Source organism: Scyliorhinus canicula, chromosome 14 (assembly GCF_902713615.1).
Source record: "Scyliorhinus canicula chromosome 14, sScyCan1.1, whole genome shotgun sequence".
In the NCBI taxonomy this organism is placed as follows: domain Eukaryota; kingdom Metazoa; phylum Chordata; class Chondrichthyes; order Carcharhiniformes; family Scyliorhinidae; genus Scyliorhinus; species Scyliorhinus canicula.
In genome coordinates, this window is record NC_052159.1 from 20,568,181 (window position 1) to 20,690,165 (window position 121,985).

At 47.5% G+C, this 121,985-nt stretch overlaps 1 protein-coding gene across 1 annotated transcript; it reads right to left on the reverse strand.

Annotated features, from left to right (window-relative positions):
* Window positions 1–45,290: 45,290 nt before the first annotated feature.
* On the reverse strand, window positions 45,291–121,529 carry jade3 (jade family PHD finger 3). The gene is given in 13 exon segments (XM_038817914.1): window positions 45,291–48,650; window positions 52,543–52,660; window positions 52,781–53,098; window positions 53,101–53,256; window positions 54,399–54,515; window positions 58,480–58,647; window positions 61,461–61,672; window positions 65,543–65,733; window positions 73,134–73,291; window positions 76,156–76,238; window positions 78,893–78,952; window positions 79,037–79,114; window positions 121,331–121,529. Coding segments are annotated over 11 exon segments (2,487 nt in total). The 5' UTR covers window positions 78,942–78,952; window positions 79,037–79,114; window positions 121,331–121,529; the 3' UTR covers window positions 45,291–47,733.
* Between the last annotated feature and the right edge of the window lie 456 nt (window positions 121,530–121,985).

The following is a 121,985-nucleotide window of genomic DNA, read 5'->3' on the forward strand; positions in this document are numbered from 1 at the left end:
TTTGAATCGGGCCCGGTAATCCTGGATCACCAGTCCGGGGAAGACTCCGACTTCCTGTCACAGTTGTCTTTAACACCCTCCACCATCGCCGAGGCACTCACCTGGGTTGGGCACTTCAGTGACGAGGCTCCTGGGATGTTATCTGGTGTGCACCACACACGTACAGCAATACAACAGGTGGAGGTAGAAACCCCTGAGGGGCGGATGGCCCGAGGGCGGCCTGACCCCAGGGACTAGCTGCCGTCCAGGCGGGTCGCGGGCTTCTGGAAACAGCTGTCCCACTGGTGTTGGAGATGCAGACACAGAGCCGGGGACTACACGAGAGGCTGTCAGCAATCATCCAGCGCCTGCAGGTGCAGCTAGAATGCAACAGCCTGCAGGGGCAGGAGGCAGTACCGACAATGCGTGCTACCTAAGCCAACATTGCACAGATGGCGTCCGCGGTGGAGGCCTTGGGGGCGAAGGTATCGGCCATGGGTCAGGATGTCCAAGGCCTGGAACGCTCTGTGCGGGGGTGGCTGAGGAACAGGAGAGGGCTGGTTGACACAGGCAGCTATATATCAGGGGCACCTGGTAAGGATTGTGGACATGAGAGGGGGTGGTTGGCTGGGGCAGGGGGGTTTTGGGGGAGGGACGGGATGTTCTCCTGCCGCTAGCCAGACCCCTTAGTTGGCGAACCTGGAGACGATCAGAGCATCCCATGTACACCAGCCCTGGCACACACATTGTACGGCCTCCTGTGCATGCCTGGGCCCCATGCCCTGCCCATCCCAGCTCTCCCCTGCATCCTCCTCCTCCGGCACGTCGCCCCTGTGCTGTGTGATGTTGTGGAGGACGTAAGCCACCACGATGCAGGAGGCTCTCTTAGCACTATACTGGAAGGAGGCCCCAGAGCAGTCCAAGCATCTTCAGGACCCCAGTGCACCGCTCAACCATGGCCCCAGTCGCAGCTTGGGCATTGTTGCAGCCGGTCTTCACTTTGGTCTGAAGTCTCCGGATTGGCGCCATCAGCCATGACCACAGCGTATAACCCGTCGCCCAGGACCCAACCCCTCACCCGGGGGTGCACCTCGAAGATGTCGGGAACCGTTGAGTGTGTCAGGATGAAGACATCGCGCACGCTGCCTGAGTATCGGACACAGACATGAATTATGTGCACCTCATGGCCACACACCAACTGCAAGTTCATCGAGTGGAACCCCTTTCAGTTTGTGAAGACCATATGTCTCCCTGCTCAGCCGGAGTCTTCGATGACACGCCCGGTCCGCAGGTCCTTGAATGACAGGTGCTGCCGGTACACACGAGGCCTGATGCGGTGCCTCCTTCCCACCTCCTCCTCTGTGGACCCCGTCTGGTTCCCTTCTGTAGGGGATACCATGGGCTTTCCCGTTGGGTATGCCGCGTGATGTCCCGCTGGCGGTTGTGGACGGGGTGGAGGGAGGGCTTGGGAGTGGGGCGGATGCATCCATACAGCCGGTGTCACTCTATGCAACCACGGGCCACGGTGAGCGGTCAGTGGGGTGGGCAGCAAGGTAGCTGTGTTGCAGGCTGTGGCAATGGTGGCCCATGTCTGGACACCACCCTGGTCCTGGGGGTCACCCCAACACCACAGCCAAACCCCCGGCCCTGGCAAAGCTCCCAGAAACCAGCAACCCATGGTCGCGTCTCTGGGAACATCTCCTATCACCTCTCTCCCTCACCAGCCTGGTACTTGATTTTTATAAGCCACAAATGAATCTCACCATCAGTAATTCTTCGTGGTGGAGGCGGAGCATGGCAGAAGCCCCAGAGAATACCGCGTCGGGCCAGTTCATGATATGCCAATGGCATTTATTATACATGCAGGGGAGAATGCATTGACGCTGCTGTTGAGGCACCAGATCATGGCGTTCCGTCAGGCACCCAGCACCAGCCACGATTTTCGGCTCACATGCAATTCTCCGTCCAATCACGTTTTGCAATTCCAGCGTTGCTGGATGGAGAATCCCACCCATTATCTCTACAGGCTGCAATAGAACATCAACTCCCCAGGCACCTTTCCAGTCAAACCACAGTCCAGTAGTCCAGACTGAAAAACACATTCCTTGTCAATTTCACCTTCCGTTTACTCGGAGCAAAACAACATATTTTTTAAAACCCTGACCATTGCAACCAAACACACTATACCACCAGGCTTTTAACTCTTAACTTGTGCGAATATTTAAAGGCCAATTTTTCTAAAACCTTCCTATCGTCAATACTCAAGTCACAATTTTTCTTTATCAAAATCAGGTTTTAATTGCTTGCTGATACATGTCTGGGGCTGGTTTAGCACAGTGGGCTAAACAGCTGGCTTGTAATGCAGAACAAGGCCAGCAGCGCAGGTTCAATTCCCGTACCAACCTCCCCGAACAGGTCCGGAATGTGGTGAATAGGGGCTTTTCACACTAACTTCATTGAAGCCTACTTGTGACAATAAGTTATTATTATGATGATCATTCTTTTGGATCTCACTGAATGGAATAAAACTGCTATTAAAAATTTTCAGCAAATGCTGATCAAATTCGTACAGACCTAACTGAATGACCCACAGAAGAACAGCAGTATGGGACATGAATTAACCTGCAGCGCTATTAAATAGGAGGGAAATGACAACAAGTGTGAGCAGGAATGAGCGTATTTGGGAAAGCCCAATAGAGACGACCAATTGTCTGCTGACACGCACCGTTTGGTTCCAACAGATCCAGATAAGCAAACCACTCATGATCTCTTCAATTCTACATAAGAAACTCGGTCTTGCTTTGTAATGTTGCAAATACAAGATCATAAAATATAGGAGCAGAATTAGGCCACTCGGCCCATCGAGTCTGCTCCGCCATTCAATCATGGCTGACTTTTTTCTCATCCCCAATCTCCTGATCTCCTTATTAATCAAGAACCTATTTATCTCTGTCTTAAAGACACTTAGTGATATGGCCTCCACAGCCTTCTGCGGCAAAAAAGTTCCATAGATCCACCGCCCTCTGGCTGAAGAAATTGCTGCTCAACTCTGTTTTAAAGGATTGTCTCTTTGGTCTGAAATTATGTCCTCTGGTTCTAGTTTTTCCTACAAGTGAAAACATCCTCTCAATGTCCACTCTATCCAGGCCTCACTGTATCCTGTAAGTTTCAATAAGATCCCCCCTCATCCTTCTGAACTCCAACGAGTACAGGCCCAGTCTCCTAACCATTCTTCATACGACAAGCTCTTCATTCCAGGAATATTCTTGTGAACCTCCTCTGGACCCTTTCCAAAGTAAGAAATGGCAGACGAACTGAATAGTTACTTTGCAACTATTCTATGAAACACAACAGGATATAGATAGGCTGCAAAATTGGGTAGAGAAATAAGGGGCAGCACGGTAGCATAGTGGTTAGCACAATTGCTTCACAGCTCCAGGGTCCCAGGTTCGATTCCCGGCTTGGGTCACTGTCTGTGTGGAGTCTGCACGGTCTCCCCGTGTCTGCGTGGGTTTCCTCCGGGTGCTCCGATTTCCTCCCACAGTCCAAAGATGTGCAGGTTAGGTGGATTGGCCATGCTAAATTGCCCTTAGTGTCCAAAATTGCACTTAGTGTTGGGTGGGGTTACTGAGTTGTGGGGATAGGGTGGTGGTGTGCGGTTGGGTAGGGTGCTCTTTCCAAGAGCTGGTGCAGACTCGATGGGCTGAATGGCCTCCTTCGGCACTGTAAATTCTATGAATCTATGAGACTTCACGCTGGTAGACAGTGGGATGCTAGAACTCCAGGAGGATCAGGGGGCAGAGGTGAGTGCAGTGACCATCACTAAGGAGAAGGTTCTGAGGAAACTGAAAGGTCTGAAGGTGGATAAATCACCTGGACCGGATGGACTACACCCACGGTTCCAAAAGAGATAGCTGAGGAGATTGTGGAGGCATTGGTTGCGACCTTTCGGGAATCACTGGTGGCAGGAAGAGTCTCAGAGGACTGGAAAGTGACTAATGTAAAACCGCTGTTTAAGAAGGGAGGGAGGCAGAAGACGGGAAATTATAGGCTGGTTAGTCTGACTTTGGTCATTGGTAAGATTTTAGAGCCTATTATTAAAGATGAGATTGCGGAGTATTTGGAAGTGCATGGTAAAATAGGACCGAGCCAGTTGACTTTGTCAAAGGGTGGTCATGTCTGTTGAGCTATTTGAGGTCGTAACAAGGAAGTTAGACAAAGGAGAACCAGTGGACGTGGTTTATTTTGATTTCCAGAAGACCTCTGACAAGGTGCCGCATAGGAGACTGTTAAATAAATTAAGAACCCATGGTGTTAAGGGTAAGATCCTGGCATGGATAGAGGATTGGCTGACTGGTAGATGGCAGACATTGGGATTAAGGGATCTTTTTCAGGATGGCAGCCGGTGACTAGTGGTGTGCCTCAGGGGTCTGTGCTGGGACTACAACCTTTTGCAATATACATTAATGATCTGGAAGAAGGAACTGAAGGCACTGTTGCAAAGTTTGCAGATGATACAAAGATCTGATATGGGAGTAGTATTGAGGAAGCAAGGGGGCTGCAGAAGGATTTGGACAGGCTAGGAGAGTGGACATGAAGTGACAGATGAAATACAATGTGGAAAAATGTGAGGTTGTGCACTTTGGAAGGAGGAATCTAGGCATAGACTATTTTCTAAATGGGGAAATGCTTCGGAAATCAGAAGCACAAAGTGACTTGGGAGTCTTCGTTCAAGATTCTCTTAAGGTTAATGTGCAGGTTCAGTCAGCAGTTAGGAAGGCAAATGCAATGTTAGCATTCATGTCAAGAGGCTAGAATACAAGATCAGGGATGTACGTCTGAGGCCGTAGAAGGCTCTGGTCAGACCCCATTTGGTGCATTGTGAGCAGATTTGGGCCCTGTATCTAAGGAAGGATGTGCTGGCCTTGGAAAGGGCCCAGAGGAGGTTCAAAATTCATGTATCGCCACACCTGGTCAGCCAAATAGCCTATCTCCCATATATGTTGACAAGACGACTTTGGAATATGTTGAGTACTGCTCACAATTCGGCAGCAAACTCTCTCAAAAGGCCACCTTCGACAAGGAGATCCAACACTGGATTAGCTGCACCAGCTTAGCCCTCTACAAAGTACAACAAAGAGCTCCGCAAGTCAATAAAAGTCCCAGTGTACAGAGCAATTGCTATCTTTATGCTCCTGTTTTGTAGAGAACCATAGACAGTGCATCAGCGATATATAAGAGCACTGGAGAAGTTCAATCAGCGATGTCTCTGCCGCATGTTCCAGATTCAATGTGGGGACCATCGAACAAATTCCTTCTTGAAGACAGCTTCATGAACATTCAGGCAAAACTCCGAAAAAATCAACTTCGATAAACTGGACAGTCTCCGAATGGCTAAAATCCAGCTTGCCCATTAGGTCCTGTTCTCATAGAATTTACAATGCAGAAGGAGGCCATTCGGCCCATCGAGTCTGCACCGGCCCTTGGAAAGAGCACCCTACCTCAGCCCACACCTCTACCCTATCCCCGTAACCCAGTAACCCCACCTAATATTTTTGGAAGCTAAGGCCAATCCACCTAAGCTGCACATCTTTGGACTGTGGGAGAAAACCGGAGCACCCGGAAGAAACCCACGCAGGCATGGAGAGAACGTGCACACTCCGCCCAGATAGTGATCCAAGTCGGGACTCAAAGCTCGGACCCTGGAGCTGTGAAGCAATGTGCAAACCACTGTGCTACCGTGCTCAACTTTCCAAATGGTCAACTTCCAGAAGATGAAGAATACCATGATCATAGGTCATAGAATGTACAGTTCAAATGGAGGCCATTCAGCCCATTGAGTCTGCACCGGCCCTTGGAAAGAGCACCCTCCCGAAGCCCATGCCTCCATCCTATCCCGGTAACCCAGTAACACCACCTAACCTTTCGGACACTAAGGGGTAATTTAGCATGGCCAATCCACTTAACCTGCACATCTGAAGCTCTCCTTAAAGTACGACAGCATTGACATCAACGACTGGGAGAATTTTACTACAAATTATTCGAAGATTTGTCCATCAAGCTGCATTGAGTAACTTTGAGTCCCTACATCTTAAAGATAACATTGAACATAAGACCGAGGAGTAGGCAATTCAGCCCCTCCAGCATACTCCGCCATTCAATATGATCATGGCTGATCTCATCTTGGCCTTGCCTCCACTTTCCTGCCCACTCCCTATCACCCTTCATCGCGCACTAATTAAATACCTAGCTAGCCCCTCGAATTTATTTGGCGTTCCAGCGCCTACTCACTCTGGGGTGGAGAATTCCACAGATTAGCGACCCTTTGAGATAATTCTTCCTCATTTTAATTTTAAATCTGCACCCCTCTAACACAAAATGACCTCTCGTTCTCGAATGTCCAACAAGGGGAAACATCCACTCTATATCTACCCTGTCAATCTCCTTTAGCATCTTATATACCTCAATTAGATCTCCTCTCATTCTTCTAACCCCATCGAGTATAGGCCTAAACTGTTCAATCTCCTTCATCCCTGGAATCAATCTAGTGAACATTTTCTGAACTGCCTCTAATGCATTTACATCAGTTGCCATCTCACCAATACAGTTGCAACATCAAATTCCTACTTTAATACTCTATTCCAAGATTCCATTTGCCTTCCTTATTATCCACTGCACCAGCATATTAACTTTCTGCGATTCATGCAGGGAGACATCCAGATCACTCTGCGCTGAAGCATTTTGAACAAAGAAAATTACAGCTCAGCAACGTTCAGATAGTGAATTGCCTTTTTATTCCTCCAACCAAGATGAGGCAGTGACAGCAGAGAAGGAAAGAAACGCAAAGTCTGCACTCTGGATCCACCACCTCGTAGGACATCCTGCTCCATGTGTCCAAGCATGAGGTTGAGAATTGGCCTGTTCAGTCACATGAAGACCCATGACAGAAATTCATGACTCTCCGTAGACGTCATTATCGAAAAAGGACAATGTCTCCTCTGGACCTGCAGCTCAGAAGTCTGCATTTTCAGTAGATGAGGGTTTTTCCCTCATTGTTTCACGCCAAGTGAAACAATTAGTCAGAATTTCCTGAAGAGTACCTAACCGTATCTGCTCCTAATTAGACTGGCACTCGTTTTACTTCTGTTAGAGCAGGCATTTTCAAAGTCGGGGTCGCGGCCCACGGATGTCGGGATGGCTCCTGATTGTGCAAATTTGCGAGCAACAGCCACAGCAGCCAGCTTTTAACAATGCCGGCTATAGGCAGCACGGTAGCGCAGTGGGTTAAGCCCTGCTGCCTCACGGCGCCGAGATCCCAGGTTCAATCCCGGCTCTGGGTCACTGTCCGTGTGGAGTTTGCACATTCTCCCCAAGTTTGCATGGGTTTCCCCCCCCCCCCCCCCCAACAACCCAAAGATGTGCAGGCTAGGCAGATTGGCTGCGCTAAATTGCTCCTTAATTGCAAAAAATTAATTGGGCACTCTAAATTTATAGAAAAAAAACAATGCCGGCTGTGAGTTGCCTTCAAAATAACGGCCGCGACCATATAAAAAGATACGGCCGAATTTGTGATCTTGCTGAGAATTTAAAAGTCCAGATTATTTCTCGTTTAAAATCAGTTTAATCGTTTAAATTAAAATCTCAATACAACTGGATGAAAGTACAGACATTTCAGATTGTGAAACTTTGCTACCTTACGTTAGGTATGTTTGGCACAATGAATTTGTTGAAGATTTGCTGTGCTACCTGACTTTACCAACCCACAAGACTGGCACAGAAATTTTTGAACCTTTGAATAGTTTTGTGGTTGGAAAGTGCGTGCTCGACTGGGTTCTTTGCAGGGGAATCACAAGTGATGGAGCAGTCAACATGACTGGGAAAAACAACAGAGTTATAGAAAGGATTAAGGAGGCATCTGGTCAGGACATTGTTTGGAATCATTGTTTTATTCACCGTGAGGCATCGAAAGGAATTCCATCCGATCTTGAAGTGGTGATGAAAGGAATTGTGAAAGTTGTGAATTTCATTAAACGCAGCTCACTCAATACCAGACTTTTTGACACTCTGATCCGATATGGGGGCTGAGCACACACATTCAATGTTCCAAATGGAAGTATGTGGGCTTTCAACGGCTCAGGTGTTACTCGGAGTTTACGAACTGAGGTACGAATTCCACCTCTTTCCTCCTCAAGAAATTGTCCTCTCTGGCTGATTCGTTTACTGATGAAACTTGGATGCTAACAATGTCTTACCTTGCAGTAATCTTTTCAATTCTAAATGACTGAACCTCAAATTGCAAGGAAAGGATGATGATTGCTTTTGGCATTGTGAAGAAATTGAAGCTTTCCATAAGACATTGAAAGTTTGGTAATTGCGAGGGCAAAGCCAAAACTACGACAAAACTTTGACACGTCGAAGAAAACAGCATTAGTAAGGAAACTGTAAATGGACTGGCAAGCCTTATTCAGTCGCATCTGGCTGCGCTGATCAACAATTTTGGTCGCTACTTTCCAGAGGAGAAGTTTAAGATTTTGACAGAGAAGAGGTGGGTGAAAAATCCCTTTGAATTTGAGACCCCGGAATCAGTTCTTAACTTGCATCGGACTCCTAATTAAGAAACTGAGCTTCTGCGCCTCAACTGTGACAGCATATTAAAAACACGGCGCAAGTCAATGAAACTGTCAGCATTCTGGAGTAGTGTCTCTGAGGAGTAAAACAAACATTTTCTTGCTTTTGCCCTTCACAACGATCGACACGTGCAAGGTTGGATTTTCCGTCCTCACAAAGATGAAGACGTCACAAAGGTGATGTGTTATCTGTGTTGGTCTAACATCGACTGCAACTGGATGCAGTAAAATGAGAAACAGGCTTCCGACACAGGAGATGGTCCAACACTGTTTTATTGAACCTGTTGATTGCTGTACATAATCTGCTGTGGGTTGACACTCTATTAACCTAACTGATAACCTTCTACTGGCTTGACCAGACTAGCTCTCCATCACATGGTGATGATGTTCATTGGCCTCTGCACTGCGACTATCTCCATGGCAGTGTCCTGTGAGAGAGGGAAAGCCTTAATGCCCTGTGGGCTTTATAGTGGTGGTGTCCTGTCTGGTGATTGGTTGTTCTGTGTCGTGTGTGTTCATTGGTTATCCTGTGTGTCAATCACTGCCTGTCTGCATCTCATGATATACATGAGTGGATATTATGAAAAAAGGAACAGGCCGAATCCTGCCCCCGCTATGTGCATAGCCCTCTCCTCCTGCAAACCTGATTGGAGGAAGATCGTAAGGACCAGGGAGGCTCACCTCTCACACTAAAGGTAAGAGAAAATGGTGGGTTGCAAAGGCCGGCCGGCGTGGGTCTCAAAGGTTGGCCGGTTGGTAAAAATGGGTCCCCAGAAAAAAAGTTTGAAAAACACTGTGTTAGATTACAGTTCCATAGGGGCCAACACAGTCTGATGTTATATCTAGGCAATTATTCTTTATATCTGTGACTCGGCTATTTGACCAGTAGGATTTTCTCCTCCACTGAACACAGCTCAATTATAATCGAATTCAACATCCATATACATGCACTCTGTGCAGCTCAGAAGCAAAAACTGTTAGTGACATGGAGGCTGATAATAACACTGACAAAGAGTCATCGGATTCAAAACATTAGCTCTTTTCTCTCCCTACAGATGCTGCCAGACTTGCTGAGATTTTCCAGCATTTTCCCTTTCATTGATAATAACACTCCCTCTGCTCGCTCAGCTGAGGTCAGGGACTCAAATAAGGTCAGGTTTCGAACTCGTGAAAAGCAAGAGAGCAACCAAAAAGTTTTAGCTGAACTGCAGTAAATTAATCAAACTCAAGATGTCAGTATTGCACAGGGCTGTCACCCGGACCTGACCCATTTCACAGTCGGTGCTCATCACTCAGTTCGCCCAACATTCTGCACCGTGTGTCAGAATGGAGACTACTCAAATGTTTCAATTTATTCTTGCACTGGTCAAATGAGGAATTTTGGTTCAGGGAAATGCAACTTTTAAAAAATAATTTTGGGTCGCACAATGTTGCCATCATGTATTTGCAGGTCAGGTGTATAGCAGGAACAAAATGCTAGCAAGCTAGTGGTGTCCTCACACATCCATATTCATTTTTTCCAATTAAGGGCAATTTAGCGTGGCCAATTCGCCTACCCTGCACATCTTTGGATTGTGGGGGCAAAACCCATGCAAACACGGGGAGAATGTGCAAACTCCACATGGACAGTGACCCAGGGCCGGGATCAAACCTGGGACCTTGGCGCCGTGAGGTAGCAATGCTAACCACTGTGCCACCCTGCTGCCCCTAAAGGCACAAGCTGCTCAGAGAAGAGAACTTCTTATAGAATGCAATATGAAAACCATCCGGACCGGGGCTTTGCCAGATTGCATCAATCCAAGACATTTTAAAATGTCATCAGGGTGTAATGGGGATTCTAACTCACCGCTTCTCTCCATCTCAACAATTGGGATGGGTAGGCCGTCCTGAAAGTCATACATGACTGATCCAGGCGCAGGAAGCCCCGATTTTTAGAGATCGCGGTAAAAAGATCTAAAAGCCGCATTAACCCGAGATGGGGCAGAAACGAAGTTACTGCTCAAATTCCGTATTTGTGTGAAAATCCTAGGAGGCCGCCTGCCACTTCAGCTGATGAGCTAAAAGATAATGGCTTTCTGCCTGTATTCATAGAACATACCTCTTGACGTTGCAATTGGTTTACCGCCCTGTTAGTCGACAATAGTTCGAACTGTGTTAGCAATTTTTTTCCTACTCGCCAGCAACCCTGGGGGTAGGATCAAGCGAGTACTGGTGGAGCACCTCAAGAATGGAGTCCACCAGCCTCTGCTGCTCCAACCTCGCTTTCCTCACCAAATGCGCTCTGTAGGAGATAATTTCCTCCCTGAGGACCACGTTATGGGCTTCCCACAGCGTGGAAGAGGAGACTGACTCGGTTTTGTTAAATTTTAAAGTCCTCTATGGCAGTGAAGATACACTCATAACATTTTGTATCTGCTAATAGTGTTGCATCTAACCTCCGTGGTGGACGCTGGGTGGGGCCAGACTCTAGTGACAAATCAATGAAGCGCTGGGCATGGTCCAAAATAACAATTGCTGAGTACTGAGCCGCCACCACTGAAAGGAGGAGGCGCCTAACTGGAACAAAAAAAAAATCTGCGTATATGCTTGATGGACATGCAAAATTTAAAAAAAAATCTTTATTGCTTGGGTGCAAGAAGTGCCCCCATCTGCATCATGAACGACGACAAAGCCCGGGACCCTCAATGGTGCAAACGATTTCAGTCTGGAACAATCCAATCTAGGGTCCAAGACACAACTCAGGTCCCCACCGAAAATAAACTGATGCGAGTCTAAATTGGAGAGGGAGACCAACAGTGTATTAATAAAATTTGCATCACCCCAATTGGGCACGTAAATGTTAACCATGATCACCGGGGTGCCCACCAGGAAGCCGGAGACAATAACGTATCCATTGAGATCAGCTATAATCTTAAGAGGCTGAAAGCTGAACCATTTTATTAATTAAAATCACTGCACCCCTGGCCCCACCATCGAAATCCGAATGAAAGAACTGTCCTACCCACCCCTTGACTCGCAAATGGGTCAGAGTTTAAACTCTTAAGGTGAGCAAATGCCCTTGAACTTTTCACTGAGCCATTCAAACCCCTAACGTTCCAGGTGACCAAACAAATTAGAGGTCTCCCACCCCTCCTCAATCTTTGTCAGCCATTTTCACCAAGATGGTGGATGAGGGTTTCCACCCCAGAGATACTTAAAAGGTAAAGCAAAAGGATCCACCCAAGATGGCCATCAAACTAAGTCAAAGGACTGGACAAAGAAAAATCTACAGACACCACCTGCAAACTACTCCCACTCCTCCCCCAATGTCATTGCCCTGAATACAACCACACCCAAATAGAATCAAGGCAAAGAAAAACTACTAAGGCCTACATCAAACAAACCCAAACAGAACAAAAATTCTATGCTCATTATCTAAAAAACTGCTATAATGAGCTGCAGCGAACCCTTCAAATCTGCTCCCGTTAGCTAACTCTTTAGCAGGGAGGCCCCCGATTGGAGGAAAAGAAAAATGGAAATAGAAATAAACAACAAAATACCAAAACCTCATATGCCTTATACACCAACAGGAAACTTTATATCATAATGAACTAAACTTCACATTATGTAAAACCCTAAATTTAAACAAGAACTATAAGAACTCAATCCCAACAAGTAAAAAACAGAACAAACATGAAACCCCAACAATGTAACAATTTAACACGCCCTACGATAGAACCAAAGAACCGAATTGCACCGCACCCAACTGTGTCTTTTAACAAAAGAGTTCCCCCCTCCTGGCACGAAGAAATATTCTTTTACCTCGAGAAGTAACTCTGAGCTGAGCTAGTTATACCACACTAGATCGGACTCCTCTCTTCTACAGGACTCCATTGAACACCTCTTTTTTGCTAGCTCCACACTCGAGTTTTGATAAAAACTAATGGTGGCCTTCCCACTTAAAGTCTGAATGCTCCCTTGCCCATTGCAAAACCTTCTCCTTGAAGCAGTGGAACCTCACTATCACTGCACAGATTGGATCTTCAGGACGAGGCCTCAGCCGAAGTTTACGATGGGCTCGGTCCAATTCAGGAGGGAATGTAAATCCACCCTCACCCACCATCCTGCCAAGCATGCCTGAAAATACTCCGTGGGCATTGGGCCCTCCTTCCCCTCTGACAAACTCCTACAATCTGAATATTTTGCCTCCTGGATCCTTTCCTAGGTTATACAAGATGGCTTTCAACGATCTATGCTTTTCGATCACTGAAGACAATTCCGATTTCAGAATGGGCGTTGGGTGCGCCATCCCCTCTGGCAACCCCGCAACCGGATATTTTGCCTCCTGGACCCATTTCCTGGATCATTCAACTTGACTCTCAACGATCTGTTTGCTTTGATCACCAAGGACAAATCAGATTTCAGCGAGACAATCCGATCGCGATGGCTCGACAAGGCCACCTCCATATCTTTGATCGTGTCATTCTGGGCTTCAACAGTCTGATTCGTTTTCCCCAGAGCCGCTTGAATGGGGCCAGGGCCTCTTCAATTGATTTCTTGAGGTCTTCCAACACAAGTAGTCGATGCTTTTAGAATTCCTTCGCCAAGGTACTAGAAAACACCTCGGCCGTCAGTGGAGTGAAAGAAGCATCAGAAAGTGACTCCGCCATTTTTCTTGCGATGAGCTCTGAAGGGCCTTAGACTCCGTCAATGAGTTTCTGCTCCCAGTCTTTTCCTTGATTTTTTGGGGCATTTCAGTCATACATGACCTTTATTACAATAACTACGTGGGTTTCCGAGAGTAAACACTCTATGGGACTAAGGCTAAAAGTACAGTACTCCAGCGGAACCCACCTCGTGTTCGTCTTCCCCCTTCGTTACGCCACCAGAACTCTGGGGAATTTCAGTTCCGAAGAGAGGCTGGTGAGGCTGTGATTGTTCTCCTTGGTGCAGAGAAGGAGGGGTGGGGGAGGGACTCGATTGAGGCGTACAAAATTCTGAAAGACATGGATAGCAATGAACTTTTCCTTTTAGTTGAAGGGGTCAATAACCAGAGGGCATAGATTTAGGGTAAGGGACAGGAGATTTAAGAAAAAACTTTTTCACCCAGAAAGTGGTGGGAATTTGTAACTCACTGAAAATGAAAATGAAAAATGAAAATTGCTTATTGTCATAAGTCGGCTTCAAATGAAGTTACTGTGAAAAGCCCCGAGTCGCCACATTCCGGCGCATGTTCGGGGAGGCTGGTACGGGAGGCTGGCACTGCCTGAATGAGTGGTAGAAGTGGAACCCTCGCAACATTCAAGAAGCATTTAGAGCAGTGTTTTTCAAACTTTTTTTCCGGGGACCCATTTTTACCAACCAGCCAACGTTCGGGACTCACTCCGGCCAACCTTCGTGACCCACGCCGACCGACCTTCGTGACACACCATTTTCTCTAACCTTTAATGCGAGAGGTGAGCCTGCTTGGTCCTCATGATCTCATCAGGTTCACAGGAGGAGAGCGTGGATTTCGTACTTCAGTTCATAAACTCGGAGTAGCTCCCCTGTTGACTGATCATTACAGTAACGCTTCAAGCGGAGGAAGTCCACCGTCATTGGGATTGACTGGTCACTGTTGCGATTCAATACTTTAATGTAGTCGAAAAGGTCAGCAAAAAACTTATAGCCACCCTTCAGTACACAAAGAGGGTGGCAATGTGATGATTTCCCATGGCTTTCCTTATATCCCTTCTGTCCATGATTGAACCATAAGGAATATATACTCCAGATCATTTGAGTAATGTTTAGGGGTGCAAAACAGATCAAGCTCATGCCTTGTTCATCATCGGTAATCACCACGCAAACAGCTGCCAGCATGCCACGATCGCACTTTGTCCCCGGGTTCAGGTCCCAACACACCCGGCCCACATGCGCACTGATGAGCGGACATGCGTGTGCGGTGCGCCCGCATTTTTTTCGGTGGTTGCGGCCGTCATTTTCAAAGCCATTCGCAGCCGGCATGGTTAAAAGCTGGCTGCTGCGGCTGTTGCGCAGGTAAAGAAAACACATCCTGAGTGAGTGAAGGCATAGCTAGAGTGGGAATTGGAACTTGGTAATTTGGGGCAGTGTGGTAATTCGGCAGGGAGTGGGAAGAGGTGCTGTTTCCCTTTTTGTTCTGTTTCCTTCGTTTGGCTTTGTAACTGGTAATCAGCAGGTAAACAGCAGGGAGAGATCCAGAGTGCATTCCGGGAAGCAGGGAGAAAACCAGGGAGCACCCTGGGAAGGTAGGTGATATAAAATCTTAACCTCAGGTTCCAGCGGCCTTCATTTTCTGGAGCAGGAGACAGAGAGAGAGCCAGGGAGCAGCATGGGAATAGGTAAGTGATAGATATTCTGCTATTTTGAGTGATCTGACTGGATTTAATCATAAATTAGAGGGGTATCTAAGCCAGAGACCGGAGATTACTGTATTTAGCATTTACATTTATTGTAGAAATCTAGTGCTAGGAAACATATAGTTAATAGTAACTTTTTAAAAAATGTATTTTTAAATTTAATTTACTAATTAATAAATGCAAGTCAATTAGAGGGGTGCAGTGCTCTGACTATGAGATGTGGCAGGTCCGGGAAGCTTCCAGCATCCCGGATCGCTTCATCTGCAGAAAGTGCACCCAACTGGAGCTCCTCACAGACCCACCTGAAGGTGGCGGGCCAGGTTCGTCTGAGGAAAGGGTGGGTGGGGCAGGTTTTTCACTCAGGATTGGACGCGAAGAACCGGGGGGTGGTGATTCTGGTGGGGAAAGAGGGTGGCGTTCGAGGCGGCTGAGGTGGTGTCGGACAAGGAGGGCAGATATATTATGGTGAAGGGTAGGCTGCAGGGAGAGAAGGTGGTGCTGGTTAATGTATATGCCCCGAATTGGGATGATGCTGGCTTCATGAGGCGCTTGTTGGGCCGCATTCCGGACCTGGAGGCAGGGGGCCTGATCATGGGGGGAGACTTTAACACAGTGCTAGATCCCCCACTGGACCGGTCCAGTTCAAGGACGGGTAGGGGACCGGCGGCAGCCAAAGTACTGAGGGGATTCATGAACCAGATGGGAGGGGTGGATCCCTGGAGGTTTGGGAGACCGAGAGCACGGGAGTATTCCTTTTTCTCCCATGTCCATAGGGTTTATTCACAAATAGATTTTTTCATCCTGAGCAGGGGATTGATCCCGAGGGTGCAGGATGCCGAGTATTCGGCCATAGCGATTTCTGACCATGCTCCGCACTGGGTTGATCTGGAGATGGGGGAGGCGCGGGACCAGTGCCTGCTCTGGCGCCTGGATGTGGGGATGCTGGCTGATGAGGAGGGTCCGGAGAAGTATTGAGGGGTACCTTGATGCCAATAACACGGGGGAGGTCCGGGTGGGGATGGTCTGGAAGGCTCTGACAGCAGTGATCCAGGGGGAGCTGATCTCCATCCGGGCCCATAGGGAAAGGAGGGAGAGGATGAGAAGGAGAGACTGGTGGGGGAGCTCCTGGATGTGGACAGGAGATACGCGGAGGCACCGGAGGAGGGGTTGCTGGGGGAACGGCGTAGTTTGCAGGCCAAATTTGACTTGTTGACCACCAGAAAGGCGGAGACACAGTGGAGGAGGGCGCAGGGCACGGTATATGAGTATGGGGAGAAGGCGAGCAGGATGTTGGCGCATCAGCTCCATAGGCGAGATGCTGCTAGGGAAATTGGTGGAGTGACGGATGGGGGTGGGAATGTAGTGCAAAAGGGGACAGAAGTAAATGGGGTCTTTAGGGACTTCTACGAGGAACTGTACCGGTCGGAACCTCCGATCGGGAGAGGGGGGGGGGGGGGGATGGAGAGCTTCATGAACAGGCTATGTTTCCCAAGGGTTCAAGAGGAGCTGGTAGAGGGGCTGGGGGCACTGATAGAGTTGGAGGAGCTAGTCAGGGGGATTGGACAAATGCGGTCAGGTAAGGCCCCGGAGCCGGACGGGTTCCCGTGGAATTTTATAAAAAGTATGCGGATCTGGTGGGCCCCCTGTTGGTGCGAGCCTTCAATGAGGCATGGGAGGGGGGGGGGGGCTTTGCCCCCGACGATGTCGCGGGCACTGATCTCTCTGATCCTAAAGCGGGATAAGGACCCCTTGCAGTGTGGATCATACAGGCCTATCTCGCTCCTCAATGTTGACGCCAAGTTGCTGGCGAAGATCCTGGCCACGAGAATAGAGGATTGTGTGCCAGGGGTGATACACGAAGATCAGACATGATTTGTCAAGGGACGGCAGCTCAACACGAATGTGCGGAGACTGCTAAACGTTATCATGATGCCGGCAGTGGAGGGGGAGGCGGAGATAGTGGTGACGCTGGACGCAGAGAAACCGTTTGATAGAGTTGAGTGGGGATACCTGTGGGAGGTGCTGGAGCGGTTTGGATTTGGGGAGGTATTCATCAAATGGGTGAGGCTGCTCTATGCGGCTCCGATGGCGAGTGTAGTTACAAATGGAAGGAGATCGGAGTACTTTAGGCTCTACTGTGGGACCAGGCAGGGGTGCCCCTGTCCCCCTTGCTCTTTGCACTGGCGATTGAACCTCTGGCTATGGCGTTGAGGGAGTCAGGGAGATGGACGGGTCTGGTGCGGGGTGGGGAGGAACATCGGGTATCGCTGTATGAGGACGACCTGCTGTTGTATTTGGCGGACCCAGAAGGGGGAATGCCGGGGGTGATGGAGCTGTTAGCGGAATTTGGGGGCTTCTCGGGCTATAAGTTAAATTTAGGCAAGAGCGAGGTATTTGTAGTACACCCGGGAGATCAGGAGGAGGGAATTGGGAGGCTCCCGTTTAAGTGAAGAGTTTCAGATATCTGGGGGTGCAGGTGGCCAGGAGTTGGGGGACTCTCCATAAGCTTAATTTTACCAGGCTGGTGGAGCAGATGGAGGAGGAATTTAAAAGGTAGGACATGGTGCCGCTATCGCTGGCGGGTAGAGTGCAGTCCGTCAAAATGACGGTTCTCCCGAGGTTCTTGTTCCTCTTCCAGTGTTTGCCCATCTTTATCCCTAGGGCCTTTTTTAGAAGGGTGACTAGCAGCATCATGAGCTTTGTTTGGGCGCATGGGACCCCGAGGGTGAAGAGGGTCTTCTTGGAGCGGGGTAGAGATATGGGGGGGGGGGGGGGGGGCTAGCGTTACCCAATCTCTCGGGGTACTACTGGGCAGCCAATGTGTCGATGGTGCGCAAGTGGGTGATGGAGGGGGAGGGGCAGCATGGAAACGGATGGAGTGGGCGCCCTGTGGAGATACAAGCCTAGGGGCCCTGGTAACGGCGCCGTGGCCGCTCCCTCCTACGAGGTATACCACGAGTCCGGTGGTGGCGGCTACCCTCAAGATTTGGGGGCAGTGGAGGCGACATAGGGGAGAAGTGGGGGGCTCGATGGAGGCTCCGTTAAGGGGGAACCATAGGTTCATCCCGGGGAACATTGATGGGGGATTTCAGGGTTGGCACAGAGCGGGCATCAGACAGCTGAGGGACCTGTTTATTGATGGGAGGTTTGCGAGCCTGGGGGAGTTGGAGGAGAAATTTGGGCTCCCCCCGGGAAACATGTCCAGGTATCTGCAGGTAAAGGCATTTGCTAGTCGGCAGGTGGAGGGATTCCCTTCGCTTCTCGCGAGGGGGGTGAGTGACAGGGTGCTTTCGGGGGTCTTGGGTCGGAGAGGGGAAGATATCTGATATCTACAAGGTTATGCAGGAGGTGGAGGAGGCGTCAGTAGAGGAGCTGAAAATAAGTGGGAGGGAGAACTGGGGGAACACATCGAAGACGGGACATGGGCTGATGCCCTGGAGAGGGTTAATTCTTCCTCCTCGTGCGCGCGGCTTAGCCTCATCCAATTTAAGGTGCTGCACCGGGCCCACATGACTGGGACGAGGATGAGTAGGTTCTTTGGGAGTGAAGACAGGTGTGTCAGGTGCTCCTGGAGTCCAGCGAACCATGCCCATATGTTTTGGGTATGCCCGGCACTGGAGGAGTTCTGGAAGGGGGTGGCGAGGACAGTGTCGAGGGTGGTAGGATCCAGGGTCAAGCCAGGTTGGGGACTCGCGATTTTTGGGGTTGGGGTGGAGCCGGGAGTGCAGGAGGCGAAATAGGCCGGTGTTCTGGCCTTTGCGTCCCTAGTAGCCCGGCGAAGGATTTTGCTACAATGGAAGGATGCGAGGCCCCCAAGCGTGGAGACCTGGATCAATGACATGGCGGGTTTTATTAAGCTAGAGATGGTCAAATTCGCCCTGAGAGGATCGGTACAAGGGTTCTTTAGGCGTTGGCAACCTTTCCTCGACTTTCTGGCTCAACGATAGGGTACTGGGACAGTAGCAGCAGCAACTGGGGAGGGGGGTAAGGGGGAGGGAGAAGGGGGGTGGGGGAGGGGGGGACGACGATGACTATGTTTGGTTATTTAATTTTAATTTATTTTTAATTTCTTTTGTTGGGGTTGGGGGGATATGATACATGCGTTGAGGCGGTCTGGGGGGTTTTACAGTTGTTATGGGTTATTTTGTTGCATTTCATTGTTTGTTGTTATATTTTATATTTTCTGTAAAAAATTCCAATAAAAATTATTATAAAAAAAAGTTTTAATGATGATTACTAGAGGTAATACGGTAAGGCTCCTGTGATACAGGTACGGGGGTAAATCCCTGCCTGCTGGTTCTGCCCAGGAGGCGGAGTATAAATGTGTGTGCACAAATGAGCTGCTTCCATTCTGGTAACAGCTGCAGGAGGCCACACATCTCTGCTTAATAAAGCCTCGATTACTCTCTACTCCCGTCTCGTCGTAATTGATAGTGCATCAATTTATTAAGCAGAGCTACCAACACCAGCCGCAGCTCGCCTCCATCACGCTCGACCAGTCCCGGCCGCACAACCTGGCAACCGCGACGACGACGGTGAAAGTCGATGGGCACAAGACCTCCTGCCTTCTTGACTCCGGGAGCACGGAAAGCTTCATCCACCCCGCTACGGTAAGGCGCTGCTCCCGCGCAGTACACCCCGTCAACCAGAAAATCTCCCTGCCTCCGGATCCCATTCCGTGGAAATCCGGAGCGGCTGCATCACCTCCCTCACCGTCCAGGGCGTAGAGTTCAGCAACTTCCGGCTCTACGTTCTCCCCAACCTCTGCGTTGCCCTGTTACTCGGCCTGGACTTCCAGTGCAACCTCCAAAGCCTAACTCTAAAATTCGGCGGACCCCTACTACCCCTCACCGTTTGCGGCCTCACGACCCTTAAGGTTGACCCACCTTCTCTGTTTGCAAACCTCACCTCGGATTGCAAACCCGTCGCCACCAGGAGCAGACGGTACACTGCCCAGGACAGGACCTTCATCAGCTGCGGGAAGGCATCATTGAGGCCAGCAGCAGCCCCTGGAGAGCCCAAGTGGTAGTAGTAAAGACTGGGGAGAAACACAGGATGGTCATTGACTACAGTGAGACCATCAACCGGTACGTGCAGCTCGACGCGTACCCCTTCCCACGCATATCTGATATAGTTAATCAGATGGCACAGTACCGGGTTTTTTCCACAGTGGACCTGAAATCTGCCACCAGCTCCCCATCCGTAAGGCGGACCGCCAATACACTGCGTTCGAAGCAGACAGCCGCCGTTACCATTTCCTTAGGGTTCCTTTCGGCGTCACTAACGGGGTCTCGGTCTCCCAATGTGAGATGGACCGAATCATTGACCGGTACAGGCTGCAAGCCACCTTCCCGTATCTAGATAACTTCACTATCTGCAGCCACGACCAGCAGGACCACGACGCTAACCTTCTCAAATTTCTCCACACCGCCAAACTCCTTAACCTCACATACAATAAGGAGAAGTGCATGTTCCGCACCAACCGCTTAGCCATCCTTGGCTATGTTGTGGAAAATGGGGTTCTAGGGCCCGACCCCATGCGCCCCCTCATGGAACTCCCACTCCCCCACTGCCCCAAGGCCCTGAAACGATGCCTGGGGTTTTCCTCCTATTATGCCCAGTGGGTCCCTAACTATGCGGACAAGGCCCGCCCACTCATCCAGTCCACAGTTTTTCCCCTGACGGCTGAGGCCCACCAGGCCTTCAACCGCATCAAGGCAGACATTGCCAAGGCGACGATGCACACGGTCGATGAGACCCTCCCCTTTCAGGTCGAGAACGATGCATCAGACGTCGCTCTGGCAGGTGGAGAGGGAAATGAAAATGAAAATCGATTATTGTCACGAGTAGGCTTCAATGAAGTTACTGTGAAAAGCCCCTAGTCGCCACATTCCAGCGCCTGTTCGGAGAGGCTGGTACAGGAATTGAACCACTGCCCCAAGGCCCTGAAACGATGCCTGGGGTTTTCCTCCTATTATGCCCAGTGGGTCCCTAACTATGCGGACAAGGCCCGCCCACTCATCCAGTCCACAGTTTTTCCCCTGACGGCTGAGGCCCACCAGGCCTTCAACCGCATCAAGGCAGACATTGCCAAGGCGACGATGCACACGGTCGATGAGACCCTCCCCTTTCAGGTCGAGAACGATGCATCAGACGTCGCTCTGGCAGGTGGAGAGGGAAATGAAAATGAAAATCGATTATTGTCACGAGTAGGCTTCAATGAAGTTACTGTGAAAAGCCCCTAGTCGCCACATTCCAGCGCCTGTTCGGAGAGGCTGGTACAGGAATTGAACCGTGCTGCTGGCCTGCCTGGGTCTGCTTTAAAAGCCAGCGATTTAGCCCAGTGTGCTAAACCAGTCCCTGTAATGGGGAAGTAATGGGAAAATGGGACGGTCTGGAAGGCCGCCCTGCTGGCCCGGAGGTCTAAAAATCTCCCGGTCTCCCGCTGGCAGGAGGTCCTCCCCGACGCGCTCCACTCCATCCGGTCACTACTTTGCACTGCAACTAACGAAACCCCCACGTACATCTCCTTGCCTTCCCAGAAAGTCGACCTCCGGGGCTTCCCTCCCAACGCGGCTGGCAGCTCCTGGATCCGTCCTCCTCCGCAATCACGTGCGGATCCACAGGGCGGACCCGTTGGTCGAAAGGGTACAGCTACTGCACGCAAACCTGCGGTATGCCTACATGGCCTACCCCGATGGGTGCCAGGACACAGTCTCCCTCCGGGACCAGGCACCAGCTGGATCCCCACCCGACACCCCCCCGTCCGATTGCCCCGACACCACTCACCCTCCCCCCAGCGCACCTCACCTCAGCCCCCGACCCAGGACGATCCGTCCTCCCACTGGTTCCACCCGGGGATGAAGACGAGGACCATACGCTCCCGGAGTCACAGATGACCAAGTCGGCACCTGCATCAGCACCGGGACTGAGGCGCTCACAGCAGAGGATCAAGGCACCCGAATGGCTGAACCTGTAAATTCTTCAACCAAACTGTAAAAATTTTTTTCAAACCAAACTGTAATTTTTCCACCACTCCCACTGGACTCTTTTTTTAACAGGGGGTGAATGTGGTAGTCACCACTGATTGTATAATAAATTGCAATGATGATTACTACAGGTAATACGGTAAGGCTCCTACACTACAGATACGGGGGTAAATCCCTGCCTGCTGGTTCCGCCCAGTAGGCAGAGTATAAATGTGCGTGCACATCCGAACTGCTTCCATTCTGGTAGCAGCTGCAGGAGGCCACACATCTCTGCTTAATAAAGCCACGATTACTCTCTACTCTCGTCTCGTCGTAATTGATAGTGCATCAGGTTGGAGCAGCAGTTAGATGCACTTAGGAGCATGCAGGTGGCAGAAAGCATCATAGATAGCAGTTATATAAATGTGGTCTCACCCAAGGTGCAGGCAGAGAGATGGGTGACCACCAGAAGGGACAGGCAGTCAGTGCAGGAATCCGCTGTGGTTGTCTCCCTCTCGAACAGGTATACCCCTTTGGACACTGTCGGGGGGGAATAGCCTATCAGGCGAAAACAACAGCAGAGCAGTGGCACCACAGCTGGCTCTGATGTTCAGCATGGCCTGATGGGATCTACCCCAGAATACTGAAGGAGGCAAGAGAGGAAATTGCTGAGGCCATGACAGAAATCTTTGGATCCTCACTGTCTGCAGGTGATGGCCCGGAGGACTGGAGAATAGCCAATGGTGTTCTTTTGTTTAAGAAGGGTAGCATGGATAATCCAGGGAACTACAGGCCGGTGAACCTTACGTCAGTGGTAGGGAAATTACTGGAGAGAATTCTTCGAGACAGGATCTACTCCCATTTGGAAGCAAGTGGTCGTATTAGCGAGAGGCAGTATGGTTTTGTGAAGGGGAGGTCGTGTCTCACTAACTTGATAGAGTCTTTACGAGGTCACAAAGATGATTGATGCATGCAGGGCAGCGGATGTTGTCTATATGGACTTCAGTAAGGCCTTTGACAAGGTCCCTCATGGCAGACTGGTACAAAAGGTGAAGTCACATGGGATCAGAGGTTAGTTGGCAAGATGGATACAGAACTGGCGAGATCATAGAAGGCAGAGAGTAGCAATGGAAGGGTGCTTTTCTGATTGGAGGGCTGTGACTAGTGGTGTTCCGCATGGATCAGTTCTGGGACCTTTGCTGTTCGTAGTGTATATAAATGATTTGGAGAAAAATGTAACTGGTCTGATCAGTAAGTTTGCAAATGACACAAATGTTGGCGGAATTGCAGATAGCGATGAGGACTGTCAGAGGCTACAGCAGGATTTAGATTGTTTGGAGACTTTCATGGCGAGATGGCAGATGGAATTTAATCCGGGCAAATGTGAGGTAATGCATTTTGGAAGGTCTAGTACAGGTAGGGAATATACAGTGAATGGTAGAACCCTCAAGAGTATTGACAGTCAGAGATCTTGGTGCACAGGTCCACAGATCACTGAAAGGGGCAACGCAGGTGGAGAAGGTAGTCAAGAAGGAATACGGCACGCTTGCCTTCATTGGCCGGGTCGCCACATTACCAGAAGGATGTGGAGGCTTTAGAGAGGGTGCAGAAGGGATTTACCAGGATTTTTCCTGATATGGAGGGAATTAGGTAGAAGGAGAGGTTGAATAAACTTGGTTTGTTCTCACTGGAACGAAGGAGGTTGTGGGGTGACCTGATAGAGGTCTACAAAATTATGAGGGGCATAGACAGAGTGGATAGTCAGAGACTTTTCCCCCAGGGTAGAGGCGTCAATTACTAGGGGAATAGGTTTAAGGTGCGAGGGGCAAGGTTTAGAGGAGATGTACGAGGTAATTTTTTTTAAAACACAGAGGGTAGTGGGTGCCTGGAACTTGCTGCAGGAGGAGGTGGTGGAAGCAGGGACGATAGGTGATTTAAAAAAATATATATTTTTTTATTCTCCTTTTTCACATTTTCTCACGAATTTACACCCACCAACAACAAACAATAATCAACAACAAATATGTCAAACCCCATAACAATAACAACGATCCCATCCTCCCACCAACCCCCAAACATTAGCCCGCATATTTACATAAACAAATGACAAAAAGGAATCAGGGATTACCCATAGTCATCCTTAACATACACAGCCCCTCACTTTGGGCTTCGGCCTTAATGACTCATGAGCTCGGTCTAGCTCGTACTGGGAGGGGTTCTCACCCTCCCCCATCAGCTCCGCCAACTTCTTAGCCGAGTATTGTGTTGGCCTTGGGCCCTCTGTCCCTTCGGGCAAGCCCACAATTCTCAAATTGTGCCGCCTTAAGCCGTTTTCCAAGTCTTCAAGCTTTGCTCGGAGTCCTCTGTTACCTCCACCACCCTCCGCAGCTCGTCCCCCATCGAGGTGACCTGGTCGCTGTGTCATGACACGGCCTCCTCCACTTCCTTCATCTTCTCGCCCTGCTCTCGCATCTCGGCCGATGCCTTTGCCACCGCCACCCTCATCGGGGCGATTGCCTCCTCCACCAATGACTTTAATGCGACCGCCGTCTCCTTCCTGAAGGCCTCCATGTGCCTCGCAAAGTTTTCCCAGCTCCACCACCATCACCTCAGTCATCTTCTCCATCGTAAGTAGTGCGGCCCCGCCTTGCAGTTCGGCTTCCGCCGTCCTGTCAATACTTTTGCTCGTCTTCTCCTTCAGCGGCGAACCCTTTCCTCCTTTTTTCGACGCTGCTTTTCGCATCCTTTAGCGGCTTATTGTTTTTTAAATTTTCTTTCTTTCCTCCTCTCTCCCCGCCACCCTCCTGTCCTTCATCAATCCGAATTATTCTTTGGGGGTGGGGGAGAGAAAAAAAACTTTCACCAAACTTCCTTAACTCTTCTTTCTTTCTCCGCTGCATTCAGCCAGAGCTCCCCTGGGACTTTCTTCCTCCTAGGTGGGAGCCATCCGATGTGCGACACCCCACCTACATCGTGCCCTGGCCTCGGGTCTGCCACCTCGGCCTCCTCGTAGCTCCGTCCCTGCTGCTCTGACCTCGATGCCGCGCTGGGCCCAGCGCCTCAGCCCCGCCATCCGATACCCGCGCGGGGGTTCTTCGCCGGTTTTTAAACCGGCCCCACTGGCTGCTCGTGAAACCCCCAAAGGCCGACGATATTCGGGGGGTGCGTGAAGACTCGGGGATCTCCCCGAAATCGGCGCGAATCGTGGCCACCGGCGGGAGCTCTTCTCGCTGCGGCCGCCCTGCTCTCCCACGCCACCGGAAGTCGGACGATAGTGATGTTTAAGGGGCATCTTGACGAATACATGAATAGGATGGGAATAGAGGGATACAGACCCAGGAAGTGTAGAAGATTTTAGTTTAGACAGGCAGCATGGTATGCAGAGGCTTGCAGGGCCGAAGGGCCTGTTCCTGTGCTGTACTTTTCTTTGTTCTTTGTTCGAGTTTCCACTGCAATAATGATTGTATAACCGTCATTAGACTTTTAATTCCAGATTTTTAGGGAATTCAAATTTCACCATCTGCCATGGTGGGATTTGAACCCAGGTCCCCAGAGCATGACCGTGGGTCTCTGGATTACAGGTCCAGCGACAATACCACTGCACAAACACCTAGCCATAGCCCTGTAATGTTTTTCCCTTCAATTATTACACTTGTAACATGAATCATTTCACAAATATAGAGGACAAGTAATTCATAACTGATATTAGAAACCTCAATTGAGCGAAATGAACCAAATAATTGCCTGTATGATATTGTATTTGCATTTGCTTTTTCATTGATGCTGCAACTGTAAAGTCAGTATGTTTCCAATACACTTGGTAACAAGGAAAGCTGACAACATATTAATATGTTTACTCCTAGAAAGAGGAGTTCTACTTGTTACAATGGATTTTAACCCACGATGGTTCGTTTTACAGCTTTATTTAAACTGGGCAGGATAACCTGGAAGCTGCTCAAAGTTGAAGAGAGCAATTAATATGAGTGAGCATTAGTCCAAGGTCAGTGGGCGGCACGGTAGCACAGTGGTTAGCACAGTGGCTACACAGCTCCAGGGTCCCAGGTTCGATTCCCGGCTTGGGCACTGTCTGTACGGAGTCTGCACGTCCTCCCAGTGTCTGCATGGGTTTCCTCCGGGTGCTCCAGTTTCCTCCCACAGTCCAAGGATGTGCAGGTTAGGTGGATTCGACATGCTAAATTGCCCTTAGTGTCCAAAAAAAATTAGCTGGGGTTACTGGGATAGGGTGGAGGTGTGGGCTTAAGTAGGGTGCACTTTCCAAGAGCCGGTGCAGATTCGATGGGCCAAACGACCTCCTTCTGCACTGTAAATTCTATGATCAGTAGAGTGCCAAGGGGCTGAACCTTTAGGCAGTGATGGGGTGAGCGGAGAGGGCAGGAAGGCTGTTTATTGGCCCTCCAGCTTGGAGTTCACCCACCCTGCTGGCCATTAACTAGTCAATTTAGGGAAAAGCGTGGGTTCCTGACCCCTATGTGACAGGATGGTGGAGTTTTGAAGTCTGCAAGAAAACTCCTGACAAAGGATCTGGATCAGTGGGGGTCAAGAGGGCAAATGGTTTGTCATATGAAGAAGTGTTTGATGGGGGTAACAAGAGATCAAGGCAATCGATCTGACAGGATTGAGGGGAAGTGATAGAGTGGACAGGATAAAATTGTTTCCCGTTGTGGAGAATTCTAGAACCAGGGGACACAGATTCACGATAAGGAAGGTGTAGAGGAGACATAAGGAAGAACTTTTTTTTTTACGCAGGAGGAGAGTATAAGTGTGGAATTCGCTGCCCGAGTTGGTGGTGGAGGCAGAGACCCTCAACTCTTTTAAAAAGTACCTGGATCTGCACCTTAATTGCTGTAAACTACAGGGCTATGGATCGAGTGCAAGAAGGTGGGATTCGAAAGGACATCTGGGTGTCCTTGGGCTGGCCCAGGCAAGATGGGCCAAATAGCCTCCTTCTGTGCTGGAACTTTTCTATGGTTCTGTTAGGAAACAAAATGAATGCTTTACATTCGGCATCCGAAGCAAAGACAGACTTGGAGCCATGTTCAAATAATCAGCACTTTCTTCTGACGCTGTCTCAACATTAATTAATTTGTGCAGTAGAGGGACAGCACTCTCGAGAAAATCAAATGTGTAACCTATAGAGGTTTTCAAAAGAAACCTTTAACAAAAGAAACCTGTAACATTCAGTTTCAGCATGTTTCATAAAATCTTCCAGATTTCCTATTTTATTGTCTTTTTAAAAGATACTTTATTCCAAACATTAACAAAATAATCCATCGAAGCACAGTGAGCAGTTTGCAGTTTTTCCCCCTTTTAAATCCTCCACCTCCATGATGAACAGCTCCTCAAATAAATGGATGTCCTCCACCGCACCTCAAAACCCTCTAACCCCCTCAACTCGAACTTAGCCTTTTCCAGCTGGAGAAAGCCGTACAAGTCCCCTAGCCTGTCCCCCAGCCTGGGCAGCGTATCCGACCCCCAATTCAACAGGATCCTTCGCGGGGCAATCAGAAAGGCAAAGGCCACTACATCGGCCCCCTTCCTCTCCAACAGCTCCGGCTCCTCCGAAACCCCAAAGATCACGGGCAGCACGGTAGCATTATGGATAGCACAATTGCTTCACAGCTCCAGGGTCCCAGGTTCGATTCCGGCTTGGGTCACTGTCTGTGCGGAGTCTGCACATCCTCCCTGTGTGTGCGTGGGTTTCCTCCGGGTGCTCCGGTTTCCTCCCACAGTCCAAAGATGTGCAGGTTAGGTGGATTGGCCATGATAAATTGCCCTTAGTGTCCAAAATTGCACTTAGTGTTGGGTTGGGTTATGGGGATAGGGTGGAGGTGTTGACCTTGGGTAGGGTGCTCTTTCCAAGAGCCGGTGCAGACTCGATGGGCCGAATGGCCTCCTTCTGCACTGTAAATTGTGTGTGTGATCACCACCATAGGGTCGAACCTGACCTCAGCCCCCACTATCCTGGGTAACATCCCAAACACTGTCTCCCAAAAGATCTCCAGCTTCTCACAACCCCAGAACATTTAAGTGTGATTCACCAGCTCCAGCCCACTCACCGGTCACCCCCTGGAAGAACCCACACATCCTGGCCTGGGTCATGTGCACCACCTTGAATTTAATCAAGTTCATCCTCGCGCAGGAGGGAGTTCACCCACCACATGAATTCACACCAGAGTCCCCAACTCCTCCTCCCACTGATGCCTTATCCTCACCCCGTGCCTTGCCCGCTCCCCCAACCATCCGGAGATGTCCCCAATCCTATCCTCCTCCAAATCATCAGGGAGCAGCAGTTGATACTCCGCTAACTGGGGGAACGTCTGCCATTCCTTTCACACAAAGTCTCACTCCCGCACGTACCTAAACGCGCTTCCCTCAACAGCTCAAACCTCTCTCAGCTCGTCCATCCCCACAAACCTCCCCTGCAAGGGCAAATCCCTAACCTGCTCCAGCCTCCTCTCCCTCCACTTTCCATACATCCAATCTGTTCCCCCGGCTTAAACCTGTGGTTCCCACATAGTGACATCAGTAGACATTTTATCCAACTTAAAATGCCTCAACTGGTTCCATATTCTGATAGTCAACTGCACCACTGGACTCCCCAAATACCTCCCCAGGGCTAACGGCAACAGGCCCATCGCCAGGGCCCTCACACTAGAACCCCTGCAGGATTCCCCATCCAATCTGATCCACTCCAACCTCTCCACCCACCCACCAAAGCCTCACCTTCTCCACATCTGCTGCCCAGAAATAATACATCAGTTCAGGACTGCAGTCCCCTTTTCTGTCTCTGTAGCAGCACCCGCTTTGTACCATCCCTGCCCATAAACTCAGTGCCTCCAACCTGCAGAAGGCCTAAGAGAGAAAGATCGGGAGGGTCTGGAAGACAAACAGGAACCTTGACAGCACATTCATCTTTACCATCCGCACCCTCCCTGCTAACATCAAGTGCAAAGCATCACACCTCTCGAGATCCCCTTTAACCTCCTCCACTAATGCTGTCAAGTTCCTCCTGTGCATCGCAGCCCACTCATGCGTTACCTGGGCCCCAAAATAGCAGAACCGCTCTCTTGCCATCTTAAACGGTAGTACCCCCAAATTGGCCCCGCCCCGCTGCATCGGTTTTCTATTAATACCGGAAACAAGCATTAGCCAACCTGAAAGATTTGATGTCGTTGCTTCCCTCTCGTATTTTATGAACACTAATTTTTCAGAATGATTCTCAGTTCCCCTTGCTAGGTTTCATGCTTGACGTTTTATCAGATTGGCTTCGGCTGAAGGCACAAATGGAAACAAAAACTCTGAAGGTGAGCAAACCAGACATGTTGTTGTAATATTTCACATTGCAGTCATTGGGACAAATGCAAGAGTGCCAAATTTCAATTGAGCACAACAATTTACACTACAACACCAAAGGGTGCAAGTTCTGTTGTAACCATGGTGATGATGGCCGATTTAAATAAGCTTCAGGCCAGTGATATCGCCACAATGTTTGCTTTTATAAATTTAGAGTACCCAATTATTTTTTCCCAATTAAGGGGCAATTTTAGCGTGGCCAATCCACCTACCCTGCACATCTTTGGGTTATTACCAGCCACAGTGACATTACCATGACACCACTGCCACCCGAACCCCCCCCCCCCCCCCCCATGGGATATTATAATAATAATCATTTCTCAGCCCTTTGGTTCAGATCAAGTGTAGCGTTTCTCAGCCTTTTGGCCAAGATGAGCGTGGGATCAGGTATAATGCCTGGATCTGGTATGTCTCTCTTGTGGAGACCATGAATTGGATTCAATTTGAATAGGTTTTTGGAGCAGGCAAGGAGTTGGATTAGGGGTTCGCCCCTGTCCACACTGAGCTCTGGCTTTGTTTCTCTCGGGCAGCACACATGGCTAGCACTGTGGCTTCACAGCGCCAGGATACCAGGTTCGATTCCCGGCTGGGTCACGGTCTGTGCAGAGTCCGCACGTTCTCCCAGTGTCTGTGTGGGTTTCCTCCGGGTGCTCCGGTTTCCTCGCACAGTCCAAAGACGTGCAGGTGAGGGGGATTGGCCATGCTAAATTGCCCTTAGTGTCCAAAAAAAAAAGGTTAGATGGGGTTATTGGGTTATGGAAATAGGGCAGAAGTGAGGGCTTAAGTGGGTCGGAGCAGACTTGATGGGCCGAATGGCCTCCTTCTGCATTGTATATTCTATGATCTATGTATCTTTGTTAGTGTCACAAGTAGGCTGACATTACCACTGTGAAAATTGCCTAGTCGCCATACTCCGGCGTCTGTTCAGGTACACCGAGGGAGAATTCAGAATGTCCAATTCACCTAAAGAGCACGTCTTTCAGGACTTGTGGGAGGAAATGGGAGCACCCGGAGGAAACCCGTGCAGACAAAGGGAGAACGTGCAGGTTCCGTACAGACAGTGACCCAAGCGGGAATTGAACCCAGGACCATGGCGCTGTGAAGCAACAGCGGTATCCACTGTGCTACCGTGCCGCCGTTATTAATTGTGTGTACATTCTGATGAATGCTGTGTATGTAAATCTTTTCCACAAAAGGAATGAAGGTTTTGATTCTGAGATCAGATATAAAATTCAAGACAGAGGGGAATGCAGGTTCTGTTCTTTGGGGATGAGAATCTCTGAACGGATGATAGTTGACTGAATGACCAATCGAGACTGTAATAATTGCATGCCAACAAACTGGTCAGGAACACAAAAGGTAATTTATTAATAAGAAAAAGCTGTAACCGAGCCCAGCAGCCCCTACATGTGTTCTGGTTGTCCTCTGCCTAAGACAGGACTCCACCCTCTGGGGTGATTACCCACTCTTGAATCCCAATTGGTCCCTCAAACCAGGTGACCCTCTTCTGCTGTGTTGCCCTGGAAGGGACAAACACCACAATGATCACACTCCTCCCACTTTAACTTTTTAATACAATTTTCAATAATTAGCTTACTCAAGCCCAAAATCTAACTAAACATTATACACAAGTTGAGCAACTATAAATAGAGTCTTCCTGTATCTTGTGATGGCTCATTGATGAGATTTTGAGGCTTGTGTATGTAAACTGAACATTAAACACTTTTCCTGGGAAGCTTTAATTATGTAGTTCCAAATATGATCTTGCATGGAACTCTTCCATACAGACTTGCTGCTTCTGTCCTAGGCTGTTCGGACCATATGACTACATACATCACTGTGGGCGGTGCCACTCTCCTGTCCCCCGTTGACCCTTGCTCTGCCGAGCACTTTATATTGTAACTCATGCAGGCACATACCATCTCAATATAACAAAGTCTTATGTCTTGGATTGGATTTGTTTATTGTCACGTGTACCGAGGTACAGTGAAAAGTATTTTTCTGCAAGCAGCTCAAAACATCATTCAGTACATGGGAAGAAAAGGGAATCAAAGAAAATACATAATAGGGCAACACAAGATATACAATGTAACTACATAAGCACTGGCATCGGGTGAAGCATACAGGGTGTAGTGTTAATGAGGTCAGTCAATAAGAGGGTCATTTAGGAGTCTGGTGACAGTGGGGAAGCAGCTGTTTTTGAATCTGTTCGTGCGTGTTCTCAGACTTCTGTATCTCCTGCCCGATGGAAGAAGTTGGAAGAGTGAGTAAGCCGGGTGGGAGGGATCTTTGATCATACTGCCCACTTTCCCCAGGCAGCGGGAGGTGTAGATGGAATCAATGGATGGGAGGCAGGTTCATGTGATGGACTGGACGTTATTCACGACTCTCTGAAGTTTCTTGTGGTCCTGGGCCGAGTAGTTGCCATACCAGGCTCTGATGCAGCCCGATAGGATGCTTTCTATGGTGCATCTGTAAAGGTTGGTAAGGGTTAATGTGGACATGTCGAATTTCCTTAGTTTCCTAAGGAAGTATAGGTGCTGTTGTGCTTTCTTGGTGGTAGCATCGACGTGGGTGGACCAGGACAGATGTGCACCCCTCGGAATTTGAAACTGCTAAACATCTCCACCGTGGCCCGTTGATGTTGACAGGGGTGTGTACAATACTTTTCTTCCTGAAGTCAATGACCAGCTCTTTAGTTTAGCTGGCATTGAGGGGGAAGATTGTTGTCCTACACCACTCCACTAGGTTCTCCATCTCCCTTGTCTTGACAGTTCTCTCACAATCTCGATGTGTCACGTGTGAAGGAATAGTCATGGGACTCGGTTCCTGGTACTTGGGTTGTGAGATGAAGTATCTTATCTTTTCCGCATTGGGGCGGCACGGTGGCACAGCATTGCTGCCTCACGTCGCCAGAGACACGGGTCCGATTCCGACTTCGGGTGACTTTGTGGAGTTTGCACATTCTTCCCTTGTCTGTGTGAGTGTTCCGATTTCCTCCCACAGTCCAAAAATGTGCAAGTTAGGTGGATTGGATATGCCATATTGCCCCTAGGTGCAGTTATGGGGATAGGATGGGGGGGGGGGGGGGGGGGGGGGGGGGGATTGGTTGATTGATTGATATTTATTGTGGCATGCACCGAAGTACAGAGAAAAGTATTTTTCTGCGGCCAAGGGAACGTACACAGTGCGTACATAGTAGAAAAAAGAATAATCGACAGAGTACATTGACAGTGGTGCATCAACAAATAGTGATTGGTTACAGTGCGGAACAAGGTCAAACAAGATCATAGGGAGAGTGTACTTTCGGAGGGTCGGTGCAGACTTGACGGGCCAAATGGCCTCCTTCTGCACTGTAGGGATGCTATGATTGCAATTGGCATATTTTTCATCGACCATTTTATCATATTGGTTCTTGTGCTTTTCCATTCGCATGACCATTTCAGCAATCTTGTTCTGGCACATAATCTGTTTCTTTCACTGAATTGTTGATTCTGCTGTCAATGTTAATGTTTTTACATCTTCAGTTAATTTCTCATTGTCGAGCTTCCTTTTTCAAGTTCTTATGCGCCGATTCAATTCTTCATTGAACTTGTTGCTTTTTCATTTACTTCATCTTATTCACCATGGTCTTCTTGAGCTCTAATTTTGTAAATCTTTGCAACTTTTTTTCTCGAATTTTGCCGTCAAGTCGTTTCATCTTGTTTTAATGTCTTCTCGAGAGCTTTAATTTTTTTTTTTGCTGATTCCTCTTTATGTTCAACAGCTTCTAATTTCTTTTGCCGTATTTAATTTCTGCGTTTCGTCCAAGGTGAATCCATCATGTTCTTTGTGGACATGTACATTTCATAAATGAAACCTTCCTTTCTATTTGTCTTAACTTCACTAACCGTCTTTTTATTCCAATTTTCAACATTTTACAAAAAAAAAACTCAACATATTAAATTACCCACCCAATAAGAAGCCCACTCCCCCCCCCCCCCCCCCTTAACAGTCGACAATAACTAACTCTCCAAAATGCAGAATAAACAAACTCCAATCCTTGTGGAACCCATCACCCGTCCCCGTTAGGGCAAATTTCACCTTCTCCAGGGATGAGAACTCCAATAGGACCCGCCGCCATGCCGGGGCACAGGATGGTGAAGCTGACCTTCACCCCAATAGGACCCACCTGCGAGTAATCAGCGAGGCAAAGGCACCTGGCTGATTCGACACCCCAAATATGGTGTCAGGGGACCGGGTTCCACATCTACTTGTAAAACCGCAAAGGTGGTGTTGAAAATGGACCTCCAGAACCGTTCCAACTTCAGGCAGGAACAGAACATTTGCACATTAACAGGACCCCTCCCACACCTCTAAGCGATATCCCCCACCCCCTCAAACATCCCACGCAATCTGGACTCCGTCAGGTGCCCCTGTAACCACTGTAATCAGTCCCAGCCGCGCAGACAAGGTCGAGGCATTCACCCTCCGCAGCACCTCACACTACAATCCTTCCTCCAGTGTCGCCTCTAAACTTCTCTTCCCACTTAGCCTTAATCCACCTCATCCTCCTCCAAAATCCTCCTGTAATTCCCCAAGACGACCCCCCTCTCCAACCCCCTGCTGACAACACCTCCTCCAGCGACAAAGTGGCAGGTGCCATCAGGAAGGTTGGAAAGACCTTCGTCGCAAAGCCCTGAACCTGCATGTACCAGAAACCCTCCTCCCGCACCAGCCCAAACTTCTCATGCAACTCCTCCAAGCTCACGACTGCTCTACTAGAAACAGATCCTTCTTCCCCCTGATTCCCGTCTGCTCCCATCCCGGAACCTTGCATCCATCCTCCCCGGCTCAAATCCGCAATTCCCCCGATCGGCATCACCCTCAACCCAGCTCCCAACCTGAAGCGCTGTCGGAACTGCCTCCAAATCTTCAGCGTGGCCACCACCACCGGACTTCCCGAACACTTCCCTGGCGCAAACAGGAGCGGCAGCGCTGCCAACGCCCGCAACCTCCTACATGAACCTGCCTCCATCTTTACCCACAAAGCCTATGCCTCCCTATTCCAACCCATACCTTCGCTGCATTTGCCACACCATAATAAAACATCAAATTCAGGCCTAACTCTTTATCCTATCCCCCCCCCCCCCCCCCCCCCCCCACTGCTACCCTTCTGTAGTACCACCTTTCCTTACCCTGGCCACCTTCTCTGCCCAGATATACAAAGAAATCAGCCTGTCCACCCCGTTGAAAAACACCTTAGGCAAAAAAGAGCGGTAGGCACTGCATTTTAAAAAAAAAGCCACGGTAAAATGTTCATCTTCACCCAGCCTGCCAATGACAGAGGAAGATTATCCCACCTCAACAAATTTGCCTTCAGCCTCCCCACCAAACCTAAAAACTTCAACTTCTGAAGACCTGTCTAATCCCGAGCCACGTGCACCCCCAGATACCCAAAAAGGGATGCTACCACATGGTATGGCAGCTCTCTCACCCCAACCCCAGTCCCTGGAGAGGAAACCACATAAATACTTGCTTTGCCCTCAAGTTCAGCTTATACCCCCAAAACGTCCCAAATCTTTGAAGCAAACCCATCATGTCCCCCAATGAGAAGCCCGGCTTCAAAATGTATAACAGCAAATCATCCACGTGTACAAGGCCACCTATGTTCCACACATCCCCTGCGCCCCCCCCCCCCCCCCCCCCCCACTATCACCTTCCACAACTCCAAGCTCCGCAGCACAGTGATCATGGGCTCTATCGCCAAGGCAAACAGTAGGGTGGGGGTAGACCGGGGGGGGGGGGGGGGGGGGGGGGGGGGGGGGGAAGAGACGGGGGGCATGGGGCACCCCTGCCTCGTTCCCCGACACAAAGAAACAAAGAAAAATACTCCAAATTCATATCATTTGTGCGCACGCTTGCCATAGGCTCCTTATACAACAAACTTAGGCCCGATCCCAATCTTCTCCAACACGGTAACCAGATAACTCCACTCCACCCGATCAAACACCTTCTCCCATTCAATGCCATCACCATCTCCAACTCCCTCCCCTCAGCCGGAGAAAGCACAATATTCAGCAGGCGCCTCACAATCAATGACAACTGTCTGCCCTTAATGAATCCCATCTGATCCTCCGCAATCACCCTCGGAAGGCACACCTACCACCTTAACACCAGCACCTTTGCCAATCTCTTGGCATCTACATTCAGCAGAGATATGGGCCTCTGTGACGAACACGCCACCGGGTCCTCACCCTTCTTTAGTAGTAAAAAGATGGAAGCCTGGCATCTTTTGGCAAAACCCCCCTAACCATCGCACCGTTGAACATTTCCAACAAGGGCACCCGCTTATCCTTAAATTTCTTGTAAAACTCCACCGGGAACCCATCTGGCCCAGCCACCTTCTCCGTCTGCATCTCCCCAATCGCCACCTTCACTTCCTCTACCCCAGACTCCTCGGCCCTGCCTTCTCCATTTCACCTACACATGGGCACTCTAACCTCCTCAAAAACCCCTTCATCCCCAGATGATTCTGAGTTCTGGACAGCAAGGTAGCATAGTGGTTTGCACCATTGCTTCACAGCACCAGGGACTGAATGTGTGGAGTCTGCACGCTCTCCCCGTGTCTGCGTGGGTTTCCTCAGGGTGCTCCGGTTCCCTCCCACAAGTCCTGAAAGACGTTCTTGTTAGGTGAATTGGACCTTCTGAATTCTCCGTCTGTGTACCCCAACAAGCACCGGAGTGTGGTGACTGCGGGATTTTCACAGTAACTTCATTGCACTGTTAATGTAAGTCTACTTGTAACACTAATAAAGATTATTGAACAATTCACTACAAAACTCAAGTACCTTATTAATCAGCTCCGCGGCCACCACCAGCTCACCCGCCCTATCCCAAACCATCTCCCTCTCCGCAGTTTGCCTGCAGAGCTGACCTGCCAACAAACGACCAGCTTTCTGCCCATACTCATAGATAGCCTCCTTCTCCCTTCTCAGCTGAAGCATCACTTTCCCCAGATCAAATTTGTCCTGCAACCCCTTCCTCTTCACCAGGACCTCCCGTCCACTTCCAAAATCTCTGGCGTTCCTCCCTGTCCACATTAGCCTTGAACAAATTTCACCCCCCTCTCCCACCCCCACCACTGCCTCTGAAGCCATCAACACCGAGACTTCCCCAGTATAGTTAAACCCCACATACTCCTCAATCGCCTTCCCCATCTTATCACAGAAACCCTGGTCTACCAACAACCCCACATCTAGCCTCCACCCTGGCTTCTGAGCCAACCCCTTCTCCAGGACCACGTCTATCCAACATGGAGCGTCATCCGAAATCACAATTACAGAGTACTCTGCCCTCTTAACTCCAGCCAACAGCGCCTTGCCCACCACAAAAAAAAATTATTGAGAACACCTTGTATACTGGGGAAAAGAGCGAATACTCCCAATCCCTCAGGCGTAAAAAGCTCCACATGTCAACCCCACCCATCTCCCTCATAAGTCCAGCCAATGCACCTCTCTCCACAGGGTCAGCGAGTGCGGCTGGGACCTATCCACCCTCAGTTGCAGCACTGTGTTCCAATTTCCAATCACCCCCACCCCCCCCACACAAAATTAACTCATGGGTATCCAGATTCAGAACGGCAGCCAGTGTTTTCTTCATGAACCCCGCGTCATCCCAATTCGGGTTATATACACTAACACCAACAACCTCCCCTCCAGCACACACTTTACAATCATGGATCCTCACCCTCTTGCCGACCAAAATCGCCACACACCCCTGCGCCCTACTATGAAACCCCTAATGAAACACGAGTCTCACCGAACCCTTCCTAAACCTCATTGGTCCATCACCCTCAGATAGGTCTCTTGCAGTATCACATCAGCCTTCAAACTCTTCAAGTGCGAGAAAACACTCGCTCTCTTCACCAGTCCCCCCCAATCCCTTCACACTCCACGTCACCATTTTGACCGGGTCCGTCAAAACCTGCCCAACCAGGCTCCAAAGACCACGGCCCCTCCCCCCACCACACTCCCGTTCACTAGCCAACCTTCGTTCGTTAGCACGGTGACCACTGCCAGAGCCCCCTCCTCCCAATCACACCCATAGCAACTTTGCCCCCCCCCACCCCTCCCATGCCTAGAATACCCATACTCCCACCAAAAGCAAACCTCCATCCCTCCAACCATACAGTCAAGAGTGGGGAGACTACATCCACCAAACAAAAGAGAAACACACCAATGAAAAGAACAAAAATCCCAGTGGAAAAAAAATCAAAGAAAAAGATCAAAGGAAAATCCCAGTCCACATCATCCAAGTCCAACTCCCAAAATTCATCTCATTCCCAGTCCTTCACGAACGCCCCATGCCATCTCAAAATAGGAGTCCTTTGAATTGAGTCAATCTCCGCTTCGCTGGTAGACCACTCCAAACCTCACCTGCTTCACCCGTCCAAAGGCTGCTCGCCTTCCCGCCAACTCCGTTATAAGATCTTGGTATATACGTATACCAACACCTTTCCACTTCACATCCTGTTTCCGCTTCGCCCAATCCCAAACCTTCTCCTTCACATGGTTACTGTGGAAGCAGACTATGATTGCCCTTGGTGGCTCATTCGTTTTAGACTTTGGCCGGAGCGACCAGTGGGCCCTGTCCAGCTCAGAGGGAGGGCACTTCCCCCTCCCCATCTACTTGGCAAACATATCCTCAAAGTATTCTTTTAAAATAAATTTAGAGCATAATTATTTTTTTCCAATTAATGGGTAAAATAGCATGGCCAATCCACCTAGCCTGCACATCTTTGGGTTGTAGGGGGTGAGACCCACGCAGATACGGGGAGAATGTTCAAACTCCACATGGACAGTGACCCGGGATCTTACCCAGGTCTTTGGCACCGTGATGCAGCAGTGCTAACCACTGCGCCACCTTTCGACCTCCTGCTCTCCACAACCTCTGGCAAGCCCACGATCCTCAAATTCAGTCTCCTTGACCTGTTCTCCACGTCCACCACTTTGGTTCTTATCCTTTTATTGACCGGCAGCACCCTCCACAGCTCCTTACCCATCGAGGTGAACTAGTCGCAATGCTGCAACAATGCCTCCTCCACCCCCTTCGTCTTCTCCCCTTGCTCCCCCAGCCCCATCGACGTCTTGGTCAATGAAGCCTTTATCGGGGCAAGCATCTCCTCCACTCACGCTTTGAGCAAGATCATCATCTCCCTCCGATGCACCTCTAAATGCTTGACGAACAGCCTTTCGACTCCCCCGGCACCACTTTGGTTAGAGTTTCAACCAAAATGGGAGCTGCAGCATCCAATTAACCTGCACTCAAAACCTTTCCTCCTGTCGGACTCACAACAGCACTCGACGGCAGACTTTCGCTCGCCCCCTTCCTTTCAACATTCCACCAATTCCGTAGAACTTCCCACACCAGCTTGTCCAAAAAGTACCTCTGAGACCAGGCATAAAGATCTGAAAAATCTAGCTGAAGTTCACATCTTGGCTCCTGCTACATGTTGCCACCGGAAGTCCTTCAGCTAACTGTTTTAACTTCCATCAAAACTTCCTTTTGCTTCACTATCTGGCCAGGTCAGTCTCTGGTGTAGTCATCTAAGATGGCCACCTGCAAAGGACCACGGGAATTATGGCCAACTGCAGACAGATACAAAGCCTATGGGTATCTGAAACACAGGTAACCAGGCCTGATCGAAAACCCCCGCTCGTTTGCATTTTAATGGCCCATTTTCCCAGGACAATAGAACTCCAATCAAGCAACCGGTACAGCCACAGACTGATCAGCGCTACTCCCTTTACTCAAAGCCCAACTGCCAAGGTCAATGACCACTAAGGACCCGCCCAGCTACCAAGGCACCTGCTCCTTTATTGGACGAAATCGAAGAGAGTGATCAGAGCCCTGTTGAACTATTGGGTCCAAGGTTAATGACCACCCCAAAGCGCCTGAAATCCCAGAGGGATAAAAGAGAGCACAGCCATATGTTCTGTCTCTTTTGGATACAGCCTGTGCCAGCCCAATTGCAGCAGGAACAGCCAGCTAAGTTCAAGACCAACGATCGCTACCTGACGAATGAGCCCAGCAGAGACAGAGCCGCATTCTTCGAAACAGCCAAGTGAAATCCAGATTAAGGCCTCATCCATTTGCACAGTACCGGTCGCCATGAAGTAAAGTATAGGTTATTGTAGCTGATAGGTGTAGTTTAACTCATAGTAGATATGGTGTTTGCATGTCGAGGTAACTCTTGTGTATGTAAATAAACCATCTGTTGAACTAACTAACTGGTTGTGTGGTCATTTGATCGATAGAAGGGAAGGCTTGTGGTTCACCAACATTTTTATCATTAATATTAGCAACAGTATTGGCGACGCTGTTGGGATCAAAATGGGCAACAATATTGGCGACTCTGGTGGGATTCGATTAGGAGTGACTTTATCACTCCGAGAGAACCCACAAACTTTGAATCCAATTGTGAGAAAGAGCAAGAACCACAAGTGCAAGTCCCATATCGACCAAATAACCGAATTTCGGAAGTGTGTACTAACCCGCATGCGTACCTAACAGGAAGAGTTAGGTAAACTTGTTAGAATTGTGTACAACTATCGAGGGATCGTGAGCCGGAAAATAGCTTAAGCCATACCCGCTGTTCAAATCGCCCCTGTCCCAAATTAAAAGTAGAGAAAAAGATAAGAGAAGTAATGGCCACTAAAGCAATGGAAAGATTGATGAATCCACAGGAACCAGAGGTCGCAGCGACCAACAGAGCAGAGCAATGCCCCATAAGGAAGAGTTTTTTTTGTTGTTTTTTTTTAATTTAGAGTATCCAATTAATTTTTTCCAATTAAGGGGGCAATTTAGTGTGGCCAATCCATCTAACCTGCACATTTTTGGGTTGTGGGGGCGAAACCCACGCAAACACGGGGAGAATGTGCAAACTCCACACGGACAGTGACCCAGAGCCGGGATCGAACCTGGGACCTCGGCGCCGCGAGACTGCTGTGCTATCCACTGAGCCACCGTGCTGCCCCAGAAAGGAAGAGTTAAGGAAATACTTAAAGGGGAAAGGATGGTCCCGTTGGTCGAATTGCGCGAATGATGAATCAGATCCAGGAAAGATAGGATAAACTTGGTGGGAGAACCAAACAAGGTCCAGAAGAAAAATGTAGGGAAAGTCAGAAAGCCGATGACAATCGTGTCCTGTTTGGCACAGTTCTGAGGCACAGAAGAGGTGGTGAAGTCGCTCCGTAGGCAGTTCTTTGAGAAGGTAGAAAAGAACGAGGGAAACAGTAACGATAGCGAGAAGAGAATTGAGCAACCCCGGGAACAGTTAGCAGCTAAGGATAAGAAAATGGCCGATGTAAAACGTGCACATCAATCTTGTCTAGTTCACCGTAGTAGCTTCCAGACCCAGTATGATAAAGCCTACCAAGATACACAGTGTGCAGTCCTGTTAAGAGAGAAAACAGAACAGATCGCCCAGCTAACTAGCAAATGCACAGATTTAAAAGCAGCTTTGAGAGCGCTCCACAATTCCACTGAGGAACAGAGGCAGAGTACCGTTGACCATGCTAAATGCTGACAGACGATAGAAAAGTTACAGTCGTTACTCTTACAGAATGGCTTCAGGTACACTTTCGGGCAGGATTTAGATAAGGAAGATGCTCCCGATTGGCAAGAATTAAACAAAAGTGCCCAAAGATACGTAGAGGACATGCTAAATCAAAATCGAGCCCCCCACGCCCCAAAAAGAAAAGCACCCGCACCACCGACTGCACAGCAGACATCCCCACTCACAATTCAACCCCCATGAATCCGGTTCCCACACAACGCAAGTCATCGGATCAGGATGATCCTGATATTGTTTACACCACCCCACTATTAATAACCAAATTAAGAGAAGCTTACATGAAAATTATTCCATTCCAGCCCACTGCAGACCCGCACAGCTTCTTTGAGGAGGTATGCCAACAAAAGGTTATGTACGGCCTAGATGAGAGCGAGGAAATAAAGCTAATAGTTATGAGCCTTAGCCAGTCCGTAAGATCAGCTTTGCCAGAACCCCAAAATGTAGCAGGAGGAACTCTACAGGAAATGAAAACAGCCATATTAGTTGCCATCAGGTATAACAAAGGAGATCCAGTCAAGGGTTTAAATCACTGCAGGCAAAAGAAGGGAGCGCATCCGACCGCATTTGCTGGTCGCCTATGGATTCATTTTATGGCAGTTTACAGACAATTGAACCGCGCGCACCTAAATGAGGATACCACCAAATGGTCCCGCACCTTAGTCTCGCACGCCACAGGTCAAAAGGCTTGTGTAAACTACGACCCCGCAGACCACACACACACACAATGAAGTTGGGTATTGAAATGACTTTCCAGAGCATGGGAACAAACCCTACACTGACAGACAGATCAGGATGCGATCGAAGCAAACATGCACCCAGTTAGGATTAGCCAGGACCCAGCATGGATAAACGAGGTTAGACACAAGGGACAGCACCCCAGAGCATAGGCACCACGAAGTTGTTACAATAGTGGCCACATGGGAGATTACGGCCGTGATTGCCGACAAAACCCCCCCCAAACCAGCACCGATACCAACAACTGAACACCCCATCTAGGAACAATTTTAGGCCCATGCATAATGTTAGTACCCGTTCAGACGATTGAGGGTTTAATTCCACAGATTGACAGTGTTCAGACTCCCCACGCTGAGACAAATCAGGCAGACCAGTAGTTACAGGTGCAGTCAGAGGACATACAGTCGATTTTCTGTGGGGCACAGGAGGATCCCGGACCACTTTGAACTCCTCCACCATGTTTCAACGGGACAAATGGCCCACCACAGACACCATCACCCTGAGTGGATTCACTGGCCACATACAGCAAGGATATATCACAGCTCCCGTACCCATTCAGATAGGGAACATTATCATGAGACATCCTGTCGTTTTAGTTGACTTACCCCAAACAGCAGAGCACAATTTTTTGATTTTATGAGCTCCCATAACCTTTCGTTTGATCCAGTAAACAAATGTGTATGGCGAATGGCCAAAACAGCTAGGGCTCCCACTACGCGATTATTAAAACAGGATTTGCTCGGTAGGGGACTATTGGTTTAATCCGCAAATAATTAGTGCAGACCTGACGATTAGAGAGGTCTTCATAAAACACAAAGCTTCGTTCGCACAACACAAACACAATTGTCGGAAGATCCCAGGTACAATAAAGATTTCAGGTCCCGATCCAAATCCGCAAAAGCAATACGGTTTCCCACATCAAGCCGAGGGTGAGATTTTGAAGGTTATTACCAGTTTGTTAGACCAAGGAGTTATTCGACCCATAGCGTCCACAAATAATGCCTCAATTTAGCCTGTAAAAAAGCTGGATGGTTCATGGTGACTAACGATTGACGACCGAGAACTTAATAAGGTAACCCCTTTAGCAGCCCCCACCGTTGCCACGAGTCCCGAGACCATGCTAAAACAGGGGGTACAGGCAAAGTACTTGACAGTGCAGGACATCAGTGATGGCTTTTGGTCCATCCTGTTAGACAAGGCCTGCCAGTATAAGTTCGCGTTTACGTTTCAAGGGCAGCAATACATGTGGTCATGCCTCCCACAAGGATTCCATAACTCCCCCTCCATTTTCCAGACAATTGGCCAACGGACTTCCTAAATTTTTTTGACCCGAATGCCTCATACAATATACAATCTGCTCTTGCAAACGGACACAAAAGTGGAACACGTTGAGCTTTTATCGGAATCACCACACACAAAGGACCATGGGAATTATGGCCAACCCAGGACTCAGACAGATACAGAGCCTATGTGTATCTGAAACACAGGTAACCAGGCCTGATCAAAACCCCCCGCTTGTTTGCATTTTAATGGCCAATTTTCCCAGGACAATAGAACTCCAATAAAGCAACTGGCAAAGTGTTGTTTCCATTTTGCAATTCACTTGCTACCCTACATTTGGTAGTTTAGTGCGTTTCGGTGCCCACTTCTGGGATCTTCCCTCCTTTGCAGTCTTCATTGTCCCTCCTCCGAAGTCCCACATTGCCTCCTGAGGTCCTGCATTGCCTCTTCGCAGAGGTCCCACGTTGCCGCCTCTGAAATCTTGCATTGTTTGGGGACCTTTTTTGTTTGCGATTTACCCTCTATTTGGGATCCTCCAATTTTTCTGTCCATTGCCCTGTTTCTTGTGGTTGCTGCATTAAATGCATTACCACTTTTAAGCAGTCATTTTTTAAAAAACTGTTAGCAGCTGCCTGTTCTCCCTCTGTGCTTTTCCCGCACTTGCTGCTCCTCTTCCAAACCTCCAAAACCTCTCTCCACAACTGAAAAGCCTTTCCTACGATCGCTGCATAGAGAGTCTGATCTTCTGCCTCTTTTGATGTGCCCGTTTTTGTTGGTGACCGTTATTTAAAACTCTTTAACTTTTCTCTTTTTGAAGAAAAACAGGTTGGGGACTTCACTGATCCCAAAACTCCAGGACCTGTCTGCTGGAAGTCCCTCAGCGCAGATACCGTCACGGATGTTGCAGTTCCTTGGGGTATTTTTCCCTCGTTACTTAAAATCACAGCTCTTGCTTCTGAGGATTATTTTCTCCCTCCATACATTTTAAACTCTTGACTGCACTCTGGACTTGGCCAATCCAGGCTTACTCCGCATCTGTACCTCGGGTACTGTCAACATCTCACTGGGTCTATTCGCCCAAAGCAGGTAAGTATTTTCTCTTCTTCAGGCTTTGAAAAAAAAAGGATACTCCACATGTCGGGTCACAGGCAGTCATCAATAATCCACCCCATCCTTGTCGTCATCATAATAATTGCACGCTAGCAGGCTTCGTCAGGAATAAAGGTAATTTATTAATATGGTACAGCCGTACAGAGGCTGGCAGGCCACAGATACCCTGGAGCAGCCCACCGGCTGCACCAGTCCCTGTATGCCTTCTGGCTGTCTTCTGTCTAAGAGAGGATTCCACCCCCTGGGATGATCACCCACTCTGAACCCCAATTGGTCCCTCAAGCCAGTTGACCCTCTTCTGCTGTGCCGCCCTTCAAGAGACAAACATCACACAGATGCAGCAGCAAGTTTCATAGATTGAACAACCAAATGGAGAATCAACAGAAATCAAATCCTTTCGAGAAATTATTTTGTTCAATGTTGGTTGAAAATCTTTGCTATCTAGTTAGCATCCAATATCAGCTTCCCAAATCACACCAATTGGATATTAGTGCCGTGACAGTGAATGAGTTTAACTTAAGATAGGGAAGTGCAAGATCTAACTGACTTGAGGTAAAAATTGGTCCTGGCTCATTTTTGGGCACAAATAGCACATGCCAATTGGGAAGACAGAGGACCCCCCCCTACCCAATATTTGCACTTCAAAACCTAATATTAAGAAGGCGTAGTTGCACCTAGAATTGGCTTATCCATTGTAAGGATTCAGGCCACCAGGTTCACAGAACTCTCTGTCGCAGGAGGCCATTTAGCCCATTGTGTCTGCACCAGCTCTTCAAACAAGCCTCATGACTTATTGCTGTTACCCTGCCTGTTCCCCATACCATCTATGTCAGTATGGTAACATGAATTAGGAGAAGCAGGCAGGGCCCCTCAGGCCTGTTGCATCATTCAATAGATAATACCTGATCGGATTGTGGTCTCAACTCCACGCTCCGCCAACCCCAATAACCTTCGACTGTCGCATCAGTCAAGAATCTATCTACCTCTGCCTTAAAAATAGGCATTGAACCTACCTCAATCATTCCTGGGTTAGACAGTTCAAAGATGAACCCGAGTACTGATTGGTCACAGAAAACTGCTTCCCAATATCGGCTCCCATTGTGCCCATTTCGCGGCTGAAACAGATCCAACTTGAACTGCTCTTTCTCTCGAGGTTTGATGCAAGTGCAGTTTTAGGACTTGTGTCCAAGGATGCATGATGAACAATTAGTGCAAATATCTCCAAAATAAATACTACAGAGCATTTTATCTATGTTTTTTTTTTAATCAGAAAACTACCTGTAAAAGAGGATGTTCTGGAAAAAAATGTCAGTGACAAAACTCCAGAAATTTCAATATATAAAACAATTGAAGTACATAAACACAAAATTCAGGTAACAAATAAGATTCCTACTTTAAAGACAATTATCAGTGAATCTGAACACATGAACTATCATACACATCTTAAGGACAGCCCATTTTCTTTCCTTTCTCCCATTACTTTGAATGACGTGTTTTGAAACACAGCAGTAACATTTTATGCTTTCCTTCATTTCTAGAGAAGGATGTAAAATTTTTCTTCAAAAATAAAAAAAAATGCCCCAACTCAAGGCAAGAAATAACACCAAGAGCTTTATGGTGTAAATTTGCAGCAGAATCTATTATGGTAGCACCACAAAACATTTCATGCATATTATTCACCAGAGGCAGAGGGACCAAAAGTTATACAATGGCTTCTGCTGCTCAGAGCACCTAAAACCCACTATTTATAAAGGGGACTAATGTTTCTTTTTGTCCCATGAAAGGTGAATGATGAAAGTACAACGATAAAACCTTTTTAAAAAAAAAAACCTCACCAGAACATCAAACATAGTACAAACATAATTGTGTACGAAACAAGAACAAGGATTGTGGAAGTGCGGTGTGTGTGTGTGATGGGGCGGGGGTCTGCTGGGGTGACATTTGTCAGAAATCTCAAGTTCAAGTTGGGGATAACATCCATAGAGATATTAAAAATCCTGTCCCCCACTTTAAAGTTTCATACACATGGAAAAAGATGGCTGGATGAGACAGACAGCTATGGCCTTGGCATACAATCCAATGCTTGGCCTTGGAATACAATAACATACATGGGATGCAACTCTTGGCTTAGATTTGCCTTTGCAAGCTGGAAACAGTCTACGGCACACTGCAACGGGGTGGTGGGGGGGGGGGGGGGGGGGGGATATATGTTTCATTCATTCTGGATTATATAATAGCTTGTGCAAATTCACTGTGGTTTAGTGCTTAAACAGTAAAACTAAATTAGAACTTTCTAGCATCAGTAAAAATAATATTATGCAGGTTTACCATCATGCTTTCTCATCATGTACTCTTTTTGGTAAAACTTTGAACTTTTGGTTGGACAGGTCAAATACAAATACTCATGGTAGAAGAACTGGCAAATCTTGATCTCCCTGCTTACCTTTAAAGGAGTAGCTGAGGCAAACTATATTCCTTACTGCAACATTAAGAAAAACTAGAAATAAAAAGTACAATAACATTACACAAAAAGCTGAGCACACACTAGCAAAACATTACATTAATGACTAGTAGAGCTGACACTGGAAAAAAAAGCACCATCATAGAAAGCTGCAAATTTGAGGTAATAGCCCATGTGGTTAACTCAAGAAATATGACAGCAGGAATTACGCATTGACCATATAGATATTGGGTCAGATGCAGTATCGATGTATTGTCATGCCTAAACCTGTGTTATAAAAACTCAAGTGCTTCCTCTCCCTTGGCAAAATGAATGAAGCTTTCACTTCCTTCCCCCTCACCTTACAAAAATTTGTTACCTCCCTGGCTTCCTGGACAAAGCAGCAGTTCACTGCAACTACCATGTTAGTCTAAAGCAATCAAGCTATGAAAACCTGACCCTTTCTGGGTATTTTAACTAGAACAGGAGATGCTGCTTTGCATTATAGAGAAGTTGAAATTTGTAATTGGTTGCAACTGGACAAGAAAGGCCCCAAAAGTGATTGGAGCCACTCGGGTGTTTAGGCAAGGGGCAGCATTGGGTGGGGGTTGAAATCAGTGTACCTCATGAACGGAAGAGGCCTATGATGTAGAACGTGAATGGGAAAAAGCAATGACTCAAAAATCAAGAATCAGATTGGCCTAGATAACAGACAAAGAAAAATATTTGATACACCACAATAATTAAAAAAGATCGGCTGGCAATGCAGAAATGTATCGTGAAATACATATACTCTCTACGCGATTTGCAATTGCAAAGCACCAATCCAAGTGCTTTCAGTATGGGAAAATTTCTACACTTTTTTGGAGGCAATTAGTAGCTAAATCGTGGTTTATTCTCACAAGATTATCAAAAACTTTTAGTACAGCTGGTTGTGTTTAAGAACATGCTGCAAATAATAAAACAATGCCAGTCATCAGGAAAATAATTAAAAGGTTCCTTAATAGTTCAATTGTTAGAATGCCCCAGACCACCATAAGGCATTCAATTTTAAAGTAAAACTTGCATCTTTAAAAACATTGATAGAAACACACTTTTGTCATTCATCTCTGTTCATGGGGCAGATCATTCTGGAGTTGTATCTACAGCATGTTCAAATATTGCTGCCCATACAGAGCTATAAAAAAATGGACTAATATTGGCTCAATTACATATAGCACAATGTCCTTATTTGTTCAAGTATTGATCACCTCTGTACAGAATTGATGTGACAAAGCATGTTTAACCTAGTTCTGCTGTCCTTGTTGTGTTGCTGTGACCGAGACTCTCTCCCATAGTCTTGGCCAGGGTTTTCTTCAGAGTTTCTTTTCCGTAGCCTGCTCCTCTCCTGTCTAACGTCAGTCTCAGTCTCCGAGTCGCTCAATTCAACATCGGGACAGTAGCCATCGTTATCCTGGTATGCTGTAGTTGCTTGGTGCTCAGAAAGCTGCTTACTCCACAGGCGATCTTTGGCCGATCCCCTTTTTAAAGGCTTTTCACAGTTTCGGAAGTCTTCTGAAGTCCTCACTAAACTGTCCAACCTGTCTTTGCAAGGCTGACTAAATTCTCCCAATTTTGATTTTCTGAAAGTGCCCTGGTTGGCAAAATGATTTGTAAGAGTTGTCACTTTATCATAGGAAGTTTGACTGGAACTGTCTCTTTGAATAATAATGCCTGACCTGCCTGTTAGGCCATTTGATTTGAGTAACCCTGGACTATTGTTGTCTCGCATCTTTCCATTGGCATCAGTCGATTGTCCACGTAGTGATATATGAAACGTTGATGGTTTTCCAGAAGCTTGCTCCACACGACATTCGGGGGATGGTAGTGAACTACCTGCCTGAACATCCTGCCTATGGCGGCTACCAGTCAGCAACAGTCCATTGCTTCTTTCCTCATGTTTAAGCCAGTGATTGGACTGTAGTTTCTTTTCACTAGTTCTGGAGCTTTGTGGTGTTGTCAAATTGTTTTTACTGTACAAACTACCATCGACGTTGACAGAAAGTGGACCATTGACTGCAGTGGCAGCATTCCGTGAAGATTTTGTAGATGTCTTTAGCTTTATTGTGATTCTTGGAGGGTCATGGAACATCAATCCTTCCCGTGGTAATGACAAAGGCAGCCCTTAAAATGAGGGGAGAAAAGTTCAGAAGCTATTTTTAAAAACACATACACCCACCCCACTCACACCTGCAAAAAGTAATGGCAAAACATTTTGCAATATTGGAGAGGGCTTAAACTAACTTGGGAGGGAGATGGGGACCAGGACATAGCATTAGAAAGGAAAAACAAGATGTACACAGAATTGGGAGAGATAGCATTAGAGCAAGAAACAGTGTTATGAATACCTAGCTCATGGTTCATAGTGATACTTTAGAGGTAATTTTAAGTTCTGATAAGATTAAAGTTAACAAGAGAAATTGGGATAAATGCAATTAAAACAGCTTGAAGATTAGTACACTTAAGTAAGCATGGCACCAACCTTTTAAGGGTTTAACAGCCAAAAAGGCAAGACCATAGAATAGCAGGTGGGCTGACTTCGCTGGATGAGGAGTCCACACTGCTTGCAAAAAACTGCAGCCCAATAAATTATTTTGCTTTAGGAGTCAAAGATACAATTTATTTTAAAAGAATTGAGTGAGTCCTGGAAGGTTATGTCGTCAGGGAGTTGGGAGGGGCTTAAGAAAATTCCATGCTTTCAATTTATCTTTGTGTTTGCTGGGGGAGAGCGCGTTCTGCAGCTGTTAATAGGCTCCAGACAGCAAAAGCACTGTCGTTAGCTGGCTCTGTAGTTCGGGTTCAGGAGAAATCCTGGGGAGCTGAGAAGGTGTGAAAAGGTCACTGGCTCCAAGCTGGAAACAGTTAGGGCTCAGAAGAAGCTCTGGCAGGCATTTTATTTATATTTTGGCATAGCTGGCTAGATTAGAGCTTAATGAAATGCAAGGGGGGGGCATGCAAGTAGTGAAGCTAGCCGGCTATTAAAGAGCTGAAACTGCACCAGCAACTAAAGGCTCAAGTGCAGACTCCGACATCAAGGATAACTCATCTCGGGTGTTGAGACTGAAACCCTGGGAGGTGTGCAGTCTTTGAGACAGTTCAAGTTGGAGTGGCTTTGAGGGAATTCAGAGGCTTGATTTTTGAAAGTGAAAAGTTTAGAACCCCTCATGAGAGACAGGGTTTTAAGAAGTTTGGTTAACCGCGTTCACTGATGTCCAGATGGATTGCTGAGAGATCCATGGCATCGGTCTAGGTTACATTTGCTATTTATTGCACAGTCTGGTGGGTTCAGCCTTGGAAATATATATTCACTGCACGGAGTGATACATTATTTTCAAAAAATGTGTTCTACTGCACAAAATAGGTCAGCATGGTAAGAGTCTAGGTAAAGTTTTACTGATGTTGGTTTGAAATCAAAAGCAGAGGAAATTTAGACACCAAGTGCAACAAAAAGAACAAGCACCCAGATATCATCTTCAATTTCAGCATGGCATCGCACGGTCGTCTGTTCTTGCACATCTTTGAAATCATAAATACATGGTGCAAAACCAGTCATTGACATTGTGGAAAGGATGGAGGAGAGGTCACTGTTGTTACTAACAGAAAACAATTTCAACACATTTATTACCATTTGGGTTCCTGTGACCATTTTTCTTTCCTGATTAACACCTAGATGTGCTTTTGTAAAAGCAGAAAGGTTGGGGGAGGGTATTCCCTAGTCTCAGTATGTGCCTTGATGGGGAGTTGATCTGATCTGTACCAAGAAAGCCATGTCGGGCTGTGCATATACAGGTAAATGTGTGATGATTCAATTGTGCGATGAGTAATTATTTTAGCACTGCCATGTCATTTTGTAATCACCTAAAACCTTAGTGTCGCAGCTACAATGCCAGATATTTCACTAGGCCAGTGTTCAATTTGGTGATGAGAAAGTGTTCTTTGTTCTAAGCTAATAAATTGGTCTTTCAACTTGAAGCTTGTCGATAAAAATGCACATTTTTTGTTACGATAACTGCAAAATAAATTTCTAATGCCATATCCTTCCAAAATTTGCTCAGACCCCAAGAGTGGTAAAATACATTTGAAATGCGGCCCCTCACCTGAAAATGTTGGACACCCTATGTTAAAGCAAACAAACAACAGAGATGCCATTATACTACTGGGTGCATCCTAGTACTCCAACTAGTGGAACTGGCAGGGAACACAAAAGGAAATCCAAAAGTTTCTATATGCATATAAAGAGTAAAATGGGAATTATAAGAGAGCGCGCAGTTTCAGACTAAAAAGGCTCCTTCCCCATTAAGGCAGAGTGCATGGTTACGTTACTAAGTGAATGCTTTGCATATAGCTGAGATACTGGATAGGCTAAAAATTGATAATGAGGTATCAGAAGGTCTGGATGTACTAAAGGTCGATAAGTCACCAAGGTCGGATCAGATGTATCCAATGGTACTGGAGGGAAGCAAAGGTTGATAACCGTGTCCAAAAACATGAGGAATCTGGACAGAGTAGATAAGGAGCAACTGTTCCCATTGATCGAGAACCAGAAGACACCGATTTGAAGATGAATGGCAAAAGAACCAAAGGTGACATTTGAGGAAACATTTCTTCATGCCAGTGGTTAGGGTTTTGAACACACTGTCATATTAATTTGTGACGATAAGAGAAAATAGATTGCAGGGAGGGAGGGCTCCAGTCTACATTGCCCAACCTTGTAGAGGGAATCAGCCTTGTAGCAGAAGAGTTTTTTGCCACAAAAGCAGAGAGTTGGATTCAGAACACATGCAGCACACTATCACCACATCAATACTTAACACATGCAGCCCTCAATCTGGCAATGGCTGAATGCATGTGCGAGATTAAGTGACTTCAGATTCCAGAGCTGACCGAAGCGTATTCAGAATATGTGGATGTATGGGAAAGCAACCTGTAGATGCAAAGTGCTGCAGTAACTGGCAGAAAATTAGGAGACCCAGCACAAACGAGCTGATATCAGACTTACCATACCTTTCATCGCATTTCTGACATCAGCAGGACACACATATCGAGAGTCAATGACACTACCAACAATGTGCATTTATTGGTGCCTTTAATGTAATAACATGTCTCATGACATCTTCACAGTATTATATAAGAAATTATGGCAGGAGCCATTATCTAAAAACCAAGTCATTCATGGGATTATGTGTGTCACTAGCGAGGCCAACATTTAAGGTGTTGCTAGCACCTTCTTGAACTACTGCTGTCCAGGTAGTCTGGGTGCACTCACAGTGCTGGAGTTAGTCCAGAATTTTAACCCAGTGACAATGAAGTGCTGCCCATATATTCCTAACTCAGTAGTGTTGACTTGGAGGAAAGCTCCCCCCCCCCCCCCAAATTCCGGGGGGGGGGGGGGGGGGGGGGGGTTGGGCTCCATCCACCTGCCAGTTTAAGGAATTTCCTCCCCCCATCCAATCCATAATCTATAGAATCCCTACAGTGTACGAGGGGGCCATTCAGCCCATCAAGTTTGCACCGACTTTTCGGAAGAGCACTCTACCGAGACCCACTCCCCTGCCCTATCCCCATAATCTGCAGCTTGAGCTTGATCATGGCCAATCCACCTGTCCAGCACATTTTTGAACTGTTGGAGGAAGCCAGAGCACCCGGGAGGAAACCCACCCAGACACGGGGAGAACGTGCAAACACCTCAGAGACAGCCATGCAAGGTCAGAATTGCACCTGGGTCTGAGGAGCTGTGAGACAGCAGTGCCACCGTGCCGCCCACAATCTCTTCTGAAAAATAAAGAAAATCTTACTGAGTTAGTGCAATCTCTATAAACCTGAATGCTTCCGAACAGCTATCGATCAAGATCCCTTTTAAAGACACCTGCTATCTTTCACTTGCCCAGCCCACAATCTTATCCAGTGCAACACTGTAAAGCAAGGGCAAGCAGAGAGGAACCCACAAGTGCATGAAAAGCACTTATTTATATTTACCTTGTTTACTTGTTTTATGCTCAATTATTATTATTATTACCTGCAGTAATTTGCTGATTCATCAGTTGAATATGCAAGTTGAAAAGCTGTTCCTGCACTTTACTCTGTGACAACTTCAGTTTCTCTCTTCTGCTCACCATGTAGCAAAGATTTCTCACCTAAAGAGAATGAACAGCAACTTCGGTTTTTAGTATTCCTTTCAAGTTATCTGTAACCCCAAATTATTGTGTGTTTTTTTTTACAGATAAAAAAGCCCCACAAAAACAAAAAATTCAAACCCTTTCCAAGTCTTGGCGTAGATGCATGAACATCTTCATTCTGGAATGGATCCGGTCCTCTTTCTGCAGACCCAAGCAATTTTCTTCACCTTCTTTTGGAGGCAACAGTGGTTTGCTAAAATTGCTTTTTCGCTTCAGCTTCCAGTACTCAAAAATGTATTCTACTACCTGCTCAGAGAGATGCAGTTCACCAGCCACATCAGCAACCTTTACCAAAGTGTAAAATTCTTCCTCCAGTTCCTGAAGCTTCTGTGCACGCAAGCCCTTCTTCTCAGTTTCAGTCTGTTTCAGTTTTTGCTCACTGACTTTTGCATTTGTTCATAGTCACCTTCTTGGTTCTGCCTATTTTTGCTGTGCTTGAGACAGTAAGACTTGAACTTCACCTCATCACCATCATCCAGGATTGTCTTCATCTCCAGGTTATGCTCAAAAGCACACGTTACATGGAAGGCGGTAATGCAGCTCTTCACTGAGCACTGAGAATTAATGAGAAAACACAAATGAATGTAAACAATACCATCCAAGAGCTAGTGATAAACAGTATGTTAGAATCAGTGGCTAGACAGAGGAGGAGGCCATTTTGGCTTGTTGGTCAAAATATTTAGGTGAAGCAATCGTCTTTACAGATTTCAGATATATAATAGATTATCCCATAAGAGCTTTGTTTATTGTACATGCACTAATTATTGATAAGTTTTCTTATAATTTCACATTTTAATCCTAAAGCACTTCTGTCTGTAATGCTGCTCTTCAAGTTAGCATTACAATTACATCACAATTGTAGAAAATTAATCATTTATGAAGGAAAAATAGTACGGTCATATCCTGAAACTGGAAACAACCTTAGTGCTTAAAATATAGTTCAGCAAGCATTTCAAGAGTCTGGTTAGAATCATGCTTCAATAAGGTTTGACTTTAATCATGAATATTCCAATTGCACAGCATATAAACATGGCAAACGTTAGACCACAAGAAACTAATCCAGCTCGCAGAATCCCTTCCAACGGGAAAATTCTGTAATAACAATGTTTTATGAATGGGACAGAGCAGCTATGGCAAGGGCAAGTTATTTTGTCTATTCATATCTCCATTCCAAAAATCCAGAGAAGTCTGTTAGGGAACTTTCAATTTGGTGAGTCTCGTCAAAAATTAAAGTCTACACTATACATCTCGTTAAAGCTAGATTAGAGGGCTGCAAAAACAATTATTTGAGTTTTTAATAATTTGCACACTGTAAATTAAATGCCAAACAGCAGCTGACAATGGAGAACCTAGGCTCCGGTTCTCGGAATATTCATAAGCACTTTCAGTGACTATGATCTTTACAAGTAGATTAGTACTTATGCGAGTATACCTACCGGAAGTCTGCTTTCAACTAGAAATAGATTTAGCTGCATAATTTTCACATAAAACCATCAGCTCCTTGACCAAAGCACCGGGTTAATTTCTTCAAATTCAGCCAAAGGCAACTGATCAAAGCTGTCAGAATCAACGTTGCAACAGCTGGATTTGTACATGCATATATATGACATTGGCTGAAGCTCTTTCCATCTAGATACAATGCAACCACATCCGCCATTTATCCGCCCCTTAACACAGTCTGCTGGGAGAGGCATACCTGAATGCAGGCACCAGTCTTCAATTTGCAAAGGCTGCAGACTAATGACCATCGGCTTGGTGGAATGTGAGACACTTTTGTAATCGGTTCCATTCTTTCAGGGCAGGCAATACTGACCTATGGTCACAATAAAACAGATTATAGCATTTCACGAAGTTGACAAAAAGGCCAACATCAAAAAGTTAATCCTGAGTTGGGGATTCCGTTTCCAATCAATTTGTGTTCACTTCTTTTAGAGTGCAGCAGTGAGATTCTTTTTTCAGGAATGGTGCACCGACCAACTGTGTCAATTGTCAGCAAGGGGTCCTGAATGAGATTAAAGGGACAAAGAATACCAGCACAAACAGTTACAGTTCCGTGAGAACATCTCCTAAAAAGTCAAACAGGTGCGGATCCCCAAAATCAAATTCATTTTCAGGCAAACTGTTGAGAAACATATAAAAATGAATTAAAATTTTCACGGCAGACAATAGCAATATTTCTCCTGTGGAGATGAAAATCTTCTTTTTTTTTAAAATAATTTTTATTGAAATTTTTACAAAATACAAAATATGAACATCTTAGCTCTATTAACATACAACCGCGGTAACACCCCATGAACAATACCCCCCCCCCCCCAGCTTCAAGAGCAACTTCAAACAGAACAAAAAAAAAACAACAAAGAAAAAGAACAAAGAGGAAAACCAAAAAAGAGAGAGATAGCACCCTCCACAAACCCATGTGCACAGTTCTCCTCCTCCTCCCCCCCCCCCCCCCCCCCCCCCCGGGTTGCTGCTGCTGTCGGCCTCTTTTCCTACCGTTCCGCCAGGAAGTCCAGAAAAGGCTGCCACCGCCTGAAAAACCCTTGTACTGATCCCCTCAGGCCAAATTTCACCTGCTCCAATTTAATGAACCCCGCCATATCAGAGATCCAGGCCTCCACGCTTGGGGGCCTCGCATCCTTCCACTGGAGCAAGATCCTCCGCCGGGCTACTAGGGACGCAAAGGCCAGGACCCCGGCCTCTATCGCCTTCTGCACTCCCGGCTCCACTGCAACCCCAAAAATTGCGAGTCCCCAGCCTGGATCGACCCTGGATCCCACCACCCTCGACACCGTCTTTGCCACCCCCTTCCAAAACTCCCCCAACGCTGGGCACGCCCAAAACATATGGGCGTGGTTCGCTGGGCTCCCCGAGCACCTAGCACACCTGTCCTCGCCCCCGGTGGAGATGAAAATCTAATATTAGATTTTATTCAAGGGAAACATACTACAGAAATGTCACTGTAATTTAAACATATTTATCAGTCAAGAGCAACTTGCCTGCCTGACGATACATTTTGCAGAAAGCAAAAATAATTTAGTCCTGGTTACAGTACAAATTCATAAATGTCAATAAGTATTGGCGGGTTAGCGCATAGTTGTAAATTACAATTGGATGGATCTCATCCCACAAAATACAATTAAGTCCAACAATTATACTTCTGTCACCTGTGCCTCAAACTGCACCTCTCCATTATATTAGCAAATTAGAATGGCATTGGTTCATCAACGCAAAACCAAAATCTACAAAACATTTATCATAGAATTTACAGTGCAGAAGGGCATTCGGCCCATCCAGTCTGCACCGGCCCTTGGAAAGAGCACCCTACCTATGTCCAGACCTCCACCCTATCCTCGCAACCCAACCTAACCTTTTTGGACACGAAGGACAATTTAGCATGGCCAATTCATCTAAACTGCACATCTTTGGTCTGTGGGAGGAAACCGGAGCACCCGGAGGAAATCCACACAGGCACGTGCAGACTCCGCACAGATAGTGACCCAAGCCAAGAATTCGCCCCTGGAGGGGCGAAGCAACTGCGTTAACCACTGCGCTACTGTGCTGCCCACTTAAAAGGACATCTCTTCCAAACGAAGCTGATAGCATTTAACAGAGGCATCAAGCAGAATCTTGTCCCAAAATTAAAGGCCAAGTGAAACAATGAGTAGCTTCTACCCCAAGATAATAAAACAGTGGAAAGTCAGACTTGCATTTAGGTAGCGCTTTTCATGACCATCAGACATCTCGAGTGTTTTACAATCAATGCAGTACAGTCACCATTTTAATGCAGGAAAGGCAGACAATGTGCGCACATCAAACAGTAATGTATTAACAATTTGTTTGTGATGTTGATTGAAGAATAAAATATTGGCCAGGACAGGAGGAACAACTCTCCTGGCTCCTCTTCAGAATAGTTTAATGAGATATTTTACATTCACTCAAACAGGGAGATGGGGGCCTCAGCTCACATCATCCGAAAGACAACGCAGCACTGGAGTGTCAACCTTGATTTTTGTACTCCAGCCCTAGAGTGGGGTTTGAACCAAGAACCTTGTGACTCAGATGCAAATGCTGTCAGCTTAACCCTTCGGCTGACATAAGTAAGAATTCAGAACACAGACGGGAAGTGACAATTGAAATAATCTACTTGATTATACAGATGGGCACTCCGAATTTGTGCAACAGCAATTAGATCTTGATGCAGAATTAAACAGGAAGTAACAGTTTTTCTCAAAATTCACTCACTGGATTATGATAGAACCCACTGTTGCGTTGTTGATTTGTGACGCTGCCAGATACATAGCGTCAGGAGAATCAGAATGGAGGCGAGGCATTACCATGGATGCATCCATTTTCATACATTTCCTAATGTTTAACAGAAACTAGGAGGAGATCATTCAGTTCTTCGAGCCTGATCGGCCATTCAATACGATTGTGAATGATTCCTCTAACTCAATGCCATATTCCCGCTTTCTCCTCATACCCCTTGATGCTATTAAAATCTTCTTTAAAAAATCTAATTCGAATTTATTCAGCCCCCCTGACCAATTTGAAGCAGCAGCAACAGCTTTGAGGCATTAAAATAAATTGTGCTAACCTCAGAATTAAAGACAAAGACACTGTTTTTCTGCTGTTGTGAGTTGGACAAAAAATTAACTCTACTTAGAAGGGGGAATAGAAAGTTCTACCATGAAACATAGAAAATAGGTGCATGAGTAGGCCATTCGGCCCTTCAAGCCTGCAGCGCCATTCAATATGATCATGCAAATTCAGTATCCCACTCCCGTTTTCTCTCTATACCCCTTCATCCCTTTCGCCACAAGGACCCTCCCTCTTGAATATATCCAACAAACTGGCCCCAACAGCTTTCTGGTGGTAGAGAATTCCACAAGTTCACAACTCTCTGAGAGAAGAAGTTCTTCCCCATCTCAGCCCTGAATGGCTTACCCCTTATTCTTAGGCTGTGACCCCTAGTTCTGAACATCCCCAACATCAGGAACATTCTTCCCGCATCTAGCCTGTCCAGTCCCATCAGGATTTTCTATGTTTCTAGGAGATCCCCTCTCATTCTTCTGAACTCCACTGAGTACAAGCCCAGTCGATCCAGTCTTTCTTCATATGTCAGTCCAGCCATCCCAGGAATTAGTCTGGTGAACCTTCGCTGGACACCCTCAAATGCAAGAATGTCCTTCTTCAAAGTAGGTGACCAAAACTGCACTCAATACTCAAGGTGTGGCTTCATCAATGCCCTGTATAACTGCAGCAAGACATCCCTACTCCTATACTCAAATCCTCTCTCTATGAAAGCCAGCATGCTTTCCTTGCCGCCTGCTATACCTGCTTGCCAACCTTCAGTGACTGTTCCACCATGACACCCAGGTGCCGGTGCACTTTCGCTTTTCAAGCCATATTACTGTGTCAATTTGTTTCATCATCTGGGATTAATTCTTTGCCACACAAATTCTGATAACCCAATGTTAATAATTTCCTAATTCGAGATAGAGGTATAGTTCTTACAATAACACCCAAGAACGTTGTTTCGTGTCTCAGGACAATAGGTCGGATCTGATCCCAAAACTATTTTTTTACCTTTTTCATATATAAAAGGGACTTCGCTTTCACATCAAGTCAATATTTGAATGAAGTTGAATTTTAAATAAAACATGTAGTTTTTAGCTTTACCGGAATTCTAGTGTGTAAGCACACAAGGAGGTTTGAAAGAAACAACAAGAAGGATGTAGACAGAGATTTCTACCAAAACAAATCCACATCATTTTTACCTCCGGTATCCACAAGGCACAGCTGACATGTGCCCACTTGGTCCCAGCACGTGTGGCTTTCATTGCTCCACCTTGCTTTGGGCACAGAAGACACTGAGGATAAATTCCAAGTACACAAGTGCGACACAACCAGCTACCTTCAGGCACTTTCAGAATCCCATAGCATGCCTGAGTGAAAAAGAAATTTGGCAAAAAACATACTGGTCAACAAAATTCAACAAATAGATAGGAATGCACATTTTTCTAAACTTTAAGGGTTGGATTCCACACTAGTAGTTGATGTGAACGTTATAAATTTTTTTTTTAATCATTTGTATTTCTTAAACATATATCACCTGTAGTCAGTCCACACCTTTCAAAATAATATGGGTGCAGTCATGGATGTAGCAGGACATAGCTTGATCTCAGTGCCCCATGCACCATCTTCAACATCCACTTCTACTGCCACCAGCACACGGTGCCAGTACTGCACACTGCTTATACGATGCACTGCAGCAACTCACAAAGGTTCTTTTACATCATCTTCCAACACTGTGATCGTTACCATCTGGGACACAGCAGCAGTCACATGGGAACCCACCACCTCCCCAAGTTCCCCGCAAAACCACACACCATCCAGACTTGCAACATTGTCGTCCCTTCACTGTCACTGGGTCAAAATCCTGGAACTCCCTCTCTAATAGCACAGAGGATGTGCCTACATAAGGACTAAAGCGGTTCAAGAGGAAAGTTCACCACCACCTCGGAAAGGCAATTAGGAGGGATCTGAAGACAAGGATGAGAAATTTTGAAACAAGATGTTGCAACATCACAACCATTGTAAGTCGGACTTATTTAATGATCATGCACTTGATTTTCACCGATTTAGTACATTTGGCCTCATGAGAGGAAGCATGATTCGGAAGTCTTTTGGAAATTAATTTATGGGATATGAGCTTCACTGGCGTGGCTAGTATTCACTGCCCAATCCTACCACCCAACATTTCTTGGTCCCAAAGCTACTGTCGATAGCTGGTGCACTATTTTATTCATGTTTTCTCAGACCAATAGACAGCACATTATCAGGAAAAAGTGGGTGATTGTAACTGTCTAGATATTTAAGTGGCATTTTCCTACCATCCCAGTGTTAACGATCAACTTGCCAAAGATGGGAACCACAACTTCATGTAGGCATCCAGCAAATGTACAGGACCATAACCTAATTTAATAAATTGCTATTCAGTTGACACTAATTAGAAAATGGTGTAAATAAACATTGCACAGTCCCAGTAAACTCCTTTAAGATGCTGTAAGATTAAAATTTACAGAGACAGAAGTGAAAGTGAGAAGACTCTTCAATAGTTTTTGCCTCATTAGTATTGCACTGGCAATTCTATTGGTTTCGCTACTGTTCATTTCACTGAAGTAAAATTTTAATTTATTGGCAAAGGAATTGTAACGGTGACAATTTATTACAAAATGACAACATCTTTGGGCAAAATCAATACTCTCTCTGTAGGTTTGCAGATTGCAATGTTGAAACAAACTATTATCAGTCATAAATCTAATCAAATGCAAGGAAGAGCTTTCCAAGTCACGGGCCTCCAGTTGGCGGAAATCCAGCTTCAATTTTGTATTTGTGTTTTGAAATCCTCAGCAATTAGCATCTGACTCCTTATTTTTCTATCCTCAAATAACCAGAAGAAGCACATGGGCACACTAATGCAGTTATGCTACTAAGCTAGTAATCCAAAGACCTGTAACTATTCCAAAAACCTAAGCAGATTGAGAATTTGAATTCTGTAAACAAAAAAAAAACCTGGGCCAAGAAGGGATCAATGAGACTGCCATTAAAAACCTAGTCGGTTCACATTAGGGAAGGAAATCTCCCATCCTTAACTGGTCCACATGTGCGCGCCTCCAGGTCAGCATCAATGTTACTGTGTGTCTTGTGTTGCTCCTTGAAGTGCAGTTTTGAATACCATTTAGTTGCATTGGACTGTCCGGGATGGGTACAAGAACTGGTCTTGCCAATGGGACCCACATGCCGAGAATTAATTTTTAGAAAACATTTACACTCGGGGCTTTTCGCAGTAACTTCATTGCAGTGTTAAAGTAATCCTACTTCTGACAATAATAAAGATTATTCCTATTATTTATAAATCCTTTCCCAGGATTTTGCAGTTAGAATCCAAACTTTTAAATAATTGTGCTTTGTTTAACTTAAATGGTCAGAGCTTCCCTGCCCCACACGGCTATTTTGCATGAAATTATGTCTTCTTTGTCCATTCTGAAATATAATCTCATTAACACCTGCTGATTGTGTGATCAATATCACTTGGCTAACAGAGGCCAAACAGGGCCTTCTACATTTGTACAGGTGCAAAGCTAAATATTTTAGGTGGATTTCACTGTAACATAATTGTGTACCGCAAAAATGAACCAAGTCGAGTTGATAACTATGGTCTCGATTTTGCCACTCTCCACCTATTTACTTAACTTGTACCATAGCTCCACATTTCTCGTCCAGACTTCCGAACCAGGCACCTTCAGAAACATGGAGCGTAGAATCCTCCTTTGCAATGCAGGACGTCCCCTTTCTACAGCACTAACTGTGTGGGATGTGGTGTGTGCGGGAGGGGTGCGTGCGGTTGCTGTCGGTGTGTAGTCAAGAGGGGGGGTTATGGGCGGTAGTCCATGGTGGGGAATACAGTGGGGAGTCAGGTGGAGGTTAGTCAGTTCAGTAACATCGTAAAGCTCAAGAGTAAGAACTGGTTTTAAATCCCAATCTTTCCTGGGTATCTATTCTGCCAAGCGTGTTGAAACCACCCAAATCGGACTTTAACTCATTTTCTGAGGATTTCAGATGTATAATTACCCTGCCGAAGTTAAAGCTGCCCAGGCAAGTTGGGTACAACTGTCCATAGACCGACGGTATCGGCCAATATTACAATTTTTGAATCACTCGTTCCATTTTATGAATAGGTAACATTTTAACTTACTTGATGGACACATATATTACACCTATCGCAGAAGACCATCTCATTGCCTTCTTCACTGTCGGGAGAGCGGCATACATCACAAATGACATCTTCATCATACTCAATTCCCAGCCCTTCCTCAGTTTCTATGGCATGGTTCATGTTTTCATAGCAGTGACGCTCCAGTGCTTCTATAGTTTTCTCCATAGTGCATTCATGAATCAAACCACACCCTGAAGGAAGAGAATTTTAAGAAAAAACTTGCTTTTATGGTCATTATTCAGATGAATCTTCATGATTACCAATCAATCATCAAGCAACGGGAAACCACTTTGAAGACATTGGTCCGCTGAAGAATTTAAGACTCTCTGAAGTGCTCCAATTCTATACGGAGTGTGTAGATAAAAGAACTGTAATGTAGTGTCTTCACTGTCATAAAACATCCCAGGGTGCATCACAGAAGCATTAGCAAAATATGACACCGAGCCACATAAGGAGATGTTAGCTCAGCTTAGTTTTAAGGAGCATCTTAAAGGGAGAAAAATGAGGCGGTGATGTGAACGAAGGAGGATATTTCAGAGCTTAGAGTGTAGGAAATGATGGTGCAATTAAAATCAGGGCACAAGGGGGACAGAATTAGACGAGTGCAGATGTCACGGAAGATTGTGGGCCTGGAGGAAATTACAGAGCTAGGGAGGGACAAGACCATGGAGGGATTTTAAAAACAAGGATGAGAATTTTAAAATCAAAGCATGGCTTGACAGAAAGTTAACATAGGTAAGCACAAGGGTTATTGGAAAATCGAAATGGACTGGGAGCAAGTTAATGCCTGGATAGCAGAGCATTGGATAACCTCAAGTTTACTGAGGGTAGAATGTGGACAACTTTTTTTAAAAATTCATTACAGGATGTGGACGTCGCTGGTTAGGCCAGCATTTATTGCCCACCTCTAGTTGCCCTTCAGAAGGTGGTGGTGAGTTGCCTTCTTGAACCGTTGCAGTCCATGAGGTGTAGGTACACCCACTATGCGGTTAGGGAGGAAGTTCCAGGATGTTTCCCCAGTGACAGTGAAGGAACGGTGATATATTTCCAAGTCTTGATGGCGAGTGACTTGGAGGGGAACCTCCAGGTGGTGGGGTTTCCATGTATCTGCTAATCTTGTCCACCTGGGTGGTAGAGGTCATGGGTTTGGAAGGTGTTGTCTAAGGAACCTTGGTGAGTTACTGGAGTGCATCTTGTAGATGATACACATGGCTGCCACTGTTTGTCGGAGGTGGAGGGTTTGAATGTTTGTAGAGGAGGAGCAATCAAGCGGCCTACTTTGTCCTGGATGGTGTCAAGCTTCTTGAGTGTTGTTGGAGCTGCACTCATCAAGGCAAGTGGAGAGTAGTCCATTACACTCCTGACTTGTGCCTGGTCGATGGCGGACAGACTTTTGGGTGGGGCGGCAGGAGGCGAGTTACTCACCGTAGGATTCCTAGTCTTTGACTTTCCCTGGTAGCCACAGTATTAATGTGGCTAATCCAGTTCAGTTTCTGATCAATGGTAACCTCCAGGATGTTGATAGTGGGGGATTCAGCGATGGTAATGCCATTGAATGTCAAGGGACGGTGGTTAGATCCTGTCTTGTAGGAGATGGTCATTGCCTGGCACTTGTGTGACACGAATGTAACTTGTCAGCCCAAGCCTGGATATTGCCCAGGTCTTGCTGCATTTGGACATGGGCTGCTTCTTTATCTCAGGAGTGTGCAATCATCCGCAAACATCCCCACTTCTGACCTTATGATGGAAGGAAGGTCATTGATGAAGCAGCTGAAGATGGTTGGGTCGAGGACTCTCCCCTGAGGAACTCCTGCAATGATGTCCTGGAGTTGAGATGATTGATCTCCAACCACCACAACCATCTTCCTTTGTGCCAGGTATGACTCCAACCAGCGGAGAGTTTTCCCCCTGATTCCCATCGACTCCAGTTTTACTAGGGCTCTTTGATACCATATGTGATCAAATGCTGCCTGGATGTCAAGGGCAGTCACTCTCACCTCTGGCATTCAGCTCTTTTATCCACGTTTGAACCAAAGCTGCAATGAGGTCAGGAGCGGAGTGATCCTGGAGGAACCCAAACTGAGCATCCAGGTTCTGGCTGAGCAAGTGCCGCTTGATAGCACTGTTGACAACTCCTTCCATCACTGAGCTGATGATGGAGAATACAGTGATAGGGTGGTAATTGGCTGGGTTGGATTTGTTCTGTTTCTTTTGTACAGAACACACCTGGGCAACTTTCTACATTGCCGGGTAGATGCCAGTGTTGTAGCTGTCTTGGAACAGCTTGGCTAGGGGTACGGCACGTTCTGGAGCACAAGTTTTAATACTATTGCTGGGATATTGTCAGGGCCCATAGCCTTTGCGTATCCAGTGTCTTCAGCTGTTTCTTTTCTTCTTAAATTTAGAGTAGCCAATTATTTTTCTTTTCCAATTAAGGGGCAATTTAGCATGGCCAATCCACCTAACCAGCATACTTTTGGGTTGTGGGGGTGAAACCCATGCAGACATGGGGAGAATGTGCAAACTCCACACGGACAGTGACCCAGAGCCGGGATTCGAACCGGATCCTCAGCGCCGCAGTCCCAGGGCTAACCACTGCACGACATGCCGTCCGTCTTCAGCCATTTCTTGATATCACGTGGAGTAAATCATATTGGCTGAAGACTGACATCTGTGATGCTGGGGGCCTCTGGAGGAGACCGAGATGAATCATCCACTCGGCATTTCTTCTGGCTGAAGATTGTTGCGAATGCCTCAGGCTATGCTTTTGCACATATGTGCTGGGCTCCTCCATCATTGAGGATGGGGATATTTGTGGAGCCTCCTCTTTCAGAGTTGTTTAATTGTCCGCCACCATTCACGGCTGGACTACAGAACTTAGATCTGATGCATTTGCTGTGGAATCGCTTCACTCTGTCTATTACTTGCTGCTAATGTTGTTTTGCAAATAAGTAGTGCTGTATTGGAGCTTCTCCAGGTCGACACCTAATTTTTTCTGTAAACCTCATGTTGCTTCTGGCAAGCTCTCTTGCACACTTCATTGAACCAGGATTGATCCCCTGGCTTGGTGATAATGATAGAGTGGGGGATATGCCGGGCCATGAGATTGCAGATTGTGGTTGAATACAATTCTGCTGCTGCTGATGGCCCACAGCGACTCATGGATGCCCAGTCTAGAGTTGCTGGATAAGTTTGAAGTCTATCCCATTTATCATGGTGGTCGTGCCGCACAACACGATGGAGGATATCCTCAATGTGAAGACAGGGCATGTCTCCATAAGGGCTGTGTGGTGGTCACCTCTACCAATACGGTCATGGACAGATGCATCAGCGGCAGGCAGTTTGGCGAGGATGAGGTCAAGTGTGTTTTTCCCCCTTGTTGGTCCCCTCACCACCTACTGCAGTCCCAGCCACTTTAAATAGCTTTTGTTTCTCGCCGGTGCAAGCACTGACAAACACGCGGCTAAAAATGCTCGCTATGGGACTTTGTTCCCATTTAGTTAAATCCCGCCCACTATCAGGGGCCTCACGGTAGCATGGTGGTTAGCATCAATGCTTCACAGCTCCAGGGTCCCAGGTTCGATTCCCGGCTGGGTCACTGTGTGTGTGGAGTCTGCACGTCCTCCCCGTGTGTGCGTGGGTTTCCTCCGGGTGCTCCGGTTTCCTCCCACAGTCCAAAGATGTGCGGGTTAGGTGGATTGGCCATGCTAAATTGCCCGTAGTGTAAGGTTAATGGGGGGATTGTTGGGTTACGGGTATATGCGTTACGTGGGTTTAAGTAGGGTGATCATTGCTCGGCACAACATCGAGGGCCGAAGGGCCTGTTCTGTGCTGTACTGTTCTATGTTCTATGTCTGTATGCATCTTAATCCAGGTTTTAATAACACGACTGCAAAAAATATATAAAATATGATCATTTCTTACATTCATCACAACCTATCATACCCCACAACCTCGTAATCAAGAACAAATTTATTCAAATGAAATTCCAGCTGAAAGTTAACATACAAGATGGTAAATAAATGCATGTGTTACTACTGGATAAACTAACTCAGGCATACCCATTTCTTGAAGTTCTTCATTTGCTGCATGTAACCAGTAAATGTCCACATCATCCAAATCGTAACGGCACACAGTGTCTGCCAGTTCCAGGATGTTTACATAGCCAGGGTCTGAGGGTTCAGCAGCAGAACAGCGAATAAACTTCCGTGGTTTGGTGAACAAAGTGTCCTTTGCCTTTTCCACAATAACCCTAAAACAACCAAACATAAAAATCAAACACAAGAATAGAACCAATTCAGTGCAAGCATTTCCGCACGTTTAACTTTACAACAAAACATTTCACCAGAGAAGAGCATGGAAGTCTTCTTGAATTCTCTTTTTTAATAATTTAGAGTACTCAATTAGTTTTTTCCAATTAAGGGGCAATTTAGTGTGGCCAACTCACATATCGTGCACAACTTTGGGTTGTGGGGGTGAGACCCACAAAGGCACGGAGAGAATGTGCAAATTCCACATGGTCAGTGAACCGGGGCTGGGATCGAACCTGGGTCCTCGGTGCCGTGAGAATCTTCTTGAATTCTTTGAATCAAAATGTGGGGCTAATTTCTCCTTCCAAACTCAATGATACAAAAGCGACTTATAGCACCTTATTAAAATTCAGGTGCAATCTCCTAATTAAGCGTAGGCCATAGATTGAACCTGGAACCTTCCCGGTCTGTGCGGCACATTGCCAATCTGAATTGATTTACACAGGCAAAATGTCGACAGCGTTTCATTTCACTCAATAGGAAGTCACTATTCCAAAACTTGAATTATCACAACCAAGTGGGTATAAATTAATTATATAGACAAACGATTAAACTTGGTTAGTTTCTTTTTTTTTTTAAATTTGATTTTATTCAAGATTTTACAATATTTTTACAAAACCACTACAAAAAGAAGACAACAAAAAACATAACCATAAAAAAAAGCGAATTAACAACTTAACAAAACAAGCTGGGATATCTACCCTTTACAAGTGAAAACTATCCGCAACCCATACGACCTCCCCCCATCCTGGTTTGCTGCTGCTGCTGACCGCCACGTAACGTTCCGTGAGAAAGTCAAGGAACGGTTGCCACCGCCTGGAGAACCCCAGCGTTGCCTTAAGGACCCTCTTAAGGCAAACTTTATTCTCTCCAAACTTAGAAACCCAGCCATGTCACTGACCCAAGTCTCCACACTCAGGGGTTTCGCGTCCCTCCACATTAACAAGAGCCGTCTCCGGGCTACCAAGAAGGCAAAAGCCAAGACTCCGGCATCTTTCGACTCCTGCACTCCCAGATCTTCTGACACCCCAAATATCGCTATCCCCCAACTCGGCTTTACCCGAGTGTCCAAGACCTTGGACATAGCCTTTGCAAAGCCTCGCCAGAATTCTTTAACTGCCGGGCAAGCCCAAAACATATGGACATGGTTTGCTGGGCTCCCTGAACACCTCACACACCTGTCCTCCACCCCAAAGAACTTGCTCATTCTTGCCACTGTCATATGCGCCCTGTGTACCACCTTAAACTGAATCAGGCAAAGCCTGGCACAAGATGAGGAGGAATTGACCTGACCCAGGGCGTCTGCCCACAGGCCCTCATCCCACTTGCCTTTCAGCTCCTCCGCCGAGACCTTCTCCGCCTCCTGCAGCTCCTGGTATATGTCTGATAGCTTTCCGTCCCCTGCCCACATGCCCGAGACCACCCTGTCCTGTATCCTACAGGCAGGTAGCAGCGGAAATTCCACCACCTGCTTCTTCACAAAAGCATGGACCTGCAGGTAACGAAAGATATTCCCTGGGGGCAACCCAAATTTCTCTTCCAGCGCCCTCAGGCTAGCAAAAGTCCCATCAATAAACAAGTCCCCCATCCTTTTGATACCCACTCTGTGCTGGCTTAGAAACCCCCCGTCTATTCTACCTGGAGCGAACCTGTGGTTGTTTCGTATCGGGGTCCAGACTGAGGCCCCTACCTCCCTACTGTGCCTTCTCCGCTGACCCCAGATCCTCAATGTCGCCATTGTCGCCAGCACGGTAGCATGGTGGTTAGCATAAATGCTTCACAGCTCCAGGGTCCCAGGTTCGTTTCCCGGCTGGGTCACTGTCTGCGTGGAGTCTGCACGTCCTCCCAGTGTGTGCGTGGGTTTTCTCCGGGTGCTCCGGTTTCCTCCCACAGTCCAAAGATGTGCGGGTTAGGTGGATTGGCCATGCTACATTGCCCGTAGTGTCCTAAAAAGTAAGGCTAAGGGGGGATTGTTGGGTTACGGGTATAGGGTGGATACGTGGGTTTGAGTGGGATGATCATTGCTCGGCACAACATCGAGGCTGAAGGGCCTGTTCTGTGCTGTACTATGTTCTATCACCACCGGACTCGTGGTATACCGTGCCGGCTGGAGCGGCTGGTGCCGTTATCAGTGCCCCAAGCTAGTATCCCTGCAAGACGCCGCCTCCAGCCATTTCCACCACACACACCCCCCCCCACCCACTTCCGGATCATGGATATATTCGCTGCCCAATAATAGCTGCAGAAGTTCGGCAGCGCCAGCCCCCCTCACCCTGACTGCGCTCCAAGAACAGTCTCTTAACTTGCGGGGTCTTGTTTGCCCACACAAATCCCGTGATAATCCTGTTTACCCGCTTGAAGAAGGACTTGGGGATGAGGATGGGATGGCACTGGAAGAGAGATGACGGGAGGACCGTCATCTTCACAGACTGCACCCTGCCTGCCAGGGAAAGCGGTAGCATGTCCCACCTCTTAAAGTCCTCCTCCATGTGACCCACCAGCCGCGTGCAGGGCATCCCAACTCTTAGCCATCCGTATGCCCAGGTAGCGAAAGCTCCTCTTCACCCTCTTAAGCGGTAGCTCTCCCAGTCTCTTTTCCTGGCCCCTCGCATGTATCACAAAGAGCTCGCTTTTCCCGACATTCAACTTGTACCCCGAAAACTTTAAGGATCTGCATGACCTCCCCCATCCCCTCCACCGGATCTGAACTATACAGAGCAGGTCATCCGCAGAGAGTGAAATACGATGCTCCCCCCCCCCCCCCCCCCCCCCCCCCCCCCCCCACCCGAACCAGCCCCTTCCGGTTTCTAGACCTCCTCAGCGCCATGGCCAGCGGCTCGATTGCCAGGGGAAACAGCAGGGGGACAGGGGGCACCCTTGCCTCGATGCAGCCTAAAGTACTCCGACCGCAGCCGGTTCGTAGACACACTCGCTGCAGGGGCCTGATACAATAATTTGACACACCCTTTGAATTCCTCGCCAAATCCAAATCTGCCTAACACTTCCCACAGCTACTCCTACTCCATCCGATCGAAGGCTTTTTCCGCGTCCATTGCAGCCACCACATCCGTATCCCCTCCTTCAGAGGGCATCATGATCACATTCAGGAGCCTCCACACATTCGTGTTCAGCTGCCTGCCCTTCACAAACCCCTTCTGATCCTCATTAATCACTCCCGGGACACAGCCCTCAATTCTGGTGGCCAGGATCTTGGCCAACAGTTTGGCGTCTACATTATGGAGCGATATCGGCGTGTAGGAGCCACATTGCAACGGGTCCTTATCTCGATTAAGGATGAGCGAGATCAAGGCCTGCGCCATCATCTTAGCCTCGTTGATGCTTCTCAGCAATAACGGGCTCAACAGCTCTGAGAATTTCCTATAGAATTCTACGGGATATCCGTCCGGTCCCGGGGCCTTGCCCGACTGCATACCCTCCAAACCCTTAACCAATTTCTCCATCTCAATCGGGGCCCCCAATCCCTCTACCAGCCCCTCCTCCACCTTTGGGAATCTCAGTTGGTCCAAGAATTGCTTCATCCACCCCCCCTCCCCCCCGGGGGTTCGGACTCATACAGTTTACCATAAAAGTCCTTGAAGACCTCATTGATCCTTACGAGGTCAGTACCGTGCTACCCCCCCCCTGTCCCTAATTCCCCTGGCCGCCTCCCTCTTCTGTAGTTGGTGCGTCAGCATCCTGCTTTCCTTCTCCCCATACTCGTACACCGTTCCTTGTACCTTCCTCAACTGAGCCTCTGTCTTCCCTGTGGTAAGCATCAAACTCTGCCTGCAGGCTCCGGCGCTCTTTTAGCAGCCCCTCCTCAGGGGACTCCGCATAACTCCTGTCCACCCTGAGTATCTCCCCCACCAACCTCTGCATCCTATCCCTCTTCTCTCTGTGGGCCCTGATAGAGATTAGGTCCCCCCTGATAACTGCCTTCAGCACCTCCCAGACCGCACTCGGAGACCTCCCCTGTATCGTTGGTCGCCACATAGCTTTGGATACTCCTCCGAATCCACCCACAGACCTCCTCGTCCGCCAATATTCCTATGTCCAGTCTCCACAGAGGGTGTTGGCCTCTCTCCGCCCCCAGCCTCAACTCCACCCAGTGCGGGGCATGGTCTGAGAACGCAATGGCTGAGTGCTCTACCCCCTCCACTCTCGGGATTAGCGCCCTGCTTACCATGAAAAAAATCAATCTGCGGGTACACCTTGTGGACATGGGAGAAGAAAGAAAACTCCTTCGTCCTTGGCCGAGCGAGCAAATCTCCACGGGTCCATTCTCTCTTCCCTTCCCCCCCCCCCCCCCCCCCCAAAATCCGGAATCCTACTCAACATCCGCTTCATAAACCCTGCATCGTCCCAGTTCGGGACATACACGTTCACTAACACCACCCGGGCCCCCTGCAACCTGCCTCTCGCCATAATATATCTACCCCCTTTATCCGCCACAATACCCCCCGCCTCAAATGCCACCCACTTGCTCACCAAGATTGCGACCCCCCTGGTCTTCGCATCCAACCGAGTGGAAGACCTGCCCCACCCATCCCTTCCTCAGCCTGGTTTGGTCAGCGAGCATCAGATGCGTCTCTTGTAGCATGGCTACGTCTGCCTTTAGCCCCCTTAAGTGCGAAAACACACGGGCCCTCTTGACCGGCCCATTCAGGCCCCTCACGTTACACATGATCAGCCAGGTCAGGGGGTTAGTTACCCCCCCCTGCCGACTAGCCATCCACTTTTTTAGGCCAGCCACGTTCCCGCGTCTCCTGCACACTCCAGCCCCCCAGCCGGAGGTTCCCCGTCCCGACTCTCCCTTTCACTCCGAAAATTGATTCCCCGTCAGTCAGCAAAGCAGCATCCCAGCCCCCCCCCCCCCACCCAAGTCAAGCGTCCACCTAACCTAACCCCCCCCCCCCCCCCCCCGTTGCACTCCCGCAAGTCAGCTGACTCACGCTGACCCCGGCCGCTCCTGCCTCTGCCTCCAATTCCACTGTTGGCTCCCTCTACGGGTCTCCAATTCCCCCCCCCCCCCGCCCAGCTAAATGAGGGAGAGAGAGTTCCCCCCCTCCTTCTCGTGTGTAAAGAGAAAAAACGAAACTCTCTCAAACAAACAAAGGGTGCTATCCCCAACGTTGAGCGACTAAACTGCTCTCGTTATCTGGCCCGACCCCATCACCTGCGACGCAGCTCTACACCAACTGCGACCCGGCCCAGTACCTCGAGGGCACAGGACAAAGTGGCAACAAAAAAAGAAACATGGGGGGAAAAACTAACATAACACCCCCCCCCCCCACCGGGATGCCCAAACAACATACTGCAGTCCATTAGTTTGAGTCCAGCTTCTCGTTCTTAATAATAAGTCCAGGTCTCATCCGGCGTATTGAAATAATGATGCCGGTCCTGGTACATAACCCACAGCCTTGCCGGTTGTAGCAGCCCGAACTTCACCCCTTCACTGTGGAGGACCGCCTTGGCCCGGTTGAATTCCGCACGCCTCTTGGCCAGCTCTGCACCCAGTCCTGGTAAATACGGATCTCTGTGTTCTCCCACTTGCTGCTTCGTTCCTTCTTTGCCCATCGCAGGACACACTCCTTATCGGTGAAGCGGTGGAATCTTATCACCATAGCTCTCGGCGGCTCGTTCGCCCTAGGCCTCCTTGCCAGGACTCTGTACGCCCCATCCAGTTCCAGGGGCCGCGGGAAGGCCCCCTCGCCCATCAGCGTTCCCAGCATCATGGTCACATACGCACCAGCATTCGACCCCTCCACGCCTTCAGGGAGACCCAGAATCCGCAGGTTCTGCCTCCTTGACCTATTTTCAAGGTCTTCCAGCTTCTCCTGCCATCTTTTGTGCAGAGCCTCGTGCGCCTCCACTCTAACCGCCAGGCCCAAAATCTCATTCTCGTTGTCAGAGGCCTTTTGCTGCACCTCCTTAATCGCCATCCCCTGCATCTTCTGGGTCTCCACCAACCTTTCAATAGAAGCCTTCACAGGGGCCAACATCTCTGCCTTTAACTCGGCGAAGCAGCTTCTGAGAAACTCCTGCTGCTCCCGTGATCACTGGGCCCACGCTGCCTGATCCCCGCCGGCCGCCATCTTGTTTTTTCGCGCCCGTTCTCCTCTCTTCGCCAAAGCCGCTTTTTTGACCGCCCCACTCCTGGTCCTCTCCATACAGCGCTGGGGGACCCTCACTGTTTCCTTCCCACACCGGGAATCGTCGTCCAATTGCCGCTGGAGCTCCGTAAAATGGCCCAAAAGTCCGTTGTTGGCGGGAGCTGCCGACTGTGCGACCTACCTAGGCATAGCCGCAACCGGAAGTCCGCACTTGGTTAGTTTCTAAATATTCCTTTCCATAAAAGTAAATTCCAAGTCTTTGAATCAGTGCCCTCTTTGCTATCAAGAAAGCAGTATTATTTAACATTCGTTCAGAAAGGGATTATTATTCATGGCTACAGAGGAACAGTCAGAGACAGACTACGGAATTTATGTAGGGTTGGAGAAGCAGAGCAAATAAGAATATTAATTTGTAATTTCACTCTTCAGACGGCATATTAAATTGATCTGACAGATTTATCTGTCAGAACACACTCAGTGAATCACTTTACAAAATATTTACAAATGCAACAGGCCACTTATCCCATTTTACATCCAACTGGATTTAACCCTGAAGTATTTTTGCTGTTTGATATTTCCCCCCACCCTCCCCACAAGTTCATCTATAGTTAGTGCAACACCACTGATCGAGTAGCTACCTGCTTTGTTCAGTTTGCCTTACTTTGTACAGTCATTTGTCTATATTAAACTCAAGTTGCCATTGCTCTGCCCACGCACATAGTTTGCATGAAGTCCAGGTCATTCTGCAATTCCTCACTGCATCTTCAATTTCACTGTTCAATTGCTAACTTATCAAGTTGCGTTGGATTAGAGTACAAGTTATAAAAGTTAGAAATAACTAGGCAAATTATGATCAGTTTGGGGGGGGGGGGGGGTATACCACTCAGTACTTTCCCCAACTCCAAAGTTATGCCTCTAACGAGTACCCATCACTGCCTACAGCCTAAACTTCAGAATGTTGTGGTTAAGATTTCTAAAGCACATCTCATTTTTCCATTTCAGCTTTCCCTGGGTCACATGCATTTTCTGACCAACAAGCTCACTGCTGCTGTGCTGGTATCTTGCTCTGAGCAAAACAATTTCTGGCTAAACACAACATGATCAAGAAACCAACAGGAAGACATCAATTTCCAATGTCCACTCAACTCTTCAGTACAAAAAACTGTATTTACAGTTTTGACCCATTGGGTGTCAGGTACCTGTAACAATGAATGAAAAACAACTGTTACCTAACACATGGATCTGGAATGGTTTCTGGACTGGCTGGAACCTGAACTCCTTTCTCCCACTCCTGCTTCCACTGATCAGCCAAGAGATAATATTCATCCTGGTTCACATGGTGCGAGTCTGGAATCTTCATGGCACTGATGAGATCTTTCCGGAACACCTACAAAAGCAAGCCTAAATATTTAAATGAACATTTAAAGAAGTTGCCACAATGTGTTGAGGTGATAATGCACTGTGCTGGTCCAATTCCATCGTTCCTCACATGGCTAGTCAATATGAGCAATACGAGAGCTTCATCCAAGGTGGTTCTTGTGCACCATCTAGCGATTAAATGCATAGCAGAATAAGCAGATGCTTATTGGGATAGATCACTCACCATTTCAGCCAGAGAGAATATAAAAGCCAGAGGAAGATAAATGTGCCTATGCATAACCTTTACACTTTTCCTAAAAAAAACCTCAAGAATGAACTGAAACCCTTTGCCAATATACTTTTAAATGCTCAATGATTTAGATTTATTGTATACGTGTTGCGAGGTACACTGAAAAGTATTGTTCTGCGTACAGTCCAGGCAGATCGTTCCATACATGAAAAACATAGGACATACGACAAATACACGATGTAAATACACAGACATCGGGCGAAGCACATGGAGAATAGTGCTACCACAGTAAAGAAGATGCGTAAAGAGATCAGTTCAGTCCATTGGAGAGCCATAGAGGAGTCTGGTAACAGCGGGGAAGAAGCTGTTTTTGAATCTGTTAGTGCGTGTTCTCAGGCTTTTATATCTTCTGCCCGATGGAGGAGGTTGGAAGAGAGAATAATCCGGGTAGGAGGGGGTCTTTGATTATGCTGCCTGCTTTCCCAAGACAGCAGGAAGTGTAGATCGAGTCACTGGATGGGAGGCAGGTTTGAGAGATGGACTGGGCTGTGTTCACAACTCTCTGTAGGGGCTGGTTTAGCACACTGGGCTAAACAGCTGGCTTGTAATGTTACCAGGCCAGCAGCCCGGGCTCAATTCTTGTACCGGCCTTCCCGAACAGGTGCCGGAATGTGGCAACTAGGGGCTTTTCACAGTAACATCATTGAAGCATACTTATGACAATAAGCAATTATTATTATTATTAGTTTCTTAAGTCTTTGGCAGAGCAGATGCCATACCAAGCTGTGATGCAGCCAGATAGGATGCTTTCTATGGTGTAGCTGTAAAAATTGTGGACATGCCGAATTTCCTTAGTTTCCTGATGACACATGCGGCTGTTGTGCTTCCTTGGTTGCAGTGTCGACGCAAGTGGATCAAGACAGATTGTTAGTGATGTGTACACCCAGAAATTTGAAGCTGTCAACCATCTCCACCTCTATCAGGGTGTGTACAACACTTCGCTTCCTAAAGTCAATGACCAGCTCCTTAGTTCTGCCGACATTGAGGGAGACACTGTCGTCATTACACCATGCTACTAGGTTCTCTATCTCCCTCCTGTACTCTGACTCCTTGCTATTAGAGATCCGACCCACAACGGTCGTGTCATCAGCAAACTTGTGGAGTTGGAGCTGACTTTTGCCACACAGTCAATAAGGAGTATATTAGGGGGCTAAGTACACAGCCTGGCGGGAATGCCATGTTATGTTTTCTGAAGGTGTCTAATGTTGACTATGCCAACATCAGATTCAGATTTAAGAAACCTGACTGGTTTTCATTCACTAATCTTTGATTTTGTTAAATTCTCCAGTGAGAACAACACGCGAGAAGCCGGCCTGATGAACTTCAAGGAGATCTCAATTAACAGAATTCAATTTTATCGAATATATATTTGCTATTAAGGTTTAGGGGCAAATCAGTTCACTCTCCCTATAAAACAGTGATCCAGTTGGAAAAGGGAGATGGTCATCCAAACCCTTGGGCCTGTGCTACCATTTAATTAGATCATTGCTGATGTAGAATTGAACTTATATTTTCCCACCCATGTGTTCCTTAACCCTGCCTGCCCGTAGCTAACAAAATCTCTCAATCTTGAAAGCTAAAATTACCGGAGTAACCTCAGTCTTTTTAGGAAGCCTGCGGTGAGGAGTGAGAGGGCGGAAGAATGTTCCAAAATTCTATTGCGCTGTATGTGAAAAGGTGCTTCCTGATTTTGCTGCTGAATTGCTTGGTTCTAATTTCAAAACCTTGTCCCTTTGATCTTGATTTTCCCCCACCTGAAGAATGATTTTTCTGGATCGTCTCAGTGAAATCCTTCTAGCATTCAAAACATCTTGGACCAGATCACCATATCTCCTAACCTAAATGCAATTCAAGCAAAGCTTATGAAACAGGTTCACAATTTAATCCAGTAAGTCATGGTACCATTCTTGTGAATCTGCTGTCCACCACCGCTTCAAATAGGAATCACAAGATTCAGTTGTTTATACATTGTTTGCATGCACAGCTCTCAGCAGGGAATTTACCCAATTTAGAATTTTCTTTGCAAGAAAAATTATAGATCTTTAAATCTCTGGCTTTTGTGGCATGAAAGAAAAAATTCTGCAAGCTCCAGAAGACATCAGATGATAAAATCTTTATTATTCTAAGTATATTGGAGCTTGCGCATGAAAAGCTAGCCTCCCAAAGATACAGGGAAAGCATGTACTCGAGGAAGAGATTGTTGGGGCTCAAAGTTTAAAAGATAAATAAATTTTGTGTTCCCAATTATTTTTTTCCCCCCAATTAAGGGGCAATTTAGTGTGGGCAATTAACCTGCCCTGTACATCTTTGGGTTGTGGGGGTGAGACCCATGCAGACACGGGGAGAATGTGCAAACTCCACACAGTGACCCGGGGCCAAGATTGAACCTGGGTCCTCAGCGCCGTGAGGCAGCAGTGCTAACCACTGCTTCACTGTGCCACCCTGGGGCTCGATGTTTAATCTAACATGCATACACATGGAATTATTTTCAAAACTTCATGATCTACTTGTCATGCAATGAAAAACAAAGTTTTTTTTTCAGCTTTACAAATTAAGAGTTTATAATCTTATTATGTACCAACCTCAGCAAGCTTCTTCTTCCCACGTACCGAGGCATGCCGGTCACTCCTGTACTTTGAATGGGAGGACAATGACGTTGAAGGACCTATGCAGGAAGTTACAATACTCAACATTGAGAACATAACATAAAGCCAAGATTAAGACACAAGAGATCACACAATTAAAGATCTAATTAAAATATGTTGCAAAAACAAGATACATCAACAGAGGACTAAGACTAAAAGGTACCTTGGGAAACGTTATCAAATACAAATTAGGAGAATCAGTTCCTCATTCACAATATATGCTCTTCAGTGAGGGGCCTACCACTCTTTCCCGGTCTGGGATCATTTTGACTCCAGTCCAATCTGTGACTGACTTATTTAGGCATTCATACACATTGCAGAGTTTGCATTTCAATAATCTGGGGTAATTCATCTGCAGGAAACTTTGGCGACAGTGATGTGTCTTTTCTCAAATGTGTCTCCTCCAACAGATCACCATAGAGATCCCCATGGACAGCTCAATCACAGAATTTTAGCTTGGAAGGCTGAAGTACAATATGACAAAAGCCTCCTTTCTTTTGAAAATGTTTCTCTCCGACGACATTTTTATCCTTTGCACCTTTTTCAAATAATTGGCAGTTCACAGGAGCTTTCTGAAATACAATACACCATAACCTCCACAGAGTGGCAATCAGCAGAGGATTGCCACTTTGCGCTAAAGTTCTGAGGTGCCTATCTCACCCAACCTTCCTGACTCAAGGCAGGTGAAATTCAGACAGTATTAGCTGCCGTAAAGCAGGTGAGTTTAAATGTCTCATTGAAAATAATAGGCCAGGGAGAAGGTAAAGTCTAATAAGAACATAAGAACTAGGAGCAGGAGTAGGCCATCTGGCCCCTCGAGTCTGCTCCGCCATTCAATGAGATCATGGCTGATCTTTTGTGGACTCAGCTCCACTTTCCGGCCCGAACACCATAACCCTAAATCCCTTTATTCTTCAAAAAACCATCTATCTTTACCTTAAAAACATGTAATGAAGGAGCCTCAACTGCTTCACTGGGCAAGGAATTCCATAGATTCACAACCCTTTGGGTGAAGAAGTTCCTCCTAAACTCAGTCCTAAATCTACTTCCCTTATTTTGAGGCTATGTCCCCTAGTTCTGCTTCCACCCGCCAGTGGAAACAACCTGCCCTCATCTATCCTATCAATTCCCTTCAAAATTTTAAATGTTTCTATAAGATCCCCCCTCATCCTTCTAAATTCCAATGAGTACAGTCCCAGTCTACTCAACCTCTCCTCATAATCCAACCCCTTCAGCTCTGGGATTAACCTAGTGAATCTCCTCTGCACACCCTCCAGTGCCAGTACGTCCTTTCTCAAGTAAGGAGACCAAAACTGAACATAATACTCCAGGTGTGGCCTCACTAACACCTTATACAATTGCAACATAACCTCCCTAGTCTTAAACTCCATCCCTCTAGCAATGAAGGACAACATTCCATTTGCCTTCTTAATCACCTGTTGCACCTGTAAACCAACCTTCTGTGACTCATGCACTAGCACACCCAAGTCTCTCTGCACAGCGGCATGCTTTAATATTTTATCTTTTAAATAATAATCCCGTTTGCTGTTATTCCTACCAAAATGGATAACCTCACATTTGTCAACATTGTATTCCATCTGCCAGACCCTAGCCCATTCACTTAACCTATCCAAATCCCTCTGCAGACTTCCAGTATCCTCTGCACTTTTCGCTTTACCACTCATCTTAGTGTCATCTGCAAACTTGGACACATTGCCCTTGGTCCCCAACTCCAAATTATCTATGTAAATTGTGAACAATGTAAGCGAATGGGATGTGGAAGGTGAGGCGATGGGATGGGGGAGCGGGGGGTGTTTTGGACATCTGGCCAGAGGGTTAGGGGTCAGGATATCCCATGCGAGGCCTGGGTCTTTAAAAATGGTTATGCCAAAGATAGAAGTGCTTTTAATTCTTCTAACTCTTTCAGGGTAACTATTAGCACATCGCTGGCAGAACCATCCAAAGTTAGCAGTTTAAATTGCTTTGTTGAATGGTTCCCAGCCTAGCTCAGCAGAGGAAGTCAGCACTTCTGGATAACTGCGGTGTAATTTAAATTTTTTAAAATATAAATTAGGAGTCCCTTATTCGTTTTTTTCCCAATTAAGGGGCAATTTAGCGTGGCCAATTCACCTACCCTGCACACCTTTGGGTTTGTGGAGGTGAGACCCATGCAGACACGGCGAGAATGTGCAAACTCCACACGGACAGTGACCTGGGGCCAGCATCGAACCCGGGTCCTCGGCGTTTTGAGGCAGCAGTGCTAACCCTGCCCCACCATGCCATCCCACAATTGCCGTGTAAACCCTTACCTGGGAACCTTCGAAAGGATTTTTCCAGTGCATCTTTGGGTTACCCCTAAATCCGACGTGAGGGAACTAGGAAGTTATACGCCATTGTCTGAGCAGTATTGCTGCAATTGCAGAGAAGTGACGTTTCAGAAAGTAACATTTCCACTTTCATATAACCACCTATCGCTTGCATGGAAGTCAATAAGTGCTAAACTCAGGCTGTGAAATAAGGATTCACTTGCTAGGTGAATCAAAATAAATATCCCAACTTGCATCATGCAGTTCTCTGATATAGAAAATATTAAATCAACATCTAGAGGTCTTGGGCAAACAGATGGCCACAAGGATACACTTGGGTGGAAGGGGTAAAATACCATTTTACTTACTCTCATTGTCTGAACTGTCACTGCTGCTCAAATGTCTGTTGCGTTTCATCCTGTCATGCCCTTTAAGGAAAGGAAAGAGGTTCAGTTTCCAATTCTGATTTAATCCCACACGAGTAGATATTCAAATATGCAAATCTGACTTACCATAAATTCTAGGTATAAGCACATATTAATTCAATATTGCAGATCGAGTGCTGAATCTATCACCCACACTAGTTAGCGCTACAAAAGGGAAAAGAAATAAAATTGATTAATCTAACAGTAAACATTTTACATCTTTAAAGTTTCAAAATGTACACATGTACTTCATGGATTGTTGCGACTCAGTTAAAATTGCCATTGCATTTTGCATCGTCCAATAATGAAACAATGCCTCGGCTCATCTGATAGCCTTGCAGGAGAAAAATACAACCCAGTACTAATCAGGACATCTCTGGTTCAATATTCAATTCTGTATTTACTCAGTGCTGAGCTGGAGAAATGGGTGGGTGCAAAATTTCTCTCTAAACATCTGGGCTGGCAAACGCAAGCAGTAAAAGCCAGCAACCAGGATTCCTAATCATTATCTAGTCATCTGTGCTAGAAAATTCACAGATGGGCACACCAAGTGAGAACAGAATTAAGGGTAAGGTACAGTTGTGATACCATCCGTGAAGTGCCTTTAAAACAAATTCAGCTCAGAATAAATAAATAAATAAATAAATCTTACACAAATTTACCAAAAGCCAAATTTGCACAATACCTGCTTCCCTTGGGTATAAATCTCACTCCGTGAATACTACCAATTTCCAAATCTGTTACATCTGTCTCCCTGCAAATTCAATATTAAATATTGCAGTCACTAAGGTTTTGCTGTATAAAGCCTAATTAAACTCAATTTAGACAAAATGCTGAAAGGTTAAATGCCTGGACAACAGTCAGACTAGGCTGATAAGTGACAAGTAACATTTGCATTACACAAATGCCAGACAATGACCATCTCCAACAAGAGAGAATCTACCCATCGCCCCTTGACATTCTATGCATTGCCATCACTGACTCCCCATCAATCAACATCCTGGGGGTTACCATTGACCAGAAACTGAACTGGGCCAGCCATATAAAAGCTGTGGCTACAATTAACAGGTCAGAGGCTGAGAATTCTGCAGTGAGTAACTCACCTCCCAACTCCCAAAGCCTCTCTCCACCATCTACAAGTCAAAGGTCAGGAGTGTGATGGAATGCTCTCCACTTGCCTGGATGAGCGCAGTTTCAACAACACTCAAGAAGCTCAAAGCAGCCTGCAAGATTGGCAGCCCATTCACCAACAGTGGCAAAGGTGTGCACTATCGACAATATGCACTGCAGCAACTCACCAAGGTTCCTTTGACAGCACTTCCCAAACCCACGACTCTAACACCTAGCAGGACAAGGGAAGCAATTGCATGGGAACACCACCACCTAAAAGTTCTCCTCCAAGGCACGTACCATCCTGTAGTATAATTATAGCATCATTGCTTCATTGTCACTGGGTCAAAATCCCAGAATTTTCTCCCTGCAGCATTGTGGGTCTATCCACACATGGGCTGCAGCGGTTCAGGAATAATAATATAATCTTTATTATTGTCACAAGTAGTCTTACATTAATACTGCAATGAAGTTACTGAAATCCCCTAGACACCACATTCCAGCACCTATTCCCGCTTGGGTCACTGTCTGTGCAGAATCTGCATATTATCAGAGGGAGAATTCACCTAACAAGCACGTCTTTCGGGACTTGTGGAAGGAAACCGGAGAACCAGGAGGAATCCCAGGCAGACACGGGGAGAACATACAGACTCTGCACAGACAGCGGCCCAAGTGGGAATCGAATCTGGACCCCGGCGATTTGAAGCAACAGTGCTAACCACTGTGCTACCATGCCGCCCTCTAAAGCAACTGAGCATCATCTTCTCAAGGGCAATAAAGATATTGGCCTAGCTAGCGATGCCCATGTCCGCATGAGATCGTTTTTTTTTAATGCTCTGGATCAGATATTTTATTTCATAGAAGATTATTTTTCCAGGGACTGTAGGCTACACAAGACTTTAAAAATCACAAATTTGAAACAAGAATATTTGTTACTGAATTAAAAAGTCTACTACAGTTCCTGTGGGAAGTGAACTTCCTTATAATAATGCTGAAGAGAACACCCAAGCTGCTTACAAGAGGTATTCAGCACCGGACTTCCAGTTGCGGCTATGCGGAGCTAAGCCACACATTCGGCAGCTCCTGCTATTTAGGGACTTTTGGGCCGTTTCGAGGGCCCCAAACGGAGCTGTTTCTACGCATCCCGGTGGGGGAAGGTGCCTGGAAGAACTTGCCCCACACTATATGGTGCTCACCTGGAGTGGGAAGAAGAAAAAGGCTGCAGTAACTCCCCCAAAAAAACGGGGGAAGAAAAACAAAATGGCGGCCGGCACTCCTGCTATTTAGGGACTTTTGGGCCGTTTTGAGGGCCCCAAACGGCGCTGTTTCTACACATCCTAGTGGGGGAAGGTGCCTGGAAGAACTTGCCCCACATTATCTGGTGAAAAAGGCTGCAGTAACGCCCCCCAAAAAACGGGTGAAAAAAAAAACAAAATGGCGGCCGGCGCTCCCGCTATTTAAGGGCTTTTGGGCCGTTTTGAGGGCCCCAAACAGTGCTGTTGCTACATATCCCGGTGGGGGAAGGTGCCTGGAAGAACTTGCCCCACACTAGATGGTGAAAAAGGCTGCAGAAACGCCCCAAAAAAAACGTGGGAAGAAAAACAAAATGGCGGCCGGCGCAACACCCGAGGACTGGTGGAAGTGGGCGCAGGAGCAACAGGCCTCGCTCCTACGTTGTTTTGCTGAGCTGAAGGCTGAGCTGCTGGACTCCATGAATGTAACTGCGACCAAGCTGCTTGGGACCCAGGCGGCACAGGAGGAGTCTATTCGGGAGTTGCAGCGGCAGGCCGTTGAAAGAGAGGAGGAGGCCGTGGTCCTCGTTGGGAAAGTGGAGTTGCACGAGGCACTTCATAAAAAGTGGCAGGACCGCTTGGAGGAGCTGGACGTTCGCACGAGGCGAAAGAATCTGAGGATCCTGGGCCTGGCGGAGGGGCTGGAGGGGTCGGATCTCCCGGCGTATGTGACCACGTTGTTGAGCTCGTTGATGGGAGCAGGGTCCTTCCATTTGCCCCTGGAGCTCGAGGGAGCGCACAGAGTGATGGCCAGGAGGCCCAAGGCAGATGAGCCCCCGAGGGCGGTGCTGGTGCGGTTCCACCGATTCAGTGACCGGGAGTGTGTGCTGCGCTGGGCCAAGAAAGAGAGGAGCAGTAAATGGGAGAATTCGGTAGTGAGGATCTACCAGGACTGGAGTGCGGAAGTGGCTAAGCGGCGGGCCAGGTTCAACCGGACGAAGGCGGTGCTTCATGCTAAGCAGGTCAGGTTTGGAATGCTGCAGCCTGCGCGCCTGTGGGTGACATACAAGGACCGGCACCATTACTTCGAGTTCCCGGAGGAGGCGTGGGCCTTTGTACAGGCGGAGAAGCTGGACTTGAACTAGGGCCTGGGAACATACTTTGGCCGGCGTTGTTTCCGCTGTGGCTGTTTTGTTCCAACTGTTTCAACTTTTTCAACTTCGAAATGTGTGTTATGTATGCTGGTTTTCTTTTTGCTCTGTTTACGGGTGGGTTTGTCTGTTGGGTATGGTTGTGGGGTAGGTGGGGAGTGTTGGGGGTTTGTGTTCTATATGTTCTCTTCTGTACGGGGCTGGGGATTGAGGGGAAACTGGATTTTGGGGAACTGCGTCAGAAGGATGGGGTGTGGCATTGTGAAAGCGCGGGCTTTCCTCTGGTTTCCCGCGCTGCGGGGCAGGGGGGTGGAGCTTGCGATGGGGGAAGGGCCTCTACGGGTCTTTTTTCCCGCGCTGCAATAATGCCAAGGAGGTGTGGCAAGAGGGGGATGACCCCAAGCCGGGAGGGGATAGGTTTTGGCGGGAGCTGCCGGGGTCAGCAGAAGTCAGCTGACTCACGGAAGTACCATGGAGGGTGCGTCGCGGCTAGGAGGGGTCCTAGCCTGGGGGGGGGAGGGGGGGTGGGGGGGGATACCGGGTTGCTGCTGGAACGACTAGGAAGGAGCCGATGAGGGCCGGGGGGGAAGAGGAGAGGCGCTATCGCCATGGGGAACGGGTCGAGCGGGGTATGCTGGCCTGGGGCGAACATCTGCCAAGCTATGGCTAGTCGGCAGGGGAGGGGGGCGGGTTGCCCTCTGATCCGGCTGATTACCTGGAACGTGAGGGGGCTGAACGGGCCGGTTAAGAGAACCAGGGTGGTCTCCCATCTAAGGGGGTTGAAGGCGGACGTGGCTATGCTCCAGGAGACCCACCTGAAGGTGGCGGACCAGGTCCGTCTGAGGAAGGGGTGGGTGGGGCAGGTTTATCATTCAGGATTGGACGCAAAGAACCGGGGGGGTGGCGATTCTAGTGGGGAAGAGGGTGGCGTTTGAGGCGGCTGAGGTGGTGTCGGACAAGGAGGGCAGATATATCATGGTGAGGGGTAGGCTGCAGGGAGAGAAGGTGGTGCTGGTGAACGTATATGCCCCGAATTGGGATGATGCTGGCTTCATGAGGCGCTTGTTGGGCCGCGTCCCGGACCTGGAGGCAGGGGGCCTGATCATGGGGGGAGATTTTAACACAGTGCTGGATCCCACACTGGACCGGTCCAGTTCAAGGACGGGTAGGAGACCGGCGGCGGCCAAAGTGCTGAGGGGATACATGGACCAGATGGGAGGGGTGGATCCCTGGAGGTTTGGGAGACCGAGAGCGCGGGAGTATTCCTTTTTCTCTCACGTCCATAGGGTTTATTCCCGGATAGACTTTTTTGTCCTGAGCAGGGGGTTGATCCCGAGGGTGCAGGATGCCGAGTATTCGGCCATAGCGATTTCGGACCATGCCCCGCACTGGATTGATCTGGAGATGGGGGAGGCGCGGGACCAGCGCCCGCTCTGGCGCCTGGATGTGGGGATGCTGGCGGAGGAGGAGGTGTGTAAGAGGGTTCGGAGAAGCATTGAGGGGTATCTGGTTACCAATGATACGGGGGAGGTCCAGGTGGGGATGGTCTGGGAGGCTCTGAAAGCAGTGATCCGGGGGGAGCTGATCTCCATCCGGGCCCACAGGGAAAGGAAGGAGAGGAAGGAGAGGGAGAGACTGGTGGGAGAGCTTCTGGAGGTGGACAGGAGATATGCGGAGGCACCGGAGGAAGGGTTGCTGGGAGAACGGCGCAGGTTGCAGGCCAATTTTGACTTGCTGACCACCAGAAAGGCGGAGACACAGTGGAGGAGGGCGCAGGGTGCGGTATATGAGTATGGAGAGAAGGCGAGCAGGATGTTGGCGCATCAGCTCCGTAGGCGAGATGCGGCTAGGGAAATTGGGGGAGTGAAGGATGGGGGTGGAAATGTAGTGCAGAAGGGGACAGAAGTAAACGGGATCTTTAGGGACTTTTACGAGGGATTGTACCGGTCGGAACCTCCGAGGGGGAGAGAGGGGATGGAGAGCTTCATGAACAGGCTATGTTTCCCAAGGGTTCAAGAGAGGCTGGTTGAGGGGCTGGGGGCGCCGATAGAGTTGGAGGAGCTAGTCAGGGGGATCGGGCAAATGCAGTCAGGTAAGGCCCCGGGGCCGGACGGGTTCCCGGCAGAATTTTACAAAAAATATGCGGACCTGGTGGGTCCCCTGCTGGTGCGAACTTTCAATGAGGCGTGGGAGGGGGGGGCTTTGCCCCCGACGATGTCGCGGGCACTGATCTCTTTGATCCTAAAACGGGATAAGGACCCCTTGCAGTGCGGATCATATAGGCCTATTTCACTCCTTAACGTAGACGCTAAGTTGCTGGCGAAGATCCTGGCTACCAGGATAGAGGATTGTGTGCCAGAGGTAATTCATGAAGATCAGACAGGGTTTGTCAAGGGGCGGCAGCTCAACACGAATGTGCGGAGACTGCTCAATGTTATCATGATGCCGGCAGTGGAGGGGGAGGCGGAGATAGTGGTGGCGCTGGATGCAGAGAAGGCGTTTGATAGAGTTGAATGGGGGTACCTATGGGAGGTGCTGGAGAGGTTTGGATTTGGGGAGGGATTCATCAAATGGGTGAGGCTGCTTTACGCGGCGCCGATGGCGAGTGTAGTCACAAATGGAAGGAGATCGGAGTATTTTAGGCTTTATCGTGGGACCAGGCAGGGGTGTCCCCTGTCCCCCCTGCTCTTTGCACTGGCGATTGAACCGCTGGCCATGGCGTTGAGGGAGTCAGGGAAGTGGAGGGGTCTGGTGCGGGGGGGGGAGGAGCACCGGGTATCGCTGTATGCAGACGACCTGCTGTTATATGTGGCGGACCCAGAGGGGGGAATGCCGGGGGTGATGGAACTGTTAGCGGAATTTGGGGGCTTCTCGGGCTATAAGCTGAACTTAGGGAAGAGCGAGGTATTTGTAGTGCACCCGGGAGATCAGGAGGAGGGAATTGGGAGGCTCCCCTTCAGGCGGGCAGTGAAGAGTTTCAGGTACCTGGGGGTGCAGGTGGCCAGGAGTTGGGGGGCTCTTCATAAGCTTAACTTCACCAGACTAGTGGAACAGATGGAGGAGGAATTTAAAAGGTGGGACATGGTGCCGCTATCGCTGGCGGGCAGAGTGCAATCCGTCAAAATGACGGTTCTCCCGAGGTTCTTGTTCCTCTTCCAGTGCTTGCCCATCTTTATCCCTAGGGCCTTTTTTAAAAGAGTGACCAGCAGCATCATGGGATTTGTTTGGGCGCATGGCACCCCAAGGGTGAAGAGGGTCTTCTTGGAGCGGAGTAGGGATGGGGGGGGGCTGGCGTTGCCCAACCTCTCGGGGTATTACTGGGCGGCCAACGTGTCGATGGTGCGTAAGTGGGTGATGGAGGGGGAGGGGGCAGCATGGAAACGGATGGAGAGAGCGTCCTGTGGGGATACAAGCCTGGGGGCCCTGGTAACGGCGCCGTGGCCGCTCCCTCCCACGAGGTATACCACGAGTCCGGTGGTGGCGGCTACCCTCAAGATTTGGGGGCAGTGGAGGCGACATAGGGGAGAAGTGGGGGGCTCGATGGAGGCTCCGTTAAGGGGGAACCATAGGTTCGTCCCGGGGAACATGGATGGGGGATTTCGGGGATGGTATAGAGCGGGCATTAGACAGCTGAAGGACCTGTTTATCGACGGAAGGTTTGCGAGCCTGGGGGAGTTGGAAGAGAAATTTGGGCTCCCGCCGGGAAACATGTTTAGATATCTGCAGGTAAAGGCATTTGCTAGACGGCAGGTGGAGGGATTCCCTGCGCTCCCCGCGAAGGGGGTGAGTGACAGGGTGCTCTCGGGGGTCTGGGTCGGGGAGGGGAAGATATCCGATATCTACAAGCTTATGCAGGAGAAGGAAGAGGCGTCAGTAGAGGAGCTGAAAACGAAGTGGGAGGGGGAACTGGGGGAACAGATCGAAGACGGGACATGGGCTGATGCCCTGGAGAGGGTAAATTCTTCCTCCTCGTGTGCGCGGCTTAGCCTCATCCAATTCAAGGTGCTGCATAGGGCCCACATGACTGGGACGAGGATGAATAGGTTCTTTGGGGGTGAAGATAGGTGTGCCAGGTGCTCGGGGAGTCCAGCGAACCATGCCCATATGTTCTGGGCATGCCCGGCATTGGAGGAGTTCTGGAAGGGGGTGGCGAGGACGGTGTCAAGGGTGGTGGGATCCAGGGTCAAGCCAGGATGGGGACTCGCGATCTTTGGGGTTGGGGTAGAGCCGGGAGTGCAGGAGGCGAAAGAGGCCGGTGTGCTGGCCTTTGCGTCCCTAGTAGCCCGGCGAAGGATTTTGCTACAGTGGAAGGACGCGAGGCCCCCAAGCGTGGAGACCTGGATCAATGACATGGCGGGCTTTATTAAGCTTGAGAAGGTTAAATTCGCCCTGAGAGGATCGGTGCAAGGGTTCTTTAAACGGTGGCAACCTTTCCTCGACTTTCTGGCTCAACGATAGGGTACTGGGACAGTAGCAGCAGCAACCCGGGGGGGGGGGGGGGGGGGGGGGGGTGGGTGGGGGGGGGGGGGTGGGTGGGGGGGGGGGGGGGTGGGGTGGGTGGGGGGGGGGGGGGGGTTGGGGGGGGGGGGGGGGGGGGGGGGGGGGGGGGCGTTGATTATGTTAGCTTATTTTATTTAAATTTGATTTATCTAATTTTAATTATGGTTAAGTTCTCTTGTTTGGGGGGGGGGTGGGGGTTATGTGATACATGTGATGTTACGGTATGGGGGGAATTGTGGGTGTTATGGGGCTGTTAGTTGCATATTACTGCTTTTTGCTATACTTTTTGTTATATTTTCTGCAAAAAATTCCAATAAAAAAATTTAAAAAAAAAAAAAAGAGGTATTCAGCACCGGGCCATGTTTTCAAAGGGCTGCACAGCTGCCTATATGCAATTTTCAGGACACATTAAAAGACCCGACAAAAGAAGGCTGCAAATGAATAGATGTTCACCAACTCTGAAATGATAAAATTCAAGGAATGATGTCCATCTGTAGTTTAATAAAGGCTACATAGAGGTACACTTAAAAAAACAGAAGTAAACTAGGCTCAAAGACTAAATAATGTTCACTGCCAGTTGTTTATGGGTTTACTCACTATTCAAGCACAAATGCCAGATCACTAAACACGAGAGGGGTTAGGAAGACTGGAAGAAACCTGACATTACTCTTTTTCCAAAAAATTGCTAAAATTACCCTGGAATTATATACCAGAGGATTTGATGCACATTGTGGATCCATTTTTTAAAAAAAAGGCAACGTAATAAAATTGATGGTTATATAATTTGAGACAATACAAATAAACCTGATACGTTTATTTGTACGATCCTTAAAAACACAATCAAATGCAGCTGTAGCAGATTGGCTGGTGCACTGCAAACAATAATCACAAGTGAGCATATGGAAGTATGGGAACTCTTAAATTCTATCTAAATAGAAGACGCTGGATCATTGATTATCTTTTATTTTGATCTAGATAAGGGATCATGCAGTAAAAGTCTCGTCAATCTGTCAATTCCTGGTTTTCTTTGGGGGTAATGACAAAGGGGAAAGCAGTAAATATGGTGCACCTGGATTTCATCAAGGCCGTTGATACACTTACTCTCCAAAGGCTGGTACTGAAAATTAAAGGTAGTAAAATTCAACATTACCACACAATGGATACATAATAGAATCAAGAGGGTGAGAGGGATTGGCATGCATGCGCCTTGAGAATATTACGATTGGGGTTACATAGGTGGTTTAAGAACTCTTTTGTTAATAATTTCATAAGTGATATGGAGCAAGATGTCACAAAACATAACGATGCAGATGACAAGTGATGAAGGTGGAAAAGCCAAAGATGAACAGGCATACAGAGGGATTTGAATATGTTTGGAAATCGAGCGAACAGGTGGTAGGTAAATTTCTATGTCGAAAATACAAAGTGGGAAGGAACTGTTATTTCAATGAAAGAACTAATGTTCATGAAAATTGAAAGGGATCTGGGGTTTCTGACTGACAATAAATGGAAGATATTGAAACAATAGTCAGAGTAAAGCAAATCAGATGTTGGCATAAGTTAAAAAGTGAATATTGAGCCAAAATATTGCAGTAATCTCACTTTGCAAATCGTCGGTGTGACCACACTTGGAATACTGCTTGCAATTTTGGTGGCCACAGTATAGAAAGGATACCTAGAGGACTTCGGGTGACAGGGATGTGCTGAGCAGTCGCACATCAGGTGGCTCTCCTCAGCAAGACAACAACATAGACACTTTTGGACCTATACATCCCCTCACCCTCGACATTTACACGGACAACAAAAATGGTAGGGAGCAGCAGCTTGAGAGGTCACAGGCACATCAGGAATTGTAGCAAAGGACAGGAGCGGCGAGAAAGCGGGTCAGCGGACCCAACAGGCGAGGGTTCCACAGCCTCCCCTGAGAGAAGGAGACCGGTGGCCCGGAAAACAAGCTACACCCACACCCAAGGCGATGGATGGAAAATGTTACTAACCAGGGAACTAAATGCAATAAAAGACGACATCAAGGCCGAGATAAATGGGACGGTCAAGGTGGCGGAGCAGGAGGTGTTAGCCACCATGCAGGTGGCACTCAACAACGTGGGGAAGAGGCTGGAGCCCAGGGGGGCACGATAAGGGAGATGGAAAAGGCGTCTACGCCTTTCAGGGCGAACGAATCATCGCCCTAGAGGCCAAGATCAAGAGGTTGGTGGCGACCCAGGGGAGCCTGATGCAAGGTTGAGGACCAGGAGAATCGGTTGAGGTGACAGAACATTCGATTAGTGGGCCTGCCAGAGGGGATCGCGGGCAGGGACCCAACGGCTACATGGCCCAAAGGCTGGGCAAACTAGCAGGGAGCTTTCCGAAACTGCCAGAATTAGACAGGACTCAGAGGTCGCTCTGACCCAGGGACAAGGAGCAGCCTAGGACGGTAATAGACAAACAAATATCAGGACCAGAAAGGATTTTTCGCTGGGCTCGGCAGACAAAGGCGTGCAACTAGGAGGGACTTAAAATAAGAGCGCATCAAGACATTGGGGCGAACCTGGCAAAGAGCAGGGCCGAATTTAACCATGCTGTTGGTCCTGTACAACAACAGGTTAGATTCTGGATATTATTCCGAGACAGGCTTTGGGCAACATACCAGGACAAAGAACATTATTTTGCTGCCCCAGCAGAGGCGAACGGGTTTGTCTGTAAGAATGGTCGGGACAGGCAGCAAGAGAGACAGCGGTGAGGAAGACACAGAGGAAGCAAAAGGAAGAAATGGACAATTTTGCGCAGGACTGAATCGCTTCGCTATGAACAGGGGAACCAGCACATAGGAAGGAGGGGGCAAGGGCAGCAGAGCGCAGGAGAGGGTGAGGAGAAGATAGAAGGGATGCCAGCAGAGTGGGCATAAAAGGGGGTTGGATCCACCACAGTCAGGCACCATTAGAGTTTATTTTTCTAATTGAAAATAAATTCCAGCAGCAGGCTATTTAGTGCTTTTAAAAATAATGGTTATTTATTATCAAATATTTATACACAGTTGAACTTGTTTTAGCTAAACAAGATAAGTTTTTGTTTAGGGGAGGGGGCCACCACACTAGCGGGAAAGCTAGCGCCAGGAAGTATGAGGGGGGGGTTCGCGGCCCATCTCCCACCGGGAGCAGAACAGGGAATCAAAACAATATGGGGGGGGGGGGGGGGGAGGTGTGCTTCTAGACTCGCTTTGGCAGGTTGGGCGGCACGTTAACACTGTGGTTAACGCTGTTGCTTCACAGAGCCAGGGACCCGGGTTCGATTCCCGGCTTGGGCACCGTCTGTGCGGAGTCTGCACGTTCTCCCCGTGTCTGCGTGGGTTTCCTCCAGGTGCTCCAGATTCCTCCCACAAGACCCAAAAGACGTGCTTATTCGGTGAATTGGACATTCTGAATTCTCCCTCAGTGTACCCGAACAGGCGCCGGAGTGCGGCAACGAGGGGATTTTCACAGTAATTTCATTGCAGTGTTAATGTAAGCCTACTTGTGACCAATAAAGATTCTTATTATTATTAATATCGGAATCATAGAATAAGATGGCACTGCTAGCAGCCACTTTGGAGAATCCCTAAACAAAGGGAAACGCCGGAGTGCAGGGGCTCACTCACATGACATACACACAATTGACAGCCATGTCGGCTAGTCCCTGGACAAAGGGAAATCCCGGAACGCAGGGGCCCAGCCTCATGGTGAGAATGCCGATCACGGCCATTTTGGATGGCTCCCTAACAAAGGGAAACCCCGGAGTGCAGGTCGCATCCACAAGGCAAGTATGGTTGATCCCACAGGAGCAGGGGGGAGGGGGGAACCAAAAAAAAAACCCTCGATAGTCACCTGGAACGTCAGGGGACTTAATGGTCCAGTGAAAAGATACAGAGTCTTGGTCCACCTGAAAGGCATGAAAGCTGATAGTCTTCCTCTAAGAGACACACCCGAGGGAGAAGGACCCACTGTAGGTAAGGAAGGGCTGGGTGGGACAGAGCTACCATTCCTGTTATGGGACGAGGGCTAAGGGAGTGGCCATATTAATACATAAGAGGATGGTGACTACTGCGACGAGGGCTGGTACGAATCAAGAGGGTCGGTACGTATCGGTCAGCAGTGTCCTAGACGGGGCACCGGTAGTCCTGGTGAACGTGTACGCTACCAACTGGGACGACACGGAATTTATAACAAAGACCATGGCAGAAATCCCTGACATTGACACACACCAACTGATCATGCACCCACTGACAGCCAGATCAAACCCCAGATTGGGGAAAACAGCAGGCATGGCTAGGGAAGTGGGAACGTTTATGGAAGAGTATACCAATGGCGGTTCATGCACCCAGGTGAGGAGGAATTCTCATTTTCCTCGTCAGTACACAAGCAGTGGGATTCTCTGTTTCTCAGACTGAGTGTTGACGCCACGCCGAATTTGGATCGGTTCAGCAATTGTGGAGGGGCCCAGCACCGGCGCCACATGGAACACAATCGATTCCAATGAAAAATGGTGTGGGATTCCCCGAGTCCGTGATTGACACTCAGGGGGCTGACAAGCTGAAGCAGCATATGCACATTACAAACCCCAGACACTCATCTCAGTCAACAAGATGGTACTGATTGTGCTGGAGCGGGTCCTTAGAGCTGATGGGTCGGCTAGGGCCAGAAGACACGGGCGGCGGGGGGGGGGGGGGGGGGGGGGGGGGGGTCCAGCTCAGCCAGAAAATATCATAGGCCATAGGCGAGTACATTACGAACAAGCGGAAGGGGGAAGTCTCACCTTCCACAATCTGGGAGGCACTGAAGGCTGTGATTAGGGGAGGAAATTATCACCTATAAGGCTGGCAGAGATAGGGAAGAGAGGGCGGCTAGGCATCAACTGATCGACTCCTACCTGGCGGTCAACAGAAGGTACTCCGAGACCACGACCGTGGAGCTTCTGGCAGAGAGGAAAAAGCTATAAATGGACTTTAACCAGCTATCCACCAGGAATGCAATGTACCAACTTCACCAAAAAGGTGGAACCTTTTACGAGCATGGAGACAAGGCAAGCCACCTACTGCTGCACCAATTGGGAAAGTAGGCAGCCACGAGGGGAATAGCCCAGGTAAAGGGCAGCAGAGGTAGACTGATAGCCGTACCAAAAAAGGTCAACAAAGCATTTGAGGCCTGCTACCGTGTATTGTACACCTCCGAACCTCCCGATGGGGACTCTGGAATGAAATGGTTCCTCGATAGACTGGACATGCCAGTCGCGGGGGCGATAAGACAGAGGGGGCTAGAAGCACGACTAGGACTGGGAGGGTTCATGGAGGGCATAAACTCCATGCAGGCAGGGAAGGTGCCGAGACCCGACAGGTTCCCAGCAGACTTCTACAAAAGATTTGCGATGGCACTGGCCCCACATCTGTGGGAAACGCTCGCAGATTCATTAGTGAGGGAACCCTGCCTCCAAAGCTAACACAAGCTACCATTTCGCTGATACCCCAAAAGTACAAAGGCCCAACAGAGTGCAGATCATACAGACCTATTTCGCTGTTCAATGATGACATGAAAATACTCACAAAAGTCCTGGCTGAGCAGCTGGAGAACTACATACCAGATGTGGCCTTTGTTAAAGGTAGACAGTTAACTGCGAACATCAGGCGCCTGCTAATATGATAATGACCCCATCCGGAGAGAGAACACCAGAGGTGATCGTCTCCCTGGACGCAGAAAAGGCCTTCGACAGAGTCAAGTGGAAGTACCTCATTGAGGTACTAGACTGGTTTGGGCGAGGGACAGGATTCACCTCATGGGTGAAACTCCCATACAACGCCGCTAAGACAGCATCAGGACCGATGCCACCAGCTCTGAATACTTCCAGCAGCACAGAGGCACAAGGCAGGGGTGCCCAGAGTCTCCGCTCTTGTATGCCCTGGCAATTGAGCCGCTGGCAATCACACGGAGAGCAGCAAGAGGCTGGAATAGAATCCGAAGAGGGGCAGAGAGCACAGAATCTCGCTCAATATAGATGTCCTGCTCCTCTACATCTCAAACCTACAAAGTGGCATGAAAGAAATCATGAAGCTCCTAGGAGAATTCAGAGCCTTTTCAGGCTACAAACTTAACCTGGGCAACAGCGAAGTATTCTCGGTAAACGTCGGGGAAGGGTCAGAGCTGCAGGATGTACCATTTAAAATAGCGCAAAGCGTTTCCAGTTTGGGGATCCAGATTGCCCACAACTGGACAGATCCACAAGTGAAGGAATTGCAAAAGGACGTAGTGAGATGGGATGCACTCCTGTTGCCCCTGGTGGGGAGGGCACTGATGGTTACGATCAACATACTGCCCAGGTTCCTCTTCCTGTGTAGACCCGTGTCTGTGTGCGCGTGTGCGCACGGGTGTGTTTTGGGGTGGGGAGAAGGAATCCAAGAATCCCCAAATCAGTACTACAAATGAGGAGAAACGTGAGGGGCCTGGCCTTCCTAAGCTTGTAATACTACCACTGGGCAGTCACGCTGGAAAGAGTGGGGGGGATGGAGGGGTCCTCCTGTACAGGAACGACCCTCTAGGACCCTCGCCATAGCAGAGCTCCCATCCCCTTCAGCAAAACATTCAACAAGCCAGAGGTGGTAGCGACCCTGAGAACTTGGAACCAGATGAGGCAACAATTCGGTCTGACCAGTGTCCGTCATGGCCCTCATCTGCAGCAACCATAGATTTGCACCAGCCATGCTCGATGGCACAGAGGAAAATAACATGTACATTGTAACTGGTACAGTTATCCTTACCAAATGTATAGTGTAGAATATGTAAAAACACCAATAAAAACATTTTTAAAAATAGAAAGGATACAGAAGTGGGCAACCAAACAATGTGAGCGGACTGAGGGATCTCTAATCCTGGATGCTCAATTACGTTGGCAGCATGTTCTCTCTGCAGACGAGGTGGTTGGGGGTGCTGCAATTTCTGTTTTTAGCATTCTAAAGGGATTAGATGATGTGGATCATAATGAACCATTCCAATTCACCCTGTGGGGACTGTGCAATTCAAATGCAAAAGAGATAGATTTATTCCTGAAAATAATATTTTGGTGTACAGTATCTGGTCCCCAAAGTGTGCCACCACTGCATTTTTTTCCCGCACATCAAAAACACCTGCCGACTAGATTACCGTGATTAGTACACATCTCCACTATTGTTGTATCATGTGACTACCAGCATGGTATTACGCAAACAGATGGACCATAGTCATATCTCACCTGGGAATTCCAATGTTTAACTAATTTAAAAAGGCTGAAGATATCCAGGATTAATCATTACTGGGAGATTGGAACGCAGTTGATTTTGTCACCAGTTGCTCAAATAAAACATACCTAAACTAAACTTTGCAGACTTTTATTCTGTCTCAACAATATATGTCTTAACTAGCCCAAGACTCGCACTTCTCACATCAACGCTTCTAGCTTCTGAACAAAATTACCGGTTTAGTGGCAAATTTATGTAAATGAGCTTCACTCTTGGAGTTTGACCTTTCACAAACTCATTTCACAGTGCTGTGAGAAGATGGAAAGAGAAAAAAAGTCAAAGTTCCCACAACTGATTTATACATGACTGTGATGACCCCAAGGTCAAACTGCCAGATACCACTCAATGTCAAGGTTAAAATGTAACAAACTAAATACCAAGATTGCTGATATAAAAAAGGACCATGGGAGTACGATATTATTCATGAAATAAATTTGATTCTGAGTACTAGGTATATGGACTGCAGGAGCTCCCAGTAAAGAGCATACAAGGCCACAAGACTTCCATCTGAGGTTGATGACGCAAACAGCACGGTAAAAGAACAGAGGGAAGACAAAGGGGAATAGCTTCACACAATGAGTTGCTACGATCTGGAATGCACAGCCTGAAGAGCAACTTCAATAGTAACTTTCGAAAGGGAACTGAATATTCTTTAATAATAATAATCTTTATTAGTGGCACAAGTAGGCTTACATTAACACCGCACATCCAGACATAGGAACAGCTTCCTCCCCACAGCTACTAGACTCCACAACGACTCTCCCTCGGACTGATCTGTTCCCTGGAAGAACACTATTCACAATGCCCCATGTTGCTCTTGCTCATGTATTTGCTGTGTTTGGCCCTTGTTCCGCACTGTAACCAATCACTATTTGTCAATGTACTTTGTTGATTATTCTTTCTGTCGACTATGTACGGACTGTGTATGTTCCCTTGGCTGCAGAAAAATACTTTTCACTGTACTTCGGTACATGTGACAATAAATCAATCAGTTACTGTGAAAATCCCCTAGTCGCCACACTCCGGTGCCTGTTCGGTACACTGAGGGAGAATTCAGAACGCCCGATTCACCTAACGTGCACTTCTTTCGGGACTTGTGGGAGGAAACCGGAGCACCCGGAGGAAACCCACGCAGACACGGGGAGAACATGTCGACTCCGCATAGACAGTGACCCAAGGCGGAAATCGAACCGGGGACCCTGGCGCTAAATGAAGGAAAAAGTGAAAACATGGGACTAATTGGATAGTTCTTTCAAAAAGCTAAAACATAGGCACTATCTGTGCTGCAAGATTCTATAAAAATTCTAAATAATCTTCAACTTAGTAGCACCATTATTTTGGCTAGTATGTACTAACAACAAAATATTTTCAGAATTTTTTTCCTCTGGATAAGAAACTGAGTTGAAAGGGATCTTCCCATACACGGAAGCTAAAAAACACATTCCTTTGGAACACCATACAAAAAGTCAATAAAATTATTAAATTGTAAGAAATGGGCAAATCATATTCTTGCTTATTTAAATAAAACGTTCCAACCAGTGCACTCTATTGACTTGAATAGCTGAAAAGGTTATGTAAAATGGCAAGAGAATAGCTTTTCCAGCACCTGCTACTTTGTTCTGGTGTCAGATCAGGCCTTTGCTCTGTATTCAGCACGCACTACACTGAAACTGAATCTGTGAGAGGCACAGACACGCTCCTTAATAATGATGGTGGAATTGTAGAGCAAATGCATCTCTTTGTTCACATGATGGCTGTGTGTTTATTCCATCAGAGCAATTATGATTTTCTCCCCCCCACACAATTCCGCCAACTTCGAAACTTCACCAATCTTAATTTTTTTAGTTAAAAACTTATTGAGAAGCAGGTCACATATTAAAAGAAAGTACTGCTATTTAAAATTAGATCCACTTCAACAAAGCCAATGAAAAGGATAAAATGATTTCCTGAGCATTCCCCATTTTATACATTGGTATGCTGATAAATTTCAATTTGTTATATTAACCGCACTGATTTGGTTCCCAACAGAACGGTTACACGACAAAACAAAAATTAGCGAAAGCAAAGTTAAACTTCCTGGAAGAACGTTGTTAATGTTTTGAATGCAGGAAAATGGAAATTGTGGGTAACTTGCACACAGGACACAAGTTCAACAGGAGTATGTAATCAATGACACTATTAAACTGCATCCGACGGTTCCGTAGCTTTATCATTTGGAGATCGGTACAATCCTGAGTTACAGAGCCCAATTTACACTAACTCTCCAAATCAAGAAATAGCCAGCTTTGGACTTGCACGTGTACCACAGTACATGTGCTGGTGACTGCTCCCGCATTAGCGATTGCCCTTGTGGTTCTTTAGCAATAATCCTCATTGGATTTTCATAAAATCCAATTTAAATATGTTGTTCCTCTTCATGCGGTATAAATTGCTGTCCCTTTTACGATTAGTATTCCTATGAACTGTCCTGATGAGTGCAAGATGAAAATTTCGAAAACATTCTTTTTTCAGCAATGTACCGCCAAACCTTTGTATACCTGAGACACAGGTACAACAAAGACTATATTCAAGATATCAAAAACATAGTTTGGTTCGCAGGAAGTTAAGGCATGGTGCATTCCCCATGGCAACGCTGTTGGCAGTTTGAAAATCTCTAGTTTTATTGTGGCCATCATTTTGCAGTTTGAATAATTACTTTGAATCCCCACAGTACGGAAGGAAGCCATTCGGCCCTTCGAGTCTGCACCGACCCCCCGAAAGATCATGCTACCAAGGCCCAATCCCATGACCTACCCCTGTAACCCCACCAAACCTTTTGGACACGAAGAGGAAATTTAGCATGGTCAATTCACCTAACCTGCACATCTTTGGACTGTGGGAGGAAACCAGAGCACCCGGAAGAAACCCATGCAGACACGGGATGAACATGCAAACTCCACGTAGTCAGACACCCGAGATCAGAATCATAAGAACTAGGAGCAGGAGTAGGCCATCTGGCCCCTCGAGCCTGCTCCGCCGTTCAATGAGATCATGGCTGATCTTTTGTGGACTCAGCTCCACTTTCCGGCCCGAACACCATAACCCTTAATCCCTTTATTCTTCTAAAAAAAACTCTGTATCTTTATCTTAAAAACATTTAATGAAGGAGCCTCTACTGCTTCACTGAATCGAACCCTGGTCCCTGGTGCTGTGACGCAGCAGTGCTAACCATTGTGCCACTGAGCTGCACTAAGTTCTGAAGCATTTTTATGCTAAAATTGACAGAAGCAATTTTAATAAAAACTAAACCAGTATCATAGGAAACCAGCCAATTAGTTAAGTAGACAGCCTTAATTGTAACACAATTAAAGAATAAATCATTCATTATTAGATATGTCGGGAACAGTGGTTAGCACTAGTGTCCATGTGGAGTTTGCACACTCTCCCCGTGTTTGCGTGGGTTTCACCCCCACGACCCAAAGATGTGCAGGGTAGGTGGATTGGTTACGCTAAATTGCCCCTTAATTGGAAAAAATGAATTGGGTACTCTATAACTTAATAGATATATTAGAAAGGCTGGAAATACAATTCGGAACACAAATGTTCATGATTTTTGTAACAAAGCATTTTTTAAATTAACACTTGATTATTAATATAAACTTTTAAAGTGCTACGAGAGGAGACTTCCGGTGTGCATCATGGAGTGAGTGATCACACAGAGGCAGCTCCTGCCTAAGGTTGCAGAAAAGGGCTCTTTTTTGGGTAGCACGGGTTGGAATTTCGATGAAAAGGCGTGGGTGAATGTTCAAGGAGTATTTTCCCCCAGGAATAGGATGTTTCTTGGTTATCAGACCCTCAGAAACAGTGCAAGATTTGTCTGAAGCAGCAGCAAACAAAAGCCTCTGCAAGCATGCAAGCGGGGGAAGAGCCAGCTTATAGGTCTCAAGCTGACCTGAGGGCCTTTATGAAAGCTGAATTCTAGCAGCAGAGGGAAGAACAGTGAAAAGATCTCACCAAGGCCATTGAAGAAGCGGAGACGGACTTCCGGTAGCGGTGATGCGGAGCTACGCCGCACTTTCAGTGGCTCACACTATTTTCGGACTTTGGGGCTCTTTTAAGGGCTTGTAGTGGTGCTGTTTGGACTTTTCCCCGTGTGGGAACACTCCTTCTCAGATTCTCCACCGATGGATGGCCTGGACTAGGAGTGGAGCGGTCAGAAAATCGGCTTTGCAGGTGCGGCTGCAGCTCCCGCTACTTAAGGACTTTTGGGCCGATTTGAGGGCCCCAAACGGCGCTGTCTCGACGAATCCCGGTGGGGAAAGGTGTCTAGAGGAGCATTCCCCATAATTTATGGTGCTCACCCGGAGTGGGGCAAAGGAAAAAGCTGCAGCAGCTCCCCAAGAAAAGCGGGGGAAGAAGGATAAAATGGCGGCCGGCGGAACAACCGAGGACTGGTGGAAGTGGGCGCAGGAGCAGCAGGCCTCTCTTCTGCGCTGTTTTGCGGAGCTGAAGGCTGAGTTGCTGGACTCCCTGAATGCGACTACCAACAAGCTGCTTGGGGCTCAGGCGATGTCCATTAGGGAGTTGCAGCAGCAGGCCGCTGAGCGGGAGGAGGAGGCCGTGGTCCTCGTGGGGAAAGTGGAGTTGCACGAGGCACTTCACAAAAAGTGGCAAGACCGCTTGAAGGAGCTGGACGTTCGCACGAGGCGAAAGAATTTGAGGATCCTGAGACTGGCGGAGGGGCCAGATCTCCCGTCGTACGTGACCACGATGTTGAGCTCGTTGATGGGAGCGGGGTCCTTCCATTTGCCCTTGGAGCTTGAGGGAGCTCACAGAGTGCTGGCCAGGAGGCCTAAGGCAAATGAACCCCCGCGGGCGGTGCTGGTGCGGTTCCATCAATTTAGTGACCGGGAGTGTGTGCTGCGCTGGGCCAAGAAAGAGAGGAGCAGCAAGTGGGAGAATTCGGTAGTGCGAATCTACCAGGACTGGAGTGCGGAGGTGGCAAAGCGGCGGGCCGGGATCAACCGGACGAAGGCGGTGCTGCATGCCAAGCAGGTCAGATTTGGAATGCTGCAGCCTGCGCGTCTGTGGGTGACATACAAGGACCGGCACCACTACTTCGAGTCCCCGGAGGAGGCGTGGGCCTTTGTACAGGCGGAGAAGCTGGACTCGAACTAGGGTCTGGGGACACACTATGGTCGTTGCTGTTTTCGCTGTTGCTGTTCTTCAATTTTGACACGTGTTTTTTTTATGCTGGTTTTCTATTTGCTCTGTTTCCGGGTGGGTTTGTTTGTTGGGTATGGGCGTGGGGTATGTGGGGAACGTTGGGGGTATGTGCTTTATATGTTCTCTTCTGTACGGGGCTGGGGGGAAACTGGATTTTGAGGAGCTGCGTCAGAAGGGTGGGGTGTGGCAGTGTGAAAGCACGGGCTTTCCTCTGGTTTCCCGCGCTGCGGGGCAGGGGGGGGCGGAGCTGGAGGTGGGGGCGTGGCCTCTACTGGTTTTCTTTCCCGCGCTGAAGCGGTGCCAAGGAGGTGTGGCAAGAGGGGGATGACCCCATGCCGGGAGGAGATGAGTTTTGGCAGGAGCTGCCGGGTCAGCAGAAGTCAGCTGACTCACGGAAGTACCATGGAGGGTGTGTCGCGGCTAGGAGGGGTCCTAGCCTGGGGGGGGATACCAGGTTGCTGCTGGAATGGCCAGGAAGGGGCTGGCATGTGCCTGGGGGGGGGGGGGGGGGGGGGGGGGGGCCCATGGGGAACGGGTCAGGCGGGGCGAGCTGGCCTGGGGCGAGCAGTTGATAAGCTATGGCTAGCCGGCGGGGGAGAGGGGCAGGTTGCCCTCTGATCCGGCTGATTACCTGGAACGTGAGGGGGCTGAATGGGCCGGTTAAGAGAACTAGGGTATTTTCTCATCTGAAGGGGCTGAAGGCGGACGTGGCTATGCTCCAGGAGACCTACTTGAAGGTGGCGGACCAGGTTCGTCTGAGGAAGGGGTGGGTGGGGCAGGTTTTTCACTCAGGATTGGACGCAAAGAACCGGGGGGTGGCGATTCTGGTGGGGAAGAGGGTGGCGTTCGAGGCGGCTGAGGTGGTGTCGGACAAGGAGAGCAGATATATTATGGTGAAGGGTAGGCTGCAGGGAGAGAAGGTGGTGCTGGTTAATGTATATGCCCCGAATTGGGATGATGCCGGCTTCATGAGGCGCTTGCTGGGCCGCATTCCGGACCTGGAGGCAGGGGGCCTGATCATGGGGGGAGACTTTAACACAGTGCTGGATCCCCCACTGGACCGGTCCAGTTCAAGGACAGGTAGGAGACCGGCGGCGGCCAAAGTGCTGAGGGGGTTTATGGACCAGATGGGAGGGGTGGATCCTTGGAGGTTTGGGAGGCCGAGAGCGCGGGAGTATTCCTTTTTCTCCCATGTCCATAGGGTCTATTCCCGAATAGATTTTTTCATCCTGAGCAGAGGATTGATCCCGAAGGTGCAGGATGCAGAGTATTCGGCCATAGCGATTTCAGACCATGCTCCGCACTGCGTTGATCTGGAGATGGGGGAGGCGTGGGACCAGCGCCCGCTCTGGCGCCTGGATGTGGGACTGCTGGCTGATGAGGAGGTGTGTAGGAGGGTCCGGGGAAGTATTGAGGGGTATCTTGATACCAACGACACGGGGGAGGTCTGGGTGGGGATGGTCTGGGAGGCTCTGAAAGCAGTGATCCGGGGGGGAGCTGATCTCCATCCTGGCCCATAGGGAAAGGAGGGAGAGGAAGGAAAGGGAGAGACTGGTGGGGGAGCTCCTGGATGTGGATAGGAGATACGCGGAGGCACCGGAGGAGGGGTTGCTGGGGGAACGGCGTAGTTTGCAGGCCAAATTTGACTTGTTGACCACCAGAAAGGCGGAGACAGTGGAGGAGGTCGCAGGGCACAGTATATGAGTATGGGGAGAAGGCGAGCAGGATGTTGGCGCATCAGCTCCGCAGGCGAAATGCGGCTAGGGAAATTGGTGGAGTGACGGATAGGGGTGGGAATGTAGTGCAGAAGGGGACAGAAGTAAATGGGGTCTTTAGGGACTTCTACGAGGAACTGTACCGGTCGGAAACTCCGATGGGGAGAGGGGGAATGGAGAGCTTCATGAACAGGCTATGGTTCCCAAGGGTTCAAGAGGAGCTGGTAGAGAGGCTGGGGGCGCTGATAGAGTTGGAGGAGATAGTCAGGGGGATTGGACAAATGCAGTCAGGTAAGGCGCCGGGGCCGGACGGGTTCCCGGTGGAATTTTATAAAACGTATGCGGATCTGGTGGGCCCCCTGTTGGTGCGAGCCTTCAATGAGGCATGGGAGGGGGGGGGGGGGGCTTTGCTAAGTTGCTGCCGAAGATCCTGGCCACCAGGATAGAGGACTGTGTGCCAGGGGTGATACACAAGGATCAGACAGGATTTGTCAAGGGACGGCAGCTCAACACGAATGTGCGGAGACTGCTAAATGTTATTATGACGCCGGCAGTGGAGGGGGAGGCGGAGATAGTGGTGGCGCTGGATGCGGAGAAAGCGTTTGATAGAGTTGAGTGGGGGTACCTGTGGGAGGTGCTGGAGCGGTTCGGATTCGGGGAGGGATTCATCAAATGGGCGAGGCTGCTCTACGCGGCTCCGATGGCAAGTGTAGTTACCAATAGAAGGAGATCGGAGTACTTTAGGCTCTACCGTGGGACCAGGCAGGGGTGCCCCCTGTCCCCCTTGCTCTTTGCACTGGCGATTGAACCTTTGGCTATGGCGTTGAGGGAGTCAGGGAGATGGAGGGGTCTGGTGCGGGGTGGGGAGGAACATCGTGTATCGCTGTATGCGGACGACCTGCTGTTGTATGTGGCGGATCCAGAAGGGGGAATGCCGGGGGTGATGGAGCTGTTAGCGGAATTTGGGGGCTTCTCGGGCTATAAGTTAAATTTAGGCATTACCCAATCTCTCGGGGTATTATTGGGCGGCCAATATGTCGATGGTGCGCAAGTGGGTAATGGAGGGGGAGGGGGCAGCATGGAAACGGATGGAGAGGGCGTCCTGTGGAGATACAATCCTGGGGGCCCTGGTAACGGCGCCGTGGCCGCTCCCTCCTACGAGGTATACCACGAGTCCGGTGGTGGCGGCTCCCCTCAAGATTTGGGGGCAGTGGAGGCGACATAGGGGAGAAGTGGGGGGCTCGATGGAGGCTCCGTTAAGGGGGAACCATAGGTTCGTCCCGGGGAACATTGATGGGGGATTTCAGGGTTGGCACAGAGCGGGCATCAGACAGCTGAGGGACCTGTTTATTGATGGGAGGTTTGCGAGCCTGGGGGAGTTGGAGGAGAAATTTGGGCTCCCCCCGGGGAACATGTTCAGGTATCTGCAGGTAAAGGCATTTGCTAGGCGGCAGGTGGAGGGATTCCCTTCGCTTCCCACGAGGGGGGCGAGTGACAGGGTGTTTTCGGGGGTCTGGGTCGGAGAGGGGAAGATATCTGATATCTACAAGGTTATGCAGGAGGTGGAGGAGGCGTCAGTAGAGGAGCTGAAAGCTAAGTGGGAGGGGGAACTGGGGGAACAGATCGAAGACGGAACATGGGCTGATGCCCTGGAGAGGGTTAATTCTTCCTCCTCGTGTGCGCGGCTTAGCCTCATCCAATTCAAGGTGCTGCACCGGGCCCACATGACTGGGACGAGGATGAGTAGGTTCTTTGGGGGTGAAGACAGGTGTGTCAGGTGCTCAGGGAGTCCAGCGAAGGGGGTGGCGAGGACGGTGTCGAGGGTGGTGGGATCCAGGGTCTAGCCAGGATGGGGAGTCGCGATTTTTGGGGTTGGGGTGGAGCCGGGAGTGCAGGAGGCGAAAGAGGCCAATGTGCTGGCCTTTGCGTCCCTAGTAGCCCGGCGAAGGATCTTGCAACAATGGAAGGATGCGAGGCCCCCAAGCGTGGAGACTTGGATCAATGACATGGCGGGTTTCATTAAGCGAGAGAAGGTCAAATTCGCCCTGAGGGGTTCGGTACAAGGGTTCTTTAGGCGGTGGCAACCTTTTCTCGACTTTCTGGCACAACGATAGGGTACGGGGACAGTAGCAGCAGCAACATCAACCCGGGGGGGCGGGGGGGCCGGACGATGACTATGTTTGTTTATTTAATTTTAATTTATTTTTAAGTTCTTTTGTTGTTCATTGGGGTTGGGGGGGTGGGGGATGGGATACATGCGTCGATACGGTCTGGGGGTGTTACAGTTATTATGGGTTATTTTGTTGCATTTCATTGTTTGTCGTTATGTTTTATATTTTCTGTAAAAAACTCCAATAAAAATTATATTTAAAAAAAAAGTGCTACGAGAGAAAGATTAGTGTTGCGTTTTTGATTAGAGAGAATATCACAGCAGTACTGAGAGGGGATATACCCGAGGACTCACCCACTGAGTCGAGGTGGGTAGAACTGAAAAATAAGGAGGGAGAGAATTGTACTACCGGCCCCCAAATAGTCAGCGGGAAATTGAGAAGCAAATATGGAAGATTACAGAAAGCTGCAAGAAAAATTGGGTGATAATAGTTGGGGATTTTAACTTTCCCAACATTGACCATAGCATTAGGGGCTTGGCTGGAGAGAAATTCATTGAGTGTCTTCAGGAGGAATTTCTCATTCAGTACGTGGACAGCCCGACTAGAGAGGTGACAAAACTTGACCTCCTCTTGGGAAAGGAGAAAGGGCAGGTGACAGAAGTGTTAGCGAGGGATCACTTTGGGACAAGTCACCATAATTCCATTAGTTTTAAGATAGTCATGGAGAATGATAGGTCTCGCCCAAAAGTTAAAATTCTAAATGGAGGCAAGGCCAATTTTGATGGTATTAGACAGGAACTTTCAAATGTTGATTTGGGGAGTCTGTTGGTGGGCAAAGGGACGGCTGGTAAGTGGGAGGCTTTCAAAAGTGTCTTTATCAGGGCTCAGGGTAAGCACATTCCTTTTAGAGTGAATGGCAAGGCTGGTAGAAATAGGGAACCCTGGATGACTTGGGATAATGAAACCCAGGTCAACAAGGAGGCAAAAGGCATGCATAGGGAGCCGGGATCAAGTGGATCTCTTGAAGAGTATGGAGGTTTTTGGAGTAGAGTTAAGACGGAAAGCAGGAGGGCAAAAAAGGGGACCCGAGATTGTTTGACAGATAAGACAAAAGAGAACCTAAATGAAATTTGCCCCACTACCCATGCCCGGGCTACTCGCTGCTGATTTACCAGCATTAACTTCTCATGATCGGGAATTGTTTTTCTTGCGCTACAGTCCACTTCCATTCCTGAGTTTATGTGGATCAAATTCTGCACCATTTTTGTTGCCCGTAATTCATCCTCCACATCTGTTTTCTCACAGCTCCTGGCTGACCTGCTGAGATCGAGTATTTTATTTCAGATTTTCAGAAAAAAATAAACTGTCTCACTCAAAGAAAGCAAAATGCGGTTATGAGTGATACTACCTCTACTAGTGCCATATGAAGGAGTGCTAAGGCCACTCAACGCTAAATAAACTACATATAAGTGACCCTGGACTCAGGAGAACAAAACACCAAGACATTAAATTTTACTGAATTGGGCAGGTTTGAAGCAATAGGAAGCAGGCAAAGAAACTGCCAAGAGATCTGAAGGTAAGTTTGTAGTTGTGAGCCGATGAGCTGCAACTAACAAGGAACTTAGGAACCCCAAAGTATTTTACAGCAATGAAGTATTTTTGAAGTGTGGCCACTTATAACATAGGAAACCCAGCAGCAAATTTGCACACAAATGAGAAAAAATTACGTTGTGATGTTGATTGAGGGAGGTCAGGGAGAACACCCTTGCTCTTCGCTGAAATAGCAGCATTGGAATTTTACATCCAGAAGAAAGGGCAGGCAGACGCTTGGATTAACGACTCGTCTCTCTGAGCAAATTATTTCATGCTGCAATATGAATCTGAGCGTGCAAACCGACGTCTAGACCATTGTTCAGAAATGTAAACCAGAGTTACCATCAGCTGACCTTAATTTGTTGGGACATTTCAGCCAAGTACAAAGTCTCCACTCAACCTCTACAGACCTAGACTTGCAAATGTCAGTAAAGGTTCAAGGAATAATCATTCTGAACAAAAACATGAAGATTTTCAAGGTGGGATTTATGCAGTTCATAAAATAGTCCGTATTAAATGAACTCCTTTACATTTTACAGAAAAAAAATGATTAAAAGCAGGTTTATTTCCCTGTGGGCCTAGTTAGCAAAATAACTGTCGAGCTGACTCATGCTGGCAAGACTCTCAGTTCACTCAGTCAATGCCAAGTTGATTTGACCTCAGGACAGGGCAGCAGCTGGGATCAGACAACTGGCTTCAACTTCCTGCTATAAAGTGGGCATGCGTAGGCCTCAAGTTGGATCTCAAATATTGTGTGCAGTTTTGGTCTCCTTATTTAAGGTAGAATGTAAATGTATTGGAGGTGGTTCAGCGTAGGTTTACCAAATTGATACCTGGAATGAACAAGTTGCTTTATGAGGAAAGCGCAGGCAGACAAGGCTTGTTTCCATTGGAGTTTAGATGAGTGAGGAGTGACTCAAAGATCCCGAATGGTCTTTGACAAAGTGGACGTGGAAAAGATGTTTCCTCTTGTGAGTGAGCCCAGAGTTAGGGGCACTCTTTTAACATTATGGATTTTCCCTCCGAGGACAGAGATGAGGAGAATTATTTTCTCTTAAAGGGGCTTATGTGACTTTGGAACACTGCCTCAGAAGATGGTGAAGGCGGGGGTCATTGAATACTTTTACGGTGAAAGTAGATAGATTCTTGGCAGGCAAGGGAATCAAATGTTATCAAGGGTAGATGGGGGAATACAAAACTTGGAAACACAAACAGATCTGCCATGATCTTACTGAATAGCGGAACAAGGCTGAAGGGCCAAATTATCTACTTCTGCTATTTTGTAATTTCATATGGATAGCACTGAGTTAGCCCATATGATCGACGACTATATCACAAATATTCAATATCTATGCTTAACGATGAGAGCAGCTCGTTATCAGAGAACAGCCATGAAAATCTACCCCAGGTCTTCATATGAAGTGAAGGGAATGGAAGGGATATTTCTTTCCCTCAACTTACTTAGATGAGATTCAGATTGATCGTATAGCAACCAAGATACTAGTTTATCCTTGCAATGGGAAGAAACCAAACATTATCTTAGTATTTGAAATTGGACATTTGCAAGGAATGTTTAGTTGCAGACACTTGGACAAATTCACATCCATAGAAAGCATGCTTCCAGTAACACAACAGGTAACAGCATGCAAAATTGAGGGAAGAAAAAGGATTGACTATGAATAGTAAAACCACTTCCAATTCAGAATCAGGAGAACAAGTCCCAACAGCTATGGGTTACATAACAAATAACTGAACTGCATTAATAGTGTAAGGACTTGTGGGAGCTTTGCATATTACTCCAACCCATGCAAAACAAGAATTTCAGGGCAATCAGGGACACGAAGAATGCTAATTCCACATTATCCACCATGTGCAACATCAAAAATGGGCAGCAGTATAAAACATCCCAACTTTTACCTGGGAGTATTCATCTCAGACTCCCTTAGATGGTTAAAAATTAGTCCAGATCATCACATTGAACAGATTTGTACAGATGCGTATTTCAAGTACCTAAGATTTGTGCTGCACCCCAGCGGGAACCTTCTACTGAAGGTTTGTGGAGTCACTTCATTAGCCGGCATGAGTTACAAAAAAAGATGCACTGCCTAGGATATCGCCGACCTTTCATGCCCACAGAACATATACACATGACCCCTGGTCTTCTGTGATTTAGATTATATTCTTGGATAATTTAAGTATACAACAAGCCATAGTCCAAGAAAGAGAGACCCACGGACAGACGAGTGGTTGTACAGCTTGTGGGATGCCAGTCTGTATCAAGAATGGGACAAGTCAAGGAGACAGGCATGCATGAACAACCACAGTCGGTACAGCGATTAAACCCATGTCATTGTCATTCTGTACCTAGTCATTGAGCCAAGTGAGCTAAGTGACACCTCCCCACCTCCAAACACATGAGAATATAACCTTCCTTTTAATTATTTTATAAACCTTTATCAAATCACCTCAAAGCCTATGCATCTCCACAGTGAATATGATTTTTAAAATTCAATTATTCTGGCCTGTGTCTTTCCCAAACCTTTTGCGCAGCCTCTATATCATCCACCATATGTGACTACCAAAACTAGACAGTATTCTAAATGCAGTCTAATCAAGGTCGAACAGAACAAAATGGTGCACTGTTTTATATTGAATAGTCCTATTAATACAACCCAACACCTTATTTGCTTTGGCTTCCGTTTCTGGGCATTGGTCATGAACTTATAAAGAATTATGAACTATAACACCAAGATTCCTTTTTCAAGTAATCTAGTTTTACTCCATGTGGAGTTTTAAGTGTGCTGAGGGTTGCTTCTCACCAAATGGTTAAATTCCATTTGCCAGTTTGACAATTCCCTCAGCGGATTTAGATTTGGTTGCCAAGATTTGTTCTACTCTATACACTACTGGCACAACCTTTAGCATTGTCAGTCAACATATGGACCAACCCCCTCCAATAAAGATAATTCATAGAGTAATACCATTCCTTACCGTACAGCACAAGCAACCAGCATATACAAGCAGGCCAACAACCACCAGTAACAGTTTTCGGCTGACAGGAATGCAAAATCTTTCAACAATTGAAGTGATTCCAATCAATTTTGTATAATAATGCCACAATCTGGCAGAATCAGAAGAAGCAATTCCAACTCAACCCTGCCGGCATAGACAAAATAACAATTAATGTTCATTATTTATCCAGAATATTATTCTGCATGCATGTGTTTGATTAGGTAAGCAGAACCTATGGCCACCAAACCAAAACTTTTTGGTAAAGATAACAAATAATACAAACATTTAACAACCATCCCAATGGAACATACTGCAAACATCAGTGAACACCCTCACTTCTGATCTTAAAGGTAAAGTAATTGATGCAGCAGCTAAAATTGGGTGGACCAATTCCTGCAGTGACACCCTCAAGGTAAGATGATTGACCCTCAAAAACCACAACCATCTTCCTGTGCTAGGTATGACACCAGCCAGTGTAGTGTTTTCCTCCCGATTCATGTTGACTTCCATTTTGCTATGACTCCTTGATGCCATTCAACAAAATATTGCCTTGATGTCAAGGGCCGTCATTCTCACCTCACTTCTGGAAGTTAGCTCTTTTGTCTCTGTTTCGACCAATGTTGCAATGAGATCTGGAACCAGGTGGTCCAGCTGGACCCCAAACTGGACATGTGAGGAAGTTATTGGACAGTAAATGACACTCAAATAGTATTGTTGACAATTACTTTGTTCATTATCCATGTTTTGTCCATTACTTTATTGATGATTCCAAGTAGACTGATGGAACAATAACTGGCTGGATTGGTTTTACCCTGATGTGTGTGTACAGGACATACCTGGGCAATTCTCCACATCACTATGTAGGTGCTGCAGAGGAGCTGAACTGGAACAGTCTGGCTTACAGCACGGTGAAATCTGTAGCACATGTTTTCAGCACTACAACCAGGATGTTGTAAGAAGGCCATAATCTTTGCTGTATCCAGTACACTCAGCCATTTCTTAATTTCACATGGAGCAAACTGAATTTACTGGAGACTGGCACCTGTCACTTTGGGATTTCAGGAGGTGGCTGAGATGAATCATCCATTCAGTAGTTCTGGCTGAAGATGGGTGAAAATACTTCAGCTTAGTCTTTTGCATTCTCATGTTGGGCTCCATCATCATTGAGGTATCATGTTGGGCTCCATCATCATTGAGGAATCATGTTGGGCTCCATCATCATTGAGGAATCATGTTGGGCTCCATCATCATTGAGGATGAGGATATTCACGGATCCCCTGCCTCCAGTTACTGATCTGTTATTTAGTTCTATCTGTAGCATACTGTTTCCACTATTTTGTATGCACACAGTCCTTTGCTGTAATCTCGCTCGGTAAGTCTATCATATTTAGGTATACCTGTGCTGCTCCTGGTGCTGGTTTAGCTCACTGGGCTAAATCACTGACTTTTAAAGCAGACCAAGCAGGCCAGCAGCACGGTTCGATTCCCGTACCAGCCTCCCCGGACAGGCGTCGGAATGTGGCGACTAGGGCTTTTCACAGTAACTTCATTGAAGCCTACTCGTGACAATAAGCGATTTTCATTTTCATTTCATTGAACCAGAGTTGATCCCCAGATAATGGTAGAGGGATAAGGTCACAAACTGTGGTGGAATACAATTCTGCTGCTGCTGTTGGTGCAGTGCCTCATGGATTCTTATGTTGACATAGAATTTTTAAAAAATAATTAATAATAATAATTGCTTATTGTCACAAGTAGGCTTCAATGAAGTTACTGTGAAAAGCCCCTAGTCGCCACATTCCGGCACCTGTTCGGGAAGGCCAGTACGGGAATTGAACCCACTGTGCTAAACCAGCCCCATATTATTGTTATTACAACCACATACATAAAACTCCATGATCACAAATTAAACATTTCCTAATAATGCTATTATCTTCTTCCTGGGGAGCAAAATTGTTATTTAACAGTCATCACTAGCAACACGCTACGGAAGGGGAGAATATTTAAGTGAAGAGTGTTACAAAACTGTTCACTTCAATCGTAACAATGAACAACCAACCTGAAACCATCAATTTTTCATCCAAGTATTAAAACAGCATCTCTCTTCAAACAATCCACAAAAGTTAGGAGAAAATCTATCACTGCACTCCTGGCCACTTTTCACAGTTCAAGTGGGTATAGCATCAAAATTTCACACGTGTTTGTGATTTACCGAAAGCTGAATGACAACATTGCTTTCAACTCCCCCCCCCCCCCTCCTCCCGCCCCAAGATGAATCGAGACGAGGGATTATTAATCTCATGTGGTTTTATCATTTTCCTGAAGTATCTTGGAACGTTTTAGTATTAAAGGCATTATATAATATAAGTTGTTAAAAACTATCAAAAATCCACTGCCATCAGTTCATATCTTCAGCCTCAATTAAATTTAAGAGGGCTCATTAATATAATAAAATGGGAGGGCCAATTTAGCTGCCTGTGAGTTTAACAAACATCTGCAATTAGAATCATAGAATCTTACAGAAGAGAAGGAGGTCATTATGCCTGTATCAGACCCATGCCTTTTGCCCTGCCATTTCCTCCCCTACGAGCATTTATCCAAACCTGAGATTGATAGCTTTTTGTCAGCCAAGGGTATTAAGGGATATGGAAGCTTAGGGTACAGATTAGTCGTGAACTCATTCAATGGCGTAACAGACTCCATGGCCAAATGGCCTACTCCTGCACCCATGTTACTATTGAATGCGCTTCCATCACTTTATCAGGATATGCATTACAGATAGCTCACTGTTCAAAGATTTCTCATCTCACCTCGGGCCCTTTTGCCAATTACCTTAAAACTAAGTCCTCTGATTATCTATTATTCGTCACGCAATGGGAACAGTTTCCACCTTATTTGTTCTACTAAAATCTTTCATGATTTTGAATATCTCTATTAAATCTTCCTCCACACCCTTCTTTGCTCCAAGGAAAAACAATCTCAGCTTCTCCAGCAAACTGACATTCCTCACAATTCCAGTAAATCACACCTGCAGTGTATCAGAGCTTTGACCTCCGTCCCAAACACCCAGAATTAAACACAGTACTCAAGCTGATGCCAACCCATATTTATAAATGTTTAATATAACGTCCCTGCTTCTGTACTTGATGCAACAAGTGTATGCAGACTTGATGGGCCAAATGACCTCCTTCGGCTCAATACTATTCATGAGTCTATGAACATTTGAATTGAGCCCTGTCAAAAAATGTATTACAGCAGCTCTACAATGACTAGAATTTTAGCACAAATTACCTGGCTAGTAAATGCTCTCTGATTCACCAATTTAAGGAAGAAATATAAATCATGGTCTAAATTTTTTCTTCCCGCAAAAATGGTGACCTTTTTCTGGGTTTCATATCCAAAGGAGCAGTCTTCTTAACTTTTCAAAAGTGATTGCTTTGTAACTTTCTAGGTTATTCACCCATGAATGTCTCGATAGCCATCTAATGTTACCCAAAATACACAAGAAGGCGCTTTCCAAGTCAGTGGGCAAAAATCAAGAGGAGAGGTTGTGACTGTTCCAACACCTCACCCCTCTCTCTCTGTAGCTCAGCAGCACGAAGACCACTTGTAGCACTCCCACCCAATTATCTGAACATGTACCAGAAATGGAAACTGGGAATTCAAATTCAGGTTGTTAAATAGTACCAGGCAGCAACTTTGATCTCCAATCATGAAAGTTGCTCAAAATGCAACCAGGTTGTGATAAGTACCTCAGTTTACCAGTGAAGCATGTTTTTTTTAAACTGATGCAGGAAATTACATACAAAAGTTCTTAAGTTTAAAAAATATAAGTTCCAAAATTTTAAATTCCAAAATCAAAAGGCGGACATAAAAAAATAAATGCACAAGTGTATGTATGTATGAATGATTTGGGGAGGTGGGGAGGGGCTGGTTTAGCACACTGGGCTAAATCGCTGGCTTTTAAAGCAGAGCCAGGCAGACCAGCAGCATGGTTCAATTCCTGGACCAGCCTCCCCGAACAGGCGCCGGAATGTGGCAACTAGGGGTTTTTCACAGTAACTTCATTGAAGCCTATTCGTGACAATAAGTGATTTTCATTTCATTTCTTTTCAGGTGTTGGAAGCATACAGTAAGCGAAGGACAGACAATGTGACTGACCGCAGTGGATACTATCGACTGAATGCACTTCAGTAACTTGTCAAAGTTTCCTTGGAAGCACCTCCAAACCTGAAACCTATACAATCTGGAGGGACAAAGCAGCAGGCGCATAGGAACAGCAGATCCAAAAACCCCTCCAAGTCATAGAAAGCTAGAAAATATGAGGATTAGATCATTCGGCCCATCAAGCCTGATCTATCATGTAATGTGCTCATGGCTGATCCTCTATCTCAATGTCATGCTCACGTCTCTCCCCATCCCCATGATGTCTTTAGTGTCTAGAAGACCCCCACCCCCCAAGGAAACATCATCGCTGCTTCCTGTCTATCCAGCCTTGTCAGAATTTTATATATTTCAATTAGATCCCCTCTCATTCTTCTAAACTCTAGTGAATAGAGGCCCAGTCGACCCAATCTCTCCTCATATGCCATCCCATAAATCAGTCTGGCGAACCGTTGCTGCACTCCCACTATGACAAGTATTCTTGGTGAGAAGACCAAAACAGCTCACAATACTCCAGGTGTGGTCCCACCAAGGCCCTCTATAGCTGTAGTAAGACATCCTCGCTCCTGTTGTACTCAAATCCTCTTGCAATGAAGATCAACATACCATTTGCCTTCCTAACTGTTTGCTGTACCTGCATGCTTGCTTTCAATGACTGTGTACAAGACATCCAGGTCACTTTGTGCATCAACATTTCTCAATCTATCACCATTCAAATAATATCGTCATTCGGTTTTTCTTACAGAAGTGGATAACTTCAAAATTATCCACTTTATACTACACCTGCCATGTATTTGCTCACTCACACTTGTCAAATCGCCTTGAAGCCTCTTTACTTCCTTCTCGCCACTCACCAATTCCACCTGGTTTTGTGTTGTTAGCAAACTTGGAAGTATTTTATTTGATTCCCTCATCCAAATAGCTGATATATATTGTAAATTGCTGGGGCCCAAGCACTAATCCCTGTTGTACTCCACTAGTCACTGCCTGCCGCTCTGAAAAATATCCATTTATTCTTACTTTCTGATTCCTGCCTGCTAATCAATTCTCAATCCATCGCAATGTATCACCACAATCCCACGTGTTTTAATTTTGCACACTAACCTCTTACGTGGGACTTTATCGGATGCTTTCCGAAATTCCAAACACACTACATCTATTGGTTCTCCCGCATCTATTCTACTAGTTACATCTGCAAAAAACTACCTCTTCCTACTTAGATCCATCCTGATCTACATCCACAAGGCCTTTTTCAAAGTACTAGATAAACTAATCATGGCATTCGTATGGGGGGGGGGGGAAGAGAGAGGAGAGAGAGAGAGAGAGAGAGAGAGAGAGAGGAGGGGGGGGGGGGGGGGGGGAGGAGAATGCTCGGATCCCGAAGAAGGTCCTACAAAATCCGGGGGGGGGGGGGGGACCTCCCAAACCTACAATTCTACCATTGGGCAGCGACAGCTGAGTGAATATTGAATGAAAAATTAATTGAAAACGAAAATCGCTTATTGTCACAAGTAGGCTTCAAATGAAGTGACTGTGAAAAGCCCCTAGTCGCCACATTCCGGCGCATGGTTGGGGAGGCTGGTACGGGAATAAGGGGATTGATCAAGGAGCCAAGTGGGTGTGCGCGAAGTGACCTCCTGCAAGGGGACCTCCCTCCAGGCCCTCGCCACGGTGGCACTTCCACCCCCACCCAAAAAAACACTCCAGCAGTCCGGTGATGATAGCCACCCTCCAGTCCTGGAACCAACTACGGCAGCAATTTGGCTTGATCAAAATGTCGGAGAAAGTTCCCATCTGCAACAACCATAGGTTCACACCAGCGCTGACTGACGCCACCTTTAAAAAGTGGGGACAGGACGGAGGGACACTGACAGTCAGGGACCTATACACGGACGGCAGGATCGCAACAAATGGACGAACTGACAGAGAAATTCCAGCTAGCCAGGGGGAACGAGTTACGGTACCCGCAACTCTAAAACTTCCTACGAAAGGAGACAAGGACGTTTCCACAACCGCCACGACAGACATTACTGGAAGAGTTACTGGACACAAGCATCCTAGATAAAGGAAACTGTAGCGACATGTATGACCGACTGGTAGAAAGGGCCGACACCGTACTGGACACAACAAGACAGAAATGGGAGGAAGACCTGGGGATTGAAATAGGGTGGGGACACTGGAGCGAAGCACTGCATAGGGTCAACTCCACAAGGCGCAGCCTGACTTAACTAAAAGAGGCACATAGAGCCCACTTAACAAGAACTCGTATGAGTAGGCTCTTCCCTGAGGTGGAGGATAGATGTGAACGATGCCAACCACGCCCACATGTTCTGGTCTTGCCCCAGACTTGCAGGGTACTGGACAGCCTTCTTCGAGGCAATGTCCAAAGTGGTGGGGATGAGGGTGGAGCCTTGCCTGAAAGTGGCGGTCGACGGGGTATCAGACCAGCCAGATCTATTCCTCGGGAGGAGGGCAGTCGCCCTTTCCTTTGCCTCCCTGATCGCCCGCCGTAAAATCCTGTTTGGCTGGTGGTCAGCAGCACCACCCAAAGCTGCAGACTGGCTGTCTGACCTCTCAGAATCTCTCCAAATGGAGAAAATCAAATTCGCCATCCAAGGGTCAGACGATGGCTCTGTACATAACAGTAAACATACTTTGTTGAAAAATCCAACAAAAAACATTTATTAAAAAAAAATACTTGACTCTAGCATTTTCCCTACAACCAATGTTAGTCTATCGGCCTATATTTCTCTCTTTTCTCCCTCCTTTCTTTTTTTTTTAAAAGAGTGAAGTTACATTTGCCATTCTCCAATCTGCTGCGACCATTCCAGAATCTACCGAATTTTGGAAGATGGCAACCAACACACCCACTACTTCCATGGGCACCTCCTTTAGTACCCTGGGCTGTGGATTATCAGGCTATGGGAATTTATCAGCTTTCAGTCCAATTAATTTCTCCAGTATTTTTTTAACTGACACTAATTTCCTTTTATTCCTCCTGCTCAGTAGACTCTTGCTTTCCTGGCATTTCTATTTATATCTTCTGTGAAGACAGAACTAAAGTAGTTGTTTAACTGCTCTGTGTTCTCTGTTATAAATTCTCCTGTTTTGGACTGTTGGGGCCCTACATTTGTCTTCACTAATCTTTTTCTTTTGACATACTTCGAGAAGTTTTTACAGTCGCACAGCGTAACACAATTTCTTCACTGTCACTCATTCAAAATACTGGAACTCCCTACCTAACAGCACTGTGGGAATCCCTCCATCATGTGGACTGGTTCAATAATAGGGCCCAGCAACTCCTTCTCAACAGAGATGGGGCAATAAATGCCAGCCTTGGACAGCAATGTCCACATCCCATGAAATTACATCGAAGATGACTGGACAGGAATTCCTTGCAGTACCATAAAACAAACTTTGCAGTGTCAGTAAAGCAGCAACATTAACGAGTTGATTTGCAGGACCATCAATAGACAACAATAGTTACACTTTAGCAAAAACTGGCATTTACATAATGCTGCCAATGCAGAAAACATTCCTGGGCACACAAGCCAAAGGAAGAAATATTTGAAGGGGGTTATCAAATGAAGCGGTTACCAAATTAATTCCAAGGAAGGGAAGATGTTATAGAGACATAGGCAGGGAATTTCAGGGTCTGAGGCTGTTAGACGCACAATTATCAATTTTGGATGAAGGACAGAGATTACTAGATGGAGAATTAAATAAATTTAATTCCTGTTACTTGCATCTCTAGGTAGATGTTTGAGTTTTTGACACCGTCAAAAGGAAAGTAGTTTGCACCTCATCAATGAGACCTCCTCAATTGCAAGTAAAACATTTACTCTGCTTCATAAAACAGACAAGGTTGCCTCGGAAACTCAGTTTACAACATATTCATGTACAAACACACTGCCCAACAGAATGGTGAGATGCAGCTTTGCACTCCATTGCCCAGATTAAATGAGGCTGGTGCCAGGCAGAGTAAGGATAAGCTTTTTAAGAGAAAAAAGTCAGCTTAGCATAGGTCATTATTTTCCTTCAATTGTTGGATGTGTCAAGTTTCTTGAGTGTTGTTAGATCTGCACCCATTCAAGCAAATGGCGAGCATCCCATAACACTCCTGATTTGTGCCTGCAAGGCAGTAGAGAAGCTTTTACATTGTTGGTTCAATGGTTTTTGGTCAATGGAAATTCCCAGGATACAGATGGTTGGGATACTCAAAGATGGTTACGTTATTGAACATTAAATCAAAGTGGCTATGTTCTCATAGTGCAAATGGTCACAGCCTCACACTCGTGTGGTGCAAATGTTCCTTACCACCTATCAGTCCAAGCCTGGGTCTCTTTGTATTTAGGTTATGTACTGCTTTTTCACCGGAGGAATTATGAATGAAGTTGAACCCTGTGCAATCATCAACAAACAGCTCCATTTATGATCTTATGATGGAGGCAAGATCATCAATGACAAGATCACCAATGACAGTTAAAAATAATTGGGCCTCGGAGTTTGCCCTGACAAAGCTCCGAGGGCTCAGATGATTGGCCTCCAACGAAAAGCACATCTTCCTTTGTGACAGATATGACTCCAGGCACTAGAGTTTACCCTCCGCCCCGCCAAAGCCCCAGGGGCTGGAGTTTTACGAGAATTCCTTGGTGCCATACTTAGCCAAATGATGTGCTGGCGAATGATTTATGCTCCATGTGCAATCATTTTACACAAAATTGCTCCCGGGACACCTGTGGGCTGGAAGCTTTTAGAAAAAAAACAAATCACCCATTTTCCTGAAATCCATAAACACATTTTCCAGCAGGAAACACCAATCTTGTGCTGAAACGCTAGCTGATAATCCGTATCCTTAGATTGGAAATAACATAGATTTACATAGAATATACAGTGCAGAGGAGGCCATTCGGCCTATCAAGTCTGCACCGACCCACTTAAGCCCTCACTTCCACCCTATCCCCGCAACCCAATAACCCCACCTAACCTTTTTGGACACTAAGGGCAATTTAGCATGGCCAAACCACCTAACCTGCACATCTTTGGACTGTGGGAGGAAACCGGAGCACCTGGAGGAAACCCACGCAGACACAGGGAGAACGTGCAGACTCCTCACAGACAGTGACCCAGTGGGGAATCGAACCTGGGACCCTGGCGCTGTGAAGCCACAGTGCTAGTCACTTGTGCTACCATGCTGCCACCACACCACTCACACCATTACTGTGGCTAGGATGCATATAAATTGGCAGTAAGAATACAGGTCTGAACACAATGTCTGCCAAAATAGACTCCAGGTCTTACCTAAATGTGGCTCCAAAACAATGTCATTGACTCCAAACTACCTTCTGAAATGGCTTAGCAAACCACTCAATTTGTATCAACCACAAATAGAATTGAACGGACTTTGTACTGATCTAGGCACATTTTTGGACACGAGGGCACACAAAGCCCAGTCAACTCTGCAAAATCTTCCTCACTAACATCTGGGGACAAAATTGGGTGAGCTGTCCCACGGACTAACCAAGCCTCAGCGTGACATCAAATCATACCTTTCAGCCAACATCCTGGACTCTTCCAACACAATTCATGGGTATGTTTATTCTACCAACAGGGAAGTCCCCAGAAACACAAGGATATTAGGCAAATGTGGCCATGGGAATCTTGAACATTGACTCAAAGCACTAGGTCAAACAGCAGATGAATCAGTATAACCCCATTCTGAGCACCACTTGGAAGAAGCACTGAGGGCAGCAAGGGGACAGAGTATGTTCCAGATGGAGGACTTCAATCCCCATGACGAAAAGGTAATCCGTAGCACTACTGATAAACTGTGAAGGTCATAGCTACCAGACTGTACCTTCAGCTTGCGAACCAGCAGATGGAGAAAAACCCGCTGGACTCCCATCCTCACCAATTTACCAATCATAGATGCATCTGTCCACGACAGTACTGGTAGGAGTGACAACTACACATTGTGAAGACAGAATTTCATTTCTACAATGACGATATCATTCTTCGCATAGTATGGCACTACCATTGCTTATTGGGAGAGATTCAAAACCGAACTCGAAGCTCAAAACTGGGTATCCACAGGCACTATCAGGTCACAGTAGTACGGTTGCACTCCCCCGCAATCAATAACATCATGGGCCTGGAATGATCCTCGCTCTGCAATTACCATCAAGCAGGGAGACCAACCCATGTTCAACAAGTGAAGAGGTGGTTGCTTCGAACATCACAGCCATACCTAAAAATGAGGTACCAATCTGGAGAAAGTAAAATTTAAGACCATAAGCATACTAAACGGCAGCATGCTTCAAACAGACTAAGTAATCCCACAACCAAATGATGACATCAAAGCTCTGCATTCTGTTCAATCCAGCTGTAATACGTCCACTTGTAATGGTAAGGAAGAACTGACCGATTGGAAGGAGGGAGGAAAATGAACGTTCCCACCCTCAAAGATGGCTGAGCCGAGCACTAGAGTACAAAAGACAAGGCCATAGCGTTTGAACTACCTTTCAGCAGAAGTGCTGAGATGATCCATCTCACCCTCTACCTGCAGCTCCCACCAGCACAGCTGCCAGTGTTCAGCCAATTCGATTAATTTCATGTGATATCACGTAACATTTGAATGCACCAGATACAGCAGAGTGTCAGGAATAAACTGATTCAGCAGTAATTGGACAGATTGGATTTGTCCTTAGTTTTGTAGATTTTCCACATTGTTAGATAGTTCTTGCATCAGGATTGTGGCGCCAAAGAGCCTATTATAATGGAAGTAAATGGGAATCAGGTGGGAAAGTCTCCAACAGACAGTGTTGTACCCAGCAAAGAAAGATGGTTATGGTTTTTGGAGGTCAACCATCCCAATTCCAGGACAATGCTGAAGGTGTTCCCAATTACGTTCAGCTACCTCATTAATAATCTTGATTATTATTAATAATAATAATCTTTATTGTCACAAGTAGGCTTATATTGCAATGACGTTACTGTGAAAAGCCTCTAGTCGCCACATTCTGGTGCCTGTTCGGGTACACAGAGGGAGAATTCAGAATGTCCAATTCACCTAACAAGCACCTCTTTCAGGACTTGTGGGGAGGAAACCGGAGAAAACCCACTTAGACATGGGAAAACGTGCAGTTCCGTCACAGAGGGGGACCCAGCCGGGAATCAAACCTGGCTATCTGGTGCTGTGAAGCAACAGTGCTAACCACTGTGCCGCTGCCCCCTCTCCGTCATAAGGTTCAGTTCCATTCAGAACTCCTTGGATACTGAAGCAGTCTGTGACCACATGCAGCAAAACGTGCACAACAATTGGGGCAGATAAAAGGCAAGTGGCATTTGCACCACACAAGTGTCAGGCAATGACTGCCATTGACCAGAAACTTAACTAGACCAGAAACTTAACTAGACCAGTCACATAAATACTGCGGCTACAGGAACAGGTAAGTGGCTAACCTTCTGATTTCCTCAAAGCTTAAAGGCAGTACAGTGGCTACTGCTGTATCCTCACAGCACCATCGATCCTGACCTTGGGTGACGGTGTGTGTGTGGAGTTTGCAGGTTCTTCCCATGTCTGTGTACGTTTCCTCCAGGTGGTCCGGTTTCCTCCCACAAGTCCCGAAAGACATGCTGTTAGATGATTTAGACATTCTGAATTCTCCCTCGGTGTACACTAACAGGTGCTGTAGTGTGGCGACTAGGGGATTTTTCACAGTAACTTCATTGCAGTGTTAATGTAAGCCTACTTGTTATGTGCAGTTTAGATGGATTGGCCATGCTAAATTGCCCCTATTTGTGTCCAGGTTAGGTTATGGGATGGGGAGGACCTGGGTAGGGTGCTCTTTCAGAGGATCGATGCAGTCTTGACGGGCCAATGACCTCCTTTTGCACTGTATGGATTCTATGATTTCCACCATACGCAAGGTACAAGTCAGGAGCACAATAGAATACTCACCACTCTATAACTCAACAATACAAGTCCGGCAATATCCAGGCCGAAGCAATTTAACTGACTGGCACCTCATACACCACAGTCCCTCACACCAGGACACTTGCGGCAGTGTGCACCATCTACAAGATGCACTGCAGCAACTCCCCAGAGTTCCACCAAACCCAGCACTTTCCAAACCAAATGAACAGGGCAGCAAGTACATGGATAGTGCTAGCATATGTTTCACTCCAAGTCACGCACCACCCTGACTTGGAAATACAGTTTACGGTCATTCCTTCATCACCGCTAAGTCAAACGCTGGAACGTCGTACCTAACTGCAGGGGTAAGTTCAACACACAAAATACAGCTGTTCAAATAGCAGCTTGTTACCACCTTCTCCAGGGCAATTAAGGATGGGCAATAAATCCTGGCCTTACCGCCGCATGAATGTCATTCACAGCAAGTTGACCGATATCAATGCCCACCCAACATCCCTAAAACAAACTATCCAGCCACTGTCCTGTTTTCTAAATTATAAATGTGACTATATTTAAGTACTTGATTGGATGTAAAACACTTTGGGTTATCCAGGCACTACATGAAAACATGCTTTCTTTCAGAGTAGATCAGGAAGGTATTTAAAAACTGGGGAGTATTCTTTCTTTCAACGTAAAATTGTGGCTTACATTTTTTTTAAAGCCACAATTTATTACTTCCATCATTTTAAGGCCTACCGTTAAAAAATTAAGGAAATGTTATACAGGAGCGCAGCGGTACTTAAACATCGGACAACAAATTGCAAGTTAAACTTCGAACTGGGCATACCCAGTAAATCACACAATGGGGTATTTTCTTTGAAGAATGCAAAGCAAACAAAAACAAACTCGGGGCCGCTACTGAAAAGTTGTCCAATGTGCAGAGTGAATGGGGCTGATAGATTGCACAGTGGCGGTGGGGAGTTGCTGGAAGCAGCCAGCCAGGCCGGCCTTGGCGCCAAAGCTCAATGTGAAGTAGTCCTCCATCCACAACAGCAAAATGCTGAGAGAGAGAGGGGACACGCCAACCCATCCAGCCGGCACCGCCGTCGTGTGGCCACTCGCCCTTCAAATATCATCAATACACATGCTCAACTTTGAATCGTTCCTTTCAGTACATACATTTTAAAAAGGAAGAATGTTTTATTTTAAAGAGGTGGAGGGCCTATCGCATTGCATCCGTCACGGCAGCAGGAGGAGGGAGGAGAAGAAAGGCCGATGGCTCCGCCGCGGCCTCGATTACGAGACCTGCCCCCACCCCCGCCCCAATAACACGCACAAAGGGAAAGAAAAGGGGTCAAACCCCAGGCCGCACTCACCGACCGCTCCGGCTCGGGGCCAGGCAGGCCTCCGGGAGAGATGATGCGCCGCTCCATCAAAGGGTTTCCCTCTCGACTTTCGGCTGGAAGGTGAGGGGAGGTTGCGGGTCTCCTGTTTTGCGGCTGGGCAACGTCGCTGCTTTTCTCTCTCACACAAACACACACACAGCCTCCTGTTGACAGAAGCCACTGAGCATGCGTCAGGGACGGCACCGTGCCGCGAAGCATTGTGGGGACGGCCAACAGCCACTCGGGCCGGGCTGCCGTTTGGACAAGAGGCTAACAACACAGAGAGAGGGGGAAACTGGCATTTAACCCCCTGAGGGACTTCCCTTTACACGAAGGCAGATAGGGCTTTGTGTTTTTTTTGTTGTTGTTGCAAGCGCTCTCTTTTTATTTGCTGGTTTTGTTTCTTTCTCCGTCCCCTCGTAGAATCCCAACAATGCAGAGGGAATCCATTCGGCCCATCCAGTCTGTCCCCCCCATACCGGTATGCCCCCCCCTCCCCCCCATACCGGTATGTCCCCCATACCGGTATATCTCCCCCCCCCCCCATACCGGTATATCCCCCCCCCCCCCCCCCATACCGGTATATCCCCCCCCCCCCCCAATACCGGTATATCCCCTCCCCCCCCCCCCATACCGGTATATCCCC